The sequence below is a fragment of the Haliotis rufescens genome, unplaced genomic scaffold (assembly GCF_023055435.1).
Source record: "Haliotis rufescens isolate VD_foot unplaced genomic scaffold, xgHalRufe1.0.p SCAF_8, whole genome shotgun sequence".
NCBI classification, from domain to species: Eukaryota; Metazoa; Mollusca; class Gastropoda; order Lepetellida; family Haliotidae; genus Haliotis; species Haliotis rufescens.
The window spans coordinates 20,135,297-20,250,411 of NW_025964372.1; the positions used below are offsets into that span (position 1 = coordinate 20,135,297).

The following is a 115,115-nucleotide window of genomic DNA, read 5'->3' on the forward strand; positions in this document are numbered from 1 at the left end:
TTGAATGCCGTTAGCTTCTAGGTTTGGCGTGTCTATCTTTATTTCTTCGTAGTTTATATCTTCCCTGATATATATGATCAGTCCTCCTGCGGCTCTACCTGTTTTTGGTTTAGCTCTATCTGTTCTAACTGAGTTATAGTTCGGTAGTGTGAATTTGGATTTTTTGGAGAATTTAGTTTCCTGAATACAAGCAATATGTGGGCCTTTATCTCGTTTAAATTTAGCTTTTAGTTCATGGCCGTGGGAGGTGAGTCCGTTGGCGTTCCACTCAAAAATATTACGTCCTTCCATTATTGGGGTCGGGTGTTTGGTAATTTTCGTTTTATTTTTATTTTACTAAGTGAGTTCTTTTAGGTGGAGGTTAAAGAGGAAGAAGGGGAGATTGGTTAAGTTTAGATTGAATGCTACTTTGTAGAAAGATTTCATGCTTGCGTTTGGTGAGTTTTGACTATGCATGTAAGCTAGGAGTAAAGTGAGACTATTTAGGTTTTTGAAGGTAGTTTCATTTGTTTTAGTTGGAGTAGCTTCGATTGTTTCTTCTGTTGTGGAGTACTCTTCTTCGTCAGTTAAGTTACATTTAGCTGTTTGGGTTTCCATAGGGTTGGCTTGCGGTGTGGAGGGTTGTGTTTGGGCTTGCGGGGTGGGCGTAACTGTGGATTTAGTGTTTGTGTTTTTTTGTTGTGCTTGCTTGTGGGTGAATGTTGTTGCCTTGTGGGTTGTAAAGTGTTTGGGTGAGGGTCGTGTTGTGGTGGTCGTTTTGTGGTTTGTTTTGCATGCGGGTGTTGATGTTGTGGCTATGTGAGGTATGGGAGTGTTGGTGGGTGGTTGTGTGGCTGCATGTGTGTGTGAGGTGGGTGCGGTTTCTATGTCGTCGCCCCAGACAGAGCTTGCGGTTATGGGTGTGGTGTTGGTTTGAGGGATGGTGTTTGGGTGCGGTGTAGGGAGAAGTGGTTTTGATGCGGATGATGCAAATTTTCGTGTTTGGATTTTGGCCGTTTCTATGTTAATGTGTTTGTTGGCCTGCTGGGTGAGGGTGTGTCTGTGTGGGCATTGGTTTGAAAGTGAGATGTGTTTGATGGATTTGCAGTAGATGCACCAGGGTGAGCTCGGTGGAAACTCGTCCAATGTTTTTTATGTATGAGCCGGAATCTCCCGCTCACCTGTATTTTGTGTGTACGAGCCGGCACCTCCGCTCAACTTGATATGTTATGTATAATTGTTTCACAGATATTGACAACGCTGGTATTCAGTTATTTACTTGTACACGCCTGTATATCTTATCTAATGTCATTTTATTCATCTGAGTCACGATCAGTTCCCGTAGTACTTGTAAACCTGTCGATGTCACTTGCATTTTACTGTGTACTTTTACTTGTAGTAAATATTGTCACTATTTTTAAAACGCTTTTGACGACAAAAGCTCCACGACGTTCAGGGGTATTGTTATAGTGCAAATCATTTCAATGTTTTTATTTAAAATATTGGAAATTATTTCAATACTTTTATTTAAAATAGTGCAAAACATTTCAATGCTTTTATTTAAAATAGTGCAAATCATTTCAATGCTTTTATTATAAATAGTGCAAAACATTTCAATACTTATATTTAAAATTCCATTCATCTTAAATACCTAATTGGTTCAATATGTTTCCAAGTGCACAGAAATTCTATGCCCTTTGTCTGTTTAATATATTCAGCCAACATTCGGCGTATCCTCTCTTATCATAAGCCCCTCGGGACAGGACCCTTAATCTCCAGCGCTATCTATAAATTTCAATTAACACCTCCTTACGTCGCCGGATCTTACGTATAGAAATACCTGTGGGATAGTGACCTTGCCACACGTTATGTATCAATACCTCTCTCTACAAAACCCGATTGACATGGTCAGTGAGGGACACAGCCAGAAGATCGGCTGCTGTAAGTGACAGAGCGAGTCTCCGCCCCGGAACATTGGCCACCCGGTCCCGGTCTGCGTTCTGACACGTTGTTATCAACATGTACGTTTTCGACTCATTTCAACCTGCAACAATAAACATGGCTGCTGTCGTCTTTACCTTCACCCCTGAGTTTTGTCTTCCGTCTCCACCCTGAGCTACCATCCGAGGGCCGAAACCTACGCCCTTGGGCAGTGTGTTCTTGAGGGCATGGAATGATCGTGCCTGTACGGCAGATTTCCCTTTTGTGTGTGAAATATAAATCATATTGTCTATTCAATTGGACAGGCTGAAGGAGGCTTGTGGGATGGATGTAAGAATGCAGTTTAAGTGTAGTCTGGATTGTCTCGTCACGTGATATGATATTGTTATGTTAAAATGGTTGCCTCAAATAAAAACGTTTCTTAAAAATGCCTTTTAAATCTGATATAGCCATATGCACATATAAATACAAATCCGGCTTTTCACGAAATTGAATCCTCATCCAGTTCAGAGTGCATGTTTGAATGTTTTACAGCAGATTGTGTTATTCCTACATGAAAATGTTCTGAATACTAGACAAGGGTTTTTTTCGTGGCATATCCGTAATTTAATCATACATTTTTTAAATCACGGACAAAAAGCATTTATCATATCCTGTAAAAGTTTGATGCAATGGCGAACAAGGTTTCTTGAAAGGAAGCACACCTGCTCCTGGCAATGTTTCTTGGTGGTACTGAAAGTGGCTGAACATATATGGCTGTTTTTTTTATTTCAAGCTCATTCAATAAATATGGCACACATTATGTAATGGTTGAATATCTGGTGATACCAAACCGCAAAAGAAACGTCACCATGGATAGATATATGAGAAACCTTAATTGTCCAAACACTGTAAACATACTTCGAGACATATCAAAAAGATGAAACTTGGCAAAACTGATCATCAAGGTTGAACTTAAAGTGTCAAATGTTCTCTAAAGTGAAACACAACACTAGTCTCTGAGAAAATGGCATCACAAGTCAGTATCTCGTGTGTTCGCCATGTGCATTGATGACTGCCGTGTAACGTCGACACATGGAATGGATGTGGCGGTTGATGAAGGCCATAGGCACTTGAGCCCACACTCTGAGGAACGCCTGACGCAGTTCAGCTGCACTTGTCGACCTTGGTCGGACGTCATTCAGCCGTCTTTGAATCTCGGTCCACAGGTGCTCAGTGGGATTTAAATCGGGACTGGGCGCAGGCCACTGCATTGTTCTGATGCCATTCTGCTGGAGGAAGTATCTTGTTGCTCTTGCAGTGGCGGCACGGGCGTTATCATGCTGAAAACCGTGGTTGCGGCGACGTGCCAAATGAGGGATGGCCTGTAGTGTCAAGACTTGATAATTGTAGCAAGCTGCTGTGACACCATTTCCTCTCCCTGGGCCGATGTTCTGGAAGACCACAGGACCGACCCTCTGTGCAAGACCAATTCCACTCCACACCATGACGCTCGGACCACCCGAACTAATGTGTCGCTGGTGTGTCCCCATGGTCTGTCGAGCAGTTTTCTGGTACCGTTGCTGGAACCTGTATATGGTCCTTACGTGGACTTGAAATGCATTGGCTACTTGCCGGGCGGTTTGTCCAGCTTGCAATCGCCCAAGGGCTTGGTGTCGCTGATTTCTTGTCAATCTTGGCATGTGGTAGCAATTCAATAACGATTGAATGTTATCCGATCTGGGTGGATTTTTATAGGGCAACAAATGGGGGAACGCATGTGCATTTCAATTTGCATTGAACTCACGTGCATCGGGTTACCATGGCCGTTGAGTCAGCCATTGATTCAGTCATTGAATCTGTCATTGAGTCAGCCAGCCAACCCGATACGCGGCCAGTCACAGCCTCCTAGCCAGCTGAATAACACACAGTTGGTTGGCTCTGGGTGACGTATTGTGGAATCTATATTACTGGTGACAGCTTCAGAGGCCGTAACAGTGGCTATATGTCAGGTGAGGTGAAATTGGGTTGAACGTCGCGTCCAAGATTATTGCAATTATATAGCGACGGCCATGCATGTGTGTGTGTTTGTGTGGCTGCTTGTACTAGTCCGCCCTCCGGGTGGACGCTCTACCACTAGACCATGGAGGCGGTCAGCTATATGTCAGATTACCTTTAAACTGAGATGTTGATGTTACGGAGTGGGAAGGTCTTCCTGAGTAGATTATGTCACCCAGAGGCCAACCAGACCGCAACTGTATGTCATACTGCTTGCTGACAGGTTCGTTTGTTGTTTAACGCCACACTCAGCAATATGCCAGCTATATGACGGCGGTCTGTAAAAAATCGAGTCAGAACCAGACAATCCAGTGATTAATATCATGAACATCGATCCACGTAATTGGGATCGATGACGTGCATCAACCAAGTCAGCGAGCCTGACCACCCGATCCCTTTAGTCACCCCTTAGGACAAGCATTGTCGCCTTTTACGGCAAGCATGGGTTGCTGAAGACCGATTCTAACCCGGATCTTCACGGGTCTCATTGCAGTACTGGAGATTATAAGGTAGTTAACTGGCACGGCTGTGAAGGTATATTACCTTGTCTGACGTCTATTTTCTTCCAACATGGAAATCCTGCAAATGTCTCCTTCGTCATCCCTCCCAAATAGGGCTCATGTTCACAGTTTACAACAGCGCCACCTTCCGGAAGTGCTTCCGCCATTGCCATAGTAACGTAGCCTGTAAACATCCCGATCTCCAGTAGCCTTCTGCATGCGGATTAGAAACTGAAGTTCATTGGTTTCAGCTCAAATATTCCCTTGTAAACAATGATTTGTAATATTTAGTTTGAAATGACCGTGAGATATTGGATGTTTTAATGCATATAAAATAAATCTAAACATACGCTGACAGCCCCTGGGTTAGTTATCATGGGAGGAGCTCTTGTATCATTTCGTGTTACAACCCACTTTGATACAACCATACGTGTAACAACCCACTTTGTTGCCACAATTCGTTTTACAAGGCACTTTGTTACAACCGACTTTGTTACAACCCTTCATGTTATAACCCCTCATGTTCAACTCATGTCACGAGTGACCCCAGGGTCGAAGAGGCAGATGCTTTTTTGCCCCTATTACATATCTTGTTTCCATTCTTCTTCCATCTGACCGCCTCCGTGGTCTAGTGGTAGAGCGTCCGCCCGGAGAACGGAAGGTCCAGGGTTCGATCCCGGGCCGCGTCATACAAAAAGACGTTAAAAGATTGTACTTGTTGTTACCCTGTCTGGCGCTCGGCATGAAGGGGCTAAAACAAGGACTGGTCGGCTCGGAGTCAGTATACTGTGTCTGAGTGGGGTATTCATGTTAAACTGCGGCATGGTATATCAGTGAGCTAGCACTATAAATCGGCATCAGTCCGGACTAGTACAAGCAGCCACACACACACATACACGTGCATGCACGTCGCTATATAAGTGCAATAATCTTGGACGCGAAGTTAAACCTAATTTCACCTCACCTCTTCCTCCATCTTCCCGAGGCAAGAGTGTTAACTGACTTTAAAAGTCTAGTATCGTAATGCCACCAGTGGCTATTACCAGTTATGCCACTTCTAAGCCTCTCCTACGGACCAATCATATTCCACCTCTCGTATCACCTGCGTTCGCTTCACACAAAAGAGTGGGACCCAGTCAGGGCGATCTGATCGATAATCAAGATCTATATTGTGATAAAACGGGTCTTATATCACGAAATGCATTAAATCACGTGAGTACATTAACTAAAAACATGAAAAGATTTGCAAAATACTGACAACATGTTCCTAGAACATGTAAGCAAAGTGTATGTCAGCTTATATTGGTATGTCACAGCTGGAAACAATATATAATTATATTTCTTTGATGATATGAATATTCTAGATAATAATTGTTCACCATGGAAGTTAAATGTTAACCTGTCGAAAAGTGAAATAATTGTTTTTCGTGAAGGTGTAGCTGTTAAACAATGTGAGAAATGGTATAATCGGAATGAACTTGTAGAAGTTGTAACAGAATATTAGCACATTGGACCAATAAGGACTCTTTAAATTTAACAGGAGCAGTGTCATAATTGGCGTTAAATGGGAAACTTTCACAAATAAATGTTTTAGAATTGGTTTGGACTTATGGAAAAATACCACATTTTAAAAAAACATCTATTTAAAAATGAAACCCATTCTTCTTTATGGATGAGAAACTTAGGGCCATCAAAGATTGGAGGTAGTACAAAAAAGTCCAATATCTAGCATGTAAATATAATCTTGGTACAGGAATTAACTAACCCTGCCAATGTAATGGCTTGAGAGGAACGTGGACGGTACCCATTGTTTATCAACTGTTCGGGGAAATGCATTATATAATTATAATATACTAGCTAAAACTACTCTACATGCCATCTGAAAGACTTTCACGTAGGGCATACGAAATGGTATTTAATCTTGACTCAGGAAGTAGAAAGAACTGGGTGGGTAATGTTAGACATGTTCTGTTTCATTGAGGTTTTGGCTATGGTTTGGTCTACTAAGATGTTGGATGTAGAGTTACTTTTCTGAAACGTCTTCCAACCAGATTGAAAGATATGTACAGCCAATGTACCAGATATTAATATCATACACTTTTTTAAAATACCGTATTCGACGTAATATGCGCCCCGCTCTAATAAGCGCCCACGGCGATATTTGCTAATATATTGGCAAGTGTACAATCTCAATTAGCACCCCTTCCGAATGATTAATGTACACAAGACTTATTTATTCGTGTTTCATACGCACTCGCGTGTTATATGCACCCTTAATTATCGTCAATTAAATTCTGGAATAATATATCTGTCGTGTATAATACGCACAGACTTTTCTTTTGTATCATTTCAGACTGTAAGCATACACCACGAAGTTTACGATCTTCAACTGTTTTTTTTTCACCAAACTTTTATTCTAACAAGAGGCCCCTATTTCTAATTTTGAGAGCGCCCAAGGCGCTTATTACGTCGAATACGGTATGTCTAGAAGCAGTAAATATTTAACAGATTCGACTTTGCTACCGATTTTGCTCGTGCTGGAGTTGGATGAACAAAAGGTTAATAATGATACAGGGAGACACCACAATCTTCCAAAATTTGAAGGATTATGTACATAATGTAATCTGAACAATGTCGTCCTATGTCCTTAAAATATGTATTCGAAAACATTACATACCAAATAGATATGTAATTCGACAGTCAGTCCAACAGGTTATTCGCCTTTTGACAACCTCAAGTTATCAAGATTTAAAATTTGTTTAAATTTGAAATTACACTGTGCTGTATTGTATTCGCTTTGTCTGGCCTTTCATACAATCTACATTTGAACGATAAACCATCGATTTTTAAATGTCATGAGAACAGGTCGCAATGACCACCTCGTTTCACGATATATTCTGTCACCATCTGTTGCTAACGATATATATGCTACTCAAAGGCAGGTCTCCCTTTTCTTTGAGTGAGTGAGTTGGGTTTAACGCCGCTTTTAACAGTATTCCACTTATATCACGGCGTGTCTGCTTAATGTGGGAGGAAAGCCCGAAGTGATGCAGGTCTAAGACGTTTACCACTTCGGTGAAACCCACGAGCACGGGTATGGTGCTGACAAACCTAGAAACATAATCGGGGTGAACCGGGATTCGAACCCACAATCATAGGTTTCTGGCGTGTCCAGGGGACGCAACTCTGCACAGCGAATCGCGGCGCCTTAGACGACTGGGCCACCCGTGCCCCCTCTAACGATATGAAAAAAGTTCATGTGTATATAATTAAATGTTTGTTATGTTCATTGAAATTTCTGCGTTCTGATTAGCTGAATTGGTCACGTGTTATTGCACTCATTTCCCAATGAACGTTAAAAGCCATGCCCACCGAGGGGGACTACTTTTATTACTACGTCATGTCGGGGAATCCCATTATTTACAGTTGAGGGAATTCCCTTTCTGCGCACGTGTATCGTCATGCACAGGACATTTAGCGAAAGTCATGCATATTCAGTGTCCAAACTACCCTTTGAGACCGAAGGCCGAGAAGGAATGAAACAGCAAACGTGCAGGTTCGCTCGCCTGTTCCTTTCCCGCTCGCCTTGGTTCAACAACATTTTATGTCTTCGGGTTTCAGTTCTAACTAGCATTTTTCCAACTGTGTCTTCCCGTTCTCAGGGGACTAGTGGTTGAATCTGGCGGTAACTGATCATGTTATTTGAAACAGCCGCCTTCTCCCGGACATATTTGTTCCGGTTCGTTACAGTCTGACATTTCGCCTTTTCCCTTGATCGACAGGTCCTATTAATATTGTTTTGTCCTTATTCTCCGTTGATTGGCTACTGACTTTGTAGGCGTGTCCAATTATGTGCATAAATTAAACAATCACCAGATCAATGTCACGCAACAGTATGTATTCCTACACCTGGAATGTTTATCAATCTCGTCTTGTTTGTCTGCTTTGGTATATACAACTGTTTTTAGTTAAACTATTGTAGATACAACATGTTTTCGTTGTCGAATTCAATCATAAGCATCGACTGTATTGAGGTATGAATCGAGAAACCGATGTGCAAACTTTTGTAAGAATCAGCTACGCGGATTCATACAGTTTGCACCCGATCAATTTGGTCGCCTCTTACGTCCAGCATCTAACCCGGAATCTCCACAGTATCACCTCTTACAACCAGCATCAGTTGCTGGGGACATGTTCTAACCCGGAATCTCCACAGTGTCTCCTCTTACAACCAGCATCGGTTGCTGGGGAAATGTTCTAACCCGGAATCTCCACAGTGTCACCTCTTACAACCAGCATCAGTTGCTGGGGACATGTTCTAACCCGGAATCTCCACAGTGTCTCCTCTTACAACCAGCATCGGTTGCTGGGGACATGTTCTAACCCGGAATCTCCACAGTGTCACCTCTTACAACCAGCATCAGTTGCTGGGGACATGTTCTAACCCGGAATCTCCACAGTGTCTCCTCTTACAACCAGCATCGGTTGCTGGGGACATGTTCTAACCCGGAATCTCCACAGTATCACCTCTTACGACCTGCATCGGTTGCTGGGGACATGTTCTAACCCGGAATCTCCACAGTATCACCTCTTACAACCAGCATCGGTTGCTGGGGACATGTTCTAACCCGGAATCTCCACAGTGTCTCCTCTTACAACCAGCATCAGTTGCTGGGGACATGTTCTAACCCGGAATCTCCACAGTGTCTCCTCTTACGACTAGCATCGGTTGCTGGGGACATGTTCTAACCCGGAATCTCCACAGTGTCACCTCTTACAACCAGCATCGGTTGCTGGGGACATGTTCTAACCCGGAATCTCCACAGTGTCACCTCTTACAACCAGCATCAGTTGCTGGGGACATGTTCTAACCCGGAATCTCCACAGTGTCTCCTCTTACGACCAGCATCAGTTGCTGGGGACATGTTCTAACCCGGAATCTCCACAGTATCACCTCTTACAACCAGCATCGGTTGCTGGGGACATGTTCTAACCCGGAATCTCCACAGTGACACCTCTTACAACTAGCATCGGTTGCTGGGGACATGTTCTAACCCGGAATCTCCACAGTGACACCTCTTACGACCAGCATCGGTTGCTGGGGACATGTTCTAACCCGGAATCTCCACAGTGTCACCTCTTACAACCAGCATCAGTTGCTGGGGACATGTTCTAACCCGGAATCTCCACAGTATCACCTCTTACAACCAGCATCGGTTGCTGGGGACATGTTCTAACCCGGAATCTCCACAGTGTCACCTCTTACAACCAGCATCAGTTGCTGGGGACATGTTCTAACCCGGAATCTCCACAGTGTCTCCTCTTACGACCAGCATCAGTTGCTGGGGACATGTTCTAACCCGGAATCTCCACAGTGTCCAAAGAGCTCTTACGAATCCCCAAAGTGTCCCCTTCCTTTGACCAGCATCGGTTGCAGGTGACCTGTTTTAACCCGGAAACCCCACAGTGAGAAGGTGAAGTGAATGTGCTGAGCTTGTTCGTCAAACACAGACTGACCATCTATTCTGTTAGGCTGGCGGGTCGAATGGAACCTGTGGGACGTCTTCGAAGCCACACAATTATCATTGACCTAGCGAGTTGAGTTTAGTGCCGCTTCGAAAAGTATTCCAGTTACATCACAATGTGTCAGCTTGATGTGGGAGAACAGGCCGAAGTGATGCAGGTCTGAGACGTTTACCACGTTTACAGAAATCAACGAAAAAGGGGCATGGTTCTGACAAACCTACAACCAAAGCAACGTGAAAAGATATTCCAATCAACGATCACAGGTTTCTGGCACGTCTAAGGGAAGCAACTCCCCATGAAACAGTAAATATGGTATTTATACTTTTATTTACCACATTTTCATTACAATGAAGACTCTTGCATATAAGGCGACTATATATCAGCAGGCAGAGTTATCTTCACTTTGCACATAAGTTATTCCCCCTTCCTCCTGATCAAGGATACACCGTCGAAAAGAGGCAACACAATCTGGAAAAAACAGGGAATATGTCATGCAGAAGTCTTACACAGGTTGAAAAAGGAATCATGAAATGATATACAACCGCAATCGTATGCAAAAGGCATGCTGTTGGTCATGCAGCGATATACACAGACATAAAAGTATGTGAAAATTCACACACATACACACGCACGCACGCACGCACGCACACACGCACACACGCGCGCGTGTGTGGTTAAAGCGTTCGATCGTCAAGCCGAAGACCCGGTTCGATTCCCGAAATAGGAACAATGTGTGAAGCCCATTTCTGGTTTCCCCCGCCGTGATATTGCTAGAATATTGCTAAAAGCGGCGTAAAACCATACTCACTCACTCACTCACTCACTACTATCATCCGTATCAGCTCGCACACCGACCTACCACTACCCCAACAGCTCGCACACCATCATATAGCTACTCCTACACGCAACAGCTCGCACAACAACCTACTCCTATTCAAAACAGTTCACATAACAACCTATAGCTACTCCTATCCCAAACAGTTCACACAACAACCTACTCCTATCCCAAACAGTTCACATAACAACCTATAGCTACTCCTATCCCAAACAGTTCACATAACAACCTATAGCTACTCCTATCCCAAACAGTTCACATAACAACCTATAGCTACTCCTATCCCAAACAGTTCACACAACAACCTACTCCTATCCCAAACAGTTCACATAACAACCTATAGCTACTCCTATCCCAAACAGTTCACATAACAACCTATAGCTACTCCTATCCCAAACAGTTCACATAACAACCTATAGCTACTCCTATCCCAAACAGTTCACACAACAACCTACTCCTATCCCAAACAGCTCGCACACCAACCTGTAGCTACTCCTACCCCCAAGAGCTCCAAAAACCAACCTACTTCTACCCCAAACGGCTCGCACCAAAACCTTCTCCTACCCCCAACAACTCGCACCCCAACTTCCACTACCCCCAAGAGTCCCCACCACTATATCCAATTACACCAACTTCAACCCCACCAGTTGCCACAACCATCAGAAGCCCCCCGCCATGACCCACCCCCACCCCCTACCCCACCCCACACACGCACGCACGCACACACGCACACCTCCTTCCCACCTGCTCCACCCGGGAGTCTTCCATCACCGCCTTGTTGAACAAATCCACCGTGGAGCCGGGCTGGGTGTACGGGTAGCCATAGTACAAGCTGTTGTCCGCCATCAACGTTCCACCCGCAGCCAGAAGATCAAGGTCCAGCAGCTTCTGCAAGGTGACAAGTGCAAGAGTCCCGTGAGTTCCGGGGCAGGAACGGACTGCAGTACCGAATGAGTGAGTGGGTAAACGCCTTTGTACGCCGCACTTGGCAATATTCCTACATAACTTCATCGGGGATAGCTACACAACAGAGATACAGGTATGGGATCTCACTTCGAAGTACGTTACACACCTAAGATCCAGGTATGAAGATGCTACACGACTGAGATTCAGGGCCCTGTTCCACAAAGCGATCTCACCGCAAAGATGGTCGTTATTGACATACTTTCATAGGCCTACGATAGTTAGTCCGCTGAGATCGCTTTGTGGAACGGGACCAAAGTCCTTCTATTCTTATTAACCTTCTGGCTATTTGTGTACCTCGATATGGAGTTCTTAAAATGGTGGTAACACCTCGTAGGAGGGCTTAAGATCATTGTAAACCCTTGATAGAACAAAAACTACAACAAGAGATTTATTTCACTTCAAAGGAAGTTGAATGTCAGAGGGATTCCAGGTTTTAGGTCTGCTGTGGTGGGTTCACCCAGTCAACACCAGAAGAAACAGTTGTTGATGATGCCTAGGAGGGCGCTGGCTCCGTTTTACTGGCCTTCGACAGAATTTCGGAAACAACCGCTTTCTGATCTTCACTTCCACGCTTGTACACACGTACGGCTTCGCTACAATGCCCAGTTTAGTCACAAATGGTCTGCTCGTCTATGTTAGCTACGGCCTACGGCCCCCTCGGTATGTCACCTCATGTCAGGGTTAACAATCGCTGGTAATCCATCGTAGAATGGTTTCTCCTATACTTCTTTGTTGTTTACCGCCACACTCAGCACTACTCCAGCTAAATGACGGGGCCTGTAAATAATGGAATCCAGACAATCCAGTCATCGATATTTTTAAGCAACGATCCACGCCGTCGGGGTACGATGACATGCATCAACCACGTCACCGAGCCTGACCACCCGATACATTTAGTCGCCTCTTACGAGCAGCACTGCAGTGGACGTAAGTGTGACCAGGAAACCCAGGTACGAGATCCTACCTTGAAGTACGCTGTGTAGTTGGGCTTGTCAGCGTCCAGGTACACGACGTCGAATGTCTGACCCTCCGCGGCCAGCTGGTCCAGGGAGTCTAGCGCTGGACCTACAGAGGATGAGGAGCATAGGTACCAGAGATAGGGACGTGTTTATTATCACTGCTATCGTTAAATGGGGCGGTCGGGTAGCCTAGTGGTTAAAGCGTTCGCTCGTCACGCAAAAGACCCGGGTTCGAATCCCGACATGGGTACAATGTATGAAGCCCATTTCTGGTGTCCCCCGCCGTGATATTGCTGGAATATTGCTAAAAGAGGGGTAAACCAATCTCACTCACTCACTCGTTAAATGGTGAAGGGTTAATTTGTAGTTAACAGCATTTCAGTTCTAAAACAGCGAGTCAGATTAATGTAGGAGTGAGGCAGGTCTTAGATGCTTAACAGCTTGGTGAAACCCACGAGCACGGATATGGTGCTGACAAACATGGACACATAGTTCACAATCATACGTTCCTGACGGGTGGCAACTCTGCACAGCGAACTGCGGTGCCTCAGACGACTGGGGCACCCGTGATCCCTCATAACGTCATCATGATAACGACCCCATGTGAGTCGATCATCAAGATGTTGATGTCTGTCCTGTAGCTGAAGGTGATGCCAGCCCCAGTCATTAAACTACAACCACACAGGCCGTGCTGTCCTACCAAGCCGGTAGAGATGATGAGCATTGCTCCAAACACGATAGATCAGCATGCTTGAGAAGGGGTGAGTCAGTATGGTTTTACGCCGCTTTTAGCAATATTCCAGCAATATCACGGCGGGGGACGCCATCAGCTTCACACATAGTACCTATGTGGGGAATCAAACCCGGATCATCGGCGTGACGAGCGAACGCTTTAACCACGAGGCTACCCCGCCCCCTTGAGAAAGAACCTCGTTTCGTCACTGAATATTATGTGACGCAATAAGACATCTGACACGTTATGATGCACACCCACTCCATTTATAACGTTTGTAATACGAAGGCATCTTGACTTACTAATCCTGCTGGACGGTCGGGAAGCCTAGTGGTTAAAGCGTTCGCTCGTCACGCCGAAGACCCGGGTTCGATTCCCTCCATGGGTACAATGTGTGGAGCCCATTTCTGGTGTCCTCGCCGTGATATTGCTGGAATATTGCTAAAAGCGGCGTAAAACTGTACTCACTTACTCACTACTAATCCTGCACTTTTCATCAAGTTACAGAACGTTCGATCACTTGCTCCCACGTCGGTGATAGCCCTTCACTTAACGTTTATGCACGATGAAGATTGAATCTATCCCATAACGCTAAAAGTATCCATAACTGAGATCTTTTTCACCGATTTGCCTTGGCAGAATCCATAAGCTTGAAAACAACAATTCATTTCTTGAGATCATTAGCAGTCTGACGGAGTGAGTTCCTCGACCTAATCTGGCCTACTGCTATTATTATGTATTGCCTGTCATGAGATTATAAAATTATAATGGTAATATCAAAAAAAGGTTGGGGCACGGGTGGCCTAGTCGTCTAAAGCGCCGCAATTCGCTATGCAGAGTTGCGTCCCTTGGGCACACAAGAAACCTATGATTGTGGCTTCGAATCACGGTTCGCCCCGATTATGTTTCTAGGTTTGTCAGCATCATACCCGTGCTCTTGGGTTTCACCGAAGTGGTAAACATCTACGACCTGCATCACTTCGGGCTTTCCTCCCACATTAAGCTGACACGCCGTGATATAAGTGGAATACTGTTAAAAGCGGCGTTAAACACAGCTTACTCACTCAAAGTCCTGTCTTTGAGTAGCATATATACATGTTGATATGTTTACACTAGGTAGGATCAATGTACAATACAAAGAATAAAGAAGTTGTTATCCAGAAACAAATTCACATCTTCATGGGTTTTTTTCAAATTCCTCCTTCTCACGTTACACTGCAATGCAGGGCTGACACGATCATGACAATGTTTTCTGCGTGCATTTATCATATTGAGTGAGACAATTAAAGTATTCAGTCCTGATGATGCATAGTGCGATATTAAATACAGGACAAATACACCCGGGTGGAAACGACGACCATAAGGACTTCATGCTTACCTTGACGAATGTCTATTCTCTTCCCGGATGGCGTCTCATCGAACCACTTCCTGGCAATCTCAACTAAATATGGTTCGAACTCGCACGTGACAACAGCACCATCTTCCGGAAGTGCCTCCGCCATCGCCATTGCAACATATCCTGTAAACATCCCGATCTCCAGAGCTCTTTTAGCTTTTTGCATTCGGATCAAGAACTGAAGAATCTGACCTTTAAAAGAAACCGATGAGCTGTGAGAGGTGAGTAGAGGTAGCAGTCTCTGTGTGCGTGTGTGCGTGCGTGCGTACGTGCGGGCGTGCGTGCGGGCGTCTTAAAGCTTTTAAGAACGCTTTAACCACAAGGCTACCGCTCTGTCCCCTTAGCTGAATAGCGGCCAACGCCTGATCTAACCTCCCTATCAATTACAGGCCGCCATGATGTACCGGTTGCATTGCTGACTGAAGCTTGAAAGAAAAAAAGAAAACTCTTTGATTGACATTGATATACCTTCTCCGGTGCCGCTCAGCCAAAGGGCACTGAACTCTGCTCCCACCTTGCCCTCTTTGTACAGCTGCTGCCATGGCATGGCGTAGGTCTTCTCGCAGATCATCCGGGCACCTGGCGAATCGGCATACGTCATCTCTCGACTGTATTCTTCACGGGTGTCTATCAGTTCCAGCGCTCTTCCTATCGTTGCCCTCACATCTGGGGGCGTGTCGGGGTTATCTGCCCTGGTATATAGCTGTTCCAGCAACTTACTCGCCGGGTCCAAGGTCCGGACCTTGTTGATGAGTTTCAGAGAGCTTTGTGAGGTCATTATTCAAACCTGCATTAAGAAGTGAAGCTATAGTGTTTAAACGGGAAGAACAGTCGATCCTCGATACAAAGTCAGTTCCCAGTGTAATATACACGAACCGCTCTTAAATTAAACCACGGAGTCTATATCCAGTTTGGTTATATATATCCCAGCTAACACACGACGTTGTCACAACGTTGTGATAAGGTTGTGGACTGGTAACGTTGTGATATTAGTTTCAACAATGCTATTATTACGTTGCTGTGGAACGTTATTTCAAAACGTAATAAAAACGTTGCACGTTTACGTTGAGAAAACGTTGTGCATCTGACATCCCACAACGTTGTAATTACACATAGGAAACAACTTATATCATCTCTGAACTTTAATTTCATGTACATATATGTCTAATAAAGCTGACATGAGTAAGATATACTCCACACCATTTGTTAGTAGCTGTGTACAGAAGGTGTCACACGCAGTTATAGTCAAACATTTGGGCGCGTTGTTTTTTTGCGCGGGCTTGAGAGAAACCGTTGCTGTTCGTAAGGGAGAGTACTCGCGATCCATTCGTCACCACTCGCCCCTTTCCGTAACCTCACGGAATAACACGAGTTGGTCACGAATGCTCGCGATCGACACAGCAGCGATTTTGTGGTGAGTAAAACTACTTTACAATTTCATCATGCCATTTAAACAATATTACCAAGAGGTCTGAGTGAAAGCTGCTGTGCGTCTCTTGATTTTGCTTACTCTATGTAATTGTTTTTTATCGATAAATTGTTATCATTCTCGTGCAATACCTCAGGGTGCATGAAACAAAATGGCGTGTTAAATGGTGAAGTTTTGTTATCAGTAACATAATTATATTATCTGATGATATAACTACAGTTATTAATGAAAAAGGTGTGGTATAAGAATCTGTTTAAATTTATTTAGGTCATACAGTAACTTTTCCCACTTGCATAGAACGGTAATCGCATGTGTAATGTACGAAACAGTCTCATATCAATCGCTCCCGTCTTCCATGTGTGTGAATGCATGGTGTGTACCTTTTCCCCACTGTGCTGTAGACGCTAAAATTCCTATATGGTGCCTACTTTTGTTGACCCTTATTTGTCAGTACATATGCTACCATCTCCCTCCTCCACGGACGGACCCGTGAAGATCCGGGGTAGAATAGGTCTTCAGCAACCCATGCTTGCCTTAAGAGGCGACTATGCTTGTCGTAAGAGGTGACTAACGGGATCGGGTGGTCAGACTCGCTGACTTGGTTGAAGCATGTCATTGTATCCAAAATGCGTGGATCGATTCTCATGATACCAATCACTGGATTGTCTGGTCCAGACTCGATTATCTACAGACCGCCGTCATATAGCTGGAATACTGCTACGTGCGGCGTTAAACAACAAACAAACATTGGGTGAATCTGAATCTTCGGTAGGTATAGCTTTAAGCCACGTCCATGTATATAAAGCGTCGGTTAATATGCCAAGCACAGTCTACAGTCAAGGAGGCTTTATATCATATGCCTTTAGCTCATGTTAAATACGTGAGTCACTATTTAGTAGTTAATATCACTTATGGCATAGCCCAATACTTCGGGAAGGTCATTTATGGAAAAGTAAAGATTAAGTATTTAGAAGGCGCATTTACCAAACGCTACAATGATAAATTGTGTTATGATCAATGCATTACGTGATCTGTGCCGTTCGTTATGTTTGTACTCCATGATGAAAGTCTTTGCGTTTCTGGGGCGGTCGGGTAGCCTAGTGGTTAAAGCGTTCGCTCGTCACGCCGAAGACCCGGGTTCGATTCCCGACATGGGTACAACGTGTGAAGCCCATTTCTGGTGTCCCCCGCCGTGATATTGCTGGAATATTGCTAAAAGCGGCGTAAAACCATATTCACTCACTCACTCACTCTTTGCGTTTCTTTTCAGATACATGCGGCAACAGTCGAACAGACCACATGCATCGAAGAATAAATATTAACGTTAATTTCCGCTTTGCTTGTTATGTTTGTTAACTAGTTAGAAAAAACCAATAACCTTGTTCGGTCGCAAATGATTTCAAATTATAAGTAAATTTACCATACTGATCAACGATGTATAAAAGACCATTTTTGCAGAGCACATTTACTCCTGCTACACCGACAATGAGCAGTATTGTATTCACATCGGTGTAATGCAAGCGTTTTCTGAGCACGTTGACAGAAACACGGGATGTCACAGGTTACTTGCGCTTAAAAGTCGATGTCCAACTCACGAATTAGATCAGTTATTTCCAGATACATTCCGCAAGATAGACATCCCCATTCTGAGTGAGTAAGGTTTTACGCCGATTTAGGCAATATTCTAGCAAACAGCGAGAGACACCACACATCGGCTTAACACATTGTATCAATGTGGGGAATCGAACCCGGGTCTTTTGCGTGACGAGCGAACGCTTTAACCACTAGACTATACCCTACCGCAACGAATGTTCCTGGTGACGTAAGTATGATGTGTTGTTTTACTACGTTGTCACAGCGTCAATGGGAGTCCACACGATATGTGTCGTATGGACATGACTTATTTCAGTATGTCAGCCTTCTAACACCATGTCAGTTGACAACGTTTATGGTAGTCCACAGGATAATTTGTTGCATGCACGTAATATCATAACGTAAATACAACGTAAAAATATGTTGCCACAACGTAAAATACAACGTTACCACAACGTAAAAATACAAGGTTCCCACAACGTAAAAATACAAGGTTCCCACAACGTAAAAATACAACGTTACCACAACGTAAAAATACGTTCCCACAACGTATAAATACAACGTTACCACAACGTAAAAATACGTTCCCACAACGTAAAACTACAACGTTACCACAACATAAAAATACAACGTTCCCACAACGTAAAATACAACGTTACCACAACGTAAAATACAACGTTACCACAACGTAAAATACAACGAGACAACCGAGAATTCGACACATTCAAGTTTTACACAACGGGATTCGACCATATATAAACTATTACACTGAGCAGTTTCTCCCGCTTTGAATTTAATGGATAACTGTATACCACTAACCACTAGACTATATTCCATTATACTGCTTCTACAAACGTCATCACTGAGGCAACTACAATTATATGCTAGTAAAAGGCGAGTTTAATAATATGATGCAGCAGCTTGAATTAGCAGATGAATATATTATTGTGTAATATAATATTATTACAGCTAAAATGGATAGAATTATCATTAAACCGCCCGGATGTTATCAGAAATGAGCGGGCCACTGTAACTTGATAATGCCCTCATATTGCTTGACGACGGGCCATTATCGCGCCCGTTGTTAGAGTGAGTGAGTGAGTTGGGTTTAACGCCGCTTTTAACAGTATTCCAGTTATATCGCGGCGTGTCAGCTGTGGTCGGAAAGCCCGAAGTAATGTAGGTCTCAGACGTTTACCATTTCGGTGAAACCCACGAGCACGGGTATGGTGCTGACAAACCTAGAAACATAATCGGGTCGAACCGGGATTCGAACCGACAATCATAGGTTTCTGGCGTGCCCAAGGGACGCAACTCTGCACAGCGAATCGCGGCGCCTTAGACGACTGGGCCGCCCGTGCCCCCCGCCCGTTGTTAGATGACGTCATAGGATAGGATAGGTGACGTGACGTTCCATAGTGACGTCATCTGGTTTGTTCTTTGACGTTTCCATATTTGTAAAAGTGGATCAGTGACATTCGTGTTGATAACAGTAAATGTTTCAAACCCGATATTGTTGTTTCTTTTTATTTGATAAAAAAAATCCATCCATGTTAGCAGATAAATGGAAGACCTCGGGCTTCTGCAAATGATAATGCCCTGAAAAATAGCGTTATCCTTACAGTAATAAAACACGATAATCTAGAGAGCAATGTGGCAACCGATAGGATAGAATTACCATGAGGAAACATGTCGTTTGTTCAAGAGGACGAGTGAGTGAGTGGGTGGGTTGCAGGCCGTTTTTAGCAATATTCCAACATTGTCACGGCAGGGGACACCAGAAAACTGAGGAATCGAACCCGGGCCTTCGGAGTGACGAACGAACGTTTTAACCACTAGGCTGCCCCACCGTCCCTCATTTATGTAATAGATGTAAACATAATGTAGCTATGTCAATACCTGCAGGTTTGTTTGTTTGTTTGTCTCAGACCTTTACCACTTCGGTGAAACCCACGAGTACAGGTATGGTACTGACAAACCTAGAAACATAATCGGGGCGAAATGGGATTCAAAACCCGATCATAGGTTAATGACATGCCCAAGGGACACAACTCTGCACCGCAAAGCGCGGCGCCTTGGACGACTCTGACATCCGTCCCAACCGTGCTCCCCATTGAAAAAGAGGGTTACATCAGTTCGAATTTTGTTCTTACGTCTCCTTCTCATGCTTGATTTGACCCAACACATTTCTAAATATCAACTTTCTTTAGATGAATGTGGAAACGTAACATTTGACACCCCACAGCTTACACTGTCGGTTCCAAAAAGAATTTTCTAGCATCAAATACTGTGTAACACCCGCAAATCTTTAAACATGCTAATCTCCGGAATTATTTCCAAGTGGACTTTAGAATGAAATAGTGACAGGCTATGACTCACATGCAGATGGCCTTGACGGAATCTGTGTCACGGATGTGAAAACAAACCTTTTGCTCGGAAATCCGTGCTTGTTTCAACATGTCAAAAAAGCCTACATCCAATTTACACTGTGTAATAAATTCTGCTACTTTGAGAGATACCGCGTACAAAGACGCTCAGTAACAAAAGAAATAGTGTTGTGTGGGGAAACGCATGGGGGCCGAGAGGGGACATCGCTTTCTCGCTTTCTCGCTTTCTCGCTCTATCGCTTTCTCGCTTTCTCGCTTTCTCGCGGTATAGCAATATTCCCTCTTGGCCACGATATGGGTCCCTTACGTTATGTGTTTCTTTACGATAAAAAGTATATACGTAAAACAACATTAATGAATTGTCCTCAGTGTGTGTGTGTGTGTGTGTGTGTGTGTGTGTGTGTGTGTGTGTGTGTGTGTGTGTAATAAAAGAGAGCTGAGATTTTTCCAGACGCATTTCAAATTATACATATGGACGGAATGTTGAAACTTTCTCACTATCTACTTAAATATGATTTAACAGTACAGACATATGTGCTTTTATAACAATCCACGTTTTTCTGCGTAAAAAAAAATTTGATTGATTTATGGCCCTGTTTAGCTATTGGATCCCCCGCCCCTGGGCCAAGTTATCAAAACAAATAGCAAATCACACCGCTCAATAGTACTTCCTTCCTAAAAAGCAATAGTGTTTTCCTAAAAACAACGCTTACGGGGGTATATCAATGTTTATTCTGTTTGCGGAGTAGATGTCATCAAAGTGGAAGTCCTCACCCAAGCAATGGTAATACTACCGGATGTCCATTATGTAATTTCTAGTTTTGGATGACATATCGTTCTCAGTAACCGTAATGTGGAAATAGATAGTTGATTGGTTTTATATTCAAGTTGGTATTTCCGCTATTCAACGTGTTCAGTGAGGCCGTCTTATCAACAGTCATTTCTGAGACATAAATGCAAAGTATAATTACCGTATTCGACGTAATAAGCGCCCCGCTATAATACACGCCCACGGCGATATTTGCTAATATATTATTGGCTAGTGAACAATCCCAATTAGCACCCCTTCCGATTGATTAATGTACACAAGACTTATTTATTCGCGTATAATACGCACTCGTTATATGCACACTTAATTATGGGCAATCAAATTCGGGAAAAATATATCTGTCGTACATAAACATTTCAGGCTGTCAGCATAAACCACAAAATTTATCTTTCAACTCAACGTTTTGTTCACCAAAATAATATTCTAATTTTGAGAGCGCCCTGGGCGCTTATTACGTCGAATACGGTTATTAAGTTTACGCTAATTTTTTTGCATTTATAATTAACTCGAACGTTAATTTCAAGATTTACAGTACATACTATTCAAAAGAAGTTAAAGAACACCCGATTCCTTCATATGACTATGGTTAGTCATTAGAGGAAGCGATAGAGCGAGAAAGCGATAGAGCGAGAAAGCGATATTTCCCATAATGCCGTACATTTTAACGGTTTTTGCTGATATTTAGTGATCCTGTAATTCTCACCGCTATTTTGCCTCTTATGATTAGATTTTTTAAACATCTTGTAGTAGATTAATATGTTACAAAATACACACGTAATTTTTTTCTCGTTTAGCTTGTATATTTTCTTGTAGTGTAATAAATAAGCAAGATTCACCGAATACAGATAGTCACTGTTCATATTTTCATTTTGTTCATAATACAACAAAAAGTTATACATGTACACAGTTATGTTTCCCTTACAAAATACAGATGAATTAGATAAATGTCTCTACCTTAAGTCACATACGACTTTCGAGAGCGTCATTAACCCGTAACCCCATTCCTTGGACAATAGAAATGAAATGCGTTGCAAATATTTTTTAAAAACAACTCGTTTCTTATAATGACTTTCGATTAAACTGTCTTCGGGAATTAAATTTAATGCTAAAGTGCTCGTAAAATAAAGTTTAACTTTCCCGCCAGGAGAGACTAGATATCCAATTATAGTATAGGCTCAGGCAGGAATATACCTATTATGTAGCAATTCTCTATATCATTTAAACTGTATGGTTAACCTTTGTGCGTTCTGATGTGAGTTATGTTGTTATCTACTACCTTTTTACACAGACAATGAGTCGGACACACACACACACACACACACACACACACACACACACACACACACACACACACAAACACACACACATACATAATTTTGACAAAACTATACTTAAGATATACATAGCATATTATAATGATAGCTGATTTAATATATGTTATAGATAATTATAGTAATGCATTTCATATTGTTATCAACCTTAACTATGTGGCCACACTAATTATGTCTCTCCATATGTGTAGTTTACACTAGTACATATATCAACTGTGGTAACGCCACAGCGATGGGGGCAGTGGGGTAGCCTAGTGGTTAAAGCGTTCGATCGTCAAGCCGAAGACCCAGTTCGATTCCCCACATGGGTACAATGTGTGAAGCCCATTTCAGGTATTACCCGTGATATTACTGGATTATTGTTAAAAGCGACGTGAAACCATTCTCACTCACCCACTCACTCACACACACACACAGCGGTGTTTATCAAATTACTTTATGCAAGTACATAAATTTGTAGATTTGCACAAGACAAGAAACACAATTCGAGTTAAACATACATCAAATGTCAAAAAGAACATTTACGGACAATCTTATGACACACTGTAACATCATATGCTACCGAAAACAAGTTATAGAACACCCACAATTATAAGATTGTATTTTTGCAAAACAATCAGCCATGACTAATTAACCATAGTCTTCTTAAGTTCTTTTGAAAAGTATATATTTAGATTTTAACCTGATTTATTTAGAGCGTATTGCCATGATCTGCCACGCGCTTTCGGCGTGATGGTCACATACAACTGAAAAGGGCCATAAATCAATCAATTACATTTTACGCAAAAATCGGTGGATTGTTTTAAAATCACCTACGTCTGTACAGTTAAATTATGTTTTAAGTGAATAGTGAGAAAAGTTCAACATTACCTCCCAATTGCAGCAGATATCATATGCGGCCCCTGTAGTGGTCAAGAGGGGATATTGCTTAACCGCGAGAAAGCGAGAAAGCGATAGAGCGATAAAGCGGGAAAGCGAGAAAGCGATAATGCGAGAAAGCGATAGAGCGAGAAAGCGATAGAGCGTGAAAGCGATAGAGCGAGAAAGCGATATCCCCTCTCGGCCACCATAGAAACGGGGATAAAGTTGTCAGAATGAGATCTGCTTGACTAACAGGGAATCTGGCACAACAGTGCAACAACCAAAACGCGTCAATGCGATGTTATTTTACGACTGCTTCAGACAACACGCCATATTCACGTGACACCTCTCATTATCATGATCATCTGGGTTTACATAACCCAATATTGTCGTGTGGGATACAAAGCCGACTGTCAACAACCAACCGACGGTTGTGTACCATGGGAGAGCGGACATCACGTCTAAGGAAATGAGAAACAAACAATTAACTCTCACTTGGTGAAATCAGCCGCTCTCTGGTCCCCGTTGTCAACTGACCAGGTTACTGACCTCTGAACCCTGACCCGAAAGAGTTGCGACGATCCTTCAGAGCTGTGGTGCCGGTCTCTGGAGACAATCAAAGAAGGAATGTTGATGTTATTTATTCAGCTCGCTGGCCTGTTAGGTGATGTTACTGAACGCGCGTGCCAGTGCGGCGAGACTCGTGCGTCTGTGTCAGATAAAGGAAGATGTAGTGAACAGGGAGATAACTCCTGACAGCATGCCCAGCGAGCTTCCCATGCGCCCATCTACATGGGCCCTTAGGCTAACATCAAGACCCTGAAATGAACATATCTTACAGAAAAGAACAGTTGTTAAATTATCTTCATAAAAATATAATAAAAAGGAGCCCAGAGACTCTCTTCGTTTTCAGATACTGCAGTAATCTAGACTTGCCAAACAGTATAGACTTGCATTGGCTGTGTTGGATATATTTGTTTCAGGGTCTGTATGACAGACCATTAGGCCCTTAACTTTACTACTACTACTACTACTACTACTACTACTACTACTACTACTACTACTAGATCCGAAAGGACGACAGGAAGATTGGTGAAGTTGGAATGGGGTTGTTTTATTGAATATTCTGGGGTCTGGAAGAGAGACTACTACGACTACTACTACTACTACTACTACTACTACTACTACTACTGCTGCTGCTACTGCTGCTGCTGCTGCTGCTACTACTTCTACTACTACTTTCCCTACATATTAACGGGTATAAGGTATATAAGCTATTGGTATAACATCTAATTAGGTTTACAGTATTTAAGGTACAGGTCAATTAATAGCCTATCTCCAATGTAGTACGGTACAAGGACGCCAGTCATTTATCCGAACAACTTTGTTCTTTTATTTACATAATCAAGAATTTATCATTTAAACTAATAATCATTGCCTAGACACTTCTGCAATTCTAGTCAATTAACAATCTTAACGTTTGTATTTTACTTATTGTTCAAACAAAAGAAATGATAAATTTAACCAAAAAAGAATACATCAATAAAAACAGTAAAATATAGAAAGTGCAATGTCTTTGGCACGCTCGTTAAATGGAAACTACATACCAATACTTACTAAAGAATCTGTTTAAAAAAAAACACAATCGAACATAAAACGATGAAAAAATAATACTATGTTCATGACTATCGAGGACAACGAAGATGAATCTTTAACAAGGGATAACAGAGACTGGCTCCAGTCTAGGAGTACACGTGCAGGATCTGCCGATATCCCTGTACGCCCTGCACCAAGTAACCTCGCAGCGTCATTATCGCTAAGACCTGATGAGATGTCCCTAACCCTGAATATATTTGCATTCCCTTCACGATCACCTCTTTACTGTGCCTCGCATATCTGGCTCAAATAGCGCTGATGTTTACCTTGTGACGTGAGATGGCTGCGTATTGATACAGTTGTTAGTGGTCACATGATGAGGTTATTTCAGGCAGATGCGGAGTTTGTAGAATGAGCAACCTTTGGCAAGTTCATGTGCAGTAAAATGTAAGGCTCCGTGGATAAACCGCACACACCCAAGTGACTTGCTGGATGGACTTGCTGGATGGAGTTATTGCATAGAGTTGCTGGATGGAGTTGCTGGATACAGTTGCTGGATGGAGTTGCTGGATACAGTTGCTGGATAGAGTTGCTGGATGGAGTTGCTGGATGGACTTGCTGGATGGAGTTATTGCATAGAGTTGCTGGATGGAGTTGCTGGATACAGTTGCTGGATGGAGTTGCTGGATAGAGTTGCTGGATGGAGTTGCTGGATAGAGTTGCTGGATGGTGTTGCTGGATAAAGTTGCTGGATGGAGTTGCTGGATAGAGTTGCTGGATTGAGTTGCTGGATAGAGTTGCTGGATAGAGTTGCTGGATGGAGTTGCTGGATAGAGTTGCTGGATAGAGTTGCTGGATAGAGTGGCTGGATGGAGTTGCTGGATGGAGTTGCTGGATAGAGTTGCTGGATGGGGTTGCTGGATAGAGTTGCTGGATGGAGTTGCTGGATTAAGTTGCTTGATGGAGTTGCTGGATAGCGTTGCTGGATAGAGTTGCTGGATGGAGTTGCTGGATAGAGTTGCTGGGCGGCATTGAACCCTTGGGAAGTGTTGTGTGGAATTCAGTCAGTTCAATGCTCTCTGATAAATTACTTTTAGTACGCCCACTCTGTAGGTACACCCTTCCACAATCGGCGCCCCACTACAGTAGTACCCCGCTCTGTAGGTACACCCTGCCACAATCGACACCCCACTACAGTAGTACCCCGCTCTGTAGGTACACCCTGCCACGATCGACGCCCCACTACAGTAGTACCCCGCTCTGTAGGTACACCCTGCCACGGCAGACGCCCCACTACAGTAGTACCCCGCTCTGTAGGTACACCCTGCCACGACCGACACCCCACTACAGCAGTACCACGCTCTGTAGGTACACCCTGCCACAATCGACGCCCCACTACAGCAGTACCACGCTCTGTAAGTACACCCTGCCACAATCGACACCCCACTACAGTAGTACCCCGCTCTGTAGGTACACCCTGCCACGACCGACGCCCCACTACAGTAGTACCACGCTCTGTAGGTACACCCTGCCACGGCAGACGCCCCACTACAGTAGTACCCCGCTCTGTAGGTACACCCTGCCACGACCGACACCCCACTACAGCAGTACCACGCTCTGTAGGTACACCCTGCCACAATCGACGCCCCACTTCTGCAGTACCACGCTCTGTAAGTACACCCTGCCACGACCGACACCCCACTACAGTAGTACCCCGCTCTGTAGGTACACCCTGCCACGACCGACGCCCCACTACAGCAGTACCCCGCTCTGTAGGTACACCCTGCCACGACCGACGCCCCACTACAGTAGTACCACGCTCTGTAGGTACACCCTGCCACGACCGACACCCCACTACAGTAGTACCCCGCTCTGTCGGTACATCCAGCCAAGACCGACGCCCCACTACAGCAGTACCCCGCTCTGTAGGTACACCCTTCCACAACCGACGCCCCACTACAGCAGTACCACGCTCTGTAGGTACACCCTTCCACAACCGACGCCCCACTACAGCAGTACCCAGCTCTGTAGGTACACCCTTCCACAATCGACGCCCCACTACAGCAGTACCACGCTCTGTAGGTACACCCTTCCACAACCGACGCCCCACTACAGCAGTACCCCGCTCTGTAGGTACACCCTTCCACAATCGACGCCCCACTACAGCAGTACCACGCTCTGTAGGTACACCCTTCCACAACCGACGCCCCACTACAGCAGTACCCAGCTCTGTAGGTACACCCTTCCACAATCGACGCCCCACTACAGCAGTACCACGCTCTGTAGGTACACCCTTCCACAATCGACGCCCCACTACAGTAGTACCACGCTCTGTAGGTACACCCTTCCACAATCGACACCCCACAACAGTAGTGCCCCTCTCTGTAGGTACACCCTGCCACGACCGACACCCACTACAGTAGTACCACGCTCTGTAGGTACACCCTGCCACGACCGACGCCACACTACAGTAGTACCCCGCTCTGTAGGTACACCCTGCCACGACCGACGCCCCACTACAGTAGTACCCCGCTCTGTAGGTACACCCTGCCACGACCGACGCCCCACTACAGTAGTACCCCGCTCTGTAGGTACATCCTGCCAGACCGACGCCCCACTACAGTAGGTACGCCTCTGTAGGTACATCCTGCCACGACCGACGCCCCACTACAGTAGGTACGCCTCTGTAGGTACATCCTGCCACAACAGACGCCCCACTACAGTAGGTACGCCTCTGTAGGTACATCCTGCCACGACCGACGCCCCACTAAAGTAGGTACGCCCCTGTAGGTACATCCTGCCACAACAGACGCCGCACTTCAATTCGTCCACAATACGCCCCAATGCCATGCTACGCCCAGTTCCTACAGTATTTGTATTGTGACAACTGTTTGCTGATTCCACGTCATCGCATGGCCTGGACCGTGGCTCATGCTTTCAGTCACTGGTTTGCCTGATCCGGCCTCGACTAGTTACAGGCAGCAGTGATATAGCTGGCATATTGCTGAATGAGGCGTTGAACAACATTTGGTCAGCCAAATACACCCATCAAACTATAAATCGTAGAAAATTACAATGTCAATGCCAGTGCTCAGGTTAAAAAATGAAATGATGGTACACTGCAGATGCAACAAAGTGAAAATAAATTGGTATCCTGTTGGTGAAAGTACTCTCCAAATAACTAACACAAATAAATCTTGGATGTCAAATAAGAAGTCTTCACAAAAAATGAAAATCACTCTGTTTATATACACACAAATTTTCACGGTGAGTGCTGGCAATCCGCCACATCCTTATCTAACTGTGGAATATTTTCATATCAACTTCCTGAAGGTGAACAAATAATCATTCCAAGGTCATATAACATATTCAGCTGACAAATTTATATATGTGTCTCTTCCAAAAGTCCGTCTATTGACACATATACACAATGAAACTAAACTGTTTCATGTAATATTAACGATTGTATGACCCATTAACACTGATTCATAACATATGTCACAGCAGTCTTCGAGAGCACAAAGAGTCCAGCCGCCGCAGTGCAGAGGTGCGCCCCTTTGTTGAACCAGGATCCGCTGATCTTGGGTTCGGATCCCAGATTTCTTCTCAAATTAGGGAAAGTAAAATGTAACAAGATGTAACAAGATGTAACCGACCAGATAAGACATTCATTTATTTCTCGGGACGTTGGTGGTCCAGTCGTTTAAGATACCACAATATCGATGTGCAAAGTTGCGTCCCTTAGGCGTGGCAGGAACGTATGAGGGTGAATTATGTTTCTGGGTTTGTCAGCACCATACCCGTGCTCGTGGGTTTCACTAAAGTCGTAAACATCTGAGACAAGCATCACTTCGGGTTTTCCTCCCACATTAAACTGACACGCCGTGACATAGAAATACTGTTCAAAGCGGCGGTAAACCAAACTCTCTCACTCATTTATTTCTCCGTGGGTGCGGTAAACGAGTTTTCTTTCAAAATGATGTTGTCACTACACCAAAACGCACTCTTGTCTTCGCCAGATGGTTGAACGTGCCCCGCCCTGCACGTGAGAGTGTTAGGTCTGAGCGCGATTGAAAGGTCACGCCGGGTCGGGTTGCCAACATGGAAGCTATTGTGTGATGAGAAGACTCATTGAAGACAGGCATGATGTTTCAAACATTCCCACAGTGACAGGAAACGTCCAGGATGGGTGTAAACTGATCTCCTGTTGTAGTGGTGGCAGAGTGTTGAAAGTCCATGTATGTATATAGCAGTCCAGTCCTGCGCCCCGTTCCACAAAGCGATCTTAGCGCTACGACAGTCGTAATTCTATGGTAAAGTATGGGAGTTACAATCGTCTTAGCTCTACGATCGCTTTATGGAACGGGACTGCACAATGACCGTGAAAATATGTTTATTTTATGAAACAAAAAGGACAAGATATGTATACAAAAGCAAGTCTAGTCAGCTGTAGCTAACTATAATCAGCATCAGGAAAATTATTTGTGTTAATTTTAGGGGAGAAAAGAGTTTTGTGTAATATAAGATGTCATAGACTCAATGTTGGTCTAATAGAAGTCGTGTTGGTCCCTGACTGTGGAATATACGTTTTTTATGAAACCAAAAGCAATCTAGATTATAAAAAAGCAAGTCTGGCCAGCTCTATATTGCACTATGAAATTAGCATCAGGGAAACGTGATTAGAGGAGGGAAGTGTATTGTGTTACACTGTAATAAAAGATTCCATAGACTGCATGTTAGTCTTCAGTGCTGTTGTAGTAACGCCTGCTATATTTGGGGTAAAACTTTCTTAGTAAAGTAAAGAATCTAGTGCTTTTTTAGGTAGAGTCCAGTCCGGGATTCTAACCCACACTGCCAGAGTGAGTCACCTAATCGCCAGTACACAAACTCAGCAATCTAACCCACTCAGCCACCGAGGCTTCCACAATATCGAAAGTGCGACAACTGGTAGTCTAGATCACGTACTTTATGAACCCTTCCGTTAAGTGTAAATTGGCACGCCTGCCATTGCCGAAAGGACACACAATGCCATTTTAGAAAGTGGTCAAATATAACAAATGTTGGCAAATGTTGCCAGAGTGAGGTACGTAGTAGTAGTAGTAGTAGTAGTAGTAGTAGTAGTAGTACCAGTAGTAGTAGTACCAGTAGTAGTAGTACCACCAGACCCAGACCCAAGAATATTCATCAATACAATCTCCCCTGTCCGCCTTAACCAATCACTCGTCCTCTTTTCGGATCTAAATTAAGACTGACTTAGGATTCCTTAATATTTTGTAGAATTTTCTTTTAACATATACACAACTTTATTTCGGGGACTGTATGTAAGTCATGACCTGTGCTTCAGCGAACTGTGAATTTTGGCTTCATGGTGGGTTCCTGATTACCCGACATCCGTGAGTAGAATAACATGCATCCACCCAACCGTGGACTAAAATGCTGTCCAGCTGCCGGACCCCACTCTCGTCCATCCACATAATGAAAGCACATCAAGATGCCCTGTCTGTTACTGGACGCACTCACAAGGAAGCTAATTGACCGCTGCTGCGTCTCGCGTGCGTTGGATTCTTTCTCGATGAAACAGGACCCGTGTAGACCAGATAGGCCGCCAGGTGGCGGCACTGCTCATCCTACCTGTCTGTGAAACCAGACCATGTAGTCAATAGCCTAACTAGATTAAAGCAGTATCGCCCACGTCACTTGAAATAGAATCACGAAATATCGCGATTATTACTAGACGAAGATGGATGCATGTGTTCCAATGGTTGTGAAGTGAAAACAAGTCATTCTTGTGGTAATGAATACTTACTAGTGCTTGATGTAAAGTACGTGTTCAAGAAATATCTATTTTGCTTCTCATGAAACGTGATAGACTAATGCTTAGTCTCTGTAAATGTATTATTTTGATAGAAACGAACAAATCCATCAATTTTAAAAGGAGCCCCAGGGGGGAGGGAGTCCCGGAACCTGTGGAACATCTAGACTTGCTTCATTCAACGCTATAGCATTACAGTAAGGGCCTGGGCGGAAGGGACTGGAAGACATTTCTAAAATGAGAAACGCGATAACTCGCTCCGTCATATTTGACAGTTATCTTATTTGTCTAACAAGGATAGGGTGAAACATGTGTCACTCCCCCTAATTACGCAAACCAGGATCAGAGTGTGCGTGCGTGCGCGTGCATGAGCGGAAGTATTTTTTCTCTACCTATGTGCACAGAATACATCCTAGATGACACTTCATTTGGTTAACGCCGAGCTAACGCCCCACTCGGCAATACTCCAGATATGACAGAATATGACAACTATTCACACGCACACGCACACGCACACGCACACGCACACGCACACACACCCTATCACATGTCAAGTATCCAGGTTTCGCCATGACGACTTCATCCATCCTCCATACGTGTTTGAGAAGAATCTTTCACACATTTAAAATATACTCCCCTTGCTTTGGACGTGTTATACTTACCACGAGGGTGACTATCTCCCCGGTCACCTTTCTGTGAGTGTTGTTCTCACGCACAGAGGTAAATGGCGCATAAGATGGCATATATACTCACAGACAAAAGAAACGCGAATACCATACAGTCATGTTGGTTTATGTTTGAAGCATTACTCATTCAAGAGACATCAGTTTGGTTCGACGCTCAAACATACTGTTCCTGAACGCATTAAATGTGACGGATTAGCGTCTAAAGTTTGGAAATCACGTACAGCATATAGTGAAGTGAGTGACTGAGTATGGTTTTACGCCACTATTAGCAATATTCCAGCATTATCACGGCGGGGGACACCAGAAATGGGCTTCACACATTGTACCCATGTCGGGAATCGAACCCGGGTCTCCGGAGTGACGAGCGAACGCTTTAACCACTAGGCTACCCGACCGCCCCACGTGATAAGAATAAAGGCACTTTGTGGTAACACTGGACTGATTGTTAGTTTTGTCATTAAGTGGAAACATCGCTTCTTGGCGCACTTACGAGCTCGTAATTCTCTGCATGTTTCTATGCTATGGTTATTTTTGCCTAGACTGTCATAGTGCTTCATTGTTTATATTCATAAGTTAGCATATTGCCAACAATATACATTCTTTCAAAAACAAATAAGGAGGGTGGGTGGGGGTGGTTGAGTCATGAAATACAGATGTTTTAAACTTAAAAGCTTTGAAAACTGACGGGCAGGGATAGAACGAAAATCTAAATCCCCAACACATCCGAAACATTGCACGTGAGTCATGCAATTCCTGCGTGCACGTGGGTAGGGGGTCATTCTTGATCTTGACACTTCAGTGAAAGGTCGCCACACCGCTCTGAGCCATTGTCATCCGGCAACTTCAAAGAACTACCAATCAAACAAGCCATTAGTTTCTTGATTTTTCATTACCCACAGTAACACGTAAACTCCTTACCCTTGCTTTCATGCAGCATTTGTGATCAGATTGGGAATTCGTCGTCTACAACGTCACACCCATCAACGTATTCGGCGGAGGCGACTTTGGGAGGAGTCATTTTTGAGCAGACAAGACCAAGTCATAGTTGTTATAATAGTTCATTAAAAGAGTTTCAGACGTAACATGTTAGACATTTTGAAGCAGTGTTACGCTTGTGACAGTTAAGACCCGTGAAGATCCGGGGTAGAAATGGTCTTCAGCAACCTATGCTTGCCGTAAAAGGCGACTATGCCTGTCTTCAAAGGCGACTAACGGGATCGGGTGGTCAGGCTCGCTGACCTGGTTGGTGCATTTCATCGAATACGTCAATTATTGGATTTTAAGGTCCAGACTCGATTACTCACAGACCGCCGTCATGTAGCTGCAATATTGCTGAGTGCGGCCTTAAACAACAAATAAACAATAAACAAATTATGACAGTTAAGCGAACACCAGAACTGTTTCTGAGCATGCCCGAATAAATAACGTGTAGATATGTACAAGGTTTACTTCGAGAGCAAATTTCATAACTTTCGCTCTTCAAATGCTATTTCCGTATTTACTACTGCAGCTCGGTTCAACAGATATTAAACAGTTTTATATAAATCTTTCACAAACAGATCCTCCATCAACATCACCCAAAATAAATTTAGAAACGTATGTTTTATCTTCTGTTTTGTCTATGTAGGCACTGGTATTAAATTTGCGACTGTAACAGCAGAGCAAACGACTACCCTCGCCCGAGTAAGACTACAGGAACGGCGAAGCCAACACTCGTTTTTTGCAATTAATACTCGGTTTGGTTGATATTAAACCAAAATGTTGCAGGTTTGATCAAGAATACAGCATGCACTGATGTTATCATATCTTTAGTTATGAGTTAACACATTGATTAATTAATTGATTGATTAATTAGATGCCTGGCTTTAAGAAATCGTGCCCAAAGAGTCAATCAAATCTCTGCGACCACGTGAACAACGTTTAACTTATCGACGTATTCTAGCCAATGCTGTATAGAGCGTTGAAACGTGGTGAATCGCTGATGGTCCCATGTAATGTTTTCATTTGAGTCCCGAATCATTCTGGATAGGCGTGGGCGTGTCTGGAGACGTCCTGGCGAACGAGTCGGGAACACTGGACAGTACTGCCGAGACAACATACGCCAATAGTTGGGCCGTTTACACGCCATACCGGTCCACGTTTTATTTTTTAAGACTATAAAGCTCGCTACATATCGTAACTTCTTGTCCGACTCACTTGTCTTTCAGTCTCGATGGGATTTCGGATTAAAATTGGCCCCCAATTTATTTACAGACCACCGTCGTATAGCTGGAATATTGCTGTGTGGCGTTATATATGTACAACAAACGAATAAAAATAAATTGCCGTATAACACTTAATGTATAAGAGGTTAGAAATTAATTTGCAACCACATGACCCCTACCATGTTTGAAATGTAAATGTGTGCAAAAAAAGTTTTAAATCAAATAACATTTTAAAAAGTAAAACCATGTAGATGTATTCTTTGAGTGCTGACTAAGAGCCAGTGCAGTTCATTTTTCGATATAATATAACTTAAGATTTTTTAAATGAAAATGTAACACATGATACAATCAACTGAGGGGTATCGTTTCTTTTGCCGCTCAGCTTAGAATAATACAATCCTATTTTAGGCAATAGCAACCATCACTACATTTCTCCTGTTGATGCTCAACTTGTAAGCTCCACCTTCGTCTTCATCAGCATCCTTCACTACATCTCTACTTGATTCGCTCCAATGATCCTTGGTTTGTAAGTGCCACTTCCGTGATCAGGGCTTTCACCAATGTGGTGAATGTCGCCGTCAGGCCTCACTGACACGGTGTATATATGATCCTGGCATTGCAAAGGGACACAACTCTGCCCGTCTTAGACCCACGATGATAAATGTTCCCTTACGCTCCTGGTGGCACGTAATGTAGGTTATCTGCGAGGCTGTCATGGAGTGACTTATGACCACATTGTGGAGTGTGAGGAATAATAATCATGCTTTTATATTCCACTTACGTATCCGTGATAGCACTTGTCTACACACTAGATTTATAACCACTCGCCGATGCGCTACGTGATACTGTGTGCCCTGCTTTCTGCTTTCTATTGTCATCACATGACGTTCTAATCGCTGTCGGTTCCCTCCGTCATCATTCGGGAGAAACCGGGCAATACGTTTTGCAGGCAACCATTCCATTCGTCACCACTCGCCCCTTTCAGTACCCTAGACGGCTTGTCCCGGAATAACACGAGTTGGTCACGAATGGTTGACAAGCCGAATAGCAGGTTACGGAAAGGGGCGAGTGGTGACGAATTGCAGGCAACGAAACATTTTGCAATACTTGGGTCGTTCCGTAAGCCATCATTCCGCGCCACTGCTAGACTGCTAGTCATTCAGATGTTATCTACTTTAAAAATGCATATCTACAAAATAAAAATAACTACAATCCAAATGAAGACTTGCCAAATCGTTCTAGACTTAATATAGGCTCTTTTTTTAATTCCTTCTCTAGGGTCTGGGGTATGCAAGCCAATGTAAGGCTCTCTGTGGTTGACGCACGACCTGTTGCTGGTGGTATAAATGCGTCTGTCACTCAGTGGGCGACGGTAATCTCGTTTTTCTTGTAACGTGCTGTCTGACTATCGCCGCTGACAAATAACAATGATTAGCTTTCGACTTACTCGGTCTAGAGAAATACCTGTGTCAGCTTTTATCCTGCCTCCTTGACATCCAGCCGCATGTGCACATAGCGAAGACGCCCATCTGTCGACAACGTTGATTTGTCACTGTCACTTGGATGCGGGGCCCAAAAAGCTGCATGTATGCCTCGTCTACTGATCTTGACTTTACTCCTTTGTATCGTACTATCTGCAGTGACCTTGACCTTGGCCGATTTTTTATCATAGTATCTATAAAACGCTGGCATATTGCTGAGGGTGGCGTTAAACAATAAACATGCTTAACTTCCATGTTTCATAGTGGGTAAATATGAAACAAACAAGAAATGCTTATTCGATAGTGATGTTATTTGATACGGGTATCACAGTTGTCTTTTGGACCGCTTAAGTTTGCTCTGTTTCGGCGACTGTGTTCGCCCAAGTTACATTTTGATGACGTTTGAAAGTTTTTGGTCAAATCCAATTTTCAAGTGAATACTTTCTTTTGCCCGACACGATTACTAAACAATATTGTAGTTGATGCTTTATCTGCATCACAGACATCTGATGCCGTGATTCATTAAAACTATTCCACAACATATTTGACCATTGATAATTAACATATTGTCCTAATTGCCTATATACCCTTATCCTACCTTGATAAACGTACAATTTTACCATCTTATGTCATAAATAGTAATATTCATTAATTATATGTTTCCCTTGCCAGTGGCCCAAACGTACTGAAATAAAAGATTGAAAAAAATATGTAAAGAAACATAAAATATAAACAATATGTAAAAAAAAACCTTCATCCTATCGTCTGTGTTACTAGTCACGGGAACTGATGGAGTCGTGAATTATGATGGTGAGGTTGAGTGTTGACGTTCCAACCACGCCGACAGCGAGATGGAGGTGGGGACGTTACGGTCGGTATCGTGTAGCTGCGACGTGCGTGACGGTATTGATTAGTGTTTGGCAAAGGGAAGTTTACAAAGGGAAATATCTGTCTGTGGCTGGCAACGAAGGCGACGGTAAAGTATGGCATCATGTCTCACCTGACCTCCAAGAACAAGAGGTGGAACAAGCACCTGTCAAATATCACACCTGTACTCCCACCGGCAGCACAGCGAGTCTAAACATGCTACCACCGATGAGCAGAACATCACTACAGAGTGTATGCAAGTAACACAACTCGGAGGCCTAGCCAGTACCTTCACTTGTAAATATCTACGTGAATTACCACGACGTGTGAAGGTCACGGGTGGCCAAGTCGTCTAATGCGCCGCAATTCGCTTTGCAGAGTTGCGTCCCTTGGGCACGCCAGAAACCTATGGTCGTGGGTTCGAATCCCGGTTCTCCCCGATTATGCTTCTAGATTTGTCAGCACCATACCCCTGCTCGTGGGTTTCATCGAAGTGGTAAACGTCTAAGACCTGCATCACTTCGGGCTTTCCTCCAACATGGTATGAAGCTGACACGCCGTGATATAACTGGAATAATGTTAAAAGCGGCGTTAAACACAACTCATTTACCGACCATTCACGCGTGATAATTAATTTCACGAGCCATTGTGTATGAAAAGCTTCAAAATGTAAACTACCGATTAGTTTCAAACCCGAGTTTAGATGTGCTTAACCTTTGACAACAGCCTGGGAGAAACCGCATAATTTGATTCGACTACCCACATTTTTGACGAGCGCAAAGTACATTAAAGCGAACCGTTATTTACTGACAACTTGACCTCAATGTTGAATGAGGACACAGATTTCCCCAAGCTCCGCACTACGACATATCTTTTCCTAGCGAGTAAATAGGTGAGGTGAAATGGGGTTTAACGTCGCGTCCAAGATTATTGCACTTAGTTAGCGACGTGCATGTGCGTGTGTGTGTTTGTGTGGCTGCTTGTACTAGTCCGGACTGATGCCGATTTATAGTGCTAGCTCACTGAGATACCATGCCGCAGTTTAACATGAATACCCCACTCAGACACAGTATACTGACTCCGAGCCGACCAGTCCTTGTTTTAGCCCCTTAATGCCGAGCGCCAGACAGGGTAACAACAAGTACCATCTTTTAACGTCTTTTGGTATGACGCGGTCGGGGGTCGAACCCCGGACCTTCTGCTCTCCGGGCGGACGCTCTACCACTAGACCACGGAGGCGGTTAAGCGAGTAAATAAGAACTATGTTAGGGTCTGCAGTGAAATCTTGGTTCCTTGTGATTCCAGTGCTTGGCTAATTGTTGTTGACCGCCATATATCCACTCAGGGATTTAAACTGTTCGATATTGTTTTCTAATTCTTCTGGACCCGTGAAGATCCGGGCGAGAATAGGTCTTCAACCAAAACTTGCCGTAAAAGGCGACTGTGCTTGTCGGAAGGGGCGACAAACGGAATAGGGTGGTCCGACTCGCTTTGTTGGTTGGTGCATGTCATCGTATCCCAAATACGTGGATCGATCATGATATCAATCGCTAGATTGTCTGGTCCAGATTTGATTATTTACAGACAGCCGTCATAGAGCTGGAATGTTGCTGTGCGCGGTGTTAAACAACAAACAAACAAACAAACGGGCTGTCTGTCTGTATCTGTAGAAATATGTCTATATCTGTAAGTATGTCTATTTGTATCTTCTTAAATACACCAGCCCGTGTGTGAAATGTGTCCTTCGGTTACTCCGAAGACAAGTCAAGTCGATATAATAGTCTATTTGTGCATCCATCGACTGTAGTACTCTGCTTCATGCCACATGACGGCTCCCTGAGACGTCCCGGGGTAACCGAACCCTCCCCCTGGGACGTGGGGTGAATGGCGGGATTTAGAGATAAAAGCAGTAAGGATAGACTTGAGCCAGTCTCCCCGCGAAACATCTTTAATGCATTCATATGACAAATAGAAACTGAAGCGTTAACAGATATGACTTGGGGATATTGACTACTTTAGTGTGTCAATGGTAAGTTTTGGCTCAGATGCTAGTACCTTTGTCAAACAAGATTAACGTTTTGATTCAAATGTTAGTACCTTTCTTATGCACGTGTGACGTTTTGGTTCAGATGCAAGTACCTTATGCATGTGTTACGTTTTGGCTCAGATGCTAGCACCTTTCTTATGCACGTGTGACGTTTTTGTTCGGATGCTAGTACCTTATGGACGTGTTACGTTTTGGCTCAGATGCTAGTACCTTTCTTATGCATGTGTGACGTTTTGGTTCAGATGTTAGTACTTTTATTAGCAAGTGTGAAGTTTGGTTCAGATGGCATTACATTTATGCATGTGTGACGTTTTGGTTCAGATGGCATTACATTTATGCACGTGTGACGTTTTGGTTCAGATGGCATTACGTTTATGCACGTGTGACGTTTTGGTTCAGATGGCATTACATTTATGCACGTGTTACGTTTTGGTTCAGATGGCATTACCTATATGCATGTGTGACGTTTTGGTTCAGATGGCATAACCTTTGTGCACGTGTGAAATTTTGGTTCAGATGCCATACCTTAATGCATGTGTGACGTTTTGGTTCAGATACCATTACCTTTATGCACGTGTGACGTTTTGGTTCAGATGGTATACCTTTATGCACGTGTGACGTTTTGGTTCAGATGGCATTACATTTATGCATGTGTGACGTTTTGGTTCAGATGGCATTACCTTTATGCACGTGTGACGTTTTGGTTCAGATGCCATTACATTTATGCACGTGTGACGTTTTGGTTCAGATGGCATTACGTTTATGCATGTGTGACGTTTTGGTTCAGATGCCATTACATTTATGCACGTGTGACATTTTGGTTCAGGTGCCATTACCTTTATGCATGTGTGACGTTTTGGTTCAGATGGCATTACATTTATGCACGTGTGGAGTTTTGGTTCAGATGCCATTACCTTTATGCATGTGTGACGTTTTGGTTCAGATGACATTACATTTATGCACGTGTGACGTTTTGGTTCAGATGGCATTACATTTATGCACGTGTGACGTTTTGGTTCAGATGGCATTACATTTATGCACGTGTGACGTTTTGGTTCAGATGGCATTACATTTATGCACGTGTGACGTTTTGGTTCAGATGGCATTACCTTTATGCATGTGTGACGTTTTGGTTCAGATGGCATTACATTTATGCACGTGTGACGTTTTGGTTCAGATGACATTACATTTATGCAAGTGTGACGTTTTGGTTCAGATGGCATTACATTTATGCACGTGTGACGTTTTGGTTCAGATGGCATTACATTTATGCATGTGTGACTTTTTGGTTCAGATGCCATTACATTTATGCACGTGTGACGTTTTGGTTCAGATGCCACTACTTTTATGCACGTGTGACGTTTTGGTTCAGATGGCATTACAGTTATGCACGTGTGACGTTTTGGTTCAGATGGCATTACATTTATGCACGTGTGACGTTTTGGTTCAGATGCCATTACATTTATGCACGTGTGACGTTTTGGTTCAGATGACATTACCTTTATGCACGTGTGACGTTTTGGTTCAGATGGCATTACTTTTATGCATGTTACGTTTTGGTTCAGATGGCATTACATTTATGCATGTGTGACGTTTTGGTTCAGATGGCATTACATTTATGCACGTGTGACGTTTTGGTTCAGATGCTATTACATTTATGTATGTGTGACGTTTTGGTTCAGATGGCATTACATTTATGCACGTGTGACGTTTTAGTTCAGATGGCATTACCTTTATGCAAGTGTGACGTTTTGGTTCAGATGCCATTACATTTATGCACGTGTGACGTTTTGGTTCAGATGGCATTACATTTATGCATGTGTGACGTTTTGGTTCAGATGGCATTTCATTTATGCACGTGTGACGTTTTGGTTCAGATGGCATTACCTTTATGCATGTGTGACGTTTTGGTTCAGATGGCATTACATTTATGCACGTGTGACGTTTTGGTTCAGATGCCATTACCTTTATGCATTTGTGACGTTTTGGTTCAGATGCCATTACATTTATGCACGTGTGACGTTTTGGTTCAGATGGCATTACGTTTATGCATGTGTGACGTTTTGGTTCAGATGCCATTACCTTTATGCATGTGTGACGTTTTGGTTCAGATGGCATTACCTATATGCACGTGTGACGTTTTGGTTCAGATGCTGGTACCTTTCTTAAGCAAGTGTAACTTAATGATACAGATGCTTGTAAACTGCCAGGCAAAAGAAAGTATACGCTTGAAAATGCCTGCTCCACTCTGCTCAGTACTGTGGTCATGGCCATTCAGACGTCATCACCACGTTACATGTTGTGAGATACTCATTGATGTGATGCATGTAGTATCCTATGCATGTACCGGTATCAAATACATCACTATCGATTACTCATTTCTTGTTTAAGCCACCATCAAACATGGGTGTATACTTTGTTTTGCCCGGCAGTTTATATTCCCCAAGCAGCTGATCCTTGTCGCTTGATGGATATAACCCCTGGATTGAAGTAATATAGAAGTGAACTCGACTGTCTTTAAGAACGTTGTTTCATGCTGGGCGTGAACCTCGGACCACGAGAAGGGGGTCTGAGGCTGTCATGGCCAGATGGTAGCACCGATTCACGGGAGATGCTGCTATCTGTCTACAGCCAGGAACCGTCAAGGTTAATCTAATATCCAATATGAGTTTCCATCTGGGTGAGGCGCTGTCGACAACACGGTGTGCATGGAGTTCTGCTGCAGGAGCCCCCTATAGCATAGACGATGTGCAGGTGCCCTGGTCCGAGATACTGATTTTATTAATAACTCTTATTTTTGACGAGCGCAAAGTACATTAAAGCGAACCGTCATTTATTGACAACTTGGCCTTAATGTTGAATGAGCACACAGATTTTCCCAAGCTCCGCACTGCGACATATCTTTTCCTAGCGAGTAAATAAGAACTATATTAGGGTCTGCAGTGAAATCTTGGTTCCTTGTGATTCCAGTGCTTGGCTAATTGTTGTTGACCGCCATATATCCACTCAGGGATTTAAACTGTTCGATATTGTTTTCTAATTCTTCTGGACCCGTGAAGATCCGGGCGAGAATAGGTCTTCAACCAATACTTGCCGTAAAAGGCGACTGTGCTTGTCGGAAGGGGCGACAAACGGAATAGGGTGGTCAGACTCGCTTTGTTGGTTGGTGCATGTCATCGTATCCCAAATACGTGGATCAGTGATTATGATATCAATCACTGGATTGTCTAGTCCAGATCTGATTATTTACAGACAGCCGTCATAGAGCTGGAATGTTGCTGTGTGCGGTGTTAAACAACAAACAAACAAACAAACGGTCTGTCTGTCGGTATTTGTCTGTATCTGTAGGATATGTCTGGATCTGTTAGTATATGTCTATTTGTATCTTCTTAAATACACCAGCCCGTGTGTGAAATGTGTCCTTCGGTTACTCCGTAGACAAGTCAAGTCGATATAATAGTCTATTTGTGCATCCATCGACTGTAGTACTCTGCTTCATGCCACATGACGGCTCCCTGACACGTCCCGGGGTAACCGAACACTCCCCCTGGGACGCGGGGTGAATGGCGGGATTTAGAGATACAAGCACTAAGGATAGACCTGATAGACGGGAGATGCTGCTGTCTGTCTACAGCCAGGAACCATCAGGGTTAATCTAATATCCAATATGAGTTTCCATCTGGGTGAGGCGCTGTCGACAACACCGTGTGCATGGAGTTCTGCTGCAGGAGCCCCCTATGGCATAGACGATGTGCAGGTGCCCTGGTTCCAGATACTGTTTTAATAACTCTTGCGTTTCAATGAGAGAAAGCGAAATATTTCTAAATAGAGAGGTTGTTTCAGGAATGAATACATTTGCCCTTTACATATCTGGAAATGAATTGACATTCATTTGAAGTCTATGAATGAATCAATGAAGAATTGCTCAGAGTTAGGACATGAATGAGTGAGTATGGTTTTACGCCGCTTTTAGCAATATTCCAGCAATATCACGGCGGGGGACACCTGAAATGGGCTTCACACATTGTACCCATGTCGGGAATCGAACCCGGGTCATCGGCGTGACGAGCTAACGCTTTAACCACTAGGCTACCCGACCGCCCCCGTTAGGACATGAACTTTTCCACATGGAATATAGGAACAAATACGGAAAACTTTTGTTTACAACCAGAGTTTGCTTTACCTCCCCTATTATCCCGGGGGTCCGGCGTCGACGATCTCCACAACTCACCCCTACCCACGCACTGCAGCGCTGGGTTATAAGGGCAGGAACAGGTACTCTGACGTCACCGGCACATGTGTGATGATAGGCCAAGGCCCAATGATAAGTAATACAAAGGTATGCCGAGAGATTGCGCAACACTCATATTGGCACAGAAGGCGGTAATACTACATGGCTAGCAACAATGCTACAAATATCACGATAAAGAGAACATTCCCTAACACAACAATATGCCCCTGTCTCTGCATGTCTCAACGATGCTGAACAGAAACATGTAGACTTAAAAATTCCCCAGATCTTTGCTCTTGATCTTGTTCTGAAAAGACAGGAGCCACGTTTTACATCGACATCCATAGCTTCATACATTTGGGAATCGAACTCCATCTTCGTCAATACACTAACCATTGGACTACACCCGCAATCGCGGGTCTTGACAAAGATGTTGTTTGAAGTTTATTGACCTGTCTTCCCATTGGTATACACCGCGAATGAGCAGGACTGAGTGAGTGAGTATGGTTTTAGGCCACTTTAGCACTATTTTAGCAATATCACGGCGGGGGACACCAGAAAAAGGCTTCACAGAGCAAATTATCAGAACACTTGTACGACCTGTTAAATTGGACACAGAATTTACTGGCTATCTGCCAGTGACGTCACAGATTATGATTGCCCCGCAAAGTTCCCATACATCAATAGTGTCTGACGTCACATGGTTTATTTTATACAGTAACCCCTTGTATGATGTCACGGTATCAGATTCCCCACCAAGCTCACAATATCACAAATATATCTCCCAGCAGTCCCTTGAGTGACGTCACAGAGTATGATTACCCTTTCAGGCTCCCATACATCAGTGCTATCTCTACCAGCAGGCGCTTGTGTGACGTCACAGAGTATGATTACCCCACCAGGCTCCCATACATCAGTGCTATCTCTACCAGCAGGCGCTTGTGTGACGTCACAGAGTATGATTACTCTACCAGGCTCCCATACACCAGTGCTATCTCTACCACCAGGCGCTTGTGTGACGTCACAGAGTATGATTTCCCTACCAGGCTCCCATACATCAGTGCTATCTCAGCAGGCGCTTGTGGAGCACATACCAAAACAGCGCAATGTTGCTCGTTCGCCCCGGTAACTGACCAGAGCACTTTTCACTGGCCTGCTATAGCTGTCTATCGCACGTAAATAAGCAAAATGATATTTGTCACAACTCGCCCAATTCGAAACCTTTTTTTATCTTTCCGGAACCCCCAAGAAACCTATTCGTGTTGTCCTGGAATAAAACGAGATTTGTTTATGAGGGAATAGACTCGCATCTTTTCTTATCCTATAAAATACCCGAAACGACACGAGTGGTCATGAATAAACAATGCAGTCATCATTAGCCTGTTCATTTGTCGTGGAATGTGAGATAATATTCTGGAACATCATAACAACGAAAACACATAAATACTAAACAGATACACTTAATATTGGTATGGTGAGTGAGTGGATCTTATGTCGAGTTTTGCAATATTCCAGTCATATCAAGTCAGTTGCAATTAACAATGAGCTTAACACATTTTCCCCACTTTTGCCATCGAATCTAGACATTAAATTTGGTGTGACGAACCAACCACTTACTACTTTCCCTGTATTCGAGCAACATGGCGGTGTATCGGATTGGTGTGTGATGTGGGGATAGTTGCTCGTAAGGTCCCACTTTTGGATGTGTAGTAGTCACAACCCCTGTACCATAATATTTCTCTTCCGCCCAGCCCTTACTGTAATGTTATAGACCAAAATGAGGCAAGTCTAGATTTGCAGACGTTCCGAATCTCATCGTAGTTCATTATCAATTTAAATGTGGCTGTGTTTCTATTAGTCCTGCACCATGACCGTGGAATTTATATTTTTTAGGTATTTTTATTTACTAAGAGCTTAGGCAAGTCTAGATCAAATAACCAAGTCTAGTTTTCTTGATTCCACATATGAAAAGAGCAGAAGAGGAAAGGTTCTTTCGAAAAAGTATTTATTTATTATTCTAAAGAATGTTAGTCTATGTTTCTATCAAAATTACACTCCTCAAAATAACAAACGCACAGGTAGATTTTTAGTAAATTCATTGTACCTAATAAATATAAGATATATTTAATTTAACATCATAGACACCAATATGCAATTTTGGAGCTCGGTAGTCACATGTTGTCGTTGTACAAAGGCATTGAAAACTGTTCATTGTCATGTAACCTAAGGCCACAAGGTTGCGCTGAACTCAGTATCTCGTGTGACCGCCCCGGCCAGCAATCACGGCTCTGCATCTCCTCGTCACTGACTGGATAAGTGTACGAATTCTGTCCTGCGGAATTGTGCGCCATTCTGCTTGTAACGCGTTGGCCAGTTGTCGGAGTGTCTGTGGCGTGTTCTGACGTTGACATACACGTCGATCGAGTTCATCCCAGAGGTGTTCGATTGGGTTACGATCTGGAGATATCGACGGCCAGGGCAAGACGTTGATGTTGGTATTATGAGGGTAGTCTATCGTGACACGAGCTGTGTACGGTGGGGCGTTGTCCTGTTGAAACAGCTCCCTCTGGCGGTCAATGATTGGAAGAAAGTGAGGTTGAAGAATTTGATTCATGTAGCGATTTGCTGTCAAATTTCCCTGAATAACAACCAAGTCAGATCTCGTGGTGTAGGATATGGCCCCCAACATCATGACACTACCGCCACCGAATTTGTCGAATTCACGTACAATATGGGACAAAACGCTCATTTCGACGACGATAAACACGTTGTCTCCCATCTATCCGGTGAAGAAGAAATCGTGATTCATCGCTAACCCACACTTGTCGACAGTTTCTCAAATTCCAAGGCTGTAAGGTATGGCGACAACGCAAGCGTCGCTGTCGATGGATCTGTTGCAAAACAGGGACGATAACTGGTCTTCTGGGTCGGATTCCAGCCTCGCAAAGGTGGTTCCCGACAGTCTGGTCCCATATCCTCCTCAAACCAGGGATGCGTCCTGCAGTCCCCGTAGCTGTGGCATTGCGATGACGTAGGTGGAACAGTCGAATGTAGCGATCCTGTGCAGGGGTGGTAACTCTTGGTCTGACGGTTCTCTGACGGTCTGCAGTGGAATTGAACAGTATGTATCGTTCCCAAAGGCGGCAAATGGTGCTGTGGTGGACGTTGAAGTGGCGTGCAACAGAAGACTGCGATTCCCCTCTTTGGATACGTCCTATGACGATGTTCCGATCAAGTTTTCGAACTTGAAAAATGTTGACAATTGAATGACAAATTATTGGCGTATGCTTGCCTTTTTCTAGCCACTACCACGAGTTACGAATGCCTTAACTTGCACGTGCATTTTGCTTTACTGTTTTCCTCCATGAAATCTTTGACGCGTGTGAAATGCCGCTTAAGACATTGTGAATCGACAATGTTTGCGTTTTGACGCACCGTTTGTCGAATATCATTTTTCCAATAACATATATCCAATTTATATATACTGGATTTTTTGTGTAGTCAGGTTCAATGAACTACTTACTACGTGTGCGTTTCTCTTTTTTTGAAGAGTGTATATATTTACAGATTACAGAGACTAAATTAGCGTTAGTTCAGACATGTAGTAAACATGTTTGGCATCATATTTTTTTTTTTGCATTCAAGACCATTTCGGTCTGTGTTAGCATATATATATATTTGACCTTGTTGTATTGCGATCTTCTTTTTGCTTTATCGCCCTTCGTTAATTGCAAGATAATAAACATTCAAATAGGACCGCAGTTGCCTCCCGTTCTCTTAGTCTTGAGATTATATAAAAAGACCCATGCAGCGTGATCGGTATACAACCATTGCAGATGAAATATAATTCCCTACTTCTCAACCCCACCTCTCTCCCCATCATCCCTCTCGACCATACGAAGTTGGTGCATTTGGGAATATATAGTGCTGAGGTGTCAGTTTTCAACTGCAGGCGTCGGCCGCCGCCCACAGCAGGGTCGGCATGTTTGGTGTAGATATAGACGTGTAGTCCGTGCAGCGTGTTGCTATGCCGGCCAGATGAGGCAGTGTTTGGCCAACACGGGTGTGGTAAAGAGATACACACACTGCGATCCCCCGAGGCTAGGCTACTACAGTTTTCCGGTTTTGTAGTAAACCGGCCCGGCACCGAATAAACCCGTTACTATGGTTACAAGGGAGAAATTCTATACTTTTGATAATACATATACAAATCTGCAAAAAAACGTTAACAAGAGATTAGTTTTTATATTTTAGATTTTAATAATCTGTCAGTTCCGACAAATATGGGGACGTATGTCTGATGTTCGGCTGTTCCGTTATGATATATACCGGGTAGGGGCTAGTAATACCCGAGTACACGAACCAGCATCAGTATTGTTAAGCCAGTCTGCATACACGGATGATCTACAGGAACAATCAAAGCTATGGAGATCCTATACCACTATAGAACTCCCGACAGCACGTTGTTCTATGCTATAAACCTATGCAACTATAAAGACCCTGACAATACCTCCCCCAATACACTGGTGTAACCTTGGGGTACCAAGAGACAATACCACCCACCCCCACACTGGTGTATAACTCCGATTACATACACATGAAGCATAGCTGCTAAAGAGGCTATTCCCGTCTTACTGGTGTGTAGATCTGACCCTGGCAAACAGCTTATACAGACAGGTAACTGCAGCATGTTCGAGATGCAGTAAACACGTCGTCCTTGGCAGCCGCTTGCAACATCGGCGGTGATAACGTCAGCGTTGATTACATTTATCAGTCGTCTTGCCTCCTCATCTACGGAGAGTTAGCCGGCTGAACTCGGGGATACATAGATGCAGTTACGGCAACGACTGCTTCTGCTTCGTTAAGAACTACGACATCCATCAACATCTTGCATAACATCCTCCTCTAAAGTTATAGCCACTGTAACTACACCTACTGTTACTTTTGATTCCCCATCAACTGCTGCTATTACTGTTACTGCTACTACTTCACCCACCACAACAACTACCACTACCACCCCCACCGCCAATATTACTACTACTACTACTACTACTACTACTACTACTACTACTACTACTACTACTACTGCCACTGCTACTACACATGCTACTATTGTTATTACCACTTCTTCTGCTGCTGCTGCTACTACTACTACTGTTACTTCTACCACTACAACTACTACCACTATCATCTCCAATACCAATATTACTACCACCACTACTACTTCTACTACTACTACTACTACTACTACTACTACCACTACTACTGCCACTGCTACTACAAATGCTGCTGCTATTACTACTACTTCTGCTGCTACTACTACTACAACTACTACTACTACTACTATTACTTCTATCATCATCGCCACAACTACTACTACGACTACTGCTGCCACTACCACCACCACTACTACTGCTGCTACTACTACAACTGCTTCTAATACTAATACTGCTACCACCACTACTACCACAACTACTACTACAATTACTCTTACAACTACCGATACTACTACTACCACTACTATTACTACTACTGTTACTACTGCTACCACTACTACCATAACTACTACGACTACTTCAAAAACCACTACGACTACTACAAGCTCTACCCCTACTACTACTGCTTCCACTACAACTACCATCACTACAACGCATACCATCATTTGTTCTGTTTCTACACAACCAATGTCTTTACCAGCGTCTACAGCTACAAAGCGTCGTTACTCCTATTCACGAGCCCATGCCTTGCCTCGCCTACAACGCCTACTACGTCATCAACAGCTACTACTACGAGCGTAGCACCCAAATGTCAAAACTTTCTGCTTGAAATCTGAGCTTCAAGCATTTCAAAACTTTCAAACACGTGTTCTATGCCAACAGCGGCCTGTATCGTCGCTCTATGTGTTGCCCCGAGCGATGTTTTAGACGAAAGGATGAGTAATTTAACACCCATCATTTTCTAAACATAATGATAAATAGGATTCATATCCAATAAAACACTAAACAACTCGACAAATAGACTAACATTCAGTCTATGAAATCTTATATTACACAATACCCTTCTCGACCCTACAATTAGTCAAATAATTTTCCCCAATGGAATAGAGATAGCTAGAGCTGGCTAGACTTGCTTTTGTATACATATTTAGATATATTATTTTTCATAAAATAAATATATTTCACAGTCATGGTGTGTATAAATTTTCATATCTAACCTCGAATATTCATATTCAAATTTTGCAGTCAACGATGAATCTTCATGATAAGCCACTGACGCACTTCAAATATCGATTACCATATATGTATATAATGAACATGCTGGTCCGTCTGATGAGTCAACCGCCATAGGTGCAGAAGTCCACGCCCATCTCAAGCCTTTACCGCAGACGTTCAACACCATTGTTGACCAACACAAAACACTCCTCCATCAATGAAATGATCATAATTATTATAATGGGTACCACATTCCTATAACATTTAATACATCAAGCCACCGGGTGTGTCGATTAGTGGGATATTTACTCTCGCTAACACCAGGCGATCTCGCCAATCAAACTGTATATTGCGTCCCGTGTGCAAAACTTTCCCGGCTGAATCAGTAGCGTTCTAGAACGATTGAAACACTTACAACCAACGCTCCATCACTCACTCTACCACCATGCCACCAAAATTCGTAAGTAGTTTGTGTTTATATGTTAGATTGGGGTCGATAAGAGTCGCAAAATATGAAATAAGTATTCATTTGTTTTAGATTCATGAGTACAATTCACTGGATTTAAATCTATAGTGTTTGTGGGGGGTAAGTCGATCTCAGAGCGCTGGGATGAAGTTGGGGCGAGTGTAGACACCAGGGATGGGGCGTTGGGGGGTTGCAGCGGGGGTGAAACATGTTGATCCACCATGGAATGAACAACTGCAGCTGGAGACTTCATATCTCGTCAGCCTAGAGCAGTACTTATTCCTGGATTGTTGAGTGTTCGAGCAGACGACTTTTTCCTGTGGCAGAGTACCGCAGCACTAACGACTTTCGTTTTCCGCTGAGTTGTGTTGCTATGTTTTTATTTTGTTCCTGCTGTGTCCCAGTTTATATGTGCGAGATTTCACAGCAAACTTTGAACACAGGGAGGAAACAGCAGTGATATTCACAACAAACTTCATAATCCGTGTTACAAAACCTCGCGCTGAATTATGCGCTGTAGGACTCCAAATTTGCAGGGAATATTCACATGACCGCTCTAATCTATGAATAAAACTGACATGTAGGATGTTTAACGTCAGTAGAGGTGTTTAAGCGTTGCTATTGGAGGTATTTACTCTATCGACCCGCCCCGGCTGGGGTCTGCTCACAACGTCGAGATCAATGCCAGGTTTGCATCACTCAACAATGTGGTTATTGAAATACGGCTAGTCGTGTTCCAGAAATATCTTCTATGGTTAACGCCTTTTTAATTTAATACACAATGACCCTTCTGTCATGTCGGGACACAGCATGGTGTAGCAAACAAACAACTTGATTTTATGACCTCAGAGTCGCCGTGCCATCCAATCACAACTCTCTTCTGAAGACGATTTATATATCTTACTTACTGCCTGAACTTATCTCCATGCCTAAGAGCTGGGCAAACGCTACCCAAACGAGTCTTCACAAGCGCTTCAACGTTCTCTCTGGCGCAGGTAAATGGCATAGTTGATACTCTAGCCTGCCTCACAGTCCCTGAACTAGATTATTTTCCCATCCGCGCAGCCCTTGTGTAACGCTACAGTCCTAAATAAAGCAAGTCTAGATTTGCCTAGTCTGAATTACCTCATCTCACCGGTGCTCCTTTTCAAATTAAGTGTAGTTGTTTGTTTCTATCAAAATTATATATCTTCAGAGACGTCTAGTTGCCATCTTACACCGACGCACTCTATCGTGTTTGACTGGTGTAGCGAGTTCCTAAGCGCGCCAAACGAGAATACATTCATGCCATTTTCAATATTTGAACAAGATCTCTCTCGCAACCGAAACACCTCTACTTCATTGCTGGATTGTTTACAATTGCCCATCTACTGAGTCGCGCCCAGAGTAAATTGCTCTCAAGGGGGAGCTCATGCATTTATGTATCCACACACGACCCTGCCCACTACAGTTGGTATTGCAGCTGAGGGGTGCAGGCAGGCGTTAGCATATACTGTGTACCGGCAGCACGCGATATACAGTGATGATAAATGCTTTATCAGGTCATGTCGTAGGTGGTTACAATGTTAAATGAGCGGCAGCGCTGATAATCCGTTATGACATGGCTGATACTCGGTTTATTACATAGCTGATATTCAGTTATTACACAGCTGATGCTCAGTTTATAACATAGTTGATACTAAGTTTATTACATAGCTGATACTCAGTTTATTACATAGTTGATACTAAGCTCATTACATAGCTGATGCTCAGTTTATTACATAGCTTATATTCAGTTTATTACTTGGCTGATGCTCAGTTTATTACATATCTGATACTCGGTTTATTACATAGATTATATTTAGTTTATTACATAACTGATATCCAGTATATAACACAGCTGATTCTCAGTTTATTACATAGCTTATGCTCGGTTTATTACATAGGTGATGTTCAGTTCATTACATAGCTGATACCTAGTTTATTACACAGCTGATACTCAGTTTATTACAAAGTTGATACTCAGTTTATTACATGGTTGATACTCCGTTTATTACATAGCTGATACTTACTTTGGGACACTGTTGATACTCAGTTCATTACATAACATGTAATGTATATGATAAGACGTATAAAGCACACACACGTTATTATTCATACCTCGTAAATGGCTGAGTGACTTTTCAAAAGCAGCAAAATCCCCTCACGATTTCATTACACCTCGTCTTTCATGGCCACAGAAAACTGCGACCTGCTTTGTGCAGGCCCACATTCCTTCATAGAATCAACTATGTGTCACAGACAAGAAACATTCTATACATAATTCTATACTCTTTCCGCTGCAATAAAAGGGCACCGTAATCCTTTCCGTGTTTAAGACGATTTATTGAAATTATATCACTGACGCAATATAGGGGATTGAAATATGGTAATTTGATCTAGGCGTCAATGCAGGTTTATTCACACCGACGGAGGGCGACCTGACACGCCGAGTAATGCAGATGGTGATAGAATAGCCTCACTACCAAACCGGAAGTCGTAAGAACGTGCTTCCGGCGTGCCAGATAAGGATTAATAACTTCTGCGTCAGAAGGAGTTCCCTGATGGATGGAATGCATCACTAATCGTTTTTTAATAACCCTTTTTTTGTTCTTATAAAGCATTTTTGGTTGTTGTTTTTTGTCATCTGAGAACAGATTTTGAGAGAAGAGATTTTACATTTTTATAATTTTTACAAACTTAATGAACCTGGATTTTTTATAATAATTTGAAGATGAGACATTCATTTGAGTATTACCTCAGGGTAAAGTAGAATCTTACTTTCGTGGGCGGTATTTGCGAAAGACATAAATGGGTTTGCTTCGTTTTGATACGCCCCCTCCAAATTTGCACTTCAGCTTGGAGCTCGCGAGCATGATCTCCACAAGCTGCTCTTGTGATCCCGCTTTGGAGGGATGCGCTCAAAGGGGATTAAAATAAATATTAAGAGGGTTGTGAAGAATCACCTAAAGTCCAGGATGCAGGTTAATCCGAGGATTGTCATTTAAATCTGTGAGGAAACTTTCTCCTGGATTATATTGTTTGTAGAATCGACAAAACTGCAACGTGACGTTTCATCCCGTATTTTTTGTAAACATCTCCGCTTTTCAATAATGCTGCTGTCAAATCAACGCAACATGTGGCGTTATTCAATAAGATTCGTGGATAACTAGTTCCATTGCTCCGTATAGTTTGCCTTGCAGAATAAGTTCCCTCCTAAGGATGGGGTAGGCACGGTTGACCCAGACGTCTAAGGCGCCGCAATTCACTGTGCAGAGTTGCGTCCCTTGGGCACGCCAGAAACATATGATTGTGGGTTCGAATCCCGGTTCGCCCCGATTATGTTTCTAGGATTATCAGCACCATATCGTGCTCTTGGGTTTCACCGAAGTGGTAAACCTCTGAGACCTGCATTACTTCGGACTTTCCTCCCACATTAAGCTGACACGCCGTGATATAACCGGAATACTTTTAAAAGCGGCGTTAAACCCAACTCACTCCCTCTAAGTTGTTGATGTGGTCCTAACCTGGGTGATCTCAGCCATTGCTTTGGTTTGGAATAAAATAACAGTGGACATCCACTGTTAAAGAACCACTGCCGATGTTTCGAAGTGTGAATTTGACCTCAGAATTACATGGATACTTGTTGTTTGCAACGAATCCTGTCTCTGGCAACCTGTAGCGTTTGTTTTTTTCAGCGATGGTTTATTCATTGGATGTTTTGTGATTCACAACGGGGTGTATTTGGTAGGGCGCCTTGTAATAATCATGCATTGTCCCACCAAACCTTGACTGTTGTGAGAACCGGAGTCTGTCCGGCCTCCCAGGGGCATGGTAATCTCGGGTGTGACTACAACGTGTTCCCGGAGTCAGTCGACCACGTCAGCAACAACCGCCACCCATGCGTCTCGACCTGTACCAGACCGCCTCCGTGGTCTTGTGGTAGAGCGTCCGCCCGGAGAGCGGAAGGTCCAGGCTTCGATCCCGGGCCGCGTCATACAAAAAGACGTTAAAAGATTGTACTTGTTGTTACCCTGTCTGGCGCTCGGCATTAAGGGGCTAAAACAAGGACTGGTCGGCTCGGAGTCAGTATACTGTGTCTGAGTGGGGTATTCATGTTAAACTGCGGCATGGTATCTCAGTGAGCTAGCACTATAAATCGGCATCAGTCCGGACTAGTACAAGCAGCCACACACACACATACACGTGCATGCACGTCGCTATATAAGTGCAATAATCTTGGACGCGACGTTAAACCCAATTTCACCTCACCCTCGACCTGTACCAAAGCCTGACACACATGTCAGTCGGGGTGCAACGAATACATACGATATGTATCACGAATATAGGGTAACGAATACGAATATTTATTTACAAATAAAATAACAATTCAGCAGTTGATGTATTACTTATTATATTCAGTGAAATAATAACAAAATAAACTAAGCCGTAAATAGCAATCAGCTGTACACATATTTTCTCCCAATCTACGGATGATTCAGTTAAAAAATACCCAATAATATAAGTTCAAAGAATTTTGATGCAATGGTCGGAAGAATTGTATCTGAAACTATTATTTTATCAGGAATAATATATACCGTTATCGTGTTATTTTAGCTACAGCATTTACTACACGTCACGTGTAACTAGTCAGCTGGCTCTGGTGCGAGAGTCTGTTGTGATCAACTCCGACCTTTAGGAGAGGATATCTGCTAGACACGTGCATCTCATTCAGACAGGCGAAGTGACGTCATAGGTTAGAATAAAGGCTATATTCACCTACAAGTGCTATTTCAGGCAGCTGCACTCGCCAGTAGTTGGGATATCAATAACACAGGACGTTGTCCTTCGCCTGCCTTGCTGCAAGGTTGCATGTCACGGACTGATATTAATTCATTATAATATTGTTTTTAATTAGTATCTAAATCAAGAACACTTTTGGAAAATGAACATTGCTTGTCGAGATTCTCTTCCGAAAACATGTCGAGTTTGACACAACAGTGTCGCCTTCACAGATGGGAAAGCCAGGTGCTCCTAGTCCTTCATTAACCAGGTGCATCATTGTCGCATCATATCAGTTAAAGATTGCAAACAGTTCGAACACTTGTTCAATTAGATACGCTTTAAGCACTCATAAATTCATGCCCTGAAGTGTACGTCACAGCTTTGTATAACTGATTTGAGTCATCGAATGTTGATCGGAGATGTTTTTATGTGTTGTAAACGGTCACCACAACGATGGATGGGTACTGATATATCAATGTGGTGAGTTCGGTTTAACGCCTTTTTAAACAGTATTCCAGTTATATCACGGCGTGTCAGCTTAATGTGGGAGGAAAGCCCGAAGTGATGCAGGTCTCAGACGTTTACCACTTCGGTGAAACCCACGAGCACGATATGGTGCTGACAAACCTAGAAACATAATCGGGTCGAAACGGGATTCGAACCCACAATCATAGGGTTCTTGTGTGCCCAAGGGACGCAACTCTGCACAGCGAGCGCCTTAGACGACTGGGCCACCCGTGCCCCCTTTGTAACAATGTACCCCTTGACAAGTATTGCATGTGATATGTATCATTAAGTAACCATGTGGTACTTATGTAACCATGTGATACTGATGTAACCAAGAGGTAACTATGAAACCATATGATAACTATCTAATCGCGTAATAACCATGTAACGATGTGATAACCATGCCACAACAATGTAACCATGGGATAAAAATGTAACCGTGCGATAACAATGTAACTACGTGGTGTTGCAGGGAGGAGGAGACAAGTGCCGCATCTGCGAGAAGACGGTGTACGCCCAGGAGAAGATCGAGGCAGGAGGACTCATCTTCCACAAGAACTGCTTCAAGTGCAGCGTGGAGATTTGTAAGATGCAGCTGAAGTGAGTTATTGGATTTAACCGCTATCATATGATACCATGTTGGGAAGGGTTGGTAATGTGTTCGCTCTGTAGACTCGGGTTGCTTCCGGCATGGCTGAGACAATGATCTAAGGACCCTCCGCATTGCTGTACCAGTATCCACAGGTCGTCATTTGGCCATGGTTAAGTTTCCTGGGTCTCGCTTTGTATAACGTGGTTCTGGGACTTGATCGTGGATCTCATGCACCGTCTGTGACCAACGTCAATACTTATCACACCTGTATTACCGTATTAATCATTCTCCAAACTTTACAGGCCAATGATGTAGATACAGTGTTGCTCTACACACTTGTCAGGTCAATGATGTAGATACAGTGTTGTTCTACACACTTGTCAGACCAATGATGTAGATACAGTGTTGCTCTACACACTTAATAGGCCAATGATGTAGATACAGTGTTGCTCTACACACTTGTCAGGTCAATGATGTAGATACAGTGTTGTTCTACACACTTGTCAGACCAATGATGTAGATACAGTGTTGCTCTACACACTTAATAGGCCAATGATGTAGATACAGTGTTGCTCTACACACTTGTCAGGTCAATGATGTAGATACTCTACACACTTGTCAGGTCAATGATGTAGATACAGTGTTGCTCTACACACTTGTCAGGCCAATGATGTAGATACAGTGTTGCTCTACACACTTGTCAGGCCAATGATGTAGATACAGTGTTGCTCTACACACTTGTCAGGCCAATGATGTAGATACAGTGTTGCTCTACACACTTGTCAGGTCAATGATGTAGATACAGTGTTGCTCTACACACTTGTCAGGCCAATGATGTAGATACAGTGTTGCTCTACACACTTGTCAGGTCAATGATGTAGATACAGTGTTGTTCTACACACTTGTCAGACCAATGATGTAGATACAGTGTTGCTCTACACACTTAATAGGCCAATGATGTAGATACAGTGTTGCTCTACACACTTGTCAGGTCAATGATGTAGATACTCTACACACTTGTCAGGTCAATGATGTAGATACAGTGTTGCTCTACACACTTGTCAGGCCAATGATGTAGATACAGTGTTGCTCTACACACTTGTCAGGCCAATGATGTAGATACAGTGTTGCTCTACACACTTGTCAGGCCAATGATGTAGATACAGTGTTGCTCTACACACTTGTCAGGCCAATGATGTAGATACAGTGTTGCTCTACACACTTGTCAGGTCAATGATGGAGATACAGTGTTGCTCTACACACTTGTCAGGCCAATGATGTAGATACAGTGTTGCTCTACACACTTGTCAGACCAATGATGTAGATACAGTGTTGCTCTACACACTTGTCAGGCCAATGATGTAGATACAGTGTTGCTCTACACACTTGTCAGGCCAATGATGTAGATACAGTGTAGCTCTACACACTTGTCAGACCAATGATGTAGATACAGTGTTGCTCTACACACTTGTCAGACCAATGATGTAGATACAGTGTTGCTCTACACACTTGTCAGGTCAATGATGGAGATACAGTGTAGCTCTACACACTTGTCAGGTCAATGATGGAGATACAGTGTTGCTCTACACACTTGTCAGGTCAATGATGGAGATACAGTGTTGCTCTTCACACTTGTCAGACCAATGATGTAGATACAGTGTTGCTCTACACACTTGTCAGGCCAATGATGTAGATACAGTGTTGCTCTACACACTTGTCAGGCCAATGATGTAGATACAGTGTTGCTCTACACACTTGTCAGGCCAATGATGTAGATACAGTGTTGCTCTACACACTTGTCAGGCCAATGATGGAGATACAGTGTTGCTCTACACACTTGTCAGGTCAATGATGTAGATACAGTGTTGCTCTACACACTTGTCAGGTCAATGATGTAGATACAGTGTTGCTCTACACACTTGTCAGGCCAATGACGGAGATACAGTGTTGCTCTACACACTTGTCAGGCCAATGATGTAGATACAGTGTTGCTCTACACACTTGTCAGGCCAATGATGTAGATACAGTGTTGCTCTACACACTTGTCAGGCCAATGATGTAGATACAGTGTTGCTCTACACACTTGTCAGGTCAATGATGGAGATACAGTGTTGCTCTACACACTTGTCAGGCCAATGATGTAGATACAGTGTTGCTCTACACACTTGTCAGACCAATGATGTAGATACAGTGTTGCTCTACACACTTGTCAGGCCAATGATGTAGATACAGTGTTGCTCTACACACTTGTCAGGCCAATGATGTAGATACAGTGTAGCTCTACACACTTGTCAGACCAATGATGTAGATACAGTGTTGCTCTACACACTTGTCAGACCAATGATGTAGATACAGTGTTGCTCTACACACTTGTCAGGTCAATGATGGAGATACAGTGTAGCTCTACACACTTGTCAGGTCAATGATGGAGATACAGTGTTGCTCTACACACTTGTCAGGTCAATGATGGAGATACAGTGTTGCTCTACACACTTGTCAGGCCAATGATGTAGATACAGTGTTGCTCTTCACACTTGTCAGACCAATGATGTAGATACAGTGTTGCTCTACACACTTGTCAGGCCAATGATGTAGATACAGTGTTGCTCTACACACTTGTCAGGCCAATGATGTAGATACAGTGTTGCTCTACACACTTGTCAGACCAATGATGTAGATACAGTGTTGCTCTACACACTTGTCAGACCAATGATGTAGATACAGTGTTGCTCTACACACTTGTCAGGCCAATGATGTAGATACAGTGTTGCTCTACACACTTGTCAGGTCAATGATGGAGATACAGTGTTGCTCTACACACTTGTCAAGTCAATGATGGAGATACAGTGTAGCTCTACACACTTGTCAGGTCAATGATGGAGATACAGTGTTGCTCTACACACTTGTCAGGCCAATGATGTAGATACAGTGTTGCTCTACACACTTGTCAGGTCAATGATGGAGATACAGTGTTGCTCTACACACTTGTCAGACCAATGATGTAGATACACTGTTGCTCTACACACTTGTCAGACCAATGATTTAGATACAGTGTTGCTCTACACACTTGTCAGGCCAGTGATGTAGATACAGTGTTGCTCTACACACTTGTCAGGTCAATGATGTAGATACAGTGTTGCTCTACACACTTGTCAGGCCAATGATGGAGATACAGTGTTGCTCTACACACTTGTCAGGTCAATGATGTAGATACAGTGTTGCTCTACACACTTGTCAGACCAATGATGTAGATACAGTGTTGCTCTACACACTTGTCAGGTCAATGATGTAGATACAGTGTTGCTCTACACACTTGTCAGGCCAATGATGTAGATACAGTGCTGCTCTACACACTTGTCAGACCAATGATGTAGATACAGTGTTGCTCTACACACTTGTCAGACCAATGATGTAGATACAGTGTTGCTCTACACACTTGTCAGGTCAATGATGTAGATACAGTGTTGCTCTACACACTTGTCAGGCCAATGATGTAGATACAGTGTTGCTATGTCATGTTATGCACAAGAAATTGTTGTTGTAGCTCTGTAACAAGGGACCAATCGTCATGGAAACGAAATGTGTTTTGTTTTTCAGGCGTGAGAACTACGCCCAAGAGGGAGGCACGTTATACTGCAAGAAACATTTCGCCTCAGAAGTGACGGCGAAAAACACGCAAAACCCAACAACCTTTTAACTCAACAGGACACCGGAGTGCCTTTCTCAATGCATTGTGGGATACATGCTGGTCACGTGATTTGACGTTATCACGTTTTGTAGTCTTCTAGGAGAGATCGACTCCTGTGTCAATAGGTGGCAATACGACTCTCAGTGTGCCTAGCTGAAACCAAATACAGTCCATATATATTTATTAGCAACTTCATTGGAAATATAGACGCCTAAGAGCACTTGAAATGTGTTAGAAAGCGTGCATTAAGTTAATGCCAAACCTCAGCTTTACACCCACGAGAGAGAAATGGTCACTATGGCTTCTTTCCTGGTTCCACCTACGATACACGCATTTGCACAAGCCCAAAACACATTTCCGCCGCAGGGAGGTACCATTCTGCTGTTCCACCTGCCACCCCTGTCGGCAAAGTAAACTCTACCGTAGTGCCTTACTGTAGCATGCGAGTGTGTATTCCAAGTAAAAACGTTTCATTGATAATTATAAGTAAAACATCACATTTCGTTTTCAAGTGTAGTATAACATTCCCTTCATAAAGTCTCGTCTTCATTAGGAGCTTTTTTATTATTTTGAATGGCCCCTGGAAGTGTATCGGTGTCGCCATCACTACAGCCCGTCAGACGCCATCTTGTAGATATAGAATTGAGTATCTTGTCAAACATCTGATCTGAAACTTCATACATCATCCAGGTTTTGTAGATATACATTTGTGACATAAAACGTTTTGTTTCGTTTACTGTCGTATGTTGTTGTTTTATTTCACCCAAAGGGTGAGCCAGTGCTGTCACAGTCAGCAACATACCAACTATATCACAGCCTAGCTATGTCACTTGTCTGTAGTCAGAAACACTGTGTAGTCAGCAACATACCAGCTTAATCACAGCGGGCTTTAGACAGCAACATCACAGTTATATCACAGCAACAGCCTAGGTGTCATCACATGTCTGTAGTCAGCAACATTAGAGATAAATCACAGCGGGTTTTAGTCGGCAATATAACAGCTTAATCACAGCGGGCTTTAGACAGAAACATTACAGTTATATCACAGCAACAACCTAGGTTTCATCACATGTCTGTAGTCAGCAACATTAGAGATAAGTCACAGCGGGTTTTAGTCGGCAATATAACAGCTTAATCACAGCGAGTTTTAGTCAGCAATACTACAGCTATATCACAGCAACATCACATCTCTATCACAACAACATTACACTTATATTACAGCAACATCACAGCAATATCGCAACAATCATATAGCTATATAACCGTTGTCTATAGTTAGCAGTATTATAGCTCCATGCTTGCCGTAAAAGGCGACTAAGCTTGTCGTAAGAGGCGACTAACGGGATCGGGTGGTCAGGCTCACTGCCTTGGTTGACGCATGCCACCGTATCCCATTTGCGTGGATCGATGCTCATGAAGTCAATCACTGGATTGTCTGGTCCAGGCTCGATTATTTACAGACCGCCATCATATAGCTTGAATATTGCTGAGCGGGGCGTTAAACAACAAACAAACTAATAAAGCTATACACAGCAACAACACAGCCACATTTCGGCGGTCAGTAGTTCGCAGCATTACGAGTATATCAGAGCAACATTACAGCGCACAATGAAACACATGTCGGAGATCATGTAGCTTGAAAAACACATCCATTGATCACCTTGTTTCATGTTCGTATCCATGCGTCGGTTAGAGGTTATATGCCGTGTCCTTGGGGAGCAACGCAAAGCAACAGCGAGCGAGTGAGCGAGTGAGTGAGTGAGTGGGTGAGTGAGTGAGTGAGTGAGTGAGTGAGGCATCAGCAATCTTCAGCTGGCCGGACATGAAGAGGACATTCTCGGAGATAAGGTACATGTTGAAAAGTACTTGAAGGCACTGTGGGAAATATGTACGTGTGACCAAGGTCAACGCCAATATAAAACATCGATTCAACGTGTTTTGGTGCTGGTATTTGTGTACACGATCCAATAAAAAAAGAAAGTTAGCGGGACAGTTTCTGAGCAGGGATTTTGGCTCGGAATCGAAAAATCACGATATTTTTAAGGTTCTGAAGACGCTAGCTCCCAAAGTGTGACTTCGATTTTCTTCATCTAGGACTCATTGTGCAGCTACATGTATTGGCTTGAAATGGGTGTACAGTTTTATAGGGGTATTTACAGTGGACGTTGTTGAATTCGTCCTCGAACGAACTAGGTGAGGATGCCTCGTTTCATCCCTTTCCTGTTATATAGTGTACTGACACTGGGTGTGACCAGATATCTTGTAGCTTCTGTGTTTTGCGTTACAATCCCATGTGCCTTATTCTTTTGAATAGTATACATCCTCCATTCAATCTTTGTGTTAGTGACATGATACATATAGAGTTGAAATCTACATACTGATCACTCCAAACCTCCCTACATTCAACCGTTTACATCTGCTATCATCTTTTTACATTTCTGTCAAAAACTAAAATCATGTTATAACATTTCCTGGGAAATCTATATGGGGGTATATCTAGCAACCTCAACCGAGACGTAATGATGAGTGAGTGAGTATGCATTTACGCCGCTTTTAGAAACATCCCAGCAATATCACGGCGGGGGAAACCAAAATTGGTCTTTCCATAGAGTACCATGTGTGGAATCGAACCAGGGACTTTCTAAGGGTTCAATCACAAGTCTACCCCACTGCCCCCAAAACTAAATAACCTTAATGTTCAAGTATATATGCATACTAGTAAATCTACCACATTCGCCATACACCATGATACTGGGTGTATGAATCTTAACACTAATTAATTTTTTGCATGTAAATAAATGCTTGAGAAAATGGGAAGAGGAGATATGTTGGTGCCAGTTTTGCTGAAATATATTTTATAACCTTTGTTAAATGTATTTAAAAATACTTTTCCATTACTGGTGTCTTGTGAGATCCTACAAAGGACAATCCAGATATAAATAACATGCTTCTTACACCAGACACCAGATTCGTTTTCAATTCATCATCGAATTGCCCCATTTTGTAACATTGAAATGGGTATCTGTGAGTTTCCATGTTTAATAATTTTAACAAACTGTGTATAAACAACCAGACAGGGTAACAACAAATACAATTTTTTAACGTCTTTTGGTATGACGCGGCCGGGGATCGAACCCCCGGCCTTCCACTCCCCGGGCGGACGCTCTACCACAAGACCACTGAGGCGGTAATATGAGGGTCCTGTAAAGTAATGAAAAGGTGCAGAGTACTGTACTTTTTGATAATTTCTTGAGAGACTCGAATGAATTAGTTATCATGTGGACATTGGTCATTATAGATGCATGGAATGACAGACACCGATAACTGTTCTTGATGCGGTGTAGGCACATGACTATTGTTGTTCGTCCCTCGGGACGCTGTATTTTCTTTTTCGTGGTCCAATCTCAACATTTGTGCGTACTGGGTGCACATTTGTGACTCGCGTAAAACCATGTGATTATGTGAGGTGACATGGGGTTTAACTTCGCGTCCAAGATTATTGCACTTCTATAGCGACGTGCATGTACGTGTGTGTTTGTGTGGCTGCTTGTACTAGTCCGGACTGATGCCGATTTATAGTGCTAGCCCACTGAGATACTATGCCGCAGTTTAACATGAATACCCCACTCAGACACAATATACTGACTCCGAGCCGACCAGTCCTTGTTTTAGCCCCTTAATGCCAAGCGCCAGACAGGGTAGCAACAAGTGCCATCTTTTAACGTCTTTTGGTATGACGCGGTCGGGGATCGAACCCTGTGACCTTCCGCTCTCCGGACGGACGCTCTACCACTAGACCACGGAGGCGCATGTGATTATGTTGCCGCAGTGCTTTTCCTCGTGTGGCGCAAGTGTTCAGACGTTGGAAAGAGATGCAACGACTGGTGAGGCCATTACAGGTAAATGGGCTGATACAAGTGTAGACGTCAAATGTCAAATGAAAATTCGTCAGTGCAACGCCCTTAACTGTATGAGTGCTGAGGATGGAGTGAACGTTTTGGGTTGTGATCTGAATGTCAGTGTCGACGATCGTTTCCAAGAAATTCACGTCTGTGTGTTTTGTATTTGCCGCCCGTGAGTGACAACATTCTCTCAAATATGGCTTGGCCGAGGCTCCGCGCCTCACGACAGAAATAGTGGAGTTCGCAGAACTATTTGCAAGAATTATTGGTTGATGTTGGATAGAAGAAATGTATGGAGGAATCATAGGTATCTTTCCAAGAAGACAAGGCTGTTGTATCATGACCGATTGAACGAAACTGTTGTAAGTGTGCGCAGGGAAATTGTGTTTTGAACCATGTTCGTGGATTATAACCATATTGTATGGGAAATAGGTGGTAGTAGTTCGCAAAACTATATACAGGGACTATTGGACGATGTTGGACATACTGAATGCAGGAAGTAATACTCTAGAGATCTTTCCAAGACCAATGAACCGCCTCAGCGGTCCAGTGGTAGAGCGTCGGGCCGAATCCCCGGCGATGTCATACCAAAAGACGTTAAAAGATGGTACTTGTTGTTACCCTGCCAGGCGCTCGGCATTAACGAACTAAAACAAGGACTGGTCAGTTCGGAGTCAGTATACTGTGTCTGAGTGGGGTATTCATGTTAAACTGCGGCATGGCATCTCAGTGGGCTAGCACTATAAATCGGCATCAGTCAGGACTAGTACAAGCAGCCACACACACACACACACACACACACACACACACACGCGTCGCTATATAATTATCTTGGACGCGACGTTAAACCCCATGTCACCTCACCACGTCCATGACTGTTGACTTGTGGCTGTTTGGACGGGGCTGTGTACGTCATGAAAATACGCCCGATTATGTTTGGAACCATGCAGACCATGCATGTGCTCGTGGATTCAAATATTCTGAATATGGATTATATGGATCATACGTGGTGATAAATATGCTAAATAAATTAAAAAATAAGATTTCTCCTGAAGTGTACATCCACTATTCATCACATGCATATTTCTAAATATTTCAAATTGATCATTTTTCAGTAGAATCTAGAATACATTTACATTAATTGCATGTCTCTAGATGATAGATCCATGCATAAATAAACGATATAGACTTTTTTATTTTATATAAGTTAATTTATTGTCGCTTATTGTTTTTACTTTTAGCCCCAAATGACAAAAAATAAACGCCAACTGTTGTCGGGTTTCAGTAGCCAAATCTAGATTGTTTTATTTGGAATTCTCTTGTCAAAGGTCGTTGTGCGCAGATTGTTCCATGTGGGTGTGGCAGTGTCTGTCAAAATCGTTTCCATTTTGCCATTTTCAGCGGAAAATTCCTTTCAACATTATCTTAAGTCAAAGCACCTAACGCATCTGCATAAAACAGTTGTAGACTGTATAAGCATGTGTTCATTGCAGTATTGAAACATAACGTCTTTGTAAAAACATTTGGTAGTGTTTGTAGGTTCGTTGCCAGTAAACAGACGAACTTGCCGTAAAAGGCGACTATGCTTGTCGTCCAAGGCGACTAGCGTGATCGAGTGGTCAGACTCGCCGACTTGGTTAATGCATGTCATCGTATCCCAGTTGCGTGGATCGATGCTCATCATGTCAATCACTGGTCTGGTCCAGATTCATTTGTTTACAGACCGCCGACATATAGCTGGAATATTTCTGAGAACGGCGTTACGCTACAAACAAACAAACAAACAAACATCGGATGGTGTAGGGCAAAACTGTCTGCCGAGGTTTAGATGTGCAAGTTATCTCGTTCTGTAATTTTTCAAGATTTCAATGACCGATCATCGCAAACAGTCAGGTCTCGCAAAATACCGCGCTATTTATAGACCGGTTGGGACCTTAAATTTAACTGATTAGAAAACAGTAAGTGTTAAACATTTGCTTGGATGTATATGAAAATAAAATCTTGGCATATTTGATATTCCATTTTGACATCATCTTACGTGACCAAATGCTGTGGATGTGTTTTGTTGATAGAACACATTTCTTGAGAGAGAAGAGAAATAGCTATATCAGACAAGAACAAACAAGAGGTTTATTTTTCTGCCAGAGGCCTCGCAGCCAAGAGTACAGATGTAACAGACAAGTTGTTTTTTGGTGAAAATACACATAGGCAATAAGATTGATGCCAAGAAATGGTGAATTAATGTGGCTTTCTTACAAATAAATCAGTCATCGAAGAACCGCACCAGACGAAGACAACGCATGTGCTGACAACAATTTAATCAAAGATGGCTATTATGACAATAACTAGTGAGTGAGTGAGTGAGTTGGGTTTAACGAAGCTTTTAACACTATTCTAGTTATATCACGGCGTGTCAGCTTAATGTGGGAGGAAAGCCCGAAGTGATGCAGGTCTCGGACGTTTACCACTTCGGTGAAACCCACGAGCACGGGTATGGTGCTGACAAACCTAGAAACATAATCTGGGCGAACCGGGATTCGAACCCACGATCATAGGTTTCTGGCGTGCCCAAGGGACGAAACTCCTCACAGCGAATTGCGGCGTCTCAGACGACTGGGCCACCCGTGCCCCCATTACAATAACTAACGAGCTGAGGGGAATAACGGTTTATCTTTCCCAAGAGAAATTAATGTCATAGATAAGATCCATGACATTAATTCCCAAGGGAAAGATGAACCGTAATTCCGAGTTATTATCGTTCTTGCTCGTAATCAAATTTACTGCAAACGTCTCCATCCCTTACCACCTTCGATATTATTAGCCAAAACTAACGTTCCCCTACGCAACAGTAGACATGCGACTTTTTTACTAGCTCGCTATTTCCATTCACATTTGGTATATTTGTAACACCTACTTATACAAAAAAAACATGCAAAACGTTATAAACGTGTTGTTACATTTATGCAAGTCAACAATTCTATCAACGAAAAGTCAACATTCGCGAGAGCGAGAATGTTACTTCCGTGGGTCCCATTTTGAATCTGGGTCAATGGCAATGATGTGTGCCAATTTTGAACAATCGATTACAATCTGTTGATTATTTATATGATATAGAAAATATACATCTAAAATCACTTTTGCCAAAGGTCTTTTTTGCAGAGTATATAATATGGCCATTAAGACTTAGTAATTTGATTTGCCAAGATGTATACTTCACATACAAAAGACTTAAGTGCCGAACAGTTGTAATCATTCCAAATAAAGGTCGTGAAAGTGTTGATCAGTTCCCCACAATTTTCTGTTCCATGGTTTGGTTCCCTTGCGTTCCAGTTGGAGTAGGTGGGAGGAGTTCCATCAGTCCAAAAGTATGTGTCATTGCACCACAGATCCCTCAGTCCAATCCAAAGAAACCTGTATGTCAGAGTCATATGTCAATGTTGAATTTACCTGTCATTAACGGACCGCCTCCGTGGTCTAGTGGTAGAGCATCCGCCCGGAGAGCGGAAGGTCCAGGGTTCGATCCCCGGGGCGTCATACCAAAAGACGTTAAAAGATGGTTATTGTTGTTACCCTGTCTGGCGCTCGGCATTAAGGGGCTAAAACTGGGACTGGTCGGCTCAGAGTCAGTATACTGTGTCTGAGTGGGGTATTCATGTTAAACTGCGGCATGGTATCTCAGTGAGCTAGCACTATAAATCGGCATCAGTCCGGACTAGTATAAGCAGCCACACAAACACACACACGTACATGCACGTCGCTATATAAGTGCAATAATCTTGGACGCGACGTTAAATCCCATTTCACCTCACTTCACCTCACCTGTAATTAACAAGCTCAACTTTGGGTGGACACAATAGTAAATGACAAAGATTATTTGATAAACAGAAGCTTGAATGGTGATTTTACTTGAGTGAGTGAGTGAGTGAGATTGGTTTTACGCCGCTTTTAGCAATATTCCAGCAATACCACGTCGGGGGACACCAGAAATGGGCTTCACACATTGAACCCATGTCGGGAATCGAACCAGGGTCTTCCGTGTGACGAGCAAACGCTTTAACCACTAGGCTACCCGACCGCCCCTACTACAAATATATGCATGACATATCTATAGTTCATTATTTACGATCCATGTATGCATTCTGATTAAAGGTAAAAACTGTTTTTTAGAAGAAAATTTAATTGACGGTAAGAAGGCGCTGATTCTGATTACCTACTATTCTTGGTACCTACTCTAATACAGTAAACTACGTTTATAACGAACCCGCTTATAACGAACTGACCGATATAACGAACTTATTTTTACTCCCGACCATTTGTTGTATATATGCTGTATGTGTGTTTATAACGAACTACGGTTATTACGAACTAAAATTAGTGGTCCCCTCGAGTTCGTTATAACCGTAGTCTACTGTATCTCGACAGACGGAACTATATCGGCAAACGGGTGGGGTTAGGATTAAGGTGGGAAGAGGGAGGCCCAGAAAGACGACTACTCCCAGGCAGATTTGAAATTTACGTTCCAATGCGTTCAGGAACAGATTTGTTTCTGCAGCAATAATGAGGGACCTCTGGGCTGCCACAGGAATCCGATTTTCGACGTCAACGTTACGAACAATCAAGACTGGTTGATCAAGACGTCGTTCCACATGAATGCGTCTGACTTTGGCACACAGGCGCCTCATACAACACTGGGCACAGCCGTTTTGGAGACGGCGTGGTTAGAGGTACTATCCTGCAGCAGTCCAAGAACACGACAGGTCCGGTGGTGGCGGCATCATGGTCTCGGCTGGCATCAAATACAACAACAGGACGAATCTCATGATCATGCCAGGGAACATGACCGGTCAATGTATTGTGGACCAAACGTTACGTCCACTGGTCATCCCACTTGCCCAGCGAGTTGGTCAGCGTTCCAGGATGAAAACACGCGTCCTCACAGAGCTCGTGTTGCAGTCGACTATCTGAGGCAGCAAGGTGTCACAACATTGCCCTGGTTAGCCAAATCTCTAGACAGGTCGCCGGTCGAACACCTTTGGGATATTCTGAGCCGAAGGGTTCGAAACCGACCTCCCCGTTCCCAAAATTTGCAACAACTTTGACAGTCCTTACAAGAAGAATGTCGATGGATCTCACGGGAGACAATCCGGTGTTTGATGAAACCATATTCAGTATATGTACATAAAAAGTCAAAATGATGCAGCCTCTGTATCAAGCTAACAAGAGGGTGGTTTCAATTTTGCAATCGTGCACTTCCCAATCATACTGTGATAGGCCAGCGGGCTTTACAACATCAAGTACACCATCGGGCAGTACATCATCGAGTAATACACCACCAGGCAGCACACCATCGGGCAGTACACCATCGAGCAGTACACCATCAGGCAGTACATCATCGGACAGTACATCATCGGGCAATACACCATCAGGCAGCACACCATCGGGCAGTACACCATCGAGCAGTACACCATCGAGCAGTACATCATCGGGCAGTACATCATCGAGCAGTACACCATCGAGCAGTACATCATCGGGCAGTACATCATCTGGCAGTACACCATCGAGCAGTACATCATCGAAGAGTACACCATAGGGCAGTACATCATCGGGCAGTACACCATCGAGCAGTACATCATCGAAGAGTACACCATCGAGTTGAACACCATCGGGCAGTACACCATCGAGTAGTACATCACCGAGCAGTACATCATCGAGCAGTACACCATCGGGCAGTACATCATCAGGCATGAATCATCGTGCAGTACACCATCGGGCAGTACACCATCGGGCAGTACATCATCGTGCAGTACATCATCGGGCAGTACACCATCGAGCAGTACATCATCTGGCAGTACATCATCAGGCATGAATCATCGAAGAGTACACCATAGGGCAGTACATCATCGGGCAGTACACCATCGAGCAGTACATCATCGAAGAGTACACCATCGAGTTGAACACCCTCGGGCAGTACACCATCGAGTAGTACATCACCGAGCAGTACATCATCGAGCAGTTCACAATCAAGCAGTACACCATCGGGCAGTACACCATCGAGTAGAACACCATCGGGCAGTACACCATCGAGTAGTACATCACCGAGCAGTACATACTCGAGCAGTTCACAATCGGGCAGTACACCATCGGGCAGTACATCACCGAGCAGTACATCATCGAACAGTACACCATCGGGCAGTACATCATCAGGCATGAATCATCGTGCAGTACACCATCGTGCAGTACACCATCGGGCAGTACATCATCGTGCAGTACATCATCGGGCAGTACACCATCGAGCAGTACATCATCTGGCAGTACATCATCAGGCATGAATCATCGTGTAGTACACCATCGGGCAGTACACCATCGGGCAGTACACCATCGGGCAGTACACCATCGAGCAGAACACCATCGGGCAGTACACAACCGAGCAGTACACCATCGAGCAGTACATCATCGTGCAGTACACCATCGGGCAGTACACCATCGGGCAGTACACCATCGAGCAGAACACCATCGGGCAGTACACAACCGAGCAGTACACCATCGAGCAGTACATCATCGGGCAGTACACCATCGGGCAGTACATAATCGAGCAGTACACAATCGGGCAGTACACCTTCGAGTAGTACACCATCGGGCAGTACACTAACGAGTAAAAAAATGCTGTCATAGCTGGATTTGAACGGCGAGTAGCGAGTAGCTTTCAGGAAAGGCTTTGTGCCTGTAAAGGTTATTCAAACATATCTGCAGGATCTATCCATCAACGTACCCATGCATCCAGACCCGCGAAGGTCTAGGTTAGAACAGGTATTCGGCAACCCATGCTTGTTGTAAGAGGCGACGGTGCTTGTCGTGAGAGACGACTGACGGGATCTGGTGGTCAGGCTCGCTGACCTGGTTGATGCATGTCATCGCATCCCAATTGCGTGGATCGATGCTCATGATGTCAATCACTGGATTGTCTGGTCCAGACTCGATTATATACAGACCGTCATCATATAGAATAGGGACCGCCACACAAACACACACACGCACATGCACGTCGCTATATAAGTGCAATAACCTTGGACGCGACGTTAAACCCCATTTCACCTCACCTCACCTCACCTCACCTCACCTCACCTCACCTCACCCCATAAAGAATTGTATATAGAAAAACGTGTAGAATATTGAATACTATCACAGTGACGACAAGTCATGGTATTTTAAAGTATATGTATAATGAACCAAATTAAAAACTTCACAATCCTAAAATTTTAACATTTTGACCAGTTATCATTGTGGGCCCTTATTGTGTATTTAAACAGTAATGGCCACGTATTGTCTTCAGATAACACTCGTTTTTGTGCAGGTGAATCGATCAAAATCATGTGCACAGCACTATAGTGGCAAAAGTGGTTTTTCACGTGCAACTGGTCACGTGGCCATATTACCGCACGTGTTTTCAGCCATACTTGTTAGCAGTCATTAACATAAAAAGAAAAACACAAGAAAACAAAAGTCTTTACGGCCATTTGTCATGCCACGCCTTTCAAATGTGCAACGTGAACGTGCCATCGGCTTGTTGCAGACGGGAACGTCCGTAGCTGAAGTCGCAAGGACGATGGGTTGTAGTCGATGGACTGTTAATGATCTACAGCAAACGGTTACCACCGCTGATCGCCCTCGGCCAGGTCGACCACGTCTGACGTCACATGCAGAGGATCGTCAGATTGTCTTACGTCACCTCCGTAACCGATTTTTGACGGCTACATCAACCAGAAATGAACTGTTTAGGGGTAGACTGAGTGCGCAAACTGTTCGAAACCGTCTGAGAACTGCTCACCTTCAAGCACGACGGCCATACTGCGGGCCGATTCTGACTCAATTACCCAGACGTCAACGTCAATTGTGGGCACAGCGACACTTACGATGGAATTGGAATCAAGTCGTCTTCAGTGATGAATCCCGATTTAATTTTCGATTTGCTGATGGTAGGGCGAGGGTGTGGAGGCGCCGTCATGAACGTTACGCCCAGTGCTGTGTACAGGAAGTTGACAGATTTCGAGGCGGAAGTGTCATGGTGTGGGGTGCTTTCTGTGGCAATGCAGGTTCCAGGCTTCTTGTCATCCGTGGCAACCTCAACGCTGCTGCTTACCGCGACCAGGTACTGGCACCAGAACTTCTGCCTTTTATGGCAGCACATGGACCCGCTTTGATCTTCCAACACGACAATGCCAGACCCCACACAGCAATTTTGACAAGGAATTTCCTTCAGAATGCGGGAGTCAACGTCATGGACTGGCCGTCTAGGTCTCCCGACCTCAATCCCATCGAACACGTCTGGGATGCTCTTGGCAGAAGTCTGCGGACTCTCCAGAACCAACCACAGAATTTGCAAGATCTTGGCACCATTTTGCAGCAACAACGGCTACGTCTTCCCAATCATGTGTTCACAAGCATCACAAGGTCCATGCGGAGGCGTTGTGTGGCAGTTGTCAACGCACATGGTGGCCATACACGCTACTGAACTTGTGTGCCATCAGATTCTCGTGCTTGGGACTTATGATTTAAACTGTTGATGTTATTACCGATTACCGTAGGTGCTTGGAACAAATTATGGTTACCACCGTTAATTAAAATCCTTCTTTGGACATTAATGATTAAAAATTACCTTCTCTGATACATTTGTCCGTTGTATATCATATATGGGATTACTTTTAAAAATGTGAAGTTTTTAATTTGACTCAGTATATCTATATCACAGCAATAGTAAACTTTAATAAAAGGGATAATGACAGGATACGATTGGTGTACAGCGAACTGTGAAATAAATAAAGAGATAAACATTTATAAGACAAATACTGGCCTGTATGAATGATTTCCGGGCCCTGTTTGTTTGCAGCATCGTAATGCGCAGTCGGCGGCAAGATGGTAGAAACTGATATTCGGAATGAAGTATATGACTGCTGTCATATATTATCTTACGCGTCTTTCTGACAATTTGCTGCTCACCGATGTGTTGAAATTGGATACCTGACAATTTGCTTGCTGTGTTTAAAATTTTATGTATTTTAGATTTATTTTGAACAGACATGCTCCCATGCCAGCATTTAACATTATAAACAAAAATCCTTTGAAAAATTGTTCTGTAAAACAGAGTGTTTTGTATTATCAAGTTTAAAATACCTAAGATGCCGTTAGAATTTTTATAAACATACTCCGTGTTAGCATTGAATTTCCAAATGAGTTTCGAATCAATAATGGTGCCAAGATAATATCTTGTTCAACAAGATCAATATTTTCGTTACCAATAACAACAGGCAGAATTTCGGTCTTCTTTTTTTCTTTAATCTATAATCATTTCCTTCGTCTTTTTAACATTTAGCGTATGAAAATTAATCTTGCGCTATTGGACAGTTTTGAAATTTGGGAGCGATAATAAATTTCAGACTGAATCCGACCAGCGCTGCATCATGTGCAAACTTAACGGTTAAACAATTGTTACAATTACTGATACAGTCATTGGTGTATAAAATAAATAAGACGGGAGAGAGCACACAACCTTGGGGACAGCAATAGCGGTAGATGTAAAGGTCACAGATGATTTGATCCCTTTTACAGTCACAAATTCTACTCAGTTTGCAAGAAAAGATTCTATCCATTTAATAATTGTTGAATTAACAGACATGTTAGACAAGTTTTGCATAAGTTGAGGCTAACAAACAAACAAACAAAACCCATGCAACCTTGATAAATGCAACTGACAAAGGTCATAGATAAAAAAAAATAGACTTTATTCACAAGAAACATCGCATCCTGGCACTACTTAGGAATGCAACTATGCAATTTGAAAAGGATATAAAAAAAAGAATGTTGATATCTACTTGGAACATGCAATCGATCAGAATCTTGTTGACCGATCGTGAGAATAATGCTGTACGTCGTTACGGATGGTTGTACTATGGTAAGATCGTGACGTTAAAGACACTCCTTATTTCAGTTACCTTCTGGATAGTTCCACGTCTATCCATGTCATCAGTGTGGAGCTATCCCAGGAATAGATCCCAAGCACTCGGTTGTTGATTCGTATCGCGCCTCTTCCCCTTTGATCATTGAGCCCGACTGACACAAACGTGTTTAGTGTAATAGTTCACAGTTAAAAATCTTTCAAAAAATGTTTTCATAATTATTTATTTATTTCGTGTTTACACATATCATTATACATGTTCGAGATAAAGATTAGGTTTCTTTTAAAATATTTCTTTTTACATATTTCCTACTATTACTTTTCTCCATGTAACTTTCTCAAACCAAAGACAAATATAGCCGTGCAATAACTCGATAATCCCTGCGTAGTTCGGCAAGGGTGGAAACTGGACTTTTTAGTCAGATAACTCCCTTGCCCCGGGAAGATGGTATAACATTGAACGTGAACGTTATTCTCTGGCTGGCGGTGATCGTTGAGGACAATGTATTCATGGGAAATTGAAAGGGATATACACCCATTGTCAACATATACAAAGTGTTACAGTTTCGTCTAGTTAAAGTGCATTGCGTTGCTTAAAATGATTCTATTTACTAAATATGTCAAAAACATATTTCTTAAGGCGCGGGGCGGTCGGGTAGCCTAGTGAGTGGTTAAAGTGCTCGCTCGTCACCGGAAGACCCGGGTTCGATTCCCGACATGGGTACAATGTGTTAAGGCCATTTCTGGTGTCCCCCGCCGTGATATTGCGGGAATGTTGCTAAAAGCGGTATAAAACCATACTCACTCACTCACTCTTAAGGCACCTTCAATGCGAGCAGTTTATTATACATGAACAGTGATGATTTGTGAATGTCAAGACACTTCTTCAAGACAGACCCGTGAAGATTCCGGGGTAGAATAGATCTTCAGCAACCCATGCTATGCTATGCGACTATGCTTTTCGTAAAAGGCGACTAACGTGATCCGGTGGTCAGGCTCGCTGACTTGGTTGATGCACGTCATCAATCCCAATTGCGTGGATTGATGCTCATGATATTAATCACTGGATTGGTCCAGACTCGATTATTTACAGACCGCCGTCATATAGCTGGAATATTGCTGAGTGCGGCGTTAAACAACAAACCAATCTTCAAGACATTTCCTAAAGATATTTTACGTCCGCTTCAGTGACTACTGCAGTGGGTCGGGTCAACTGATAGGTTCAATCTGCCAGAGGAGATACGTGGCTTTCCGCGGATACATCTCAGTATCGCATTTCTTGCACCAAAGGCGAATCCAGCGGGTAGATGTAGCATGTTGTAGGCAGTAAAGTTATCTTGAGAGAGGAAAATAACCTGTGTCCATAATTAAAATCACCGTGCATATCATCATCCCCCCTTCCACGTAGCAACTTCTTAAATTTTGTAACCGTCTCTGCCCCTTTAGGTTTTCTGGTAGCATATTCCAAAGTTTTGTTGTTATATATGAATCTACATTTGCTTTTCCTTTCTTTTGGGATTTGCCGCTTCGGACAATACGTTTATTCTTCATTTATGTTTATGAGGGGAGTTCAGATAACCTGTGAAGATCCGGGGTAGAATAGGTCTTCAGCAACCCATGCTTGCCGTAAAAGGCGACTATGCTTGTCGTAGGCGACACGGGATCGGGTGACTTGGTTGATGCATGTCGTCGTATCCCATGTGCGTTGATTGATGCTCATGATTTCTGTTACATAAGCAAATTTACATTGTATCCTTCAAAGACTCAGTTACGACCACCGCGTCAGTTCGAATAAAATCGTATAAAAGCATAGCGGTGTATGTAAATATTTTCTTGATATATATTATTTTGTTGATATTAGTTTCAGTAATTTAACTTCAGATCGCACACCTTTTTTCAATGCTTTTGAGATATGATTGTGTTAAATAGTTTTGGGGAATCAGAGGTAAGCAATGAGAGAAAAATTCGATGGTATTCGTGACTCAAGGGGGGAGGGGGTTGGCACCCTCCATAACGGCACTTTATTATAATTAGTACAAGAACACAATTATATAGAATACACTTTATTATTTAGTATCAGTATCCCGGGCGTTATTTAGTAGGACCGACGTAAAGGACCAACCCCAAATATCCCCAAAATATTCAGATCCCTAACTATGTTTGTTCAGCATACATACATCTTATCGGGTAGTCAACACTTGACTATATGTATGTCTATGTATGTAAATATATAAAATATATGTATGTAACATACATATATTTTATATATTTACATACATAGACATACATATAGTCAAGTGTTGACTACCCGATAAGATAATTTACGTTGACATGGCATGACATTAAAAATGGCTACATTAGGCAAGCTTATCTAAATATATGGCAAATCATCACATTTTTATCACGTCTCATTCACACAAACATCCACAAAATTACACTGCTTCATGGGCCGAAAAACGTAAACAAACCCAACTCAAAAACACGTGCAACTTCCGCTGGCCGGTGTTCCCTGTGCGCATGTGCAAAGGCTCATTTCCGAGGTAAATGGCATGAGCGGGTTGTTGAATGGTGTGGACAGGAGGGGAACGACGTGTCTTTATGCCGATGTGATTGTGTGACACTGACAGGTAGGTTGGACACACTACTGGGGTGTTAGGGGAATAAATAATTGAGAATGCTGAGTCAGTGACTATTCTAGAAAAAAGTCTGTTTACATACGAGGTCTATACCTGTACTCAAGATCTATTAGTATATATTGTAGTTTTAAACTTTGATTATTGATATGCTGCACGGCCAGCAGTGGTCAGATGACCACAGTAGTATGCAATTTAGACATGTTATGCAATATTAGGGACCCGTCACTTATTTGTGGGGAGTGACAAGTGTATTCGTCGTTAACTCGTCGTTAAATCTTTTACCTGACCCTACCAGGTACCCACTGACAGGTCTCAAGAGTTGGGAACGAAATGTCTGATTGGGAATTGTATTACCGCAGCCCTGACAAAAACTGTACAGATATATGTATCAAACGATCAGATCATCAGATTATGGGTACACTGATGTTCACAGTAGCTTTATCTTTACTCATACATATGTAAGTCAAAAGGAATATGTGCATCGTCAGAAAGAAATGCGAACATTAGCAAGTTGTAGTGTAACCACTGAGCTATGGTGAGTTTTTCATTAAACAATATTTCATATGACTAACCATGGGTCCGGGTAGTCATGTGGGTACCCAGGTCCTACTCAGGACCCACCCAACCCGAGTACCCGAGTTACTCGTTCCAGCCCTAGTAGTGAAAAACCACTATCAAAATCACTGATAGGGATCGAGTCAGCACAGAGATAAGGTTACAGCAGCTAGACCTTCTGATGACCATACTTGTATTGCAATACAATGCATATGCAGTGAGATCCGTGAAGATTCCGGGAAAGAATAGCTCTTCAGCAACCCTTGCTTGCCGTAAAAGACGACTATATATGCTTGTCATAAGAGGCGACTAACAGGATCGGGTGGTCAGGCTAGCTGACTTGGTTGATGCATGTCATCGATCCCAATTGCATTGATCAATGCTGATTATAATAATCACTGGATTGTCTGGCCCAGACGTGATTATTTACAGACCGCTGTCATATAGCTTGAATATTGCTGAGTGCGGCGTAAAAACAACAAACTAACCAAGCATAAACAGTGAATTGTTACATCCTAAAATGTGGTCTTGATATTGGCTAGGTCATCTCTATTATAAATCAAGAAGAGTGAATCGGTTCAATGGATACTGACACAGAAAGCAGTAACCATGATGACCAATGTGTTGGGATGGAGGAGGAAGACAGCTGCTATATGTTCGAGTCCGATGACGCTGCGCTGAAGGGCAATTCAGACTACCGAGCGCTGCTGAAGACGATCACTAAGTTGGAGGCACAGCGCAGCCAGGCAATACGGGACATGGAGGCCCTAAACGTGGCTCAGGGGGAGGCTCTGAAGGATCCAATCAAATTTGTGGAAAAGCTACAGCAGGGTGTGAAGTTTAACTTTCCCCAGCAGCAGGAGATAGCGTCGGTGCCGAACATCGACTGGGAGAAGTATCGAAGTAATGTGGACTTCACTTCCTTCGGTGTCCCGCGTCACATGACTCGACAGAAGAAGCTGCTTACCGAACTGGAAGGTGAATTATAATTAAAACAATTTCCAATTCCTCAGAATTTACAAAAATAAGAACATTAAAATAATCAAATTTTGATCGATATCACAATGTTGTCCCAATTTGCTTGCCAAGGGCACTTAGTTTGGAATCCTAAATGAATCCCTGACCCTGGCTCAAATAGTTTATTGTAATATAGCTGGAATATTGCCGATTTTATCATAAAACAAACAACTACTTATGTTTCTCCGCTAACGTCCACATGACTATTCTTATCATGGTGCTTGTGTTTTAGTTTGTTGTTACTTCATGTGAGATTTGAAACTTGTGTTGATGAAGTTCTCCAATGAACATGCTGAATAATTTTGGATGTGAGGAGGATATTTCATTTTAAGTTGTGTCGCTGAAATAGTAACAGGTTACCCATGGCTTGATGCTCTGTTCAATCAATCTGTGGTGGTAGAGAATCTGTTATTTCTTGAACCAGCGGTAGAGAATCTGTTATTTCTGGAACCTGCGGTAGAGAATCTGTTATTTCTGGAACCTGAGGTAGAGAATCTGTTATTTCTGGAACCTGCGATAGAAAATCTGTTATTTCTTAAATCTGCGGTAGAAGATCTATTTATATGTTGTCAGAAACTGTGGTAGAGGATCTGTTAATTGCCTGAACAAGTTGTAAAGAATCTGTTTGTATGTTGTCAGAACCTTTGGTAGAAGATCTGTTAATTGCCTGGTCAATCAGTAAAGCATCGGTTTGCATGTTGTCAGAACCTGTGGTAGAAGATCTGTTAATTGCCTGAACAAGTAGTAGAGAATCTGTTTGCATGTTGTCAGAACCTGTGGTAGAGGATCTGTTAATTGCCTGAACAAGTAGTATAGAATCTGTTTGTATGTTGTCAGAACCTGTGGTAGAAGATCTGTTAATTTCCTGGTCAATCAGTAAAGCATCGGTTTGTATGTTGTCAGAACCTGCGTAGAGGATCTGTTAATTGCCTGAACAAGTAGTAGATAATCTGTTTGTATGTTGTCAGAACCTGTGATAGAGAGGGAGAAGACAGGACGAGTTCCCCAGGCAGTATCACTGTTTGATGACCCTAACGAGGTCACCGTTGTCCGAGGTCGCTTGAAGACGGAATCCAAACCCCCGACCTTTAATCAGCTGTGGACTGTTGAGGAACAGAAGAGGTAAGCTGGATGTGTGGAGCTCAAGTGATCAGTTGAACTACCTTCCACTTCTCTCTACTCTGCTGGCCGGCAACACTGTTTTTCATTGAGTAATGTCTCTTAAAATGGTTATGCCTCCAGACACAAGTCACTGTCGACGTGTATTATTACGCCATTGCTTGACATTCTTATAAAATGTAATAAATACCCAGTGGTTGTATGTGGATGAGACCGCCTCCGTGGTCTAGTGGTAGAGAGTCCACCTGGAGAGCGGAAGGTCTTGGGTTCGAACCCTGGCCATGTCATACCAAAAGACGTTAAAAGATGGTACTTATTGTTACCCTGTCTGGCGCTCAGCATTAAGGGGCTAAAACAAGGACTGGTCGGCTGGGAGTCGGTATATTGTGTCTGAGTGGGGTATCCATGTTAAACTGCGGCATGGTATCTCAGTGTGCTAACACTATAAATCGTCATCAGTCCGGACTAGTACAACACACACACACACACACACACACACACACACACACACACACGTGCATGCACATCGCTATATAAGTGCAATAATCTTGGACACGACATTAAACCCAATTTCACCTCACCTCACCATAAGTGGATGAATATTTATATTAATGTCAATAATACTACGCAAAAGAAGTCAAGGACCACCCTATTCTTTTATATTACTACAGTTAATCTGTCCTGGAATTACAGATTAACTGTAGCAATATGAAAGAATCAGGTGTCCTTAATTTATTTTGAGAATGTGTATATACTATAGTATATTTTGAACAGATTTCGTTGCTAGTCCACAGATATATTGAGTGAGTTGGATTTTACGCCACTTTAGCAATATTCCAGCGATATCACCAGAAATGGCCTTCACACGTACCCATGTCAGGAATCCAACCCGGGTCTTCGGCGTGACGAGCGAACGCTTTAGGGAACCACTAAGCTACCCGACCGCCCCTCCACAGAAAAACAAGTATTAGTTGAACTGCATTTGTTTTAATGAAATAATTCCAACAGCACTCGGAAATGTTTTGACCCAAACAGAAATCGATTTTTGATCATTCTTGTTTGAAGTTGTTCTTATGTTCAAATGCCAATGTGGACACCTTCAAGAGTTACATGAGCCGCTGGGTGATATCAGAGTGACAAGGTCATATATGGTTCTTGTGCATCTGTTCTGCTGTGTAACCAGGTGTCTCCAGTGTGGGTTGTCTCCCTTATGTTGAGAGTTGTCTCCCTGTGCAGGTTGGAGGAACTGCTGTTGGTGTACCCTCCTGAGGAAGTGGAGGCCAAGAGGTGGCAGAAGATCGCTGTTGCCCTCGGCAATCGCACTACGCAGCAGGTGAATTGCATTAAGGAACAAAGAAGAATGACCACCATTGGCACTTTTCATAACCCACTTCTGGAATTTTCTCAGTCCCTGTTGATACATGTATAATACCTTCACTATGGTCTTTTTTCTCTGCCTCCTGACCCATGAAGATCCGGGGTAGAATAGGTCTTCAGAAACCCATGCTTACCGTAAAAGGCGACTATGCTTGTTGTAAAAGGCGACTGACAGGATTGGGTGGTGAGACTTGCTGACTTGATTGATGCATGTCATTGGTCCCAATTGCGTGGATCGATGCTCATGATGTCAATGACTGGATTGTTTGGTCCAGACATGATTATTTTCAGACCACTGTCATATAGCTGGAATATTGCTGAGTGCTGTGTAAAACAAATAAACAAACTCTGTATCCTAGACATGTCAGTCTCACAACTGAGTACACAGTGCATTTATGGGCATGATTATTTTCAGGCCGCCATGTTATGGCTAAATTTATTGCTGACTGGGGCATAAAACAACTTAGAGTATCCCTTAAAGTTACTGATACCTTTTTCTTAGATTACGATGTGGATAAACATCTAGTGCCTTAATATCTGGGTTATTTAAATCAACTGCCTGAATATCTAAACAAAAATCTCAGGGCACTGCTGTTTCTCCCATTTAGTTGGTAACACCCAAAGGCTATCAAGAAAATACATCGGTTGTGTCATAAATGACGCGTGTTGTGTCTCTAGGTGGCCAGCCGGGTGCAGAAATACTTCATCAAGTTGGCCAAGGCTGGACTTCCTGTGCCAGGGAGGGCTCCCAACATCGGCACTGGAAACAGGAGGGTAAGTAGCTGGGGACTTAAGGGCAGGGAAATGTAGGTGCCGGGAACAGGAGGGCAAGTAGCTGGGGACTAAAGGGCAGGGAGATATAGGTGCCGGGAACAGGAGGGTAAGTAGCTGGGGACTAAAGGGCAGGGAAATGTAGGTGGTGGGAACAGGAGGGTAAGTAGCTGGGGACTTTAGGGCAGGGAGATATAGGTGCCGGGAACAGGAGGGTAAATAGCCGGGGACTTAAGGGCAGGGAGATATAGGTGCCGGGAACAGGAGGGTAAGTAGCTGGGGACTAAAGGGCAGGGAGTGTAGGTGCCGGGAACAGGAGGGCAAGTAGCTGGGGACTTAAGGGCAGGGAGATATAGGTGCCGGGAACAGGAGGGTAAGTAGCTGGGGACTAAAGGGCAGGGAAATGTAGGTGGCGGGAACAGGAGGGTAAGTAGCTGGGGACTTAAGGGCAGGGAGTGTAGGTGGTGGGAACAGGAGGGTAAGTAGCTAGGGACCTAAGGGCAGGGAAATGTAGGTGCTGGGAACAGGAGGGTAGGGGGAAATGTGCAGACCATGAGATACTGAGTTATGCCTTGTAGTAAATTTAACATGGGTCCTGTAGTGACTTGCTGTCTCCTCTTTCAGTTCAGCCGCCAACAGCGCTACAACCGTGTGTACTACCAACCCTCGACATTCCTACAGGCCTACACCCCCCCAGTCTACATGTCTGATGACGAGGACACACGGGCCTACTATGACGCTGTGTCGGAAGACAGGTTCCTGCAGAAGTACGAGAAATACGGAGACAATCTTTCATCTGATGAATCAGTGAGTTACATCTACAACTCTTCATTTTGAGCCCTTGACTGTCTTCTAGCATGATTTTTGGTTGAAACTGCTCTCAATGTCGTGCAAATTGTTTGCAAAATATACATTTTGAAAATTAAACTGCTGTGGTTTATAGTTTTGCAATACGAATGGGAAGGTATGGTTTATGTAAATTGACAGTAGTAGTGGGAGATATGGTGTGTATATTCAAGTTGTCAGTAGTATTGGGGAGATATGGTGTGTATATTCAAGTTGACAGTAGTAGTGGGGAGATATGGTGTGTATATTCAAGTTGACAGTAGTAGTGGGAAGATATGGTGTGTATATTACAGTTGACAGTAGTATTGGGGAGATATGGTGTGTATATTCAAGTTGACAGTAGTAGTGGGGAGATATGGTGTGTATATTCAAGTTGACAGTAGTAGTGGGGAGATATGGTGTGTATATTCAAGTTGACAGTAGTAGTGGGAAGATATGGTGTGTATATTAAAGTTGACAGTAGTAGTGGGAAGATATGGTGTGTATATTACAGTTGACAGTAGTAGTGGGAAGATATGGTGTGTATATTCAAGTTGACAGTAGTAGTGGGGAGATATGGTGTGTATATTCAAGTTGACAGTAGTAGTGGGGAGATATGGTGTGTATATTCAAGTTGACAGTAGTAGTGGGAAGATATGGTGTGTATATTAAAGTTGACAGTAGTAGAAGGAAGATATGGTGTGTATATTAAAGTTGACAGTAGTAGTGGGAAGATATGGTGTGTATATTCAAGTTGATGGAAGTAGTGGGGAGATATGGTGTGTATATTCAAGTTGCCAGTAGTAGTGGGAAGATATGGTGTGTATATTCAAGTTGATGGAAGTAGTGGGGAGATATGGTGTGTATATTCAAGCTGACAGTACTAGTGGGAAGATATGGTGTGTATATTCAAGTTGACAGTAGTAGTGGGAAGATATGGTGTGTATATGTTGAAGTTGACAGAAGTAGTTGGGAGATATGGTGTGTATATTCAAGTTGTCTGTAGAAGTGGGGAGATATGGTGTGTATATTCAAGTTGATGGAAGTAGTGGGGAGATATGGTGTGTATATTCAAGTTGACAGTAGTAGTGGGGAGATATGGTGTGTATATTAAAGTTGACAGTAGTAGTGGGAAGATATGGTGTGTATATTAAAGTTGACAGTAGTAGAAGGAAGATATGGTGTGTATATTAAAGTTGACAGTAGTAGTGGGAAGATATGGTGTGTATATTCAAGTTGATGGAAGTAGTGGGGAGATATGGTGTGTATATTCAAGTTGCCAGTAGTAGTGGGAAGATATGGTGTGTATATTCAAGTTGATGGAAGTAGTGGGGAGATATGGTGTGTATATTCAAGCTGACAGTACTAGTGGGAAGATATGGTGTGTATATTCAAGTTGATGGAAGTAGTGGGGAGATATGGTGTGTATATTCAAGTTGACAGTAGTAGTGGGGAGATATGGTGTGTATATTAAAGTTGACAGTAGTAGTGGGAAGATATGGTGTGTATATTAAAGTTGACAGTAGTAGAAGGAAGATATGGTGTGTATATTAAAGTTGACAGTAGTATTGGGAAGATATGGTGTGTATATTCAAGTTGATGGAAGTAGTGGGGAGATATGGTGTGTATATTCAAGTTGCCAGTAGTAGTGGGAAGATATGGTGTGTATATTCAAGTTGATGGAAGTAGTGGGGAGATATGGTGTGTATATTCAAGCTGACAGTACTAGTGGGAAGATATGGTGTGTATATTCAAGTTGACAGTAGTAGTGGGAAGATATGGTGTGTATATGTTGAAGTTGACAGAAGTAGTTGGGAGATATGGTGTGTATATTCAAGTTGTCTGTAGAAGTGGGGAGATATGGTGTGTATATTCAAGATGACAGTACTAGTGGGAAGATAGTGTGTGTATATGTTCAAGTTGACAGAAGTAGTTGGGAGATATGGTGTGTATATTCAAGTTAAAGGAAGTAGTGGGGAGACATGGTGTGTATATTCAAGTTGACAGTAGTAGTGGGAAGATTTGGTGTGTATATTCAAGTTGATAGTAGAAGTGGGAAGATATGGTGAGTATATTCAAGTTGATAGTAGTGGGAAGATATGGTGTGTATATGTTCAAGCTGACAGTACTAATGGGAAGATATGGTGTGTATATTCAAGTTGCCAGTAGTAGTGGGAAGATATGGTGTGTATATTCAAGTTGTCTGTAGTAGTGGGAAGATATGGTGTGTACATTCAAGGTGATAGTAGTAGTGGGAAGATAGTGTGTGTATATTCAAGCTGACAGTAGTAGTGGGAAGGTATGGTGTGTATATTCAAGTTGACAGTAGTAGTGGGAAGATATGGTGTGTATATTAAAGTTGACAGTAGTAGTGGGAAGATATGGTGTGTATATTAAAGTTGACAGTAGTAGAAGGAAGATATGGTGTGTATATTCAAGTTGACAGTAGTAGTGGGAAGATATGGTGTGTACATTCAAGGTGATAGTAGTAGTGGGAAGATAGTGTGTGTATATTCAAGCTGACAGTAGTAGTGGGAAGGTATGGTGTGTATATTCAAGTTGACAGTAGTAGTGGAGAGATATGGTGTGTATATGTTCAAGTTGACAGAAGTAGTTGGGAGATATGGTGTGTATATTCAAGTTGACAGTAGAAGTGGGAAGATATGGTGTGTATATTCAAGATGATAGTAGAAGTGGGAAGATATGGTGTGTATATTCAAGTACCGGTATATCCCCATGTGTTGCCAGGACGAGGATGAGGAGGTACCCCTGGAGCTGCGAAACTCGGAGGAGTACCGAGAGCTGCTAAAGCTGAGGTCGTTCCGTGCTCACAAACTGCAGCAGACAGCTGTCCAAGTCCAGCATGACGGCTTCAGGGTGGGAGTAACCATGACAACACAAATCTTCATAAAAAACTATTTACTTCTTAGCCTATGAGTTTTTGGAGCCATAATGAATGCCTGGTTTCCATATTTGTAAAGGATCAGATGCTTCTGTTGTGTGCTTTATTGCTGATTTTTATCAATTTGGAGTGGTGCTCATTTTATCAACCACTGGTTTGTCTGACACAGGCATAAAGCAGCATTCACACGCTCTCAGCGGTAGATATTGGCACTAGTCCTGTAGTCCTTGCCAAACTGTCCAATAGTTAAGGACCAGTAATTTGACTCTTTTCAGAGTATTGCTATATGTAATCATTAAAAGGACTAGTGGACTAGGAATGTTAGTTTCTATCGCTGACTCTTAATATTTTTGGTGGCAAAAAATAATAAAACTATTTTTTTCATAACGCCACTTCATTGTTAAATGCTCATGTTATTTAAGACCACATCAGGATGTGATCAGATTGAATTATCAGTTTCATATGTTTGTGCCAATCTAGATAAAAGAAACTCTTTTGTTCCGCTTTGATGCCTCTGTGCATGGAGATCTGACAAACACGTTGGTTGGAAGTATCAGTTGAACACTGAGCAAACTTTGACTGCCAAGTCTAAATGAAGGTGGTGTTTTGAGCCAATCAGATCTCAGCTTTCTAAAACACGGGCTGCTCAGTCGTCTAAGGCGCCGCAATTCTCTGTGCAGAGTTGCGTCCCTTGGGTATGCCAGAAACCTATGATTGTGCGTTCAAATCCCCGGTTCACCCCGATTATGTTTCTAGGTTTGTCAGCACCATACCCGTGCTCGTGGGTTTCACCAACGTGGTAAATGTCTTGAGACCTGCATCACTTCAGGCTTTCCTCCCACTTTAAGCTGACACACCGTTATATAACTGGAATACTGTTAAAAGTGGTGTTAAACCAAACTCACTCACTCACTCACTCACTCTTTTCTACATCGATTTGGAAATTGCAACCTTAACAGAAAACTCACACACAACAGAAATATTCCCTCAATGATTTACCCTTTTTGGTGTCAATTCCATGACACTTATAAATGAAGGGTCTCCAGCAGTATAATATTACAGCCTTTTATTATGTTCCATTCAGAACTGCTGGTTTGTGTTCATTCTTGAGGACAGAAATCAGATATGATAGTTGAATTTTGGAGCCTCCACACTGACTGGCTGATTAAAACATTCACCTGAGGCGACTTTCAATGAATGGTTTGTCAGATTGTCACGTAGGTAGCTATTGTGGCAGTGTAAAATATCTCGTTCTGTTTCATTGCTTCAATTCGGTGGTGCTGAATATTCATTGATTCTGGTTCCAGTGCGACATGTGTGGGTGTGAGCCGATTATTGGCACCAGGTGGCACTGTATGGACTGTCTGGAGGACGACTCCGTGGACTTCTGTGATGACTGTGTGGACAGGTAGTGACAACATTGTTACATTATTAATGTTTCCAAACAGATCTAGACACAGCCGATAAATTTCTATTTTAAAAAATGGGGTAGGTGGGTAATCAGTGTTGTTGTTTTTATTGTTTTTAGCATTTTTAGTGATCTACATTTTGCTCTCTTAAACTTTTGACTTGGTTGGAGCCCAGTTTTCTGCAATAACTGTGTGACAGGCAGCGAAAACATTGTTAATATTCCAAACAGATCTAGACACAGCCGATAAATTTCTATTTTAATAAATGGGGTAGGTGGGTAATCAGTGTTGTTGTTTTTATTGTTTTTAGCATTTTTAGTGATCTACTTTTTGCTCTCTTAAACTTTTGACTTTGTTGGAGCCCAGTTTTCTGCAATAACTGTGTGACAGACAGTGACAGGCAGTGACAACATTGTTAATGTCTAGCAGGTCTAAACACATCCGATAAAGTTTCATTTAAAAAGACAGGTAGATGGGTACAATACTTTTTGCTCTTTTTAACTTTGAACTTTGTTGGAGTTTAGTTTTACAAATTGGCAAATATGAATCTAATACCCTTGGAGAATTTGCTCCCTGTTCTACGGTAGTTGGTGAACATTGCAGAAATATACTTCTCATCTGAATGACACACAATAGCTATACTTTAGTAAAACCACATATTTTGTTTTGATAACCTTGGGTGTATCAATCCAGGGTTGCGGAATGCCAGTGGTAATTATCCCCACCTGACCATATAGAAACAGGCTCCTTCAAACATTCCATCACATTTTGTTTCAAAAACAGAACTCATAAAACCATTTAGTATTTGTTCATGAATCTTTTTTCTAAACATAAGGCATGCACTGAACTAGTGCCGTTTGCTTTTAAGGGGTGTTTTAGTTTATTTCATTTTTTGCATTTCCATGGCAACAAGGTTAAATGAGGATGGGATTTGTTTCCAGAGCATTACTCATACACCATTAGATGTTGCTTCATGAAGTATAGATGAAAGTTGGTGGTTCAGTCACTTGGCTGCATCGTACTAAAAGATGGTACTTGTTGTTACCCAGCCTGGCATTTGAGATTAAGGGGATAAAACAAGGACTCGTCATTGATATATCCAAGACTTTGTCTTCTTGTTTGACCTGCTAACCCAAAACCATATCAAACCTTTTTTTTAAATCTTTAATTTAATTCTTTTTTGCTCAAAATGGTTTGACATCCAATGTCATGGCACTTATCATTGGCTTGATTTCCTTGCCATGACACTTTCATAACATTGGTTTTGCTGCGTTTTTATTGTGACCGAATTTGTTTTCCAATCACTATTGTTAAAGGCTTAGGTTCACTGAACAATGTTGTTTTTGGGGTCTTAGAATCATTGCTGTTCCATAAGACAAATGACCGCCTCCTTGGTCTAGTGGTAGAGCGTCCGCCCGGAGAGCGGAAGGTCCGGGGTTCGATCCCCAACCATGTCATACCAAAAGACGGTAAAAGATACCCGGTCTGGCGCTCGGCAATAAGGGGCTAAAACAAGGACTGGTCGGCTCGGAGTCAGTATACTGTGTCTGAGTGGGGTATTCATGTTAAACTGCGGCATGGTATCTCAGTGAGCTAGCACTATAAATCGGCATCAGTCCGGACTAGTACAAGCAGCAACACACACACGTACATGCACGTCGCTATATAAGTGCAATAATCTTGGACGCGACGTTAAACCCAATTTCACCTCACCTCACCTCACCTCACCTCACCCCTGAACCCCCCAAAACTAGAGATTGGTATAAGCCCCTTCCCCTCCTCTTATGAAGAACGTAGCTTCCAAACTTTACAAAAATGATGTTTTTGTCTCCTAGCAACCACGAAACAGAGACTCACAACTCAAGCCATCGGCTGAAGCCGGAACAGAAGAAAGTGACATCTGCGGGCGGTGATCAGGACTACATGAAGTTTACACTCGCCGACAGCAACTACCTTGACCCCAACTACATGCCGGCCAGCTGACCACACAGTCACGTTGACGCAGTACAGTACACCAACCTACACTTGAACTGGAACATTAGTTTCTTTAGATCCAATTGTGAAGTGATGGGGTTCTACACTGATGCTGGATGTGTGTATCTTGGGACACCTCATATGTTTGGGTTGTGGGATTGTTGGCGAATACAGTGAGACCTTGTTACTATGGACACCTTGTATTCCAGACTGGCTCTCACAGTGGGAGTGTTAGTGAATACAATAAAACCTTGTTAGTGTGGACACCTTGTATAACAGATGTCCCACACAGTGGGTGTGTTGGTGAATACAATAAGACCTTGTTGCTGTGGACACCTTGTATTCTAGACTGGCTCACTGGGATTGTTGGTGAATACAATGAGACCTTGTTACTGTGGACACCTTGTATAACAGATGTCCCACACAGTGGGTGTGTTGGTGAATACAATAAGACCTTGTTGCTGTGGACACCTTGTATTCTAGACTGGCTCACTTGGATTGTTGGTGAATACAATGAGACCTTGTCAATGTGGACAGTGCGTATTACAGACTGTTGTTGGTTTGAATTAACTGTTTTCCATATCAGGTAAAGAACAATGGACAATGTTTGAGACAGATTCTGTTAAATGTGCACGTTCCACTGAAAGTTGATGTGTGACCGACTTGATTGTTACATCCATCAAGGCTACAATAATACTGAAGATGACACAGGCTGTTATGTTGTTTGTTTCAAGTGCAGTTGCACTACCCTGCTTGCTTCGAAACCCCCCCCCCCCCCCCCAACCTTTTCCCCTGAAGCCTTTGTGTGCCTATATGTGAACATTTTCTGCTGAGAAACCACTGGACCAATGAAGCTGAAATTTCCCATGCTTCTTCCCACCAAAGATGACATCCCCATTTATTCTTGCAGTACAAATCTGATTTTCAATATGGCCAACTCACACATTTTGGGTTAAAATGTAAACAAATGTAAATGTATTGTATTGTTTGTTGTTTATGCATATGCTCAGTTTTGACATTAATTTGATGTTTACACAATGAAGCAAATATTCACACACGAGTGGTCTGAAATGTCTGGTTCTATTCACATTTGTCACTAATTCAAAATATACTATTAACGATGACTCTAGAGCAATCATCCTCAAGAATACGAAACAAGCTCAACTGTGTTCCAAAGGCTTTGGACTTGTAGAGCAAATATAGTTTTAGAGGGACACATTTCGAGAAAAAGCTAAAATGTGTCCTTTGCCATGCATTGATTTCGCATGTTAGAAACTTCAAATGTCTTATTACTTGCCCTCATGACCTTGACCTTATACAAAGGTCATCCCACATTAGAAATCATGTATACCAAGTTTCATCAAATTCCTTTCATAAGTGTTTTAATGCCTAGTTCACACTGAGTGAACTTGACCTTCAATGCCATCCATTCATGTGTCAGAAAGTTTCACTAAGGCTTATGGGAGGGTTGGTTGGTTTGTTGTTTAACGCCGCACTCAGCAATATTCCAGCTATATGACGGCGGTCTGTAAATAATCGAGTCTGGACAAGACAATCCAGTGATTGACATCATGAGCATTGATCCACACAATTGGGATCGATGACATGCATCCTCTTATGACAAGCATAGTCGCCTTTTATGGCAAGAATGGGTTACTGAAGACCTATTCTACCCCGGATCTTCCCAGGTCGCATATAGTCTGAGGTTGAGAAAACCAATTGCAGGGGCCCCGACTGCTAAATAATATCATGTCACCCCTCAGACTTTGGAGTGACACTGAGGGAGTCAGGTGATGTTAGCAATATCACAGCATTGTCACCGAGGACACGATGAATGAGTGGGTTCATTGCCTCTTTGAACAGTCTTTCATTCGTCTAATGGCGTTACACACTGTACCCATGACACAAATTAAACATGGATGTAATTATCCACTAGGCCGCCTCACTGCCTCAGAGCAAACAGTGAGTTAAAATATTTCTACCAAACAGGTGCCGTCAAATGGGGCTTAACGTCGTAAATATTGCTTGTTCTAGTCCGGACTAATACTGGTTTTATGGTGCTAGCCCACCAATACCATGCCACAGTTTAACATGGATACCCCACTCAGACACGGTACAGTGACTCAAGCCGACCAGTCCTCCTTTGATCCCCTTAATGCTGAATGCCAAGCACGGTCAACGGGAGTACCATCATTCCACGTCTTCAGGTATGAAGCAACCATGCATCGAACTGTCAACCTTTCACTCTCCGGGCAGATGCTCTATCCACTAGATCACCTCTGTGGTCTTCTACCAAACACCAAATGAGCACTATTTCTGCCATGTAGCTCTGAGGTGCATCACTGGACATACAACAAATAAACAAGCTTATAAAACAAATAAAAATAGTTTATTTTTAAATGTAAAGTGTGTACAGACAGCTAGGTGCATATGATGTAGACGATGTTCTTTGTCGTAGAGGGAGCTGCCTAAGACATCAAGTAGCCCCTGAAACAAAAATACATTCATGAGTCAAGTGCCCACTGGATTTCTTCTTTTCTTGTACGTCCATGCTAACATGGTCGTCGTAACTCGGCTCATGTTGGGTAGATTATGCTAAAAACATACATACTGGAGCTATGACAAACTTTGTAAATCGATAATAAAGTATGTTACAAAAGACTGGCATGACAACAGTCATGACAATACAACTATTGTAAGTCTATGCTAACCTACGTTATGACACATTGGTGCTACAACTAAAGTCAATGCCAACATATGAGTTACAACAGCCCAATGCTATATGGCAACAGATTAGTGCTTCAACTTGGTGTCAATGCTTACATGAGTTACGACAGCCCGGCACTGCAACTACAGTCGATGCTAACATGAGATAGACAGCCCGGCACTATGTTCTACTTACAGAACGTTGATCCTCTATGCTAACGTACGAGTTACAAGAGTGATGCTCTACTTACGGAACCTTGATTCTCTATGCTAACGTACGAGTTACAAGAGTGATGCTCTACTTACGGAACCTTGATTCTCTATGCTAACATATGAGTTACAACGTTGATGTTCTACTAACGGAACCTTGATTCTCTATGCTAACATATGAGTTACAACGTTGATGTTCTACTAACGGAACCTTGATCCTCTATGCTAACGTACAAGTTACAACGCTGATGTTCTACTGACGAACCTTGATCCTCTATGCTAACATATGAGTTACAACGTTGATGTTCTCTTTACGGAACCTTGATCCTCTATGCTAACTTACGAGTTACAACGCTGATGTTCTACTTACGGAACCTTGATCCTCTATGCTAACATACGAGTTACAACAGTGATGTTCTACTTACGGAACCTTGATCCTCTATGCTAACGTACGAGTTACAACAGTGATGTTCTTCTTACGGAACCTTGATCCTCTATGCCAACATACGAGTTACAACGCTAATGTTCTACTTACGGAACCTTAATCCTCATGAACACCCTGCACATGAAGAAGGAGATGAGGATGGCGATGAAGCCGACACTGAGCAGGAGGACTCGGTTCAGCCGTGGCATGGACGGCTTGTTGGTCTGGTCGAGGATAACGAAGCCCAGACCACCGAGAGTAAACAGGAAGCTGGAGGCTAAGCCCTCCATGATGTACTGCCCATTGATCCTGTACGGCATGAAGGCAACCTGAAACAGACACAACTCTAGCCCTTCAAATACCAAACACATAACACTAGTCAAGGTGTTCAAGATGCAATCTGACACCTGCCCCTGCTAGCCCCAGTCATTTTGTCTAATGTTTAAGATATCCAGACGGCTAGTAGAATTACAGGGTTTTGAGAAAGTGTCTAAAGTGTCCACATGTTATCGGTATTAAGGCTTGTAGATCAGGCCGAGCTGCATCACTAGTATTTGGAAGAATAAATGAAAAAAGTAGGCTATGAAAATGGCTACTACTAACCATGCTAACTGACAAAGAGACCTTGTGTCCTATTACATATAGAAATGAATCATTTTTGCCATTTATTCTTATGGCTAAAGCTCTGTTTACAAACCATGGACATGACAAATTAAAGAAGTTATTACTATGCGTGGTGTGTAGAGGTAGACAGGAATAAGCAGAAAGAGACAATTTACAAGAGAGAAACTAAGGCCAAATTTATAGTCTGAAAAATTGCTAAAGGAACAACACCAATACAAGTTGCACGTAAATTAGATGATGGAAAGAAGAAGCCAACATTGACATTTTTCTGAAATATTATTAAATGAAAGTAGACAAGATCCAAATGCCATGAATGTGGTTTTGTGCAAAAAAAAGGAAAAATGTGATCTCATGCTATCATTGCACCAATTTACTTATGAATCTTATTGCATATGTATTTGGAGGAAACTCCCTGTATTTTCAGTATTTTTCACACCTGTCAGAGATATGGAATAAGTGTGTTACACAATGCGCATCACCATAAACATGATGAAACGAGTGAGTGAGTGAGTTGGGTTTAAAGCTGCTTTTAACAGTATTCCAGTTATATCACAGCATGTCAGCTTGATGTGGGAGGAAAGCCCGAAGTGATGCAGGTCTCAGACGTTTGCCACTTCGGTGAAACCCACAAGCACGGGTTCACCATGAAACGATGACCTATCACAACACAGTATGATCTGTTCAATGTCGCTTGGCCCAAAAAATTCTTGTTTCTTATAGGGTCACATTTTTTCAACTTTCAGCAACATTTTATGTGTAACTGCCACCTTTCATAGACATGATAGATGCTTGGGTGGTGAGCAAGTCCCTATTAGTAAGATGTAAATAAGTTGTTATTTTGGTATGATCATTGTCTTTCTATAAATAATCAAAAATCAATATACCTCCAACAGTGGCTTTGGCCTAATCATGCTAATGGGATTCAAACAGCAAGCATGCTAACTCTTCTGATAAAACTACTTTTCACACTAACGAGGTAAATATTTTTCCTCTGACTGAAAGCCCCAAATGACCTCAGGCATAATTAGTGCCACTGCTGTTAATTACTATGCATGTTTAATGAGATGTCAGCTGGTGATGTGGGATTAAGAAGATGCAACTGACACTCAACAATACAAGCGAGTCAGTCACTCTGAGCCCACCTAAAGCATATCACAGTATACAATGTACCAGATACTTGATGACTATTACATCTCTAATGTTTACAGAGGAGTACTTTGAAGAGAATACGGTAAGGAACGGAAAAGAAATCGAGAGTTGTGTTTCAATGTGAAGTGATACACATCAAATCTGTAAACATTTTATCATTTTAATCTGTTAATAGGGGATATTGTATTCAGAATATCAAAATGAGTTTGAACAGAGCAGTTTTATTCAAAAGTTGTTGTACTTTATATGGTTTCCCTTTGTTTGTAGTTAAACGCCGCACTCAGCAATATTCTAGCTATATGATGGCAAAGTAGACACATTTTAAGGATAACAACTTCTTTAATTACTGTAATGGCGACGTTTCAGTATAGATCCTTATACTGTTGTCAATGGTATAAGGATCTATACCGAACGTCTTTACAGTAATTAAAGAAGTTGTTATCCATAAATTGTGTCTACTTTGTCATCCGTCACCTTCTAAGTTATGCCTATCAAACAATTTATATGATGGCAGTCTGTAAACAATTGAGTCTGGACCAGACTATCCAGTGATTGACATCAGTATCAATCTATGCAATTGGGATATGACAACATGCATCAACCAAGTCAACAAGTCGGACCTCTGATCTTTAACCTTTAACCACTAGGCTACCCGACTGCCCCCAGACTCAGGGGGGTGTGGGGGAATTTATATTAGAAGGCATATGGAACTTGGCAGTATCATATTTGGTAGTCTGATTGAACATTTTTATAAAATTAATGGTGTATGTGAAAGTTGCCTGTATCATTTCATAGTATTTATATTTTTCACTAATTTAACTTCAAATCTCATCCATTTTGTTTTCATACGCTTGAGATTTGTGTTAAATAGAACTTTGGGGTGAGCAATGAGACTGGCATCCTCATTTACCCCGCCCTGCTGCAGCTACTTATATTGGGTGCTTGATGATACTCACAGGCTTTGTATTTCCTCTCTCATCTGTCGTAGAACCTATACTTGGAGGCTCAACGATAACATCATAAATGATGCCTGCAACAAATAAACAAAACTGTCAATCCTTGTGTATGACTTCTACAAAACTAAAATCTCGATCTTTAGCATTGCAAATGGAGTTGACATAGAATTCGTGATATTGAACAAGATAACCGGTACGCTCACCTCCTGTGACGAGGAAATATGAAAGAAGAACTAATGCAAACACCATCATAGCAGAAGGCTGTTTGAACCATGATGGTTTCTTCAATTTTATATTTGGGCACTGCAGAAAGCTATACGGTACACTATAGACGGCCTCCATGTTGATGTGGCAAGTGCGTGTCCACTCGGAAAACCTCGGGAGAGATGCGACCGTGGAAGTCACACGTATGCGATCCGATTTACCGCAAGGCTACCGTCTATTTAAGAAAGCGTTTTTACGTACTAAGTTGTCCGCGCATTTTAGACAGTCGCACCAGTTCAGAGATTAACTGCTACGAGCGCCATCTATTCTAGTAAGGGCGATAATTAATTCCGCCAAAGGGGGGGTAACTTGGAAACTAACGCTAAAAGCTTGTGAAATGGTTCATCCTTTGTGATTGTGTACGGCAGATTATTTGTGTAAGTTGCTTTAATTATGGATTTTATACATCTTAAGTTACCATTCAACAAGTCTTGATACAAATGACTTGATTTCACAGCTCTCAACGTAGGATATTTGACTAATTGACTCAGCTATCTAGAAAGATCGCATCTCCACATCTTCACATGATGATCTTGTCGAAGCCGGCGAAGGAACTAAAAAACGTGATGCAGCCTGCAAAATACAGTACCAGCTGATTTATCGGAAAGACTTCCGCCCGTATGTCACCTCCAAAAGTTGTATATGTATGTATTGTTTAATCCTTTGAATCATATATATGTTTTAGGGGGGACACGCGCGGCAGTCTTACCGATTTATCTGTTTTAGCGTTCAGTGACATGCCGTGTACAATGTGTTGTGTAACTGCGTTAGTTTATAAACCTACTTGATACGTTAATTATATGGACACAATTCTTGTTCAAAGACTGAATAAGAATGATAATTTTGAAAAGCAAGCCTACATATAATCATTAAAAATACCATATCACTTATGTAGCTAATTAGGCCTACCTCATATGCCTTTTAATGATAACTATATGACTGCCAATACGATTTATGGTATTATTTATCAAAGTTCGGAGCCTATATAGAATATTTTCACTGCAATTTTCATTCATACTAATAAGGGCTAAGGATAAAGTTGATTTACCATACCCTAAACCTAACTTGACTAACCCTAACTGCATGCAAGATCAGTGAAGGGATACTAGGCTAAATAATCTTTCTTGAGATATACTAGTTTTTATGATACTTTTTAGTGACTCAATCATCACACCCATGGGTTCAGCGAAACTGCAACACCTGTGGTTTGCTTCGTTAAAAAAGGGAGATAAATCTTACCTCCATCTACAAGCACTTGTCCAATTATTGATAAGAACATTCACCATCACAAAATACACTGTTAGAATATTGGTTTAATATGTCAACCAACAATAAAAGTTTATAAAGAATTCAAACAACTAGATACATTGTGTCATAATATGATGGTTGTGACTAAAGCAACATAAAGTGCTGCTTTGCCTTGCTCACAACTGCGTTATAGGGCGACAACATTTACTAAAATAAACACCATATAAAATTATATGAATATATTTATGCACTAAGTTTACACTGCAAAAAATATTAATTTGATGAATGTTCTATCCATGATTTGGGATGGGAGTTTTCAAATAAATCATCTGAACTCATAATGTCAAAACACTGCGAAACCTGGTTCCTGACTCATTAATATCCATGAGCTGCATCCTTATGTAGAGAACTTTTCCTCGCTAAAGTGCTTTTTATTGATGGACGTTAACCTTCCATGTCATAGATAAGGGTAACCTGGAGAATTTACATACTCTTACTACATGTACTACGAATTGTTGACTCGTGAAGATCCGGGATAGAATAGTTCTTCAGAAACCTATGCTTGCCGTAGAAGGCGACTATGCTTGTCGTAAAAGGCGACTAACAGGATCGGGTGGTCAGGCTCGCTGACTTAGTTGATGCATGTCATCAATCCCAATTGTGTGGATCGATGCTCATGATATCAATCACTGGATTGTCTGGGCTCGATTATTTACAGACCGTCGTGTGGAATATTGCTGAGTTTGGTGTAAAACAACAAACCAACCCAAAACCAAAACGAATTGTCATTGCCTTACTGGGCTGTAACTCAATGCCTTTGAGAATGCAAGCAGTTGATAATGGATAAACTTTGGCAATGTTGTACAGACAACACATGTAAATGAAGCCTTTTGTAATTTCATCATGTTTTGTTTTGAGAAAAGGTTATTCTTTTTTCCGGAACAAGGAACATAGCTTGCTTCCATCAGATTATTATTTTGAATTACTTTCCTTCTTCTTGTTCTGTGTGTTGTAATTTAAGGATCCGTCTTCCATAATTTTTCTTCCAATTTTTTCCTTCCAGTAGAATCTTCAAATCAATTCTCAATTTCCTTCCTCATATTATTCATAGTTATTTTTGCTGTATATGATTTTTCTCTCTTGAAAATTCAACAACAATGCTCATTTTATCACTTTGTAAATGTGTTTATCCCATGCATTCTTCTAAGATCCTAGAATGCAGGACAACCATATTTGTGAAAAAGCCAATTTTTTGGCATTTGTGTCAGAATAACCACCATTATTTCAAGGCAGCAACATTGGATTCCCAACAAACTTTGGTTTTGAAATTGTGGAAAAAGTGATAGACTGGCGCCACCATCGGGCAAACATGCATTGTTTTTCAGTCCCTAGACACTATGCCAATGACATTGACATGTTTTTAGTTCCAGTGAGGTGTGAGTGTTGCAGAATGGAGTAAGCCAACATCAGAATCATGTCTGCTACAGAAGAAGAGTATGCCAAGGTGAGACTTACAACCAGTTTGAACTGACCTTGGCACTTCCATGTTAGGTCAATGGTCACTTACCTTTCCATGTTTCAATCTGTTCAATTTACCTGATTACTTGACATGCAAAACTCCTTGCATATTACAGTTTGGACCTTTTTCATAGTTTACAGGTTGTTTTTTTCCATTATTGATTTATTTTTGTTTTTATTTATGAGTGTGATAATTATGAGAAAGGTGTATTACAAACAAACACCTGAATATTATATTCATATCTGGCTGCCAAATTACCATGATTACCATGTTTGTCAAATATTGGTTTCTTGAAACAATGAGTGAACTATTCATGTGATATTTTCGGTACAGATGATTTCTGGGGCTCTAATATTTGCCAACTCAGAGCTATAGATGAGCTGCATATTTGTATGAATATGCAGCATATGTCCCATTGCCCAATTAATTTTGTGCTGCATGCATACAAATAACCATTAAACATTTAAGCATGTTAAGGAATCAAATAGTATTACATCATTGTGCATAATTACCCATGTAGCCTATTCAGCACACATGTCTGTATTTCTTTATATACTGACTGGACCGCCTCCGTGGTCTAGTGGTAGAGCATCCGCCCGGAGAGCAGAAGGTCCGGGGTTCGATGCCCGGCTACGTCATACCAAAAGATGTTAAAAGATAGTACTTGGGGCTAAAGGACTGGTCAGCTCGGAGTCAGTATACTGTGTCTGAGTGGGGTATTCATGTTAAACTGCGGCATGGCATCTCAGTGTGCTAGCACTTTAAATCGGCATCAGTCCGGACTAGTACAAGCAGCCACACACACACACACACACACACGTGCATGCACGTCGCTATATAAGTGCAATAAGCTTGGACGCAACGTTAAACCCCATTTCACCTCACCTTATATACTGATTGAATGCAGGCATATCATATACATGAACTCCACTGCAGTGAGTAATCATGAATGCACACATTGTCACCTGTAACAGCATTTTTAGCAGAATTAATTTTTAAATTGGTTATTACTGTTTTATCACTTACATGTTCCAAGATCTGATAATCACAGGTTCTAAACCTTGCCTTGATTATTACTGTTCATTTTTAATGTGCCACTACCATACCTTTGTGCGTGAGTGGCAAATGTTTAAGACCTGCTTAACTTCAGGCTTCCTCCCACAGAAAGCAGTATGAAGTTCCATGATATAACTGAAATCAGGATTTTACCAATCTCATTAAAATCAGATCTTAGTTCTCGCTACCGCATCCCATTAGGGGTCACATCAGAACGACCAATCAGAACGACCAATCAGAGCGTCACTTACAGGGATCATGAAAGTGACAGACGGAATGTGATTTCTAATCATGCAGCCTCGAAAACGTTAAAACGGGGTATTCCGGAAGATAGTTACGGGCTTAACGACTGAATCTATACAATCTAGACCATATATTAGCCATTCTAGAACTTTCTTTTGTTCAGGTTTCAAATTTTTAAGCGATAATTTGTCAAAATATGTTTCGAAGCGTAGTCGCCAATTTGAAATTAGTGATGTAAAGCATGAGAAAGCTGCCTTCTGATCATGCTGATTGGCTAATGTCGACTTCTTGTCAGTAATTCAATTGGTCAGTCAGAGTTTGCGAAAGGTTGGTCTGACGTGACCTGTAATGGGATGTCCTCAGATCTTTGTTTAGCGGCAGCGAGAACTAAGATCTGATTTTAATGAGATTGGGATTTTACACAATGCACAATGTGCATCCAGTATTCACAATTGTTTAGATTGGACGTCGAAAAAGAATATACTGCGCTCCGAAGGACGCACATTAAGATTCATTGTACCTACAGCGCACAGGGCTCAATTTAGCTATGAAAACATGCACAAGTGCAACCTATTATTGAAAAATGCAACCTAATATTTATGTCTACATGCACCAATTGCATGTAAACAAATTCCTACCCTTACTGTAATACTTGTCCGATCTTTGAACCTAATATCTCTAAGCTTCATTTACCATACTACATCACTACTCCGTGTTTTGTGTAATTCATGACGCATATCACAGTCATCAGAGACCTGAGATTTTATTTATTTATCCTAGTTATGTGCATGAATTTCATCTTTGAATGGGACAAGGGTGCAACCTGGTTTTCTCAGGTGCAAATAGGTTTTCATGTCAACATGCACCTAGTGCAAGTTAAATCAAGTTCCTTAATTCGAACCCTGGCGCACCAAAAGCAGTTATAGGTGTCTGTCATTTCATCCATCAATCATTACCACTGTCCACATGATCACTGATTCATTCCAGGCTCTAAAGTAATGATAAAAACGAGCAGTAAACTACACCATTTCATTACTTTACAGGATCCTCGCATTGCCTATAAGGACCCTTACCACCGATTATTAGGGGTCCCCAGGACAACCACTTTTGTAAGTCAAGATAAAATCCTGTGAAATAATGTTCAAATCGGCCAGTGAAACCAACGCATTCATTCACTCCTTATCTGTTTCAGTTCCTCTGTTTCTGCGAGCAGTCCCTGAGTGGTCCCAGCAAGCAGCTCATCACCCTGGTGAAGAAACGCTATGATGAGTGCTCTGACAAGTTCAAGGGCACCCAGGAGCTGTACCAGCTTCTGGCGAGCTGCAGACAGAAGATGGAGTCTGACAACAGGCACCTGTTCGTCCATCTCAAGGACTGCTTGAATGAGCTGAAGGCTTACGCCAAGGGTAGGAAGGGAGAAAAACGTAAACAACCATCTGAGTATGACTCGGATGACACTGTGTGGAAGAGGACCAAAACCTCTAATGGAGAGTTCCGAGATAAAGAAGATAAGAACAGTAAGAGTCGATCACTGACATCTTCTCCAGTGCTTGGGGAGCCTTCAAAACAAGCCATAGATAATGCTCTGCAGTCTTCCACACCAAGAGACAAACAGTGGGAAAGCAAGCTAAAGATATCTCCTCACTCAGCGTGCTCGTCAAAGCTTGCAGACATCATCAGGAACCTGAAGGATAAGAAAAGCAGTGGTGAAGCTTTGACTGATGACACTGTTGCCAGCGAGGCAGATTCCCTTGGTAATGGATGTATGACCAACATAGATGGAGATCTGAAATCTGAAGATGAGAAGTCGGTGCTGCCTGAAACAGGCAATGCTGAGAGTGCAGTGTTGAATAATGATGATGATGATGATGATGATGATGATGATGATTGTATTCTGATTGATGATAGTCCACCATGTGAAAGCACAGATTCACTAAAAGCGACAGCTGCCAACACTGATGTAAATTTACAAGATGATGGTTTGAAGCCATCGGGTTCTGATTCAGCATTGAAAGTAGCAGACAGTAAACCAGCCAAGGTTAATAAATTGTCTCTTTCCTCATCTAGGACCCTGACTGGGTCCCGACCTCTGACCCCTGATATATGCAATGCTGATATTTCACCGGCTACAAATGGAACAATAGAAGCCGCCAGTAATGTTGTTACTGGTGACCATCCTGTTGCCACAAATAGTGCCCGGTCACCATCAGCAGCTGATGGGGGCCATTCAAATAATGGTAAAAAAACGACTCTTAATTCAGGTAAAAATTCAGTTGCACATATGATCTCAGAGTTAGATATAGTTGTAAATAAAATCTCTGATGTGGCTGAAAAAGATTCAGAGTTACAGCCTGACGTGGAGTCGGACTCTGTTGATGTTGAAGAGGATGAGAAACCAAAGAGAAGCTCCCCATCTGTAGATGAAGCAAAAATATGTGAACAGTCACCAGGTTCGAAAGACACTGAGATTCTAACAGTTTCTGTACCTGAATCAAAAGACTCTCCACCGGAGAGAACCGCATCGCCTGGGACCAAGCAGCCTGAAGCTATGTCATCACACACTCCATCTTCTAACACGAACATTCCTTCACCAGCAGCTGGAGAAGCATCTCAGACCAAGTCCACCACTGAGGGGTCACCAGGTACATTTGAAGTTACTGCTGACTCAGCGCTTGCCATTACTGGTGAGTCTTGTGACTCACCCGTTGTAATAACCCCGAAGCCTTCTGAATCACCATGTGGTGGTACCTCTGAGCATAGTGACTTGCCCGTTGTTGTCAGTGTAGAACATAGTGACTCAACAACTGACGTCCAATCCGAGCATTGTGACTCAACCATTGGTGTGACGTTTGAGCATAGCGACTTGCCTGTTGTTATCACTGGAGAATGTAGTGACTCACCAACCGATGTCATGTCTGAGCATTGCGACTCATCTGTTGGTGTGACGTCTGAGCATTGTGACTCACCCATTGTTATCACTGCGGAGCATAGTGACTCACCAACTGATGTCACATCTGAGCAGTGTGATTCATCCAGTGGTGTGATGTCTGAGCAATGTAACTCACCCAGGACCAACCAGGCAACTGGTTCAACATCTCAGGGATCAGCTTTGGAAAGAGGGGGATTGAAGAAGGAGGAACCAGTGAAGAAAAGGGAAGAACCGGAGAAGAAAAAGGAAGAACCGGAGAAGAAAAAGGAAGTGTCTGAGAAACACATCCATCGGTTGGAGAAGCTACTGGAGGTAAGTGCATTCACAAGTGCTGGTCCTCTCCTGAAATGTAGCCAGTCAATGTGGGAAATTATTGAAACAGTATCCTTTGTTATATTTCACTTGTGTGTATCCATGTTATCATGGCTATGCTTTTGACATATAGTGTGAGTGTGTGTAGAAGCTGCAGACCAAGATGTTACTATCTGTGTTTGTAGAAGCTGCAGACTAAGATGTTACTATCTGTGTTTGTGGGTGTAGATACTGCAGACTAAAATGTTACTATCTGTATTTGTGTAGATACTGCAGACTAAGATGTTACTATCTGTGTTTGTGTGTGTAGATACTGCAGACTAAGATGTTACTATCTGTGTTTGTGTGTGTAGATACTGCAGACTAAGATGTTACTATCTGTATTTGTGAAGATACTGCAGACTAAGATGTTACTATCCTTGTTTGTGTGTGTAGATACTGCAGACTAATATGTTACTATCTGTGTTTGTGGGTGTAGATACTGCAGACTAAGATGTTACTATCTGTATTTGTGAAGATACTGCAGACTAAGATGTTACTATCTGTGTTTGTGTGTAGATACTGCAGACTAATATGTTACTGTTTGTGTTTGTAGAAGCTGCAGACTAAGATGTTACTATCTGTGTTTGTGTGTGTAGATACTGCAGACTAAAATGTTACTATCTGTATTTGTGTAGATACTGCAGACTAAGATGTTACTATCTATGTTTGTGTGTGTAGATACTGCAGGCTAATATGTTACTATCTGTGTTTGTGGGTGTAGATACTGCAGACTAAGATGTTACTATCTGTAATTGTGAAGATACTGCAGACTAAGATGTTACTATCTGTGTTTGTGTGTAGATACTGCAGACTAAGATGTTACTATCTGTGTTTGTGTGTGTAGATACTGCAGACTAAGATGTTACTATCTGTGTTTGTGTAGATACTGCAGACTAAGATGTTACTATCTGTGTTTGTGTGTGTAGATTCTGCAGACTAAGATGTTACTATCTGTGTTTGTGCGTGTAGAAGCTGCAGACTAAGATCCAGCAGGTTCAGGAGCGTGAGTTGAGCCTCGATGACCTGGCTGAGGAAGACTCCACCTACATCTACGAGGACAAGCTCAAGAAGAAGTTTGTGGCTGTGTGGAACAAGCTGTGTGAGCTGAAAGACCGCGCCCCCACCACTGGCCGTCCCACGGAGAGGAGGTTCAACTACCAGGGTACTGAGAGTGGTTGCATAGGGGACACATTGTTCTATGATATTTTCATAGATACATTAATTGTCTGGGGGTGTAGAAATATAATCTTTCAAAAAGTAAACTGTTAATATCCATTTACCATTTAGCATGTTTAGTTTATATAATGAGGGTGCTTTTTAAGGCTTGTTCATATTCTTCATCTTGTTAAGCTTTGTTACATCTTCTTAACATGCTTAATGATAAGTCGACCTGTGATGATCTGGGTATAAATAGGTCTTCAGCAACCCATCCTTGCGGTCAAAGGCTACTATGCTTGGCGCAAGAGGCGACTAACAGGATCGGGTGGTCAGGCTCGCTGACTTGGTTGATGCATGTTATCCTGTCCCAATTGCGTAGATTGATGCTCATGATGTCAATCACTGGATTGTCTGGTCCAGACTCGATTATTAACAGACCGCCGTCATATACTGATATAGCTGGAATATTGCTGAGTGCGGCGTTAAAACAACAAACAAACAAAGTCACAGTCGCCCAGTCGCTTCTGTCTCACATAAACATCCTTGAAAGTACCAGTGTTCCTTAAATGGTGTAGAAATTTAATATCTGAAGATTCAAGATGTCCTTGCAACATTTTGGGAATATTTTATGTCCATGGAGGTAGGGATCAGAATACTAGCCCTATGAAAGATGGTTTATGGTTGCAGGTACAAGGTACCCCGAGGTCAATAAGAAGATAGAGAAGATGATTAACAAGAAGAAGGTCTTCCCCGACTTCCATGACATGAAGAGACTGGTGGCTAAAGTCAGCATCAACCAGAAGCTGCATCTCAGGTGAGCATCGATCATTTATCAAATTTGGACTCCAGATGCATGGTCAAGAGTAAGTTACATGATGATTGACCCACTGACCCACTTTATCAGCGACCCATTGAGATGAAGGGAGCATTTCAAGACTAGTTTATGTGTTGTTGTGGCCTGGCCGACATTGTGCAGACTGTTCATGTTTCCCGTTTTTGTTGCCAGTCAAAAAGAGATAGACAGCGTCGCTCGTGAGGCCTTTACTGACGTGGGAAACCTGCTGCAACAGCGACGACAGGACGACTACATCACAACCTTCGGCTGTAAGCTGACTGACTACTCAGAGTAAGATCCTTATCCACATTGTCAACACTGTGCGGAGTTCAGGACAGAATAGGGCCCATGCACCCTTTGCTTGCAGGGTTAGACACAGCTAGCACTGTTGAGTCAAAGCCAAAATATGACCCATCCACCCTATGCTAGCAGGGTTAGACACTGCCAACACTGTTATCATTCCAGGCTAGAACAGGGCCCATGAATCCTATGCTAGCAGGGCTAGACACTGCCAACACTGTTATCATTCCAGGCTAGAACAGGGCCCATGAATCCTATGCTAGTAGGGTTAGACATTGCCAACACCATTGGGAGTCCAGACCAGAATAGGGCTCATGCACTCTATGCATGCAGGGTTAGACATGGCCAACACCATTGGGAGTCCAGACCAGAATAGGGCTCATGCACTCTATGCATGCAGGGTTAGACATAGCCAACACTGGGGAGCCAAGGCCAGAATAGGCCCCTTCCACTCTATGCTAGCAGGGTTTAGACACAGCTACCATGGGGAGTCAAAATATTACCCGTCCACCCTATGCTAGCAAGGTTAGTTATATGTTAGAATATTTCGATGGACGAGTTGTTTTCTAAAAAAAATCTAAATGATCTAGTTACATTAGTAAGTTTTACATAAACCACAGAGCTTTAGTCAAGTTGGATATAGCCAGTGGTAAATGTAAAATGGATGGTCACAATGAGTATGTGTTATCCTGTCATAATTGATCATTGCTAATGTATCAACCCCTGGTTTGCCTGACGCAGACTCAGTTATGTACAGGACCATATGAACTAGTTGAAATACTGCCTACTGTGAGATGAAACAACAATTATTCATATAATAAACAAGCAGTCAGGTGATGGGTCTTCTTGAAACATTTGAGGTCCCTTGAACTATTTGTACCCCATGCTTGTGCAGTCTGCTGCATCAGCCCCAAGTCCTAGGTCTGAGTCAAGTTAAAGTTCTTTCAGTGTAGCTCAGCTACTCATATACTGAAATCTACTGAAAGTGATATCAGAAGAGCTTTTAAATTTCTCTTGTCACAGACTGCTTATGGCATGAGATGCTCAGGGTGACCACTGACAGCTGTCTATTGATGATGCTGGAATAGGTGACTGCGGAGTGATGTCATGGTGATGATCCTCCTGATTCGTCTTCTTTGCTTTAGGATACATGACCCATGAAGATCTGGGTTAGAATAGCTCCTCAGCAACCCATGCCTGTCGTAAGAGGCGACTATGCTTGTTGTAAGAGGCGACTAACAGATCAGGTGGTCAGGCTCGCTGACTTGGTTAATATCTGTCATCGCATCCCAATTGCAGGATCTATGCTCAGGATATCAATCACTGGATTGTGTGGTTGAGATTCATTTATTTACAGACTGCCATCATATAGCTGGAATATTACTGAGTGCGGCATTAAACAACAAACAAAACTTTCGTATCTGTATTATTGTGCTAACACAAGTATCAGTGTGGATGTGGCCTGATTTGTTTCAGTATGAGTCACGACCCAGCGATGTACAACTTGGAGTTGAAACAGAAGCTTGAGGAGAACCAGCAGCAGGGAAAGACTAATCTGGAGAACGTGAGTAAAGATAGTAGTGTATATCTGTGTACCATGGATAGTGGTTACGTTGATAGTCTAGAACTCTATACAGTGTTTAGTGTATTACTGTTTCACATGGATAGTGTTGAACATGCACAGTGTAACATTGCTGATACAGGCACACACAGGATACCTCCATCACCACAGCACCGCAATTGGATGGAGACTTTCCTACTCAGAATCCTAAGCGGTCCTCCTTCACATTAATTATTGAAGATCAGGACCTGGCCCACCTGGATACTTCCGCTCATAGCCACCATCCTGTAAGCTACTGAGGCTCTTGCCACGTCTGTTGCGAACACCAAGTCTTCAAAGGAAGCCCACATCAGAGGAACCCTGGCACTTCAGGGGGTCATGGACTTGTTATCACAGCACCTGGGTGCTATTACAGCGCGCTGTCGCCATGGCCCCCTTCAAAATTGCCAGTGGGAGGACCACATTAAAGTCTGTCTCTACTAGATGCCCTGGTCCATGCCGTATCTGTTCGCCAACTGAATTCAAGAAGTAGCCTATGAGGTCATCAGAGAAACACACCTCCAGGTTTCAGTGGACCTCCCGAAGCTGCAGAAACAACACCTCAATGAACAGAGGAAGGAACAGTGCCACCTTTAGTTCACCCTCTCACGAGACTTACGTGATGTTCTCGGACACACAACAAGCTCTTTTTGTGGCTGAGGACATGGACATTAAAGGCAACGAGGCTCCAAGTCAGTCAACACCAGGACTGTCTACTTCACTCCCCGCAGGGACACAGGAGAGCCGTCTAGGCCAGCGATGCCTCCACCAAGTGATTTACCTCGACTACACGACAAATGGGAATTTCTGCCCCCAGTCATACCTGTTTACAAGACCCCAGTAGAGAACTGGACAGTGCTGGCCAACCCTTTTGTCACTCAAATCCTCAAGGAAGGGTACAGGCTGCCCTTAACAGGGACAAATCCGACCACGTCCATTCCTTGACAGAGGGAGTATCCGGCCAAGCAACTTCCGGTTCTGTAAGAGACTATCGGTATGTTGGATCTCTAAACAAACCATATAATGTCTAGGGTACCCCGGGGGTTTTCTCTCCGATTTTCCTTGTCCTGAAGAAAGACAGTGACACACTTTGGAGGATCTTCAACATGAAGATGTTCAACATGCTATACATTTAAGATCTGCCGCACTTTCGCATGATTTCCATCACACTACTCTGAACTATCATCTGACTAGGAGACTAATGGTCAGGCTGGACCTGTAAGACGCTTATCTTCAGGTACATATCCATCAGGAGTAAATTACCTCGGGTTCATTTTCCAAGGCCTTCACTACCAATGGAGGGTGACCGCATTTGGTATTTCTTCAGGCCAGTGGCTTTTCACCCGTATGATAAGCCTATATAGACAATTGCATTCTAGCCCAATTAGATCCAGACACCCTTGTGAAACACCTAGAGTTCCCACAGAAGTTACTTCAACGTGGGAAGTCCAAGACTTATTCCACTCAACATCTTCAGTTTATAGGCGCTCTCTTCAACACTGAGCTGGGCAAGATGTTTGTCCACCTTTACAGATGGTCAAAGCTACATTGAGTGCCGTGGACACTCAAACAACCTCTACCCCTTCGTCCGTGGCAGTAACTATTTGGTCTCCTAACATGGGCGCAAGCACTCACCCAGAGGGAAGTCTGACTGATTCATTGCTTCATTAAGCCCTCCCTCCAGGACGACAACTGTGTTATCACTGCATCAGCAACTCCATTGGAAGCTGCTGTTAATGAATTTCTGCGAAGGAGACTCTTTGAAGCCGTTCATCCTGACACTTCACTTTTTGTCAACACTTCAAGCGTGGGCTGGGGAGCTCACGTCCTAGATCATCAGAAGGTAGGGGGCTGTTCCATTGACGGAAAGAAGCTCCACATCAACAACTTGGAATTCAAGGCAGTCATTCTGTCAGTATCCCATTGGGCAGAGATTCTCTGAGAGTCACAACTTATGATCCGGTCAAACATCAACAGGATATGTTCCACCAAGTCCTCATCCCTCATGACTCTAACTGTGTAACAATCTTGTGGTTGAAGCATAGTTTAGCATCAGCTTCCTCATGTATATCTCACGGTTGTAGTCTATAACAGGTTAGGGTATCTGCGCCCCGTCGTCCAATCGTGGAATAAAATGCAAAGTATGAGAAAGGATAAGTTTAAAAATTTGAAAATTTGAAAAAAATATTGTATACTTACTGGTCCTATAACACATGCTATATGCCCAACCGACAATCCCTGCATCACAGTTAAACTGTCCGATCTAAGAAAGAATCATGTATCAGGTGATCCATGTAGTCTTTGTTCAAGGATATTTTCACACCAGGATTGAAAGAAGGAAGAAATTCATAGTTTGAGATATGATAAGTATATAAATATACAATTATCATAAATTTTAAATATTCAGTAATAAGAGGTCTCTGATTGGTCATTTGATCAATCAATCTTTGTTGTTGCAGACCGGGAACTAATAACATGTACACAGATATTACACAGCTAGTTAGTGTTGTGATGAATGTTATGAATGTGTGGAGTTTTCACCACGTTTCACTTATGTCTTTGGCTAATGCAAATGTCAAAGCGAAAACTCACATCAGTGACTGTCATGAGTGAAGACCATTTAAAAAAAGTTAACGTTACTCTTTTTCTCCTGAAATTACTGTGTTATACTCCACTGATTAATTCAAAGCTTCATTTAGGGTTGGCATCTGTTTTATAACATGGATGGTGTATAAATGTACATTATGGATAGTGTTTATCTGTGTAACATGGCTAGTGTTTAACTGTGAAACATAGATAGTGTTTAACACAGGACATGTATACATATGTGACAGCTGTGATGGTGTAGACTGTTCTGTCGCCAGGTGATCCGGAAGTTCTCGGACATGCAGTATGAGACGGGAGAGGAAGCTGTGGAAGTCCCTGAAGGATCAGAGGAGGATGAAAGACTGGAAGAGGAAGACGCGTCAGATGAGGATGTGATGGTGGTAAATGAGGAAGGTGGGTTGCTGAGGCAGGTGCATGAAGGAAGCATAAGTTGGATCAGTGTTGAGCAATCTTCTATCTGGTAAAGTTTTGAGGGCACAGGTGGCCCAGTCGTTTAAGGCGTTGCGATTCGCTGTGCAGAGTTGCGTCCCTTGGGCATGCCAGAAACCTATGATTGTAGGTTGGAATCACGGTTCGCCCCGATTATGTTTCTAGGTTTGTCAGCACCATACCTGTGCTCTTGGGTTTCACTGAGGTGGTCAACGTCTGAGACTTGCATCATATCAGGCTATCCTCCCACATCAAGCTGACACGCCGTGATATGACTTGAATACTGTTAAAAGCGGCATTAAACCTCACTCACTCACTCTGGTAAAGTTAGTGTTCGCCATAGTTCAGTAAATTGGAGTTGTAGATTGATAAGGAGTAAGACATACAATGGATATGGATTTTACCAAGGGAGCAAATCGGAATTGGCTTGTGGAGTATAGTAATGTATATCCATATAAACATAACTGATCGATTTGAGAGGACTTAAAATTGTACTCACTCTTAATTTTCTTAATTATCCATCAAAATACCTAAATCATGACTATTTTGTCAAGCGTTTGTTCTGATAAAATTTCAAAAGCATTGATTACTAATTAAATTTTTGTTGTGTTCATTGAAATTCCTGTATTCTGATTAGCTGATTTGGTCACGTGTTATTGCATTCATTTCCCAATGAATGTAAAAAATTAAGCCACGCCCACCGAGGCGCACTACTTTTATTACTTCGGAATGTCGGGGAATCCCAATATAACAGCCGAGGGAATTTCCTTTCTGCTCACGTGTATCGTCATGCACAGGACATTTAGCGACTTTCATGCATATTCATTGTCCAAACTACCCTTTGAAACCGATGGCCGAGAATGAATGAAACAGCAAACGTGCAGGCTCGCTCGCCTGTTTTTTTTCTGCTCGACTCGGTTCAACTTTCATGTCTTCGGGTTTCCTTTCTAACTAGCATTTTTCCAACTGTGTTTTACCGTAATCAGGGAAGTAATGTTTGAATCTGGCGGTAACTGACCATGTAATTTGAAACAGCCGCCTTCTCCCGGACATATTTCTTCCAGTTCGTTACAGTCTGACTATTGCAGTTCTTTTCGCCTCTTGTCTTAACTGACAGGTCCAATGAACATTGTTTTGATCCTGCTCTCCGTTGATTGGCTACTGACAGTGTAGGCGTGTCAGTTTATGTGCATAAATTAAACAATCACCTGATTCATGTCATGCCACAGTATGTATTCCTACACCCTGAATGTTTATCAATCTCCACATTTTTGACTGTTTCGATATATACAACTGTTTTTGGTTAAACTATTGTAGATAAAACATGTTTTACGCTGTCGAATTTAATTATAAGCATTGACTGTGTATTCTTTTCGATTCATACCTCAATGAACCGAAAAAAATACACAGTCAACCCTTAAATAGTTGATGGAAAGAACCTCTATGTGAATGCCAGGGATCCGGAAACCAGTGTGCACCAGATTTGTCCAGTTGTGACTGCAAAATGTCCGATTTGGAAAAGAGCAGACCTGAGATTTTGATATTTGCCAACCGGATATTTTCAAGAAAGTACTTGAAGGGACATTAAAACCTGAGACTGGATTATCATAACAAAGGACATGAATTGAAGAGGTGCAGCCAGACTGACATGCATTTGTTGTTGATTAGTGTATACATGACTTGCAAGGGTGACCGAGCGCTATCGGTCACCATAATATTATGTGCAGTAAAAAAATACATAGTATCCATTTCAGGAATTTAGGGGTTAACTTACTTAAATGGTCAATAAAAATGTGAAATTTGAGCAGTGTTGAGATGAAATATTAGCCATCATATATTCCAATATCATGTTACTTTGGTTGCAGCTTTACCATATTTATTTAAAATAATAATAACCATAAGAGTAGCACTTTTGCCAGATGATTTTTACGTGAGGAAAAATTTGACCTGTCATTGAGACTTCCCTCGGACTTGCAAAAATGTTATGTTGGAATATATACGATAGTCAAGCTAAAACAAATATGACTTTTGGTGAGTTCATCTCAAGGCATCAATATCGGTAGTCTGGCCGTTGTTGCTGTAAACAACAGTGAGTTGTGCAATCTACCGATCACTTCACACACGATTTCACACACAAATTAATAAATGTTAACAAAATTGAATTAAATTTTGAATACATTTAATAAAATTGATTACAAACATTTATTTACCTTGAAAACATCAAAAACTCATTGTGGTGTTTTTATCGAGAAAAAGTGTGCAGTGTACTCCAGAAAGTACAGTGTATGTTGTGAAAGTGCCCCTTGATTTTATTTTTTTGTTATTTTATTCATACATGCACCACCAGCAACTGTCAAATATGAGGTGGGTATAACCAAAATACAAATGTCTGATTGTCTGATCCCTGGTTAAGGCTGAGCATATGATTGATAGAGCCCCTGGTTTTACAAATGAGAATGTTTTTCCTTATTTTTGTATTGCAGAATCCCATTGTACAGTCATTTTCTGTTTTCAGACCTTGCCAGTGATGCTGAAGACCTGATTGAAATTAAACCCCGCTCAAAGAAGAGTTGTATTGAGCTGCTCTCCGACACCGAGGACAGATCTCCATCCTCCTCCCCAGAACCCCAAGCGCCTCCAGGCCCATCAGCTCGTCCAGACATTGTGTCCCAGTGTTGGCCCCAGACATCGGAGCTCCCCCAACACTGGCTGGCCAAATCTCCAGGCAGCATCATACAACCCCGATCCCCCAGCAAACAGGGGGGCCCATCCACCAGCACCCCTCCACCCCAGGTGTCCAGGACCCCCATGGGCAGCTCCCTCTCCACCCGCACCCCTCCACCCCAGGTGTCGAGAACACCTGCAAGCAGCACCCTCTCCAGCAACCACCTCTCAGGGACTTCTCACAATCAGGTCACATGTAGGCCAAAGCACAGATCACCATCACCCATTGAAGTTGACGATTCAAATGATGATTCATCCATGTTCCCAGAAAGTAAGAACCGCATGAAAGTCCATGATAAGAGTCTTGTGCCTTCATTTCTGGACTCTCCAGGCGACCATCTGCCTTTGACTTCAACGGTTAAGAAACAGTTTCAAACTAAGCCTCACTCAGGGGGTCAAAAAGTCCTCTGGTGGTCATCGCTGGGCAGTAATGATAGTGCAGTGAAAAGAATGAAACCTACAAATAGTGTAAACAACCGAGCAGTTCCAAATCATGATTCTTTGCATTCAATTCCTTTCTCCCACAGACCACCATCTTCCTCTGTGTCTTTTTCAACCTCAGTATCTCCTCACAAGCGGATTCCTCTGACAACACACACGTCCAGTCCTGTACGATCCATGAATGTTAATGGTATCAGTGCCAACAGACAGAGAGAGTGCGTTCCTCCTGCGACGAATGTTCCCCCTGTGAAGAATGTTCCCCCTGTGAAGAAAGAGGCCCCGATGTCGCCCCTTAAGCAGGCCATGCAGATGTCGAGTCAGTGCTATATCGACATCGATGAGGCTGGAGAAGAACCGGATGTGTATGAAGTAGAGCCGCCAGAGGAGGTCAAGGAGGTCATTGTTCTTTCGGATTCAGAATGAGGTGGATTAGAGAGAGAATGCTGGTGAGAATGGAGTTGAGAGTAGACATCTGTAAATTTGACTCTCACAGGAGTAGACATGTATGAAGGGAGGCTTTTCATTTCTTCTCTGTGCCAGGAAGTAGACGTTGGAGCTCGTCAGTTTTCTCTGACAGGCGGTAGATGTGAAGTGAGATTGTCATTCCTTCAGACAAGCTGATATATAGGAATGTTGTCATTCTCTCGATGACAGGAGGCTGCTTGAAGAGGTGTCCTATCTCACAGGAGACAGATGTGAAAGGAGGTAATCGTCATCATTCCCGGTGACAGAAGGCAGACATGAAGGGGCGTCATCATTCTCCAGTGACAAGATGCGGATGTGAAGAGAGGTCATCATTCTCTCTGTGACAGGAGGTAGCTTGAAGTGGGGAGGTCAACATTCTCTCCTCTCTCATAGGAGGCAGACTTGAAAGGAGGTCGCCCTTCCCTCAGTTGGTGAAAAGGGGCGGACATGACGGGAGGTGATCATTTTCTTGGTGACAGGCAGCAGATGTGAAAGGTCATCATTCTCCGCTCTAACAGGAGTCAGACGTGAAGGGAGGTCGCCATTTTCTCGGTAACAGGGGACAGCCTCGAAGGGAGGTTGTCATTTCTCTGTAACAGGAGTCCGACGTGAAGGGAGGTCGTCATTTTTTCGGTAACAGGAGACAGACGTGAAGGGAGGACGCCATTTTCTCTGTAACGGGTCGGATGTGAAGGGAGGTCGTCATTTTTTCGGTAACAGGAGACAGACGTGAAGGGAGGACGCCATTTTCTCTGTAACGGGTCGGACGTGAAGGGAGGTCGTCATTTTCTCGGTAACAGGAGACAGACGTGAAGGAAGGTCGTCATTCTCTCCCCTTTAACATGAGACAGACGTGTATGGAAGTGATCATGACTCTCCACCAGGAGGCAGACATCAGAAGACAAGTGCTGTAGCAGACTGTCTTACCACTGAGGAGAGATGGAGAAGAAGAGTCTTCATGACGCTTGGTGCGTGTGTGAAGGGCATTGGTCTAGCAACTGGTGCTACTTAGAGCCACACCACTGTCCAGCTTACAGACACATGTTCCTCAACAAACATGGACTGTTTAAATGCAGTTGTTTGTGTTGTATATGTTGAGACTAAAATAATGAATTCTGGATTCTACCTTGTTAGAAAAGAATGGTGTTTTGTATTGCCACAGACATTGATGCAGAGTTTGATAAAACCTGGTAATGCACTGTAATGTAAACTGTAAATAGAAGCTTAATTTATAACCCAAGGTGTGTTGCATGCATAATTACATGGCACATTGTCAGACTAGTTCAGTGGTGGTCAGTTGGGCTGTTTATTTAGTACAAATGAACTGATGAAATGTTTCTGTAAAGTATCAAGGTTTCGAGAAGCTTCAAGAAAAATGGGCAGCCACCGCACTGGTATATCAAATATGTTTAACATTAAAGCAAGATATATTCACTTTAAAGGAGCTGTGGATTAGCCTAGTGGTTAAAGCGTTAGCACGTCACACCGAAGGTCTGGTTTCGATTCTCCACCTGGGTACATTATGTGTGAATCCTGTTCCTGGTGTCCCCGCCAGTGTTATTGGTGGAATATCGTAAAAGGCTGTGTAAAATCCCACTCGCTCACTTACTATTTGTCGATGGACTTCTTCAACTTTCCCATTGTAAAATCAATTCATAATGCCATGTTGATTAAAATTGCATATATTTAATATATTTTGTTTGTATTTTTGTCATTAAGTTTGTTTCATTGGAAATTCACCTTAAATTACTCATGGCAGTATTTTTGTTTTTCATTTTGCTTCCTGCATTTTGGTATATATACCAAAAATATTTGTTAAAACAAGAAACTACAATTGATCTGGGCCCCGTTCCACAAAACGATCTTAGCGCTAAGATGATCGTAACTCCCATACTTTAACATAGGCTTATGACAATCATAGCACTAAGATCGCTTTGTGGAACAGGCCCCTGGCTATATTTTGTAGATTGACAGTGGAAATCATAATTCTGAGACAGTCATTATCTATGTGTGGTGTAGGCAAGGGAATGATCTTTTCACTTTCGATGAGGATGACAGCTTCAAATTGAATGTCAAGACATAAAATTCATATGGGTGAGAGATTGTTGGTTGTTCATTGTGGCAATTTGGCCACTGTCTGAGTCTAGAAAAAGCTATGATGGTCCTGCAACCTCAGCTGATAACAATCCAATTTTTCTTGTCATCTCACATCTTGGAAGTTTTGGGGAGGTCGGGTAGTCTAGTGGTTAAAGCGTTCGCTCGTCACACCGAAGACCCGGGTTCGATTCCCGACATGGGTACAATGTGTGAGGCCCATTTCTGGTGTCCCCCGCCGTGTTATTGCTGGAATATTGCTAAAAGCGGCGTAAAACCATACTCACTCACTCACATATTGGAAGTTTGGGTGAGTGTGGGTAGGGGGTGAAATGGTTGCCCAGTCATTGAAGGCGTTGTGTTGCTTGGTCCCACCAGAACCCTATGATCCAGGGTTTGAATCCCAGTTGACCCTGATAACATTTCTAGGTTTGTCAGCACCATACCCCAGGTCATGGGTTCTCCATAGTGGTATCCATAGTGAGATCTGCATCACTTCAGGCTTTCTTCCCACATCAAGCTGACACATCCTGATATGATTGAAAACCTGTTCAAAGTGACGTCACTTAATTTTTGGTCAGCATATTTTGTTTTCTGTGTAGATTAAGAATTCAGCTCTGATGGACATACATGTCACTTGTGTTCTGTTGGGATGTACCAAGGATGGGGCTATTGTTCGAGTGAGGATTACTATCTAGTCGTTATCTAGTCACTGGCAGAACAGGTCATGTGATTTTCCAGTGTATGAGGGGACAGATCAGTTTAGTTTATGTGGACATTAACGTATATTTCTAGCTAAAATGGATAGAATTATCATTAACTGCCCGCAAGTTATCAGAAATTATAGCTAAAATGGCTAGAGTTATCATTAAACCGCCCGCAAGTTATCAGAAATGAGCGGGCCACTGTAACTTGATCATGCCCTCATATTGCTTGACGACGGGCCGTTATTATCATGCCGTCATAGGATAGGGATTGGTGACGTCACGTTCAATCGTGATGTCATCTGGTTTCTTTTATGACGTTTCCATATTTGTTAAAGTGGGTCAGTAACATTCGTGTTGATTGCAGTAAATGTTTCAAAACCGATATTGTTTCTTTTTATTTGATAACAAATTCCATCTATTTCAGCTATGATAACAGTAGCGCTATTTTTCAGGGCATTATCATTTGCAGAAGCCCTCAGTCTTTTCAACTGCCCTCCTTCATCGGGCAGTTAATAGAAGACCTCGGGCTTCTGCAAATGATAATGCCCTGAAAAATAGTGTTACCCTTATATTACTCTGAATCCCCACAGGACAGGTATTAATGAGTTCAGCAATACTTCTTGTTTGCTGTTGTGCTGCAAACTATTTTAGATACAACTATACATGTATATATGTAGAATAAAGATGAAACTGTCTTGTACATTATTTTGCATGTGGCTATTTTTATTTCTTCAAACAAATCCTTGTTTGTGATTCAGTACTACAGACATTTCTCTACATTGCTGTAGTACAGATGTTGAGTACTGGCATGTTCTCAACATTCTGAATGACTCTGTTAAACAGCCCAAGTCCTGACATCTTCCCGAGGCAAGTGAGTTAACTGACTATAAAAGTCCAGTTTCCACCCTTGCAGAACCTGGCTGGTATTATGGAGTTATATTTTGGCTGGACTAACGAGTCTATATATAATCCAATCAAAATTGCGCTACGAAATCGAAATCTGGTTTATAAACTGTAATGCATATTTCGGTCAATTGCAGGATTTGCAAGGCATGTGCACCACCAACTCGTTGTCAACAGATATTTTCCAAATCTTTTCATGTTTTTAATCAAGGTGCTCACATGATTTGATGCACTTTGTGA

General features: G+C 42.7%; 5 protein-coding genes across 8 annotated transcripts; 3 read left to right on the forward strand and 2 right to left on the reverse strand.

Moving 5' to 3' along the window:
- Positions 1-10,293: 10,293 nt before the first annotated feature.
- On the reverse strand, positions 10,294-24,020 carry LOC124142500 (caffeoyl-CoA O-methyltransferase-like). 3 transcript variants are annotated; one of them, XM_046511012.2, is made up of 6 exons: positions 23,852-24,020; positions 15,341-15,659; positions 14,855-15,064; positions 12,749-12,849; positions 11,563-11,706; positions 10,294-10,451 (listed from the first exon to the last, which is right to left on the reverse strand). In XM_046511012.2, exons 2-6 carry the CDS (start codon positions 15,648-15,650, stop codon positions 10,398-10,400), a joined length of 819 nt encoding a protein of 272 aa, XP_046366968.2. In that variant the 5' UTR covers positions 15,651-15,659; positions 23,852-24,020; the 3' UTR covers positions 10,294-10,397. The 3 variants fall into 3 exon arrangements, with proteins under 3 accessions (XP_046366968.2, XP_046366967.2, XP_046366969.2); XM_046511011.2 differs by having other exon boundaries at positions 23,798-24,020; XM_046511013.2 differs by lacking the exon at positions 23,852-24,020 and adding an exon at positions 20,274-20,292.
- A 24,721-nt stretch (positions 24,021-48,741) lies between these two features.
- LOC124142492 (LIM domain-containing protein WLIM2a-like) lies at positions 48,742-59,228 on the forward strand. The gene is made up of 3 exons (XM_046510993.2): positions 48,742-48,898; positions 54,687-54,814; positions 58,404-59,228. The coding sequence occupies exons 1-3, from the start codon at positions 48,884-48,886 to the stop codon at positions 58,501-58,503; spliced, it is 243 nt and encodes an 80-aa protein (XP_046366949.1). The 5' UTR covers positions 48,742-48,883; the 3' UTR covers positions 58,504-59,228.
- A 15,621-nt stretch (positions 59,229-74,849) lies between these two features.
- LOC124142493 (ZZ-type zinc finger-containing protein 3-like) lies at positions 74,850-87,638 on the forward strand. Its single transcript, XM_048389473.1, has 9 exons — positions 74,850-74,972; positions 76,079-76,514; positions 77,522-77,675; positions 78,909-79,005; positions 79,728-79,823; positions 80,445-80,627; positions 83,394-83,522; positions 84,855-84,955; positions 86,792-87,638. Exons 2-9 carry the CDS (start codon positions 76,118-76,120, stop codon positions 86,937-86,939), a joined length of 1,305 nt encoding a protein of 434 aa, XP_048245430.1. The 5' UTR covers positions 74,850-74,972; positions 76,079-76,117; the 3' UTR covers positions 86,940-87,638.
- Positions 87,639-89,300: 1,662 nt separating this feature from the next.
- Positions 89,301-93,433, reverse strand: LOC124142494 (oligosaccharyltransferase complex subunit ostc-like). Its single transcript, XM_046510996.2, has 4 exons — positions 93,203-93,433; positions 93,000-93,073; positions 90,382-90,599; positions 89,301-89,417 (listed from the first exon to the last, which is right to left on the reverse strand). Exons 1-4 carry the CDS (start codon positions 93,339-93,341, stop codon positions 89,399-89,401), a joined length of 450 nt encoding a protein of 149 aa, XP_046366952.1. The 5' UTR covers positions 93,342-93,433; the 3' UTR covers positions 89,301-89,398.
- Positions 93,434-93,549: 116 nt separating this feature from the next.
- LOC124142495 lies at positions 93,550-112,861 on the forward strand. 2 transcript variants are annotated; one of them, XM_046510997.2, is made up of 9 exons: positions 93,550-93,640; positions 95,936-96,015; positions 98,522-100,570; positions 101,582-101,774; positions 102,458-102,584; positions 102,777-102,896; positions 104,382-104,469; positions 107,370-107,505; positions 110,057-112,861. In XM_046510997.2, exons 2-9 carry the CDS (start codon positions 95,986-95,988, stop codon positions 111,127-111,129), a joined length of 3,816 nt encoding a protein of 1,271 aa, XP_046366953.2. In that variant the 5' UTR covers positions 93,550-93,640; positions 95,936-95,985; the 3' UTR covers positions 111,130-112,861. The 2 variants fall into 2 exon arrangements, with proteins under 2 accessions (XP_046366953.2, XP_046366954.2); XM_046510998.2 differs by lacking the exon at positions 93,550-93,640 and adding an exon at positions 93,655-93,907.
- The last annotated feature ends 2,254 nt before the right edge of the window (positions 112,862-115,115 follow it).

Coding starts and splice junctions, on each gene's coding strand:
- LOC124142495 (XM_046510997.2), top strand. CDS start 95,986: ATGTCTGCTACAGAAGAAGAGTATGCCAAG. Junction 96,016..98,521: donor CAGAAGAAGAGTATGCCAAG/GTGAGACTTACA, acceptor TATCTGTTTCAG/TTCCTCTGTTTCTGCGAGCA. Junction 101,775..102,457: donor GAGGAGGTTCAACTACCAGG/GTACTGAGAGTG, acceptor TTATGGTTGCAG/GTACAAGGTACCCCGAGGTC.
- LOC124142494 (XM_046510996.2), bottom strand. CDS start 93,341: ATGGAGGCCGTCTATAGTGTACCGTATAGCTTTCTGCAGTGCCCAAAT. Junction 93,074..93,202: donor ATATTTCCTCGTCACAGGAG/GTGAGCGTACCG, acceptor TATTTGTTGCAG/GCATCATTTATGATGTTATC. Junction 90,600..92,999: donor AGAGAGGAAATACAAAGCCT/GTGAGTATCATC, acceptor TGTCTGTTTCAG/GTTGCCTTCATGCCGTACAG.
- LOC124142500 (XM_046511012.2), bottom strand. CDS start 15,650: ATGACCTCACAAAGCTCTCTGAAACTCATCAACAAGGTCCGGACCTTG. Junction 12,850..14,854: donor GAGAATAGACATTCGTCAAG/GTAAGCATGAAG, acceptor CATCCTCTGTAG/GTCCAGCGCTAGACTCCCTG. Junction 10,452..11,562: donor AAGACTCCCGGGTGGAGCAG/GTGGGAAGGAGG, acceptor TGTTTTTTCCAG/ATTGTGTTGCCTCTTTTCGA.
- LOC124142493 (XM_048389473.1), top strand. CDS start 76,118: ATGGATACTGACACAGAAAGCAGTAACCATGATGACCAATGTGTTGGG. Junction 80,628..83,393: donor ATCTTTCATCTGATGAATCA/GTGAGTTACATC, acceptor ATGTGTTGCCAG/GACGAGGATGAGGAGGTACC. Junction 83,523..84,854: donor TCCAGCATGACGGCTTCAGG/GTGGGAGTAACC, acceptor TTCTGGTTCCAG/TGCGACATGTGTGGGTGTGA.
- LOC124142492 (XM_046510993.2), top strand. Junction 54,815..58,403: donor ATTTGTAAGATGCAGCTGAA/GTGAGTTATTGG, acceptor TTTGTTTTTCAG/GCGTGAGAACTACGCCCAAG.